The 144,179-nt window shown below is 46.2% G+C and overlaps 2 protein-coding genes across 4 annotated transcripts; both read right to left on the bottom strand.

Annotated features, from left to right (window-relative positions):
- Positions 1 to 39,107: 39,107 nt before the first annotated feature.
- Positions 39,108 to 86,835, bottom strand: LOC120844228 (high-affinity choline transporter 1). Its single transcript, XM_040215881.3, has 8 exons — positions 86,658 to 86,835; positions 84,492 to 84,599; positions 79,690 to 79,845; positions 73,001 to 73,149; positions 71,317 to 71,469; positions 67,667 to 67,796; positions 59,566 to 59,801; positions 39,108 to 39,851 (listed from the first exon to the last, which is right to left on the bottom strand). Exons 1-8 carry the CDS (start codon positions 86,833 to 86,835, stop codon positions 39,285 to 39,287), a joined length of 1,677 nt encoding a protein of 558 aa, XP_040071815.1. The 3' UTR covers positions 39,108 to 39,284.
- A 14,348-nt stretch (positions 86,836 to 101,183) lies between these two features.
- LOC115316641 (putative nuclease HARBI1) lies at positions 101,184 to 106,876 on the bottom strand. Of its 3 annotated transcripts, XM_029976075.4 has the most exons (5): positions 106,112 to 106,872; positions 105,318 to 105,370; positions 104,951 to 105,104; positions 102,416 to 102,655; positions 101,184 to 101,478 (listed from the first exon to the last, which is right to left on the bottom strand). In XM_029976075.4, the coding sequence occupies exons 1-4, from the start codon at positions 106,495 to 106,497 to the stop codon at positions 102,418 to 102,420; spliced, it is 831 nt and encodes a 276-aa protein (XP_029831935.2). In that variant the 5' UTR covers positions 106,498 to 106,872; the 3' UTR covers positions 101,184 to 101,478; positions 102,416 to 102,417. The 3 variants fall into 3 exon arrangements, with proteins under 3 accessions (XP_029831935.2, XP_040071829.1, XP_040071828.1); XM_040215895.3 differs by having other exon boundaries at positions 101,184 to 101,475; positions 104,951 to 105,370; positions 106,112 to 106,876; XM_040215894.3 differs by having other exon boundaries at positions 104,951 to 105,370.
- Between the last annotated feature and the right edge of the window lie 37,303 nt (positions 106,877 to 144,179).

Raw genomic sequence — 144,179 nt, 5'->3', positions numbered from 1 at the left:
ACAGTTGAGAGGCACATCGACCTTCGATTTGTTTCATTTTTGTTTTAAATAAGAACTTGCGCTTGCAAGAAAATGCTGCTTTTCGTTTATCGTCCCATAGGTGACGCAGATCAATTTCCGCAGTTCATTGGCCAAAGTCTGAAAATCGTTGCACCGGCCTTTTAAGTGTCCCACCTTCCTTTTCGTATTGTAAAATGAACTGTGCTTTTCTTTGTATTTTATTTGGAATGGTAACTTAAGTGCCTTTTTTCTGTCACAGACGGTTAAAAACACAAAGCCGGCTTCGCTTCTGTAAATGGGGGATATGATGACGTCAATTTCGTTGCGTGTGCTCGCGCCCCCCGGGGGCTGCTGGCTCGTGGCAAGATTGTGCGACACTTAATATAGACACTGAATGTTTGGTTAAGGAGCTGTGCAACGATTTTGACGTTGAAAGAAATGGCATCTTCTTTTTTGAAATTGTTCAGCTTGTCACAAAGGATAGAAAACACATCTCCTTCCTTCGAAATGTTGCGATTCCACCGCGTAATCGCGAGGCAAAATTGAGAATATCCCCCGACCTGCAGCCGCGAGCGGCGGCCCAGAGAAACACGCGGCATGACGTCAATAGGGGTTTCGCAGAAAGATAGCAAGTTGTGCGAATACCTGCTCGATAAAAGGTAACGTTTCTATAAATCTTGTCGTTCCAACATAAATATAAATGTGCCACCTGGTATCATCGACGAAACTTTTATTATACGGAGTTTTGGTGGCGCCATCTATCCTTGCTCTACAAAACCGTCAGCTCTATCCGCTACCGCGAACAGGCGCCAGAAGCCGGAGGGGGAGGAGGACAGGGCCGGACGGGTATGGTCGGACCAACACGTCCTAGAAATAAGGGCGTAGCGCTCCGAGTGGTTACGTCACTATGTCGGAGGAAGGAAGGCCATGGCGCAACTACGTGAGAAAATTTCTATCGACGTGAAAAAAATGTTTTTTCTCGAGCGGCGCGGTGTTGTTCGTGCGCGTTTATCCGACATTAATAATATACGTTATAAAGTGCAGTCTTGTACAATTTATTATATATAAACTGTAAGCATAATATACAACGCGTTACCAAGCTTGAAGGTACCAAATTTATATGTATGATTATCCTCGTAACTGCGGGATTACGCGCAGTCCCGCAGCTCCCCACACTTTTCGAATGAACCGGCTCCGAATTTCCGATGCGACATCTTCTTCCCTCATACGGGCTCCGATTCTGGTAAATTTACGTTGTGGTGGAGCTGCTGACTGTCTGAAAAGGAACGCTAAGACATTTCAGAATGAAAAGGAACCGAAAAAAAAATCCAGTCATCACCGCAGGGGCAGCGCACGAGCAAGAGATGGGTCGTGCTGGTGCCGCTGCTCTCGTATGTGTGTGTGTGGTTTTTTTTATCCCCCTACCCGTCGTTTTTTTGTCGTCACCTCAGTCTCAAGTAGTCTTTTTTGTGTTCCCTTGATACTACGGCATTTACGCGGATTCGCGATATATGTCCTGCTGCGGTTTGAGTGACGTGTGTGGCAACTAGTCAACGACGGCACTAGCCGATGACCTCTCTCTCTACAGAGAGATACTTTTTGAAGTTCGTGTTCAAATATTGTCGTGATCAATCTTGCGGGACGTATGAATACGATTGACAGGTGAGAATCAACTTATTTGCGGGCTTTCTTGGTCACGTAAGACGAAAGTAAAGTGCTGCAGTCGATGTTTTTTTTATCTCGTGATAGAATGGAATCTTGTTCTTTGTCGTTATCCGTTTGCTATTGCGTCGACATTTGTAAATATGCGTGGTAATATTTTAGTCTTTAGTGAAAGGTAAATTACAAGTTTGTGGGATTATCGAAAGTGCGTTGTTTGTGCGATTATTGTTAGTGCGTTGTTCGTGCTTATGTGTTTATTTATACTAATGTGTTTTTATTGCCTGTGATGATACGATCGTTGACACCCGCTGTCGCGCTGCTGTTGACGATGCCCGGGGAGGCCGCTGTCGCCCACGTTGCGCCTCTTCTTCGTAGTTAATCCAAGGACGGTAAAGCTTTAATATGCGTTTTATTTACACAACATTTGAAATATAGAAAAAAGTGCAGTTCATTCTTCAAACTCCGCGGTCGCTGCTCAGATATATATATCTCTCTCTCAACCTCTCATCGGCTTTCTCGACTCATCCTCAATATCTCAAAACTCTCTCGATGTTCCTCAATCAAACTCCCCCAGCCGACTCTCCTACAAACTCCTGTCCCTGCCCTCTTCGGCCCCTGCCTCTCCTCCTCTACCATTCCCGTGTTCCCGGCGCCGGGTAGGCAGCGTCCCTCTCGCTCTTCCGCAATTACAAACTCGCCCCCCGTTCCCAGGTTGTTTCCCTCTCCGCCCACTTCCGCGAAACCCAGTCGCCGGACGGCTTTCCCAGCTCTCGCTTGGCAGCTTTTTTCGTGTCAAGCCGGTCTGTCCACGACTCAAGGGAGCGCCTTCCCGCGCCACCCGGTTTCATGACATTGCTTTTACCGCGTTTATACTAGAATCTTGACTGTATTAGGTATACTAGTAATATTGCATACAAAATACGTTATATATTGTTCTTAGGCAGCTCGAGCCCATAGGGAGAAGTAAATTGGTTGGCTGTAAATAGTAAGTTTAATACCCCTGCCGCACGGACAAGTTAATATATTTTAATTAAAACTTGTTGTTGGCCTAGTTGGTTCATGATGCGGTCTAAAGGTTTTTCGCGCGACAAGAGGGACAATCACAAGCGAGTAGACACGGACAAGCGCAACAATATTTTGATTAAACGATACGGGATTTAGTGAGCTCGCTGTTTTGAGTGATTATACGAGCGTCGCAAGATGTTTAGTCGACCCCATATTATGATTCGATCGAAATTGCATTAATGTAATGACACTTGTCGAGCCGTGTCCGCGTTGGCTACGTCTACCTGATTTTTAACTGATCTGTATTGCTGTCTCCAATCACTGCTGTGTCACCATTTCGCCAAAGTATTCCTGTATAAAATAAGCATTCCTGCAGCCATAATTGCGTGACCCAATGTTTTCGACTTAAAACACTCACATTTTTCTATAGACGTCTTCTACGCATACCTCGTGCCATTTCGTACCGATTATATAGCGGTGTAATATTCTGCACGTGTATTAAAGTGTTTCTGAGACCCGTTGCTATGTGCAGCTTTCATTTTATCTAATAAGACACGCGTATCTGACGAAAAGCGCGTTAGGACGGTCGATCCACGCGCGTTCCCTTCGCTCCGACGCGCGCCCCCGGTGGCCTCTTTTTACGACGTCACGAGGAGAGCGCTACGGACTTATTTCTAGGAGATGTTGGCCGGACCCGGATAGGACTTCCTCCTTTCACCGTACTGTTCGCGCTGCGCCCGCCAGCACGTGGTCACGCGTTCGCGAGCGGATGAGTTCTCGCTGCTCACGGATGGCTCTATACCCGTTTTCACCTCAAGAACCGCAGTAAACGAAGTCCTGCTCCTCGCGCAGCATCACTTATTTCCTCCTTTATGTAGAGAATTAAGGTATATGGAGGTGAATTGTAGATTAGATATATGTTATCTTATTAAGACACACATGTTCAAAACACCAAAAGCATCGCTTTTTCCTCTGTCAACCAAATCTCGTAGGAACTACTTCACGCCGCGTATGAGCAGTGCGCAAAACTTGCTGTTTTCTTGTGGTGAAAACGGGTATAGAGAGAGACCTTCACCGGAACCCCGCGCTGCCCCCATTGACGTCACAGCGCACGTTACTCGGAAGATGGTGAAGGAGTTGAGAGACGCCGAAAACCTCAATCTTTGTTCATTTGTAAAATAAAAACTAGGACATGCAGGCACAAGCGGTATTTTGTTCTTTACTTCAGAAAAGTCGAGACACCAACTCCCAAATTATTTAAAGAGAGCACTGAAACTGTTGCACAGCTCTTTTAACCGATTTGCCGGCAAGTGGGCGTTAGCGCGCACATCACACATTCATTTCAGCGCGCTGTCCGAATTCAAGCTTTCAGCGAATAAGAAAAAAGAAACAAACAGAAACGCAGAGGGAAATTTCACGAGAGAGCAGAACTCGGTGAAAATAAAAAAAATAAAAACAGGAAAATGGGGGGGGGGGGGGGGGGGGGTAGTGCCCCTGGTGCTCAAGGACGTCGCTGGTCACGTGATTCCTGTTGTCACATGATTGCGCCCCAACGACATGCAAAAAAAGGCGTCCCGTCCCAAGCGGATGGATGGATGCTAACGGCTGTACCCTTTATTACGGGCGGTAGCTTGAGCCACTTAGCGTAGAAATTAATAATAATAATAATACTTTTATTAATTCTGTCCCGTAACAGCCGAAGCCTAAGTACTGGTGCGCTCGTCAGTAGTAAGAAGGAATGCAAATAAATAAAGAATAAGAAAGATAAGGAATCCGAAGAACAAAACAGAACAAAATACTCAGCAGTGACTACGTGTATACACTAACCAAATACATATCGCTAGCACTTATTTAAATTACCACCAATCTGTATTCAAAATGTCTATATCAGATGAGTCCAGACGGTTTGAATAGTTTTGAACGCGACCCGATGGTGACATGAATTTTTTGGGGTCAACGTGGAACATGCGGTGATTTCTAACATTTCTTCCGGATATACGATAGTACAACAGATGAGACTAATGAGCTAATGCCGAAGTAACAGTGGATACATTTAAACAAGAATGCAAGGTCGCGCAAACACCCTCTTGCTGCAAGTTCAGATATCTGTAATGATTTCAGTACTTCAAGGTACACGTGTGAGTTATGTGAACATCTAAAACGATAAATTCTAGCAAACCTTCTCCATATACGTTCTAGATTCTTTTTAGGCGGTCATACTAAGACTGTTCCAGATCACTGAACAAAAATCGTGTTTTGGGAGAACTGTGCTCCGATAAAGCACAAATAAAAGATATCCACCCGAAAAATTTTCGCTAAATCATAAAATTACACCAAGAAGTTTAAAACGAGAGCTTACAACATACGAGACATGCGAGTTGAAAATAAGTTTGGAGTCAAGCAAAACTCTAAGGTTTTTTTACGCACAGTACACGGGTAATAACCGCTTTTTCGAAGCGGTACACAAAAGAAGTATGATTAGGCTTGCGCGTAAAATATTGAACTTTTTTTTTTCAAAGATTAGTGAAAGACCGTTGTTTATTGTCCGTTGCAACTCAAGAAGGTAGGGCGAGGGTAAGACGGGCCGGGGAGGAAACAGACGGAACGCTAAAGTTTCCCCTCTCGTTACCAGCGTCCCGTCTGCTTCCTCCTCCCCGGCCAGTCTTACCCTCGACCTACCTTCTTGAGATGGACTGACATATGGCGTTAGTATACTGCATTCTTGAAGTATAATAGAGCCACTATGTGGTGTTTTTGTAGATCTTGAGATCGTCTGCAAACTGCAAGAAACGTGAATGATGAGCGACGTCTTGGATGTCCTTGACGAATACATTAAAAATAAGAGGTCTAAGGTTGGAGCCCTGGGGTACCCCAGATGATACAGAAAAGAAACGTGACTTTGAATGAGCATGGCTGACACTATTTGCTCTTCAAGAAATATAACTCGAACTAAGAACAATAATCATCACTGAGACCGTACGCAGAAAGTTTATGTAACAATAGCTTATGACGCACATGGTCGAATGCCTTATTACAGTCAAAGTACACAGCATCAACTTGTCCTCAAGAATAAACAGTGGGTGCAACATCATTTAAGAAACACACAAGAGTCGGCTTAACAGAACGACCATTGATGAAACGGTGTTGCCTATCAGGCGTTACGCCTGATAGGCAACACCTGAAATAATGTGTCAAATCCTGCTGGATTATCTTTCCAAACACCTTCGAAAAAACAGCGAGCAAAGATATGGGTCTATAGTTCCGATCATTTGTTGTGTTACCAGATTTGAAAAAGTAGAATTACTAAGTCGTTTTTCCAGACAAGCGGGAAAACGGATTGCTTCACTGACAAATTTAATATGTGTTGAAGTATACCGGAGCTAGACCGCATGACTTTTTAGATGGAAGCTGACGAGTTGCCAATATAACGTCGTCAAGACTGTAAGAGGAGGTAGAACGTGGTCTTGAACAACATGTGAGACGTCTGAGCTATCAACAAAGGCCGATGAGTAGGTGCAAGAGAAAAAAAAATCTGCGAAGTGATTGGACACAGTTTTAGGGTCGGTGGAATATTTTTCCATTTATCTTCAGTGACATCAGAACCTGCATATTGTACTTGCGCTTTTAAACTAAACGCCGAAAATCCTGGGGACGCTTAGAAATGTTGTAATATTTCTCCTGCTAAGTTTACTTACTTTCTGCGATTTCGTAACCATCACCAGGCGGTGTGGGACATCACCAAAATGACCTTTGAAAGATCGGGTAAAAAAAAAAACAAAAAAAAACATCACCCTCCGTTTTTTTTTTTCTTTCAAAGGAGTCGCCAATTTTACTTTGGTCAAACCTAGTCGACCCCGGCTCCAGGCCCACTGGGAGACAGGGTGGACACTTTGGGCCGGAGCCACGCGGGATGGAGTCCCAATTTTCCTCTGTCCCACCTGTCCCAAGCTGTGTCAGTTAGTTCTGCGTCATTCAATTCTTCCTAGATAATTTCCACCAGTCTTCCAATCTCCCCTTTGCTATTAAAATGGACTTCTATTCTGTTGTTCCATCCTTGTTCGCAAACCCCAGCGCTCCCGCTAAATCCGACGACTTCTCCGGGAGGTCGGGAGCAACCTCTGTTCACCTCAACATAACATTGCATGATCTATTGTCTCATCCTCTCTTTGGCATACGGCACACCGCGTGTCTACTTCCTCATACTTTCTCCTTTATGTCCTAGTCCTCAATACTCTCGTTCTAGCCTCGAATAACAATGAGCTCCCCCGTGAATTATCATACCAATGTTGCTTCCTTTGTGGGATTTGAGGGTGAAAAACGAGGCAGAGGGCACGTGACAGGCGGCCGGAGGAGAAGGCACGAGCTGGCGCGAGACAGTGTGAGCGGTGCGAGGCTGGTAGCTGGACAAGGAACGTTTTTGTCAGTGGGTGCCGGAAAGATTGCGGGAATGGCAGTCGACACCGGAAACACTGGCGGACGAGATTGTCATCGGGTGTCGGGTAAACTGGAGGAAATTGCGGTTCACACCGGGAACGCTGGCAGGTGAGTTAATGAGCACTATGATATGTAACCGCTGGGCCAAGACGGCTAGTTGCTTCGCGTCACTCCAACAACCGACGGAGGGCAGACGGACGACTCTCCCTTGAAGGGGGTCGTTCCAAGAAAGCTACGGAATGTTTTAAATGATTCTTTCTCGACTTCACTCTGGCCGGTCGTGGCAGTGGTTGCAAGACTTTTAATAAGTTCTGTCGCGTCACGACCTGGCCGGGGATGAGGCGGTAGACATTTGGGTGGCTTGTAGCTGTCTAGCTCGCCTTGAGGCGTGAACGGTTGAAGCGGGCTTGCTCGCTGAGCTGCCGCCCCCTCCGAGGACCGAGCAGTCCCCAGAGCTCGTATGCACGTGGACGGAACGGGACGCTGAGGCTTACATTGAGTAGCACATGGTATTTGTAGCCGTTGCGGAACGCGGGTACAGTATATGGCCATCCCGCCACATGCTTTGGATCCCTTCGCTTGCGCAAAAGATGGACTAGGTTTACAACATCGTTACCTGTTCTGAAGGACACTCACGCGTTGAGCAACGCAGCTAGTGGTTTTGCCGCATCGCTTGCTCCGAGGTGAGAAGGGCACCCGAGGTATAAAGACGCGAGCGTCGCCTCTTACTTCTAGGCTTACTCGGCGAGATACAAACGAGGAGGCTTGCCCGGTTCACATCGCTGACTTGAAAGGATACTACCGTTGTCGCGATGGGGAAGACGTATAACATGAGGTTGCATAGGACACAAGAAATCTCCTGTTCTTGGCGACCCAGGAGCGAGCTCTGGAATGCAGACTTGCTGAGTCAGCCGTATGGTACACGAACCCGTCGGTAAGCAATTTGGCGGTAGAGGCTATGGCCACTGCCACAATCTGCGGCAGAGTATTTGTTTGCTGTGTGTTGTTTTGACACTTTCTTCTGCGCAGAATGGCTTCTTGGAAAGACAGCCATAGACGGCGTAACCCAGGAAGCCCACCGAGAGGGAAGACGGGTCCATTTGTTTTCCCAAGTGCTCAGGGTGGCTGACAGTTGTTCGGCCTGACGAACGGTTCAGGCGGGCAGTTCTAAGCGCGCTGTGACCTCTAAGCGGAACGGGGAAGGTCCGTCTGTGTCGGCCGGACCAGCTTAGAGCAGGCCCCCTGCTGCATCGCGGTGAGTGGGACAGCGAGCGACAGACAGGTCGGCATTGTCTGCCGGCTTCACTAGCCACCACTACCTACGCCGTTTTTGGACGCTCCAATGTGGCCACTCCGGCAACAGCAACAGCGGCCGCCCATGAAGCCCACCGGCTCCCTGAGGCCCATGAAGTCCCCCGAAGTCCGGGCCTTGAGCGGGGGAGAGCGTGGGAACCGAGGGTGAAAAACGAGGCAGAGGAGATGGGACAGGCGGCCAGCGGAGAAGACACGAGCTGGCGCGAGACAGTGTGAGCTGAGCGAGGCTGGTAGCTGGACAAGGAACGTCGAAGCCAAGCTGCCTGGCGCGGCCCATGGCGAACCCCGGAGCGGTCCACCAGCGAGGTCTGGAGCAAGACCGGCGGAAACCGCGAGCCCTGGTCATATGACCTGGGCTATGACGATCCCGGGGTGGATCGTCATAGCCCAGGTCATATGACGATCCACCCCGGCCCTCCTTTCCGTCGCCCTACCTTGTTGAGTTACAACGGACTATAGTGGGGTACTCAATTTAAGTCAACTTGACGCGGGGAGTCACGCGACTACGTCACAAGGCCACATGACGTGACATTATTTGGTAGCGTATCTTGACACCATGACGTCACGTTACCACGTGAAACATGATTAATCATAGTTCCAATACAAAACTGCCACGAAAACCCACAATTGTTTATACATTGCAATTCAGTATATGAAAATTTGATCACTACATAGAAATACAGCTGGCAGTTTTACTTCTCGGACACTCATTTTGTAATAAAAAAAATACCGTGAACCGTTTTGAACCGGTTACCGTTATTTTTTTTACGGTTCAGTTCCAAGATAGCGGCGAAGACTTCGGTTCGGTTCAGTTCCGGTTCAGCTAAAAATAACGGTTTGGTTCCGGTTTTCGGTTCGGTTCCGGCTCGACACTCTGGCCCTTGGTATCTCTCGACCGCCGCCGGCCAATATTTGCCCTGCCCAGTGGCAGCTGTTTCAGGGGGGGGGGGGGGGGGGGGCAAAACACATAACTTGCCCCCCCCCCCCCCCTCTGAGAACTGGGGGGGCAAGCGCCTCCCTTGCCCCCCCGGTTGGTACACCCATGGGCTGCAGCGAGATGCTCTGCGCTTTTGGGCACTTTTCGCAACGGCGCAAGAAGCAATCGTTCTGTGGAGCGCTGCAGAGGTAGATGCGCTGGAGGTCGTCTTCAGTAAACGTCTTCTTTGGGCAATTTGTTATTGCCGTTAAAAGCAACTTAAAATTCACGCAATATATGCCTGCGCACATTTCGTGCTCGGGAATTTGTTTTACCCATTTTTGCCGTAAAGAATAAAATTTGGAGATGCCTAGTTCTGGATGGGGATCGTCCTTCCTAAGCAGCTGGTAAGCCTTCTTAATAGAGCGGGCCATAAACGTTTTTACGACTTTGGGCATAGTGTCATTGATCATGGCTTTAACGACGTCCTTTTTGTTGGAGCTTTGAACAGAGCATGCGAGGTCGTCGCGTGTGTAGTACTGAATTGCAACCCTCACGTCTTCGGCATTCGCCTTTTTCCCCATGAAGGGATCAGGGGTTGCCCATACACGACTTTACGCTTACTTTTTCTTGCTTGATCAATCATATTGGCTACCCCTTCCGATACCTGACGCAATATTTCTTTTTTCGAGATGCTTGGTGGCAGAAGCGTGCACAATCGCTTGCGTTCGTGGTGGGAACTGCATGCCTTCAGCGCTTCGCGGAACGTGTCAGACCACTCCGCGCAGTGCTCGCAAATGTCTTCGCCGATTTTCACGCCATGAGCGTTTGACAGCTTTCTTCTGGTCAAAGAACTCACTTGAGCTTGTTTATTCTTCAAATACGTTCGCGCTTTTTTATATGTTTTATTGGTTTTACGCGGTTTTAATGAAGTTACCGACGGACTAGCCGCATACAAACCTTGACTCACCTCAGCCAGAATTTCATTTGAGTCTCGGAAAGAAGAGTTTGATGTACTCACGTTCTAAGGAGAAGCAATCTCATTCTGAAGGTATTTGTAGCAATACTGGCATAGAATGTTAGATTCGTTCACTGTCCGTGGAGCCAGTAGCTCTTCCAACCGCACTTTGTTGACTCTCTCTACCGGTACGAGGTGCTTATCGCGATACACTTTCTTATTGTGCCTCCGTAGATAGTCCTCACAGAATAATCGCAAGGTGCTGAATCGTGGGGCCATGGCTCTTCGATCTAACATTACGATTTTACTCGCTTGGTAAATGACAAAAATTTAAACGTCCTCGCAAGCGCCTATTTGAGAGGTTCGAAATTCTTTTCTCCCGGCTCCGAATATTTGGTCAATGTTCCGAAAGAAAATGCCCTTGCGGTTTTCAACTTCGGTCTTCTCTTGTAGATAAAATCGGTGCGACGCTCACGGTTAAGCTGGTGTTGTTTGTATGCAGTTCCACTTGTTGAGCATCAAAAACATCGAGTCTCCTGTAAGCATAGCGGTAGTCAGCATTTTTTTCTTTTATTCACATTGTGAAAGTTTTTTTTTTTTTAATTCAAAAATATACGAGAGTCAGACAAAGAGGACGGACAGGACAAACGTCTTTCGACTTTCAACACATTGAGGTCTTTATGTGTTGTGTTGTGTCGAAAGTGTTGAAAATCGAAAGATATTTGTCCTGTCCGTCCTGTTTGTCTGACTCTTTCGTATATTTTTGAATTTATTACCAACGCGCCCAACCCAAGTTTTTTTTTACCACAATGTTTTTTGACGGTTTCGGTGTTGGAGTGTAGTTTGTGTGTGCGTGTGTGTAGGGGAAGAAGGGTAACGGCGGTAAAATGGGAGAATGGGGTTAGGTATTCTGCCTCGGTCGGTCCACATAGCGTGGTGAAACTCATCTGTTTGGGTCCTTGGGAGAGGTGCCCGTTCCCGTTGCTGTCCTTAAACCCGGAGTGATTTACTTTGTCCGGTTAGCTTAGGTAACGGTCGGTCAAGTCTTTGCGGTCGCCTGTTTTTATCTTCCGTATTTTTTCTTTCTGTGTAGGCATGCATTTATTTTCGTTCTTCTTGTGAATAAGCTCAGCTGCGTTTGAGATTTCGTTTCGCACTGCCTGCTTTTTCCCCCCTTGTTTCAGGGTTTAGATTGCAATGCTTCCTGACCAACTCACCTGCATATTTACCTTTACAACTACTCTCACCTTAATTTTCTGTAACTAACCCTTAACTTATTTAGCTTTGGGTTTCAAGGTACGATTCGTAACTGCCGCCAGCAGTGAGGTTCGCAGGCGTTTCTTGTTTGAGATAAGGGATGGGAAGAAAGGAGCAGGAATGGGGGCGGGGGGAGGGGGGGGGGGGGCGAGGAGGTATGGTCACACAACGATAATGCTATGCTCGGAACAGCAGGACTTTCCACTCTCTACAAAAGAGTCCCGCTTTACAGCTTTTGAAGCTTCCATGAAAGGAACGTTTTGCGGCAAAGCCGCTATAACGAAGACGTCGGCTTGCTCCAAGTGAAGGTTTTTCGTAGCTTTTCCCGTTCGCAGGCCATATGTTACTCAATCTTTTGCCATTACAGGTTAGTTCAAATCACTGCATAGTGCCAAAGGGAGTTTAAAAAAGTTAAAGATGAAGTTTTTTTGTGCTTATTTTTTAATTTTCGACGTTCGATTTTGCCATATTTTGATAAATGACCAGCATTTCCGCGTTAGTAACGAAAATACAATTAATGGTGGGCATATTATCTTTATATTCGCAAAGAATATTTAAGGACGGGCATGATAATATCTTTTGTGAAGTATTATGAAAGATGGTTTACTTGGAAAACAATTGTGAATATTTTTTCTAAAACGCGTTTTTATGCCAAGAGGGAGTTTTCGTTTACATTGAAATATTTTGTTGATGTTTTTATTTTTTTTTGGTATATGTTTTATATGTTTTGTGAAACTTATTAAAAAGTTATCCTGACGTAAAAGCTTCAATGAGGAAATGATGACTGGGCAAAATAGCATCGCAAAATTTTAGTAGGTCTGATATTGTCCAGCAAAACTTGATATCTTAAAGAGTGAAACTCTCAAAGGATGTGGTTTGAATTCTAGCAGCCAAAGATTCTGGAACCACTAGTTCGAAGCAAAAGACCCTCCCCCCCCTCGCCCTCCCCACCCCCCCCCCCCCCCCGAAAAAAAAACTGCCTAGAGGTTGTTGGCCACCAGCAGGCTAACAGCTTGTCTAAACAAAGCGGATGCTCAGAGGCTTCTGTTAGTCTATTATCTTGCTCCATAAAAGTCATGCAAGTAGCAACCTAGTGAAGCAGTGGACAACATTGTCTCTCGAAGGTCTCAAGAAACACAGGCAAAAGATTTTATGTCTACCTGAAAGCTCGTGTCATTCTGACTTGTCCATGCTATTAAAAAGTTAACACAACGCATTGTATTTCGGGCAAACTTATTCGTCGCTTACTTGCAGTCCCGAACCAAAATCTTTAGAGACATATTTCTTAAAAATGTGTAGACCTAGCTTTCTGTAGACCACTTTGGTATTTCTCATTCCTCTTGGCCTCTTGATGAGCTTCCGACACCTCTCGCTTGCGCCGTCAAATTGAACCACGAGTTGAACCAGGTTTTCTTGGTGTGCACACCAAGATCCTATGATGCCCATGGGATGGATCAGCCACTTCATTGTTCTTTCTCATTTTTGTTGTATGTGTGTTCTCTATCCTCTCGGGATCTCCCTAGGCAAGGTAAAAACACATGTTTTTTCACATTACTGCGAGCCATAACACATTAGTGTTATGGCTCGCACTATAAAATGTTGCCTGTTTACTGTTTAAAAGGCACAGTGAAAATGAAAGTAAAAAACTTTCAATGACTTTTCTACGATTGTCCAACCGAGCACTTCCCCATAAGTGGGTTGTTTGCATTAAAATCCCTTAAGATTAAAAAAGGTTTTGACAGCTCTTTTAGCAGGTCCTGCAAATCGTAAAAGTCAATCGGAACATCTGGTGGAAGGTAAAGGGAGACAAGAGTAATGAGACGTTCTGCAAGGATACGCACTGCAACAGCCTCCAGGGGTGAGCGAAGAGGAACTGCCGTGCATGCAATATCGCCTCGTACCGCGACAGCAACCGCACCCGAAGAATGCGATGATGTACGGTTTTTTTCGAAAAACCTGGTGACGACGAAACATGTTGATATGAGTGCTATTGAGATGAGTCTCTTGCAGAGCAACTGCTAGAGCTCGCAGCTGATCAAGAAAAAAGTGCACATCGTCAATGTTGAGAAGCAGTCCTCGGCAGTTTCATTGCATGAAACTGTAGCTATTTATGGTGGCAATGTTAAAAGAGGTTCCTGCCTAGACGCCCTCAGGCGGCTTGGGCGGGGTTACCCGTGGTATCGGTTTCGTCTGGGATGACTTCTTTAGTTTTGAGTCATCAGGAGGAGCCAAACGGATGGGAGAAGACTTATTCACATGCATCCGCTCCTCTTCAGGTGAGACGGTGGAGGCAGCAGGGGGCCTGCTGCTCCTTAGATGTGGACGGCTCCTCAAGAGGCTTGGGGCGAGGGTCTCGCTCCTTACTCCTAGGAGGAGACCGAGTAATCAGGGCACGCGTGTCGTTTGACAGTCTGTCGCTCTGAGTGGGAGGGGCACCAGTGCCACCTCCCTGAGGTGGAAGGCACGCCGCCAGCTCTGGTTTTTTGGTAGGTGAGGGCTGAACGACGGCCTCCCGGTTCCCAGACGGAACCTGGAAGGGTTGAGGCTCGAAAGGTGGTGCAAGTCCCCTACGCACTACCTCGAGGAAGTCCCCTTTTGCCAAGAAGGCATAGCGCTTCTCGGCCTCGGGGTAAGACAGGTTGTCCTTGGCTCTTAACGAAAGGATCTCTTTTTCTTGTTTCCATATGGGGCTTGCGCGCGCGTAGGGGGATGTGCACCATCGCAGTTAGCACACTTCACTTCACTCTCGCAGATGTCAGCAATATGATCAGTGCTTCCACACTTTGTGCAGATGTTCTTGCCTTGACAGCTCTGAGCGCCATGACCGAACTGCTGGCACCGAAAATACCGCAGCGGATTCGGTACGTACGGTTGGACCTTCACGAATGCTGAGAGAGTTTCTTTCGAATGTGAGAATAACATGCTTGCTTGGAGTTTCCCCACCACCTCGTTTGATAATGATCCGCTTTACAGCAACGACACCCGATGGTCGGAGACCTTCGAGAATTCCCTCTTCACTAGAGTGTAGGAAGTCGTCTCCGGAGAGGGCACCCCTCGGATGGTATTCAGTGTGCGGTGTGGGGCAGCCGTTACTCGGACATCTACGATGCGAAACAGTTTCCGGAGTGCCATGCTTTGATCCTTAGTATTCACTTCGACAAGGAGATCACTGAAGTGCATCTTCTTTGCTTTTTAGCTATAACCAATAAAATTCTCAAGAACTTTTGCCACAACGAATGGAGACGTTTTTCCCACGGGACGCTCTTCATCTTCAGAATGAATAACAAAAAATCTTGTAAAGGTTGCAGGTTCAACATCATTCACTTTGGTTAGTTCAGGATAAGGCCGCTTGGACGGTTGTCCTAAAGAGGTTTCGATAGAGGACGCCATAGAAGACAGAGAAACTTCAGCACCCGTGGTGTACCGCCCACCACAGAGCCCAACAAGGGGACAGGCAGCACCTCATAGCAGTCACGGCTTGTCGGAATATGGTGCACTGCCAGTACTACCAAGGCGCTATAACCAAGTGTGGTTCAAGACAAAAGAATCTATTGCCACCCAAGGTTAGTCCTTGCCGCCAAAGGAGGTGAAAAGGAAGGGAGAGGAATGAGAAGAGTAAACAGAAGGAGACGACAAGGCTGAAAGAAGTGGCGACTGACTGAATCATCCTGGTCGGGCCAAGCCAGGACACCCGTCTACGGGAAACGGGGGCCGAAGTGGTGTATTGCCTCACTCGGGGGGCCCCGAAAGGTCCGAACCTACCCCGGGCTCGACTCAACCACCAGGAGGCCCCTTTCCCCGGACACGGGAAAGCCACGCACAGCCAGACGTGGGCGGGCAAACCCGCATGGCTCGGGGTCCGTAGAGACGCCACTCTCCAAACACCTGCTTTCACCGGTGCCCCCTGTGGGGTCATTGGCAGAAGGGTTATAATCATGCGAATAAAGCACTAAATATCCAATCGTTCGCAGTTCTTTCAACACTATTCTTCGTATTGCCTTAAAAAGGTCCTGAAACGATATCGGTTTGAAATGTTCATGACTTTGCAGAGGCCTACTGGTCTTAGTCTGGCCCAATTATACTCGCAATGACCACCACTGATTCAGAAGCTTTTTCGTCGTGGTGGAATTTAGAGGATAAAGTAGACTATTTGTTCCAGTCTTGTCTTCGCAAAGTTCGATGACGTAATTGTTGGATCCTAACCTTCCACTCGACGACAGTCGAGCGCGGCTCAGTGATTGGACACGAGAACTGCGCAAGCACTCAACTTCTACTCGTAAAAATCAATGCCTCGGCGGACAATCCGGTAGTGACTCGTGTCCAACCACTGAGGTGATTCGAAAACACAAACTCTATCAAGCGTTTTCTAATTTGCCAACCCCAGCGCGTGGGTAGAATTAACGTTGGCGGCATCGGATATACACCAGGCAACGTGGCAGATTGTCCTTACTAAGTCAGATTTGTACGCAGTTCAACTACTCTACTCAAATTACTGTGGTTTAACTACTTTTCTGAGTAGTTTAGTAACTTTCAATTACATTTTTATTTCGGTAATTAATAGTTTACTTTAATTACTTTCCCGAGTAATTCCTAATCAAATTTCAAATTACTTTCGAATTTTAGAGGTTGTTCTGCGTATCAATAAACATTCCCGCACAAACAGGTATAAGATGTTGGAAGGCCAGCTAATATTTGCAAAAATAGGGAAGCATATTGCGAAGGATGGGGGTGGGGCGGAACAAGCGAGGCGCGGGGAGTGAACAGACACGACGTAAGAGAGGCCGAGTAACTGTGGGATTACCGCCGAAGACTGTCTTTTCATTGTTTCTTTGTGTCCCGAAGCTCAAAGAGACTGACCCATTTAATGAAAGGGCTGGTCCCGCTTCTCCCCAACGTAGGAACGTTCGCCCATTACAGAAGGCGTATGCACTGCATCGTCACTCAAAGGAAGCAACAAAATGCAGCACCCGCTCTGAAGCTCATCTGACGCTCCCGTAGTTTTTGCTGTACTCGAAGAATCGCGTGCCAAAGGACAACGCAAAGGTGACCTTTTTGCGTTGCTTTTTCTCCCGAAACCTAGAATATGCAGATCTTCCAAGATTCAAAGATCGTTCGAGAATCTTTAGTAATTTCCCCAACGTTATTATATATATATATATATATATATATATATATATATATATATATATATATATATATATGTATATATATTGTTACGGGTAAACCAAAAACCGCCGCTCCAGTCTTGTTTCTTCGTCTTCCACTACTACCGTTAGTCCACCTCTTCTACCTTTACCGTTACACTCGCCCCTTCTGTGCACTGGGCTGTCCGTCTCGGAGAGAAGCAACATGTTCATCGCGGGTTACGTAAAGTTTCAGTTGGCCAACGTGAGCAGCGAGAGTCCGGTGTCTACCTGGTTGAGGCAGCGTCAAAAGCTTCTCGGGATGATATGTTACCGGACCGAGCTGTTTGCATAATTTAAAGGGTCCGCAGTACTTTGGCATTAATTTCTCCGATCGCAGTGGGCGTCTGAAATGACTTCGAAGAAGCACTAAATCTCCCGGGTTGAACGACGGTCTCCCAGTTACTCTTCTTAGACGCCCTGCATGCAGCGACTGCTTGTGAAGGGTGGCCAGTCGAGCTCTTTCCCTTGCTACGATTAATCGGGCAGAAAGGTTCCTATCATATGCTGCTCGGCGGGTCCATGTCATCTCGATTGCCGTCTCCTCTGGAAGCGTGGAGAGTCTCCCGTAGACTAACTCGAATGGCGATTGACTCGTCGTTTCTTGTTGAGACGTGTTTAGTGCAAACGCGGCTGTGCAGACGTATTGGTCCCAGTTCTTGTGGGACGCGTTGACGAATGCTGCCATTACATCGACCAATGTGCGGTCGGTGCGCTCGACAAAACCATTTGTCTGAGGGTGGCAGGGTGAGGCCGCTGCATGTTGAATCCCGTAATTTCTAAGGGTATCCTTGGAACAACGCGACATGAACGACGTTCCTCTGTCAGAAAATATCATCCTTGGAGCGCCGTGCCGAAACACTAGATGGTTATTTACGAAGCTGACAAGGTGCACCACTGACGTATCGGGAACTGCTTTGACCTCAACCCACTTCGTTAAGTAGTCGGTCGCCAGAATAATGTGCCTGTTGCCAGTATGTGATTTCGGGAAGGGACCAAGATGATCTATTCCTTATACTTCGAATGGACTCCTTTGGGGTGGTATCTGTTGAAGGTCTGGTTTTCCTAGGTTCGGTGGCGTTTTGCGCATTTGACAAACGGTACATGAAGCGACGTACTGCCAAACGTCGTCCCTCAAAAGCGTCCACCAGAATCTTCGCAGGATCTTGTCCAGCGTTCGATGCTGTCCAAGATGCCCTGAGGTCGGAGCGTCATGGCAGATCTCCAAGATTATTTGACTAGCTTTCTTGGTGACACCAGGAAGCCACGGTCCTGAAGCACGTGAACGATAGCAAAGTAGACCATCTCGTAGCTCGTAATGTTTTTGCATGCAACGCAGTCGTCGTGAAGAAAGCGAAGATTAATCGTTGCTTCCGACCATAAGAAACTGAATTTTTTCCGATGCTTCGGCGTCTTTCGATTGCCTGTTTTGCAGATCTAAGATTGAAGACACTGGAAGAACTTGTAGCTCCTCTATCGGATTACGTGACAGAAAATCAGCATATTGATGGTCCCTCCCACTCCTAGAGAAGTCGCACACTTGCAGCTTCATGGCCCATCTTGTTAGCTTTGGGGTAAGGTCGCTCTTAGATTGAAGCCACCGCAATGCTACTTTATCCGTGAACACCGTGAAACGCTTGCCATAGATATAAGGGCGACATTTTTCTACAGCCCAAACCACCGCGAGACATTCCAGTTCGGAAGAGTGGCACCGACTCTCTGGTTCACTCAGCTTCCTGCTTGCACACGCGACGGGTCGTTCCTGACCATCCCTGCCTCGCTGAAGAAGGACGGCACCTAACCCTTCTCCACTGGCGTCTGTGTGAAGGAACGTTGGGGCGTCCTCCACAAAATGTGCAAGAGCGGGCGGTTCAAGGAGGGATCTTTTCAAATCCTCAAAAGATGCAGCTTCGTCTTCGCCCCATTTCCACTTGGTGTCTTTTTTCAGAAGTTGGTTCAAGGGAGCAGCTTTAGCAGAAAAGTTATTGACGAAGCGACGAAAATAAGATGCAAAACCCAGAAAACTCTTCAGTTGCTTTATGCAAGTGGGTACGGATATGGGGGGTTGGCAAAGGCTGATAGCCTCGGCGGGTCTGGCCGAATTACATCTTTGCTGACCACGTGACCGAGGTAGGTTACTTCACTGTACCCGGAAAAGAACATTTTCATGGGTTTAGACGCAGTCGACCGTTCGTGAGGGCGTCTAAAACAAGACCTAGACGTTGCTGATGATCGTCGAAACTGTCGGCGTAGACGATTACATCGTCGAGATAGACTAATGCCACAGTCCATTTTAGATGTCCGAGAACCGTGTCCATGAGACGCTGGAAGGTCGCCGGCGCATTACACAACCCAAATGGTAAACGCCGGAACTCAAACAGCCCGTGGGGTGTCATAAAGGCTGATTTTTCAGCGTCGTTTGACTCGAATTCAACTTGCCAGTATCCTGAAATGACGGCTATTGTCGAGAAGTAGTGGCGACCCTGGAGCCGACCGAGAGCATTATCAAGCCGAGGCAGGGGATACACATCGGGCCTAGTAATGCTGTTTAACTTTCTGTAGTTTAGAGAGAACCTTGTTGAGCCGTCCTTCTCCCTGACGAGCACGATGGGTGATGACCATGGGCTGTTGGAGTGTGCCACTACGCCTCTCCGGAGCATATCGTCCACTTGAGCGCTGATCTCCTGTCTTTCGGAGATCGACACTCGTCGGGGTAGGTGATGTATTGGCGCGTGGTCACCGGTGTTGATGGTGTGGCGAATTAAAGGCGTACATCCCAATTCTTGATTTGTAACGGCTATACAGTGACGGAACGTTTTGAGTAACAACTGTATGGACTCCCTCTGCGTTGCTGTTAGGTTTGGTCCAAGGTTAAATTCAGTCCACGGAGTGTTGTCATTTTTGCGGAATCTGCTCTCGAGGTGGGTACCACCGGAGAACACGAAACGGTTGCGATTATGGTCTGTGGCAACATTTCAAAAGCTATTCCTAAATTTTCACCTTGCTTAAGGTGAATGTCATCAGTGGCCAAGTTGACTACTGTAATGTTAAGGGCACCTAGTCTCGAAGAGACAAAACAGCGAGGCGTTGCAAATTCGGTCCCTGGTTGTGAGTGAAGAACCGCTTCGACCAAAAAATCTTCTGAACACCGATTACCCTGAATTGATGATTGAACCTAGACCGCCGAAGACTTCCGAATCGTTACGTCTAGCACGGAGAGGACTAAGCAGGTGGAGGGATCGTGGGTGAACTTCAGAGGTAACAGAGAATAGAACACTTTCACCCACGTTCGACAGAAAACTTCAACCGATGTTCTGGCTACCAGTTGCATGTTACCCGAAAGTATTCGAAAACACTTAGTCAAGTGCAGCAGTAGACAGTAGAAGTAGTAGAAAAATGTACTAAGTTGCTTAATGCACGGCTTGGGATCATCACAGTGAATTGCCGGAAACGTGTCCTCCGGCGTCATCTGGGACAGATGGCTGTGATGATGACAAAGCACCGTGGCCACGTGCAAAGTGTACTAGCAACTCCACCTCGGAACACCAGTCACACCCGAGAATGACTGGTGGGTTTAAGTTTTCCATAATAAAAAAACAAAGATTTACAGTCCTGTCCAGAGCTTCGACGGTCAATTCCCAACGCCCCGGGTAAGGCATGAGATTATTGTTTGCTGACACCAGTTGAGTGCCCTTACAGTCAGTCGCCACTGCCGCGTGGTCCGTCGATCGCAGCAAGGCAGCATCAATGACGCTCACACCAGCCCCCGTGTCTATAATGGCATCGATCAGTTGCGTGACTCCGTGTACTTGAATTGAAAGGTGAGGTGTAAGCGACCTGCTCAACGCCGCTGTGGCCAGAGGGACTTCGTGGACTACGCGGGACCCTGCCCCGTCGGGTCCGCGTGGGTGTTTTCCTGATGTAGGGAGGTTGGATTCTGGCACGAGCGAGCAAGGTGACCTGGACGTCCACAGTTGAAGCAGTGGCGTCAATCAGGCGCCTGTATTGCGAGTTGTCGGGTGGGGGTTCTGAATTATGGGTCGGACGGTGGAGGTGGTGGCTCTGTTCGCCGCGTTCATTTCCAGTGCGTGACCCAATGCAGCGCTGAGTGTGGTAGGACGAGCGAGCCGCAAAAATTGCTGAATTTCGGAGTTGTGGATAGCATTGATGAAAGCTGATGCGGTCATCAGGTGAAGCGTGGCTTCGGAGCCCCCAAGAAGTGCTTTTCTTGCCAGTCTATCGATAGTGTCGGCCAGTTCTTGGTGTGACTCTGTGCCCTGGCTATAGGGTGTGGGTGACGTGAGATGTAGCTGTTGTAGATGGGCATCATTAAAACGAGCGTCTAGTGCTTGCAGGAGGAGCTCATACGTGGTTCGACTTGAATCCGGTACACTTTCAAGGAAGTCGGCGGCTTTCCCACGGAGCTGGGCGACCAGGGCTGCAGCCTTGCCATGGGAATGCCACCCATTGTGCTGGGCTACTGTTTCGAATGGGATGATAGATGCGCGCCAAGATCCAAGTCCATCAAAAGTTAGAGGTTTGAGACGCATACTATCGGAATATAGATGAGTAAGTCCAGCCTGGGGTCTCCCAGCTTCATCGGGTGGGCGGTGACATACGGTAGATGTCTCTTGAACTTGTGGAAGGTCACCTGAGTCTCCTGGTCGCGCGGTTAGGAGAGCTTCTTCAAGGTGCTGCAGGCGGTCTTCTACACATGTGACGTGTGGGTGAACCTCGGTGAGTCGTTGGTTCACGTTCTCTTCAACGTGAGTGACGCGGGCGGCGAGGCGACTGTCGAACTGTTCAAGCAGAGTTGCGGCATCTGTCGCGCTCTTCTCTGCCAACCGGTTGTAGAGCTGTTCAGTAAGCTCCGCCCACGGTGTCTCCGCTGTTGCTGCGTGCGAGCGGGTATTCATGCTATTTGGAAAACGGCTGCCACGCTTTGTTACGGATAAACCAAAAACCGTCGTTCCAGTCTTGTTTCTTCGTCTTCCACTACTACCGTTAATCCACCTCTTCTACCTTTACCGTTACAATATATATATATATATATATATATATATATATATTGTGAGACAGAGACAGGTCGGTCAGATGACGGTTTTTTATCAGAGTCTGATAGCTATAGAACGTTTTAAAAAAGGTGCCACTAATCAGCTGACGATGCCGATCGCGCCACCCACAGCCAAAAGTGACGACGACGATGTCCTTGGGCAGTGCTACGCAGAAGCGCACTCACAGTTTTCCCCCGGTTGCGGAAAGGTGGCCACCTGGCCACAGAGGGAAGGAAGGGGTGCCGTTGAGCGGGGAGTGAAAGGTTTCAGTCGGGAGACGTGAATCTGTTCGCGGCCGCGGTAGCGGCGATCGGTGGGTGTTTGTACTGGTTCCACGAGAAAGTTGACAGGAGTTGTTTGAGCGATGACGCGGTAGGGGCCGATGTAATGAGGCAGTAACTTTTCAGAGAGGCCGGGCTTGCGTGTTGGCAACGAGACGAGAACAAGGTCTCCAGGTTGAAAGCTGACGTTCTTGTGGATGGAGTCGTGTCGGGTTTTCCGTTCCTGTTGGTGTTGAACAGTCCGAAGTCGCGCAAGTTGACGGGAGTCTTCAGCACGGGATACGAGGTCATCGAGGAGAGTTGTATGGGGCTCAGTTGGAGTATACTCGAGTACTGTGTCGAGCAGCGATGTCGGTTGTCTTGCGTGGACGAGCTCAAATGGCGAGTACCCAGTTGTACTTTGAATGTCCGTATTATATGCGTATGTTACGAATGGTAAAATTGCATCCCAGTTGGTATGATCTGATGATACGTACGTTGCGATCATGTGCGCAAGGGTACGATGAAAGCGTTCAGTGAGCCCGTTGGTCTGTGGGTGATAAGCGGATGTTGTTTTGTGGATGACTGCACAAGCAGCTAAGACCTCTTTCACTGTTTGTGACAAGAAGGTACGGCTTCTGTCGCTGAGCAGCACGCGGGGTGCTCCATGTCGGAGGAGTAGCTGGTGGACGAAAAAATCCGCAACCTCGGTGGCGGAGCCAGTTGGAAGAGCCGCTGTTTCTGCGTATCGTGTAAGGTGGTCGACAGCGGTTACAACCCATCGTTTTCCATTGACTGTGCGTGGTAGTGGTCCAAACAAGCCAATTCCTACGATCTCGAAAGGTTGTGAAGGGCAGCGGGGTGGCAGTAATTGGCCGGTGGGTGCAGATGTGCGACGCTTATGTTTTTGGCATACGAGACAAGAAGATACATACTTTGTCACCGCGGTGTACATTCCGGGCCAGAAATATCGTTCTCTGACACGACAGTAAGTTTTGAAGAGCCCTAAGTGGCCGGCTGTGGGATCGTCGTGCAGAGATTCAAGGACCAAGGCATGTAAAGTACGGGGAATAACCAAAAGCCGACGATGTCCGTGGGGCGAGTAGTTTCGACGGTACAAAATATCATTTTGAAGCTGATAATACAGGAGCTGGCGTCGGGAGCGAGCGTTTGTCGTAGGTGAGGTTCCTTCCATTTGGGCAATGATATTACGTAGCTGGGGGTCTTGGCGTTGTTGGGTGGCGATCCCTATTCCATCAAATAGTTCTGTCGGGGATGGACTCGTCTCAATATTTAATATAGTCGTAATTGTCGAGGGTTGAGGCAGCGGGCATCGTGAGAGGGCGTCGGCATCTTGGTGTTTTCGGCCAGATTTGTAAACAATTGTATAATCGTATTCCTGCAGGCGCAACGCCCAGCGTCCGAGACGACCTGAAAGATTTTTTAGGGAGGCTAGCCAACAGAGCGCATGATGATCAGTGACGACTGAAAAATGACGGCCGTATAAGTAAGGACGAAACTTTGCGATCGCCCAAACCACCGCAAGACATTCCTTCTCTGTTATTGTATAATTTTGCTCTGGCTTGCTCAAAGATCGACTCGCATAAGCAATGACGTGCTCTACGCACGAGTCGTCGGGTTGTAGAAGAATTGCTCCAAGGCCGTAGCCGCTAGCGTCTGTGTGGAGAACGGTGACGGAGTTGTTGTTGAAGTGTCGAAGGACAGGATCGGAAGTCAGGGCTGCTTTTAAGGATGTGAAGGCAGATTCACACTCAGGAGACCAGGTAAAGGTGGAATTGTTCTTAAGAAGGTTGTTAAGTGGAGCGGCAATGGTGGCAAAGCCGCGAATAAAACGACGGAAGTACGACGACAGACCTAGAAAGCTTCGCAATTCCTTTTGGCGTTGTGGTCGAGGGAAGTCTGAAACCGCTTTTATTTTGTCGGGGTCAGGTCTGATACCGTGTTTGCGGATGACATGCCCTAAGATCTTAATTGTTTTTGCCGCAAACGTGCATTTCTTAGTATTAAGCTGGAGGTTGGCGGGAGATAAACAGGACAGGACCTGGGAAACCCGTTCAAGGTGTTCCTCAAAGTTGGAAGAAAAGATTATAATGTCATCTATGTAACATAGGCATGTTTTCCATTTTAAGCCTCGAAGGATGTTGTCGATCATGCGTTCGAAAGTCGCTGGCGCGTTGCAGAGTCCGAAGGGCATGACGTTGAACTCATATAAGCCATCCGGTGTGACGAACGCAGTTTTTTCTTTGTCCTCTTCATTAACCGGGATCTGCCAATAACCGGACCGTAAATCAAGAGATGAAAAATATTCAGCTCCCTGCAAGGTGTCCAGTGCGTCGTCAATGCGTGGCATAGGGTAAAGGTCTTTACGAGTGACTTTGTTCAGTTGGCGGTAATCGATACAAAAGCGAATGCCTCCATCCTTCTTTTTGACCAGGACTACTGGTGACGAGAATGAACTGCGTGAAGGACGAATTACACCCTTTTTCAGCATATCAGTTACATGGTCCTCGATTATGGAACGCTCTAATGGGGAAACCCCGTACGGACGACGATGAACAATGGCAGAATCCTCAATGTGGATCCGATGCTCTGTCGTGTGGGTTTGACCAAGGGCAGGTGATACGATGTCGAATATTTTTCTGTTCTGCTCTAGCAAAAATAGGAGTTGACGTTTTTTTGATTCGTCAAGATCTTGGCTAATTGTTGTATGCAGAGACAATGTTATACAGTTCTGGGTAAGCAAAGATTTGGTTTGAGGGGCGGATGTAGAACACAGAGAAACGGGTGAGTGTGGTGTCGCAGTCACGACAACTGTACCATGTGGAATGAGAACGAACTCAGTACTAACATTAGAGACAGCTATGAGAGCTTTTCCATCGATGAAACGGATAAGTGCGTGCGGTACAACTATGCCTCTCGCGAGAAATGTGCTCGATGGTTGTACGACGACATCGGTTGTGTAAGCGGTTGTCGATACGAGTGGTAACACGTGTGTTGTGAATGGAGAAATAACCGAGTCGGTTTCAACTGATATTTTCGCACTGTGATCAGTAGCGTTATTGGAGACGTCAAGAGTGGTCAAAAATAATTCCGGATGATTACAGTCAATTACTGCCGAGTTAAGTGAGAGGAAGTCCCAGCCAAGGATAAGTGAGTGTGTACAATTTGGTAAAACAACAAACTCTATGTGATGGCAGGCATCTTGTATTACCACCCTCGCCGTGCACAATGCGGAGGGATATATCAAATTGGTTCCCGCTCCTTGTAAACAAGTACCGTGAAAGGGAGTTCGGACTTTTCTTAAGGTTTTGCAGACATCTTCGCTTATAACTGAAATTGCGGCGCCGGTATTAACTAGAGCAAGAACATTTAAACCTTCTACTCATACGTCAATCAAATTGGATGGGATTGGAGGAGTTGTCTGGTTCCGTTGGTTCGCAGTTCTCCCCCCAAGAACTGCGTTTTTTTTTATTTTTCCGCTGGGTATTTAGGGTAGGTTTGGGTAGATGGAATCATCGGAGACCCAGAGCGTGGAAGTGGAGAGGGGGAACGACGCCTAGGATATGTTTGGCTTTCAAATCTCGACCTCTGAGGGGAAAAACTTCCTTGGCGGCCGGAGTTGTTCCGACCTACATTGTAGGTCCCTTGATCTCTGCGAAAGTGAGGATGATAAGAGTTGTCGTACCTGTCGCCATCTCTGCGTTTCCTGCAGTAGCGGGCAATGTGACCCCTAATGCCACAGTAATAACATACTGGGTGGTTGGGTGGTCTCCAAGATTGGTACGTCGGTGTGAGGGTGGCTGGAGTAAATGCAGCCAAGGAGGGTGGGGTGTCGAGTTGTTGTAACGAAGCCACTTGAGGGGAAGGCATCCTAGCGGCAATCTCTGCGTAGGTTGGTGGTGCGGGCGTGGGGAGAGGAAGAGTTGCAGAAGGTAGAGCTGCTAACTCGTCTCGGACGAGGGACCGCAAGTCTGGAGAACTTGCTGCCGGTTCAGCGCCGCGGTGTGTTTCGTTGAACATCTCCCGGAGCTCTTCTCGAACGATGTCTCTAATGAGGGTGCGGAGTTCAGAATTTGTCGCGTTTGGTTCTCCGAGATTCTGAGCTGGGCAAGAGACTCTGATGGTCCGCATTTCATCGAGGTGTTGGCAAACAGATGTGATGTCAGCTATCGATTCGGGCTTTCGGACCAGAAAAACATTGAAGGCCGGCTCCGCAATTCCCTTCAGGAGGTTACGTACGCGCTCACTCTCTTGCATTTCGCAGTTGACGCGACGGCAGAGCCCGAGGACGTCTTCAATGTAGGAGGTGTACGTCTCTTCTTCTTGACGTCGAGTCTCGAGTTTCTTTTTCGCGTTCTCTTTCCGGCTAGTTGGAGTGCCGAATATGTCCTTTAGCTACGTGGTAAAAGCGTTCCAGTCTGGAATTTCTTCTTCGTGGTTCAGAAACCACGTTTTGGCAACATCAGTAAGGTAGAAGACCACGTTAGCGAGTTTAGTGGGATTGTCCCATCTGTTGTAGACGCTCACGCGGTCGTAACTGTCGAGCCAGTCCTCAACATCTTCGTCACGAAGACCAGCAAAAACCTTAGGGTCTCTTTGGCGGCTGCGAATCGTCCAACCAGGAGTGGTACGGCTTGGTTGCGATTGCTGCTCAGTCATCGTGGTGGCTGCAGTAGACGTCGTCGTAGATGGTTGAGACATCGAGGGGGTTTGAGCAGCCGTCGCAGTGATGGTAGCCAGAGTGCGGTTTCGGAGCTCCAGGGTTTTAAGCGGAAGCTCGAAGGGAAAGTACGGGGTCTAAAGGCTCACCTCCACCACGTTGTGAGACAGAGACAGGTCGGTCAGATGACGGTTTTTTATCAGAGTCTGATAGCTATAGAACGTTTTAAAAAAGGTGCCACTAATCAGCTGACGATGCCGATCGCGCCACCCACAGCCAAAAGTGACGACGACGATGTCCTTGGGCAGTGCTACGCAGAAGCGCCCTCACAATATATATATATATAACGGGCATGGTGGCGGGAGGCCGAAGGCGCGGGTATAAAACTGAGAAGAAAACAACCCTTAGTGAAAACAGCAACAACGGACGATTTAATCTTCGACGTTTCGGCTGGAGTCAGGCCTTCGTCAGGAAGAACTTTTACAGAACGTCAGGAAGAACTTTTACAAAAGGGTAAAAGTTCTTCCTGACGAAGGCCGAACTCCGGCAGAAACGTCGAAGATTAAATCGTCCGTTGTTGCTGTTTTCACTAAGGGTTTTTTTCTTCTCAGTTTTATATATATATATATATATATATATATATATATATATATATATATATATATATATATATATATATATATATATATATATATATATATATATATATATATATATATATATATATATGGGCGTTTTCATTTCAAATTGTGCAGGCAAAAAGGGTAGAATTTTTAATTTCGCCGAAAAAAATATATGTTATGGCGTCGTCTCTAACAACGCATTAGCCACAAATCGCAAGTTCGTCGGATTTTTGTTCTCGACTTACGAATTTTAAAAGAGGACGCGGCGGAAAACAGTGTTTTTCACATCCGTCGTGGCTCGGAGGTTTCGCTCGATCACCCGCCGTAGATTTTTAGTCCACATTATATTAACTTTTGCCAGCACTCTGTGAACACGCTTAGAAGGCTCTAATACCATGAAAATATTTTAGGCGTTTTGCTTTTTTTTTCTGTAAAAATGGCAAAAATGCCCCCTCGGTCAATTGTTGACGAAAGTTGACAATTAAATACTAGTGATCTACTTGGGTTACATCAATATTTTTTAATGTCTACGGAGAGCCCAAAATACGCTCTTTACATGTATTATAAAATAACTCAGCTGTGTAAAATATCTTTTGGGGGACGTTTACGTTAATGTAATACGAAAACTAAAAAGTACAAATTTTAAAATCGATTTTCTAAAAAAGAAAAAAACATTATTTTTTTTTAATAAAATGCAAATATCATAGTTGTCTACTGGAAAATAAAGCAGAAAAAGTGTTATTTTGTTTTTATGTTCTATATTTAAGCCTCAATATCGGAAAAAAAATGTCGTCTTTGTTTTGCAGGACCTACGTAAGACTGACCCGTGCGTTTCTATGAATTGTGAGAAACTTTTCTTGAATTTTCGTCTGCGTTTCGTAATTAATTATAAACGTATTTTATGGTATTGAATAGTTGTTTATGTTTTGATAAAAGCGGGAAACCACGAGAAACATATGTAACCAAATAAGCAGGCGTAGTAGACCTTCAGTATCCAAGACGCACAGACGTTGTATTGTTTAAATTTATAAACCTTTCACTGTGAACTAGCATGAGTAGTTATTAGCTGTCATATTACACTCTCAATAAAAAAGGGTGTCAAAAGGTGTATTCTTACACCCTTTGTCCCATATAATACACCCCAATACTTCAATTCGACGTATAACGTATAGTCGAACAGACGGCCCGAAATTTTACGAGTGCTTGAGAGCCGTATGGTACAACATTTTAAATAGCTAAAGAACGTATCAAAGACCACATAAAGAAAACACTGAGGTTTTGCAGTAGGGCCAAGAAAACCCCAAATATTCTTTTTGTGGTCAGTAAAGCGTACATTAGCTATTTTAATAAGTTGTACCCGCAGGAAAAATCCATCAATGTAACCCTGTTTTGCAGTCAATGTTTTCTAGTGGACCGCTGACTGTGCCTGACTGTACATCAAGCATGACTGAATGGCCAACAAGTTACTCTGACTGACAGTCAAACTCCAGTCAGACTCCGCTTGTCGGCTTTCTGATGGTTTCCTGCTGGCAGTCGGCCGCCGCGAAATACCATCAGGATGTCTTGGTGGCGGTTCTGACTGTACATCGATTGTCTCTGACTGTACGTCAAAAAACTTTGACGTGCAGACAGACGTACGGTCAAAGGACGTAAAGTTCGTTCGGATACCACTATTTCGTCAAATCTATGAATACGAAAAGTAATCTATGCACGAAAAAACGATCTCGGGACGTGAGCCCATAAAACCGCTGACGTTAGAGATATGACACGCAACCGACCGGCAACCTTGATCAGAAGCCCGCCGAAGCGCCGAACACGACACTTCGCTTCGCCCATACAGGCTTCGCCGAGCTTTCATGAACGTTCGCTCTCGACTCGTTTTGTTTGTCCGCTTGCTCCAACCTGTCGATACTGCCCGGGCTCTACAATGTCTTATGGTGTAGTAGAATTTCTGCTCGACAAGACCCAGCCTGTTGTGAGTTCCGACGATGTAAGGGACTTTAGCGGTGTAGTTGAAGACGACAAGGTGCACCAGGTCTACTGGGCCGGTGACGCGCGAACAAAAGGATCGTTCTACGACGCGAAAATACTCTAAATGGCAGGCGAGTACAACTGAAGTATGCGAGTGATGTACGAGTGCTTTGCATAACATGCTGACGGCTTAACTGCATTTGCAGCCAAAGCATCTCGTATAAAACGAAGAGTAAAATCGTGTTTCCGAAGCATAGGGGTTAGGGTGCCCGATATGTACGCAAGTGGTCGCGGATTCGATGCGCGGAGGTCCTGCTTTTTTTTTTTTTTTTTTTTTCTCTCGAACATTTTGTTTTATCAGGGCATTTGGGGATATTTAAGGGGGGGGGGGGGGGTTGCGTATAGCTTTACTCTTATATAAATGCTGCCCTTGTTGATTAAATTCCCTTGGCAGTGGCAGTCAGACGTCATCTGATGGACCATCAGATGACGTCTGATGCAGACTTGTACACGTTACTGAAAAATAGTAAGGAATTACATTTACAATTACTCATGGCTAAATTGTAATTTATTACAATTACAATTACTCTCCCATAAAAGTAACTGACCGTTACCCCAAAAAGTAATCCGTTATTTTCGTGGCATTACTTTTAACATTATTGTCCTCATGTAAGAAATAAAGGGAAGAGGGTTATTCAAGTTCTTATAGTTGCAATCTGTTCCATTTAATGACCTTGAGTACTTCGAGCAACACGTGGCTCTCGAAAGTCTCGTTAGTGAATAAAAAAAAAAAGTTTCCGGTATATAAATATAAGTAATAAAAGAAAAAAGGACACTCATAGCAAGAATTAATTAGAACATCGGTTAAAACAAGGAAATGTAAACGCACGTTTGCCGTGTGTACCATTCTTGGTGCCGTTCAAAAACGCACGGAGCACGAACCGACCGCAGTTTGCTCCGGTGTTCTCCAGATAGACATCCGCTGATGCCACGGGCAGCGAAGGGTAGAGTACTAAGTAAGCCGCGCTATGGCCCCTCCTCAAGCCAGGAATATCAAGTCTACGTCAGCCACCATTATGTTTTATTTGTAAAAATATCTGCTTGAGATAAGATGCGTCCTGCTGGGTCAAAACAGGAAGAAGAAAGGATGACTATTACCGTTTCCCAAGTGCTCGCGTAAAGCTGACTCATAAAGAAGGTGACTGAGAAGCAGATAACCCGGCTAGAATTCACAAATAAAGTGGTCCAACCATAGAAGTTGGACTACTAAAAAGTAAGTAGCTTTTAATACAGGGTCAAATAATGTGAAAGATGCAGATAAAGACATCCTATTTTCTAAGAGAAGATGATAAGTGTGCAGCAACGAACAAAGATGCTTGTCGCAATAACTCCATCACATAATATTACATCTCTTTTAGTGGATTTTAGGGTAGACGAAACGTTGTCTCGCACTGTGACATTATGAAAATGGTCGTAGTCACTATAACCGAGATCGACATTGTTAATTCTTTTCAGTGCATGCACTTACCGCCTCGAGCTTCTCGAAGAGGCGCACAATCACTTGGTGTCCTCCTCTCCCCGTCTTCGATCGCAAAGAAAAAACAAAGTGACTAAAAAAGCGGATATAACTTGCCCTCCCCCCCCCCCCCACCCTAATATTTTTTGTAGAAATGTTCATTTGGATTTTTTTACATTGATGATGGGGTCTAACAAAAATTCAAAAACTTGATGTTGCAAAAAAAAAAAAAAAGTCTTTGCGGAACTGGAGAGTGCCAAGCCTCCCTTTGCGCTAGTCAATTCGCGTGACAGTGTCACTGCGCTCTTCTTTACAAAAAAAAAAAATAGAAAAGGGGGGCGGCGTTGGTTCTGAGAAAAAATGTAACGGATTACAAGGAATCCGTTACGTCAAAACTGTAAGAGAATTACTTTAAAATTACTCTAGAAAATATGTAATTATTCCGTTACTAAATTACCAATAAATTTAACGGATTACAAGTAATTTCGCTACTTGTAACGAATTACGTACAAGTCTCGTCTGATGGTCCATCACGTTCCACCAAGGCTGCTGACTGGCAGTCAGTGTCCTGAATTACGTACCTTGATGGAATTTTCAATAGGGCGTCGAATTGAAGTTTTTGGGGTGTATTATACAGGGTGTTATTTTTTATTCGAAACAGATTTTTAAAAAAGGCGTCTTTACTCCTACGTGAATGCCGTCTTCGCTATGTGTTTCTTGAGCTCGGCGGACATTCGAGAGGCGAACAACCGTCACAGTCTGGTGAGTCATTAACTAAAATCTGTTAATTAACTTTTTAATTATTGGTCTTATGGACCATGTTACAATTGTAATTTTGAAGCCAGCCGTCCTGGAAGGCTATACCAACTTACACATTTAAAAAGAAAATGCAACTGGTTTGGAGATATCTGTCGACAGTTTCTCCCCTTTCTATCATCCGATTCCAAAACTGAAAGTTCCAAGTGCGCCGGAAACGCTGATCACGTGACGCTTGTAGAAGTGACGGTTTCGTGACGTACAAATCGTCATGATCTCATATCTGCACTGCGGCTGTCACGGTGCGGCTCGAGGCATGCAAACTCGCGGGGGCGGTCTTTAGCGCTCTCGCTTTTAATGCGTCATTGCCCTCGGAGCTTCACTCGCGATTGTTTGTCGGCGGGGAAGACGTTTCGCCAAATAAAGTAGGCGCACGAACGCTGAGGCCTGGTTCACACTTGCGAATAGGCGGGCGAATTTGCAAAAATTCGGCCGCCGGGCGTAGCGTCCACTGTGCATTGCCGCGGCCGATTCCGCTTCGGCGGCAGCGGATTAGCTGGAAGTGTGAACCAGGCCTGAAGGTCCATACGCACATTCGCGTTTGAACGCGTTTGAGTGCGTTGCGGAGTCCTTGCGGCCAGGCGCGTTCGCTTGAGGAGCGACGCGCCTGGCCGCAGCGCTCGGTAGCGCGACGCAAGCGAGTAGAGACTCGCTCTACTTTCCGAAGCGTTGCGGTGCGTGCGGGTGCGTTCGACCAATCAGAAGCCGAAAGAGGAGAGGTGGTGACGTGTTTGCTCGCCCCACCCGCCCGACTCGGCGAGACGTATCCGGTTCGTCAGTCGCAGTGCTTGCTTTTTCGTTTTGGGGAGCGGTGGGGACTGTATTTTCCAAGGCTGCGATGGTTCAACTTGACAAAAAGTCAGGGAAGCCGGCGAGATTGTCCCAAGATCGAACAATTCGACGCTGTCGCTCTGCGCCGCCATGTTGCCTTGGATTTCGCTTACTATTGGTGAGCCACTAGCGACGATAGCGCGTTCTTATTGGCTCTTGACTGCGGTGGACTGCGTGTCAACGCAACTGTGCTTACAAGTTTCGCGCAAGCGGTCTTTGCAACGCAACGCGTCCGCTTGCCGCTAGGGAACGCACCGCGCTCAAACGCGAATGTGCGTATGGACCTTGACTCTGCCATTCGACTTAACGAAAGAAAATGAAACGCTACAAGAAAGAAGTCTTTGCTATTTATTATCTTCAGCGAAATAACTTCAGAGATCAGAATTGCTGATAACTTAAGTTTCTGGTGTGCTTAGACCCTAAGGTAATGTCTTACTACCAGTAATGTTCAAAATGGCAACCCTCCACTGATACGCATGCCATGAATTGTTTCTTCATAGATTGAACCACCCGCTTCAGGGCGTGTGGTTTAATGTTGGCGCATGCTGAGACAATTCGGGTCTTCAGGTCGTTGACATCTTGGGGCTCAGTTGAAGACTTCGTTTTTGATGTGACCCCAAAGGAAAAAAATTCTAGCGGGGTCAGGTCAGGCGATCTTGGCGGTCAGAACATAAGTCCACCGCGCCCAATCCACTGCTGGGAAAAACAGGCGTTGAGGTAGCTCCGTGCACGCGACGAGAAGTGAGCTGGCGCTCCGCCATGCTGGAACCACGTGCTCCTAAGCTCGCTTAACGGGAGATCGCAGATGAAGTCACTGACAGCACCATCAAGTATGTTGGCTGTGTATGACTGAGCAGTCAGTTTGCCTTCGAAAAAAAACGGTCCCACTATTCTGTCACGAAACATGCCGCACCACACATTCACTGACCACCGAACCTGATGGTTATGCTGGCGGAGCCAGTGAGGGTTGGAATCAGACCAGTAGTGCGCGTTGTAAACGTTCACGTTGCCATTTCGGCAAAACTGTGCTTTGTCAGTCAAGAGTACATTAGTGAGAAAATCGGTGTCTTCATCCGTTTTAATAAGGGCCCAATTGCTAAACTCCAAGCGCTTCTCAAAGTCACACTCGCTGAGGTCCTGATGCAAAGATATGTGATACGGATGGAGCTTGTGCTTTCTCAGGACTTTCCATACCGAAAAGATGCTGCCTCAGGAATCTTCGACGACATTTCCGATGCTGATTTCGGGGTACGCTCGCACGTAGGATAACACAGCGATTTCAAAATCTTCGTCCAAGACAGCTGCTTTCCTTCTTCGTTGACGATGCACAGACCCAGTGGACAGAAACTTCTTGGCAACCTGGAAGACGGTGGATGGGGCAGGAACAGTGCGACCTGGGTGTTGGGCGGCATACAGCGTTGTGGCAAGACGAACGTTGCCATTCATTTTAGCATACGCCATAACCATTTGAACCCTCTCGGCGACTGAATACCTCGACTGAATTTGCTCAGCCATTTTAACGCTACAACTGGCAGAGCCGGCGTTCGTGCGCCCACGCTATCTGGCGAAGCGAATCCCCCGCCGACACACAATCGCCAATGAAGCTCCGAGGGCAATGACGCATTAAAAGCGAGAGCGCTAAAGACCGCCCCCGCGAGTTTGCGTACCTCGAGCCGCACCGTGACAGCCGCAGTGCAGATATGAGATCATGACGATTTGTACGTCACGAAACCGTCACTTCTACAAGCGTCACGTGATCAGCGCTTGCGGCGCACTTGGAACTTTCAGTTTTGGAATCGGATGATAGAAAGGGGAGAAATTGTAGACGGATATCTCCAAACCAGTTGCATTTTTTTTAATGTGTAAGTTGGTGTAGCCTCCGGGACGGCTGGCTTCAAAATTACAATTGCAACATGGTAAATAAAACCAATAAATAAAAAGTTAATGAACAGATTTTAGTTAATGACTCACCAGACTGTGACGGTTGTTCGTCTCTCGAATGTCCGCCGAGCTCAAGAAACACATAGTGAAGACGGCATTCACGTAGCAGTAAAGACGCCTTTTTTAAAAATCTGTTTCGAATAAAAATTAACACCCTGTATGGGACAAAGGGTATAAGAATACACCTTTTGACACCCCTTTTTCTTGAGAGTGTACTAAGACATAGAAAGTCACCACATCATTGATATATTATATACAATCCCTTCCAAAACCAAACATTAGGGTTTGTTCACCGCACATCCCACAGATCACCAGGGAATATCCTTTCACATCCGTAATACACAAAAGTGATAACACAGAAAGGATCCGAAACACATGGAGAGAGTGCCACGGAGAGGGGTACGGAGTAATAATAAATAAATAAGAATAAAATTACCCAGCTTTGATCTTAACAAAAATTGTGTTAAAAAAATTAATAAAAAGATTTAGGTTCGCGCGGTGGCAAGGCGATAGGTCCACACCGGGTGGAGAGTCAGACAAGGAAGTCGACGACACGTAAAAATAAAAAAATAAATAAAAAAATTAATAAAAACGGGAAAACTTAGCCGCACATGGCAAGAACAAACACCAACTCCTCCGGGCATTCACTAAACGAGACACAACCGAATGCGTGCAAACACGCTCTCTACTGCTCCGTCAGGCCGCTACGCCATGCCGAAATAAACCCAACAACTCAACAATGCTAACAAACAGTTAGTCATAAAACATAAAAAAAAGTTCAGCAGAACCGCACCCGAAAAACTAAGTTTAGCGGGGCGAAGGAGCACACACGAAATAAAAAAGTTTTAACTGACCCGCGCCGAGTCCAGTCCCACGACACTGAAGCCTGGCAAGATGACGGCGTCCAGATGATGCTCGAATCTATTCTTCACGCTGTTCCGCACAGCTACGACGGCTGTGCGGAACAGTGGCTGTGCGGAACAAAGTGAAGAATAGATTCGAGCAGCGATGCGCGAGGAGGTAACCTAGGCGTAACATGCCTCGAGCTTCATATAGGGAGAGGAGCTTTCGAGGTAGTTACTGCAGTTACTTAAATTTTCTCTTTCACCTTCTCCTTTTTTTCAAAAAGAACACGTCAGCCGGCGCTAACTTTTTCATCTCGAAGGCCACTCTTCACAAACGGTTATTGTTGACAAGAAGGCTGACTTCGCCCCAACTAGTCTCCGGGCAGAATAAACACAAGTATATTTACCAAACACACTCGCTTTTAATGTCAGTCTCCGGGCTTTACCGTTTCCAAAAGAGATAACCCTTAGGGGCTATCGGATCTCCGCGGAGAGAGATAGAGTACGGCCGTTTCAAGGGATAGGGCGCTCGAAGCTTGGGCGAACAAGCGGCATCGTTTCACGCGTGCACGGATGGCTGGTTTCAGAATTTCCCCACAGCCCCAATGAAAATGGCCCATCTTCGTGTGTGCGTCTGCTGGATATTTGTCCCGCGCCGCTGGTTTTGGCGCGCACGCGGCGTTGTTCTGGCCGGCAGAACTGTTGTTGACCGTCGATATTGTAAGGCTGCGGTTTCCTCATACTCCCAGGCGACAGTTCCTTTGCTTTCCCTTGTGCAATACACTGACTGACTGACTCCTCCTGGGTGGCCGTCACTGTTCGCCGCGGCCACGACACATTCGTACCATATCACTCCTCGTGACACCAGGGTGCGCTGCTCGCTTTACTGTCACGGGCCGTCCTATCTAACACAACGAACGAGAAAGGTCGTGGTCATCTGCTGGTTCCGAAAGGGCGGGACGTTCATGTAGGCCAATGAAGGCACCGAATCAATACAACGTCTGCCGATTTCTACACATTAAAAAGTTACGATGCCTGCTGGTGTGCTAAGAAGTGTTGCTTTCTCTTTTGAGCTCCGCCAATGTAGCTTGCCGCATATAATACAAGTTAAATAATCAATAAATATAACAGGGTGGAACAAGTGTATCTCATTTTTATGTGGGAACGTTGAAAAAAGGCAAAAATATATCCAAGTTTCTGAAGGCACGCAATTGGCAAGTCCATTTCAGCCGTAAAAACAAGTTTTTGTACATTATTGATGCTTAAATATAGAACATACAAACAAAATGCACACTTTCTCGACTTGTTTTTCGTGTAGACAACTATTATGTCCACATTTTAACAAAAAATGAAAAAAAAAATTAGTTTTTCGAGAAAATCGTTTTCAAAAATGGTACTTTTTGGTTTTCGCATAACATTAAGGTAAACGTCCCGCAAAGAATATTTCATACAGCCGAGTTATTTTATAATATATATAAAGAGCGTGTTTCGGGCATTCCGTGGACATCAAAAATATTAATGCAACCGAAGTAGATCGCCCGTATTTAATTGTGAAATTTTGCCAACAATTGACCGAGGGAGCGTTTTTTATCATTTTTACAGAAAAAAAAGCAAAAAGCCTAAAACTATTTTATGGTATTGGGGCCTTTTAAATGTGCTCCCAGAATGCTTAAAAAATGTAATTTAATGTGCCCTAAAAATCCACGGCGGGAGATCGAGCGAAACATCCGATCCACAACGAATGTGAAAAGCACTGCTTTCCGCCTCGGCCTCTTTTAAAATTCGTAAGTCGAGAACAAAAAATCCGACGAACTTGCGGTTTGTGGCTACTGCGTTTTTAGAGACGACGCCATAACATTTAGTTTTTTCAGGTAGATAAAAAATTCGACCCTTTTTGCCTGCACAATTTATTTTGAAATCACCCATATATATATATATGAAAAATAAACAATCACTGTTTTGAAGTACTCTAAGTACATGGTATTTAAAGTACTATTGTTTAGAAAACTTGTACTTTACTTGAAATACATTCGCTGGGCATAGACACGAGCTTTACTAAAGTATTTTTCTGGTAGTTAGAGGAAGGTAAAAATCCCGGCTTCACTGTAAACATTCCCCGACTTTGAGACCAAAAGCAAAACGGCGTATCGCCTTGCGAAAACGCGCTCTTTCGAGACGTCATCTCGTTATTTCTGTGAGTGAGATAATGGCAGCTATAAGTCCGACGCAAATAAGTGTTTTATAAGTTTTATAAGTTGATTCATTCAAATAGCTCCCCTCACCGACAGTAAAACAACTACTCTGTGGTGGCTTGTCTTAATTCAATATTTGCTGTCATTTCCGTAAAAGACTGATGCACCTCCGATTTCTCCTGGAGCAATGCATACCAGTTAAAACACCGTAAAGGGAATGAAAGGGCATCAGAGGATTATGTTAAAAGTACTTGTACTTTACCTTGAACTAAATATTGTATTTATAGTACGTTACTTCAAGTGCATTGCACGCGGTGTATTGACAACTTTGCTTGAAGTACATAACCTCTCATTTACTTCGTACTTTACTTGAAATACTTTTACAATGTACTTTAAGCAGCACTGTAAGCAAGGAAACACTGTCTAAAAAATCAAGCTCAGGAAGTGCTAAACCTCAAAGCAGAAATGATACAATCGCCATACAACATTGACAAAAAGAAGTACAAAACAAATAGGCAAGCAGACGCAGGACCATGCAGTTATTAAAGCATCTGTGAAAAAAACAAGACGATTTATATTTGGCTAGCACATTTATGCTATCGGATCAGAAACTGTTCTTTCTTGCTGCCACACAAAAAAACATGAAAAAAAAACTTTAAAAGTAATTCGATACTTTTTAGGGTAATTAGTAATTTTCTCAATTATTTTTCATTTGAGCAATGCTTACACTACTTATATTACTTTTGAGGTCAATACTCAGTAACTTAATTACTTCTTTGTACATGCCTGCTCCGAGTTGAGGGGATGAACGATGCTTATATTTCTCGAATTTTTTAGGCGAATGCCATTGCCTAGAGAGTAAAACAAAGGCAAGTTCATGCAGTTATTAACTTTAAAAAGTAATTTTAAGTAGTATTTAACGAAAGTAGAAAAATCTTATATGGCTCCATTGAGTCGCAGGGCAGCCGACCCTCTGATTCTATGGAGTTATCAAGAAGCTCGAAAGTGCATCCTCACCGTACCTGTTTTCCTTGTTGGTTTTCTATCACCTGCTGTATAAATTCCGCATATAAAAAAACGCAGGATTTCGGTGTATTCACTATGCCTGATTAGTTTACTCGGTGATAGCATGCCCACGAAAACGCTGAATTCCTTGAAGATGGTATACACATCCGTCGCCGCTTGACTGGCTGCGTCGGATTGCAGCGCAGGCTGCAGTCTGACCTAAAGTAAAACTTACTATAGCAGAAAGCATCGTTCTTACTGACCTCTCAATGTTTTACTTCAATCAATATGGGTCATATTCAAGGAATAAAAAATGGAGTTTTTTCACCGGAAAGAAATAATTCAGTGTTTTTTCTCGCTGCTTGCCTGTCTGCGTGTTCGCGGACGTGCGTTTACACTTAGGCACTCTTTTTTATATTTGTTTTGCTTGCAATATGACATCACGTGAGTGAAGGACAATGTGAGTTGTTGTAGGAAAGCTCAGTGAGCCGATTTACTCAAAAGAAAGCCGTGTTTTCCTCATTGTTAGCTTGATCAACATGTACGAAATGTCAATATTGATATGTTTCTAACATATTTTGAGAAACAATAGTAGTTAAAGCAATCCTTACTCTAAGAGTGTGAATTACATTATGTAAATCATTTTCAGATTTATTCCCGTCCTGATGACTGGATGTCACAGGTCAAGGATATTTGATGATCCTTGACTTCAAACGCCTTCGTCTGAAGGTACCAAACGCCCCGTCAGTCACTTAGCTCCAAATTAAGCAACCCAAACACTCTCTCGTCCAAGAGTTCACCTTGTCCAGCACAGCGATTCCTAAACGCTGCTGACAGCTTCCGTTTGTGAGTTTCCCATTCGGCTCCTGGAGTTAGCGGAAACCACGGGAGCATCCCCCTTGGTGCCTGTAGTCTCTTCTCCGGATGACGTATTGCATGTAACTGCGCCTGTGAACTGGCAGTGCACGAGGTCGTATCTTGGCGGCAAAGACGCCGTTCTGAAGATGGCCTTGGCAACGGCCGAAACCATAACCAGTGTGGCCAGACTGATGAGCATGGCAACCGTCTTGAACGGGAACAGCTGCAGCTGGGTTGTCTCGTCGAAGAACGGATAGCGGAACAGCGCCGGGAGCCCCAGCACGGGCTCGCCGCCTATGACCCTGAGGGCGAGCCCGACCAGGAAGGCTACGAGAGACCCGTAGGCGTTGCACAGCGACGGGAAGTGCACCACGGCAAGCAGTTGAGGGAACAGTATGACGTACACCGGATCGCCGATCAGGATTGAGAGACCGTACACCGAATCCACGGAGACGGCCATGGCTGACGACATCACGGCGGTCGCTGCGATGGAGGAGCGCAAGACCCAGACTTTCTCCGTTTCGGAAGCCTGCGCGAAAGGAAGGCGGAAGGTTTTTCCCGTCCTTGGTACATTTATGGACTTCATAATTGAGAGTTTTTGAATAAGGAGGTTTCACAAAATGCTTTACAACTTGCGGTAACACTCATCCCGCCATGTTAATGAACATCGTCCGCAACTCTCTCTGGTAATTGGCATGAAGACGCTGAGTTATTGTTGTCATTTTTGCTAATGTTAGAATTCGCAAGAACGGCTAGTAGCTTCATAGATTAACGAGTCTCTTAGTACGACCGTGGAGGTAATTAGGGCCGTACAATAAATTACTTGCATTTTTTTCTTGGCGGTATTTATTACGATTATTTTGTTCGCCACTGGTGTCGGCGTTCTCATAATTCACTAGTATTGAATCGGAATAAAAACTGGTACGAAGGTTTTTCGTGTTTTTTTTTTCTTTTTGAGCTTAAAAAGACTAGATCTAAAAAAGGCCATAAAAGATGTTAAGGGGCTAATCGAAACAATTGATCGGCAAATTATGTAAAATTAGTTTAAGACCTATTTGTTTAGCGAAAATGCAGATATAGTTCCAATAAGAACTTTACTGAGCGTCATCAAAACGCATGAAATCTGTAACTTAAAAAAAAAAAAAAAAAAACTTTGAGTGCGTTAGAACCGCAGTAGTGTGCAAAGGTTACCGCTCGTTAAACAAGAGCAAAGCTACGGGTCTTATGACGCGCCCGCACCATTTTTCTGTATGTCATAGTCCCAACTGTTTGGACGAGTGTTACCTCTGGTGCACTATTACTATTTCCTGGCGCTCAATGCATTTTACTTTCTTCTTTCTTTTTACTTTTTTTTTTCAAATATTACCCCGCATTACCCGAAGGTGGTACAGCAGAGGACGTGGGTGGAAAAAGGGGGGGGGGGGGGGGGTAGCAGGTTTGCAAGAAACACGTCTTCAATGGAAGTGTACACTGGCTCTTCAGACAGCCGGTTCCACTGTACAATGGTTTTGACAAAAAAACGAATCGCATAAAAGTTTGTCCGGGCTTGTCATTCTCTGACTTTCAAGGCATGATTATTCTGATGAGAAATATAATACGATTCTTTCAGATAATTTTCGCTATTCATTTCTCTTTTGTTAATAAATGTTGAAAATTACTTTATTCAATTATATTTTTCTGTTTTATCGAGAGGACACTGATTTCAAATTTAATTCATTTTTTATTTAAGTGACAGTCTCATTGCGCCCACTCTCCTGCTCAGTTTGCCTCAAAGGCAAACCGATCACCTCTATTATGTATTTTGTTATGAATCAGTGTTTCCTGATCAGTGTCCTATATGGCACAAGCATATTCTACAATCGGGATGACACGTGCAAGATCGGAAGTTTTTGTTAATGCAGCTTTTTGTGCCCTTTAAGGTTTTCTAAATAAAGTTCAGCGCCCTAACGACTTTAGCAATCACACCATCTACTCTAGCATTTCATCAACTATAAGTGGATAAAATAACACCTTGATACCTTTATGTCGTTTGCTTCCTTACTTGTATTGGTAGTGATGTAATACTCATTTTCAAGATTTTTTTTTTTGCAGAACATGGATGTCAACATTTCTCGCGCTTTAAATAAATTTTCCTCTCAGAACACCAGGTCTGAATACGGTCAAAAAATGTTCTAACTGAACTACATCACTCTCACTCTTAATTTTTTATAGATAACCCAATCATCAGTGAACAACCGTAAACAGGAAGAGATACCCTCTGAAATATAATTATTAAAGATTAAAGACAAAGGCGGTCCGAAGGCAGACCCCTGCGGAACCCCCAACGTGACGCCAACATAATTTGAAGTCCTGTCGTTCTAAATTACAGATTGTCTACGCTGGAAAAGATCATTTTCAACCCAAATGGGCACAGTCGTATCTACTCTTAACATTTGGAGTTTATGTAGAAGTAATTGGTGCGAGACCGTGAGAACGCCTTACAAAAAGAAAAAAAAAAAAGAAAACCTGTTTGCCCTTCCCCATGAAACTATACCTAGTAGTGATCAGATTCGACGACGTGTGATGTTTGAAATAACCTTTTGCGAAATCCGTGATGTTCTTTTATAACAAAAATGTTTTCTGTTATATGTTCAAAGTTCTCTGTCTATAAAATATGTTCTATGGTTTTCTGTGATATTGATGTTATTGAAATAGGCCTGTAATTTGCCACGCCTTCTTTCGAACCTCCTTTGTGAATAGGGACGAAGTTGGCGGCCTTCCAGTCATCTGGCAGTTGTCCCGTTGCTAGCAACTTGAAGTAAATTAATGATAAATGCGAAATCTGTCGTGCACATTTATTCATTCAATACAAGGGGTGAAATAACACCTGCATTATTTGCTTTTGTTTCATTGATATCCTTTAACAGCACTTTTCCAAATACATTAACTTCAACTGGCTTCATCAGCGGTATGGTACTTACGTGCATTAAACGATTCCAAGAGGGTTTTTGCAAGAAAGCGGAGCGTAAGTAAATATATAGTACCTGCATAATTTGATCTGCTCCCCTTTATATTTGGCCAAAAGAATTTGGAGTGTGTTTTAATTCTTTCGAAGCCTTTTCAAGCATTGTTGTTTTTCGAGTTTTATTTTCAATTCGTAAAAACGTGCTACATCAGATATTTCCTTTACATAATTTTTTTATTTTTTTTTATATTGCACAAACGTTCGTCTTTTTTAAATTATTCTCAGAATACGGGGATTCATCAATGGCTTCTTCCGTTTTTTAAGCTCATCAAAGTTCATACTTAGAATATTCATATTCGTGATATCAAGCAATTTCTTTTTGAGAACGCACCAGATATCATTAATACAGTGCGTCTCATAAAGACACTCAAACACTGGCTGCACGATAAGAATCTCAGTGGCAATGCTAAAATAATCACATTTCCTGTAAAAAATATGGTCGACTCACGTGACTTCAATTGTTTAAATGTTTTTTAAGCTTACAACAACAACCTAGTGATCACTTATACCTGGAATAATATTCACGGAGGTAACAAGGTTGGGCGAACTCCAAAACAAGATATCCAAGACATTGTTTATACAGTAGGCTCCTTCCTGCAATAAACCGAAAGTATGTAGAATATTTTTTTTTTATTTCAAGGTCCACGCGGCTGCTAACTTTCAGTGTACGTGCGTCTTCTAGCCAGCTTAGGTCTGGGAAGATCAAATCACCAGTGAGAATACTTGCCTGAACAAAGGCCTTCAGAACAACATTGTAGAGCGATTGTAACGTACTCAAGTTCGAATTCGGTGGTCAATAGAAAACCCAACATAATAACATGTATTATATAAGGAGCCTTTGTATCAAGTCGACTCAACTGCGACATGAAGAATATATAGTAGCGAAGTTCGTAAGGATTAATAAATTAGCAGAAACACTCTTCTACCAAGGCACGACCTGTCTTTTTAATCAGCAATGAAATCTTTCTGAAAGACTTCACTATCTTCAATACACGGGTTTAGCAATGTTTCTATTCCGAATACTATATCAGCCTTGACAGACTAAATAAAACCGGCAAGTTATTAAAATTTCTCTATAATGTAGTTTTGTCCTCTAAGAAATTGGAAATCACAAGTTCTTGTTACTAAATTGAGAACCAATGCACAACAGATTTGGGAGTATATATTGATTCATCACTGTCATTCAAAGAACAGGTTTCCAACAGCAGAAATGCTGCCTATTGGACGCTAGGTGTAAATTCGAAAAAAACGCGTGAATTTCCTTCGTGAGTTTGAATATTCATTTTGCATTTTTCATTAGTACGTAGCAAGCTCGAATTTCGTTTGGTTGTTTGGAAATGTATTGGTGGTGCAAAACAGGCAAAAATCGACAACGTGGAGAGACGTCTTTTTTTATTATTTATGATCGCTATATTGGCCGGAATGTTTATTATGAGTATAACACGCTTTTAAGACTATGTGGTTGTACCACACAAGGCTCGAGAAGACTTTAGCGCGATCTAAATTTTATTACATAACTGTGTTTGGTCGCATTGCTTGTTCAACCCAAACATCAGCTATCAATATACATGCATCGCGAGTGCTTTTTAGGGCAAATCCCTCTTTCTCAGTTAAAAAAAAAAAAAAACATTTTTAGTCCCATGAACTACATCAAACATTTTTATAACACGTTCTGTACAACCACCATCGCCATTTTCGACTCAAGTGTTCAAGCGTTTAGGTGTTCAATGGCTCATATTTAACTGTTACCCATTTCCTGTTCCCTCATAATAGATCTTATTTGTTGCAAGTGCCGTAGATTCCTTGTGTGTGCACTATTTGGATATGTGCATGATTACTTAGGCTACTCGCCGTTCAAAAGCAGGAAAAATGAATGAATGAATGAATGAATGAATTATAATTCTGCAGTTTCTAACAACAGCTACTAAATCACGACAACCACATTTTTTCTGTTTGCTCACGGTGTCGTCAGTGTTTCACTAGCGGAAAAACGGCTTCCATTTCCTTATCCCACGTGAAAGGTTTTTTCCCGTTAACAATGAGCTTCTCGATTTTTACCTCCAACCGACTTCTTTAGAAAGTCACGTGCGTATTATTAGAAGGCCGGAAGCACTGCACAATGGCAGTCTTGCCGAAGGGTGTTTATTCTTTTCCTTTTTCTTTTTAACTTTAGAGTTTTCCTTGAAATTTTCCTGATATTTTTGGTTTCAGGTGAATTGTCTTTATTGACGCTAAAGGGGGACCCTTTGAACCAATTAGCATGTGACAATACGTCCTTTTTTTATACTTCAAAACGTAAATAATAATTGGTTGTTTATACTTCACGTTGTAGCGACAAATACGGTGCACCCTTTCTATGGAGGTTATATTCCTCCCCAGGTTAGTTTTCCAATCGTTTTAATCAAGTCTCTCAATTGGTCCCACGCTTCTTAGCGGTTGTCGCCATATACTTCATGAAAGATTAGATCCTGCATTCGACATCTGTTCTCAAGGTCAACACTCTGGTTTTGCATATTTTTAACTTCATGAGTAAGATATCTTATTGAAGTCGCTTGTCCCCATGCTGCTTTATTAACAGCTTGGATTGGCCCTTCGGCCACGCCGAACTTACTATTCACCTCTGCCAACATAGCCTCGTGCTTTGCAAACCTAACGTCGATAGTCTAGCTAATTAAGGATTGCCGCCCGCCCCATTTGTAAGTTCTGCAGCAATTCCATCTCAGCTTCAGTCAGCGGACCAGGACTCAACATCACCGGCAAGGAACAAAATTAGGATCAAGTATATCCCGTGGTATGCAAACAGTCGAAGGTTTCTACGATACAAATGAGTGCATATTTGTTTACGGCAACACTTGTCGTCATGGGAGGAGCCGGTAATGCACACGAATGTCGACATACTTGAAAAGGATAATACGAACTAACCTGCAAGTTCAACAGTGGCGTGAGCTGCATATCGGGAAGCGTTCCGGCTCCAAACCCTATGAAGCCAGAGTGTTCGGCGCTTAAAGGGGCCCTGCAAGGACTTCTTACTATTTTTAATTTGCACCGAACCTGAGCGCACTGAACGTAGTAACTTAGTGAAACTTTTCTTTTCGCGAAATTCGCTTTATTTTAAAAGTTATACGGAATTTAGAATTACAAGAACAAGCAAAAAATAACCTCCTTCATGACGTCGTAGGTCCTGGCTTGAGTGGCCGTGAACTAGAGGAGAAATAGTGAGCTCATCGTGCACTCACGGCCGCCGCACTCCGTGTCGATGGCGCCAGAGGGCGCCACTAAAGCATGTTCTGGATAGGCTGTATGCAGCGGGCAGCCAAAGCGGCTTTCATTGCGTTTGCTGCGCGATTAAACACTAATTCGGCATGACACTTCATTGGCCACAAACGACAGCAAACACGGGGTAAAGATCAGTTCAGAATGAGAGCCACTTCGCGCTGCCATACCGCGAAATGGCCAAACCGCAAGACAAAGCCTCTCGCCGAAGGCCTTCGGAACGCTCGGAGCCGGTCGAATCCTCCTGTCCATACGACTGCAGCGCCACCGCGTACATCCGGGATTTTTCCGTGTCGGCGCCTTATCCCACTACTCCTTTCTAGTATGCGCCGCCCTTGCCACCGCTTGGCGGCGGGTATGTCGACGGGTCATTTCTTGTTTCCGTACTTTATAAACTGCATTTCTTTCTTTTTGTGCATCTATAATAGTGAACAAGAACAACTTTTATAAATAATCGAAACGGTTCGCGCCACTTATATTTTGTATTTCGACCAAAAAGAAGTTTTTAGTGGCTCTGACCAGTAGTAAGCCCAGGACCAAAGACGTCACATTTTGCGCACTTTCGGTACCGCGGGTCGCCCTCGTCGGTGGAGGAGGTTTCCGTGTCGTCCAGTTAAAATATGGCGCACTGATATTTAGCCACTCTTTCCGTGCCCACTGGCTTGCCCGAACCCCAAGAGACGTGGAAACCGCATAAAAGGTAGACCCTTAAATATGATTGCAGGGCCCCTTTAAGTAGGCTCGGTTGTTGCCACGTGGCCCACACCGCTCGAACGTGGCCGGTGGATTGTCGCGAATGACAGTCTCGTCGAAGGGATGGGCGAAGTTGTTAATAGCTGGGCTTGTGCTCTTGCTATTGCTTCTCAGCACGTGCCATCCGAGTGCGGCTGATAACGATGGTTCGCAAAGTAACAAGAAAACTGCCCCTTAAATGACCACGCGAAGCTCGATTGCAGCACCGAGTGTAGCAAGAACCTGCAGTGTAAACAGTGGCATTAGCAGCATGTTCGCAAGCGTGCCGGTTCCATATCCTACAAAGCCAAAATGTTGGGCGCTGAAATAGGCGTGGTTGATACAACATTGTCCACACCACTCGAAGGTGACTAATGGCTCGTCGTTAACAAGAGTCCCGTCCAAGGGAAGGTCGAATTCGGTGATGCTGTTGCTTCTCAGTACGTGTCTTCCGAGTGCGGCTGATGACGACGGTTCGGTTAGGTACAGAAAAACTGCCCGTTCATTGACCACGCAAAGCTAGATTGCTGCTCCGAGTCTAAAGACAGACTGCAGTGTCAACAGGGACATTAGCTGCATGTCGGCAAGCTTGTCGGCTCCAAATCTGGCGCAGTCAATCGCGATCCAAAATAACAAGCGCGTGAAGAAAGTTCAGAGGCAAAGCGAAAGCTCATCAACATTACATACGGAGTAATATCTAAAAATCATTCTTTAGGGTTTTGATGACGCTCAGCGAGTTTCTAATTGGTGCCATCTGTCTAATTTTACTACTTAAAAGTAAATTAATATTTTCTAACTAGTCAGACGGATTATCTTTACAATTGGCCCCTAATTGTATACCCCTTGGCCGCATAACTCACCTGTACAAACCGCATAGGTGTAACTTTCACGGCTTTTTTTTTTTTTTTAAACAAATATGGTAATCTTATAGAAACATCCTGTTTAGAGTAAACAATTAAATAAAGTAAGCAAATGCAGAACTGAAAATAATGTCAATTCAGGCGCAAGTGAGCCTTCGTCTTCAGGACGATTGAGAGGTTTATGCTTGAGTGTGATAGACTTCGTTGCAAACACTCGCAAGCACATACGACGAGACAACACGCCGGTGCCGTTTTTCGAATAACCTTCAAACATCTCTCACCTGGGAAGTTTTACGTATCACTCTTCCATCGGCTGCCTCAAATAAGTCGGACCATGTCGTAACTTCTAAGCGTCAACTTGCTGAAAGTTTTCCAACCAAGTTATAGGAAGGTTGGAAGTATTCTCTGACCATCTGCAAAATGGCCCCGGTTTACTGACGTGTCCTCATGTCGTAAGAAGGTTACAAACAAATTCAAGGCACTGAATTATACTGAAGCGCAAATGTGTTAGGCAACCTTAAGATGCATTCCCACTGGCGTTAGAATCGCAACCGCAAAACGGATCCGCAAGTTTTCATCGCCAATTGCGCGTTAATTTGTACTGAACTTTTAAGCAACCGCCTTCGCAACCACTTTACAAACGCGCTTCAACCGCCGCTGGGGGCAGGGCGTTAAAGCAATAAACATAGCGCACATAGTGCGTTGCCGACGAAAGGGCGACTGACCCCTATGCTAGGAGCCGTGGAAAATTTTAAAGAGTTTAGGTTATGAAGAACATTTCATGGCCGAACATGCTGTAAGGTGTGAGATTCTGCCGGAACAGTCTGGAAGATCAGCGAATAGCATAATTTAGAAATAATATTTGAATGTGTGTTCTATCTTAAGTTAGTGACGGCGATCAAGGAATAATTGTTCCGTTATAGCAGGCTTCCGTGGTCCGAACCCCGGCCGTGCCTCCTCATGGCCGCCGCGTCCGCTGCAAACTGGGAGACACACGCAAAATTGCTAAGAGTTGCATTTTATCTCTCTTTCACCTCTGGATCTTCAAAGCGTGAACTATTTCTTATGTTCGGAACAAGGAACGATTTTCGACGACTTTCGTATATTGATGAGAAGCCGGTCCTGGCCTGACTTGCGTTGTTGTAAGTAAAGTTCAGATATGGAGCGATAACATCCAGCTCTCATGATTTTGCGCGACATACATAGAAATCAATTATAACAGTGCATGATTAAGACTTTTCGTCAGTCCATTCCTTTGGTAATGATATGCGCTGGTAAATTTTTGCGTTATAAAAGCCAGGTGCACGAGTTCGCATACAAGCGTAGAATTCAAAAGAGAGGTCACACCGCTTATTAGTATTTTGGTGTTGCGTGTCGCAGGAGAAAATTGTGCACAATACAATTGGCAACTTCTCGCGCTATGGCGACTGGATCAAAAGCTGTTGCAGCCTACCTGGTCATGTGGTCTATGGCGACAATTATCCACCGGTTGTTGTCTATAGATAAAAGAAAATAACCGAAGGAGTCGATTCCGACTATGTTGCAGGGCCGATCAGGTGAGGCTATGGGGTGAATAGGGCCGCATGACCGTGTCCTTGGGTGATGTCCAGCTGACACTGGTGGCCTTTACGCCACCAGTGGCGTAAAGGCCTTTATAACTTTACCATACACGCCGTTCCAAATGCAGCTTCAACTTACGCGGAAGCAAGTCTTTGCTAAGCTTAAGTACCCGCCGTTGGTGCATCGTGGAAGGTCTGAATGATTTCTTTTTGGACGTTGCGAGGAAACACAAAAAGCCTCCGACGTCCATGTGGCTCGTCGTTTTGTGTGTAGAGGACACCGTCACGAAAGTAGAAGAAAGAAGTTCGCTGTTTAGTGTGCCACTTGACAGATCCGGTAATGCACATCAACAAATTAATCAATGACCTTAAGTTCGGATCAGACGCTTGAGCCGCTGCGATCTCAATAATGTCTGAGAGGAATGTAGTTTAAATGTGGTCACTCCTAGCAGACGCAGTGTCATTGGTCAGGAGGCAACGTGACAACTTGTCGGCTTCGAGGTGGCAAATTGTAGACTAGTAGACAACGTTGAAGATTTAGCCTTGCATTTTTAGTGACCATCGTTAAAAAAGGCCAGAATGATATTTAATTCTTGCTAGCCAGTACGGGGTGTGACGATCGGTAGCAATGATAATGTGTATGCCATAAAGATGCTGTCGGAATTTCAATATTGCCCAAATGAGCGCTACACTTTCACGCTCTGTGATGCTGCAGTTTCCCTCACACTTAATTATTGCACGCGTCGCGTAGGCAATGGCGCGTCGGCGACTCTTCACATTTTGAGTCAGAACAGCGTCGACGCCATCTTCACTGCCGTCCGTTCGAAGATCAGTTTCGGCACTCTCTACGAATTGACAGAACGACTAAGAGAGACCCGAGGGCATTTTTAAGAGAATAGAATTCTTTGACTTTTTAGTACACCCATTGAAACATCGCCATCAAACAAATTTTTTACTTTCGCTAAATACTACTTACAATCACTTTTTAACGTTAAAAACTGAATAAACTCGACTTAGTTTATAATTCCAGGCAGACAAACAAAAAATCGAAAAGTGTCGACATCGTTCATCCAGTGAACTCGGACTAAGAACAAGCGGCCACGTGGCCTGATGCGTATCCTATGCCGCCAACATTAATCATAGAGATGCTCTGTGTTTGGCAAAGTAAAAAACGCTCCAGGCATTGTTAGAGTTTGGCTATTCTCACCACCGCAGTGTTTGCACACAAGCCCCTACCCCAGTGTCCGCCGAGGCATTCATTGTTAAGTGTCGAAGTCGAGTGCTCACACAGTGTCGCGTCCAGTCCCTGAGCCGAGCTCGACTGTCGTCAGGCAGCTGGTTTCGATCCCAATATTACGCCACCAAGCTTTGCGAAGGAAAGACTAAAAAAATAGGCTCCTTCTATCCTCGCAATTTTACCGCGACCAAGAAACTTCTTAATCAGTGGCGGTCTGTGCGAGTATACTTTGGCGCGACTAGGACTATTACGCATCTCCAAAGTTGTGAACATTCCAACTCGATATTGCGTCATGACATCTTTAAGTGCTTCGGCTTGATCAAAGAACGATGAAATGAAATTTTGGGAAGTAAGTGCATCGCCTAAGAAAAGCCCTGGTGTCTCTCAATTTTCTAGAAATGTGGATCTAGACACAGCCCCAACTTCGCTTGGGTTTGTGCGGATGCCGTAAGAGCTGAGTAGGTACCGTAGCAATCTAATTTATAAATAACAAATCATACACTTCTTTGAGTTCCACTGCAAATTAGCCGAGCGAAAGCAATTTAAAACTTGTCGGACTCGATGTAAATGGTTTAGAAATGTTCCTGGAAAAAATAATATCATCGTCATATTAGGGAAGACAGATGTTCCAGGACAGTCCTAAAAGTATAATGCCCATCGTTCGTTCGAATATCGTGGGAACATTGCATAGACCAAAGGTCACTAGATTAAACTTGAACAGAACGGCCGAATTGCACGAAAGCAGTTTTTGGTTTATCGCCGTGTGCAGCCGGAAATTTTGAATGATCGGTACGTGGGTCTACATGCCAAAAACGAAGGAGAAGCCTTGAAGTGCATTCAGCACGTCAACGATGCGAGGGAACGGATGAACATATTTGTAATGACCTTCTTAAGGCGCCGGCAGTCAACGCAAAAACCTCCCGAGCCGTCTTTTCTTTTCAGAAGTACCGCAATGAAGGCTGAACGACGAATAGGTAGCTTTTCTAATGAGCAAATCAGTGACATGGTGTCGGATCACTTTCCGTTCCGTGGGTGAAATACGGTACGGCCTGCTCTTCGACATACTTCCGTTTCCGGTTTCTATTTTTATGGTGTACCATCAGTGTCTGTGGAAGTATGGACGGGTCCAAGTCCAATACATTGTTATAGGCTTCTAGAGGTCTTGAGAGAGCGTGGCGTTGTTCAATGGATAAACTGCTGTCGATTATCTTAATTGAAGAGTAGGCAGAGCAGCCGGTTTGGGAAGGTTTCTGTGTCTCAATGTGGCACGTTTATTGAGACGAAAGGGCAAGGCTGTCATGATCGTACGGCAGGATGTTGGCGATACTAGCCTGTCGAGGTAAGATGGGCGGCTCCGCGGAGAGTTTGTAAACGTACAGATGAGCTCGGTTTTCCATTACGGCTACGGTGGAGAACGGCAGAAGCAAACCATTTTGCAGGAAGGTGGTGGGAAATGGTTCAACTAGAACGTAAACACTCTCTGGAATGAGATATCGGGCTCGTCTGTAATGGCGCCAGCAGTAAATGAGGTGATGAGTTGTAGCGCAAAGGACGGCAGGTTCAAAATTAAGTAACTCTTTTGAATCTGAACCGTTCACATGCAGCTCACGCTTTCCGCAGTCAATGACGACATCAGTTGACAATAGGATGTCCAATTCCAGTATTACATCATTCACGCAGTTAGGGAAACAATGAAACCGGCAATGCAGCGGTGGCAGCCAACGGGTACCGAGAGGCTTGAGCACGTGTGGGGACGATTCAACTCTCCATCTTTTATACGTAAATACTTTCCAGGGGCTGGCGTCAATACTTTTCCTAAGCGTCGTCGGAAACTGTCAGAAATACATCAATTGTCGGCACCAGATATATGAGGGCTACGAGCGTTTTTCTATTTAATTCAAAAGCAACAATAGGCACTTTTGCAACAGCCCACGCAAAGCTTTGCGTACACACATAAAAGAGCCGTCGCCACTGCTTATGGGCCGTACCCAAATCAGGTTTAGCTTTTTTCGTGCGCTATTTTAGCGACCGGTATTTTTCCAAAAATGAATGCGTATGCCAAGAATCTTTGGGCGGGTTTGCGCTTTTCCAAAAAGGACTAGGGATAAGAAGTTGGCTGCTCCCATGACCGCGGCAGCTGGCGCTTTGGCGGCGTCATGGTACCACGTCGACGACATAACCGCGACTGCGATTTTCAATTCAAGACGACAGTGAATTCCTACGGAAGATGCAGGCCAGAAATGTTTTTCAATACTCAGCAGGCTGGGGAACGATAACCGGCTGCTTGCGACGGCCGAACGTTCCATGGCGAAGGAAAGGGCACGTCACCTCTCTTGCCGAGGCGACGCAATCGGACACGACCGGTAACGAAATTAAAAACACCAAAACTTTATTTTTCCTTAAGTTACAGTCTCTTCTGTGTGAAATTAAAATTGTTATTTGCATCTTGCTGGTGTCGCAAGCGCGAAGCACTTGGGTTTTTTTGCGTCGGGGCTGAGACGCGCTGTTCTGAAACACGTAGCGTGCGCAAACGCAAGCTCTAAATTTAGCGCTAGCGTGCACTAGAATAGCGTTCGTTATTCTAAAACTCTCCAATAGTTGGGCCACGTCTTGGAGGATTTATATCGTTATTTGATTCTGGATTCTGACGTCCTGTGGCAATGCATGCTGCGGACTTTACTTCGAGTTCGGATTTGACACGGCGGCGGCATTGAGGGGCGACTCGAAACGTTGGTGTCGAGGGTAAGGAGACGGTGATCGGTCTCTGCGGTTGTCACGTTGCGAAAAGGGAGCTGGGCCGCTGGGGGTAAGAAGAACGGTTCTGGTCATCGACAGCGTAACGCGGGTGACGTTGAGGGAAACGACGACACTCACCGACATTCAGGGAGCGGCGGCAAAATCGAGCGATGTGACCGGGTAAATAGCAGTTCAAGCTCGATCAGTGATGCTCATCCGTGGAACACCATGCCGCAAGGTAAGCTGGGCTCTAGGGAAGCGGACTACTTCTTCAGTTGAAAGACTGGCCACAGTAAGGTGATTTACCACCACGAGAATAAAGCGGTTGGCGTGCGACCTACGTAAAAAATTCTCGAGGCGGTTGATTGCGCACACCTAAAATGGAGGCTCTGGTAGCGGGATGGGGTGGAGTTCACATGGCTAGGTAATATTTGGTGACCTGTGTTGCTGACAGTTTTAGCAAGATGCTATGTAGCTTGATATATCCTGACAAGACATCTAAATTGGGGAAATACTCCTATCTTTGGTAGCCGATCTAGAGCATCATCCAAGCGAGTCAGAGGGTACTCATTCGGTTTTGTAATGCTGTTGATATTTCTATAGTCAATACAAACCCGAATATAACCATCTTTTTTCTTTCGTCTTTTGGACGAGCATTACTGGGAATAATCATGGGCTCGACGCAGGAACAACTAATTTTTACTGAAGCATGTCATTAATTTGATTTTGAATAAAACTGCGTTCTAATGGAGCAAATCAACGCTGTGACTAAAGACGTACAATTGAATTCACTTTCAAAAAGTGCGCCGCAGCAACGATGATGTTGAAAGAGTTGTCGAAGCGCTGTCTAATGTCCCATGTAAAGCTCAAAATTAACATTAAAATTCTCTCAGGGAAACTGGGTATGTCTACCTGTAAGTTGAATTCAAGAGCAAATGTATTCAACCGCACTGAACCAACGATTCGTGGCCTGCCATTGATGTAAGGGAAACTTTTTGAGAAGCCGCCAAAGACGAGACCGCGTTCGCTTGACCGTTTACCATAGAAGCTTGATCAGTGAACTCAGACCGAGGTGGCTGCCGTGAAATATTGTATTTTGTTCGACTATGCCACATTTTGGTGGCGAAGATACGGCAGAAAGTGGTGATAATGGCTCTTGTAGCTGCCTTGCTTTTGTACAAACTCGGTGTCTCTTCTTGCTGTTTTCGCTGTTAGCGAATAATCCAGGGCACATTTTACGATTGTAGGCTATGAAATAGGTACAAATACTTGAACCTCTGGATTAACTGTTGCGTCTACAAATGTGCAGGTGCCAATGTCATGTGTCCCGTCTGTTAAGGCCTCAGAATGTGACCTGCTAATCAAGCGCTGGATGCAGGCAGCCAGCTCCTGAAGGCTTTCATGACAGCGCTCGCGGCGCAAACTCAACTCCGAGCAGTGCCCTTGCTGGATATGCCTATTGCCGAAACGTTCCTGCAGTGCTTCCCGCGGGGTCGGGAATAATAGGTGGGCACCATTGAATTCGTAAAGCACGCCTAGAGCTGGTACCTCAGCTCGGAGACGAGCGACCTTTGTCATCTTCCATCCAGCTGTTGACGTTTGCAATATTTTCAGCCTGGTACAAAGAAAAATTACCTGGCACGCTATCGTCGAAGGGTTCTACCTCCATTAATGGATTTGTCCTTTCATGGATACTCATTCATCATTCGTCAAGGGACTAACTATAGAAATTATGTCACTTATATTCAGAGCAAGTGGACGTGTGCAGAGTTCATCCAAAAAGTCCTCAAAGCGGCACTCTGTGACCCATTGGCGCCGCTTGAGAAAGCATTGAAGCTGGCTTGGTGTTTTAGCGGCGTTCAATATCTCATGAAGAAGCCATCGTGGCACCTATGTTTTTGTAAAAAAAAAAAAAAACTATCTTTAAATCTTGGTGTAAAAACATCCTTTTCTTGCAAGGGTATTTAAATCATGAGGCACTGGAGACAAGTAGCCTTCTGCGTTAAGTCCTTATGGCACACACTTTTTGTTCGCGTTCCGGCCGTTGAAAACCATGCGGGAAGGGCCTCGGCACGCACCTGGTATCGCTGCGACACAGTGTCCTTCCGCAACCTAAAGTCCGTCTGCTTTCATCGCCGACACCGTGACAACGAACGCCGAATCAATGGAACCACGCACGGTACCGCCGCGTGAAGCCAGCAAAAGCTGACACCATTTTATATAGGCCGTCTGCCAGCCAAAGCCAAACGCGGTGTGTGAGATCGGCCGCGTTCGCCGGTGCGTCGCTGGCAAAGACGACGAAGCTGAGACAACGATGACGCAATTTAGCAAGCGAGAACACAACGGGACGACTGCAACAGAGGCGTTTAGTGGGATCAAAGGCGGGAAATAAATAAGAGAAATTTTTATTGGGATCATAACGCGCGATATCCTAGTTGGGGACCTCATACATTTGCTGGGTCTTTCCTGTGAATTTTTTACGGAGACACGGGGTGCCGCATTTAGAAAGCAGCTCCGTTGGCAAACAATAGTGGCCCTAAAAAGGGCCGTTTAGATCGTTACCAGAACCTAACTGACGGAGCGGGCACTTGACAAGCGGTTGTCGCATAAGTCGTCTTTATGCAAGAAGCCGGGCGACGGGCTCAGCGCAGCGGATCAATCGAAGTCACCGGGGACGTCAGAATCCTTGTCGTTCACATTGTAGGGAGGGTTCCTGTCTGGCTTCGGTGCTGTTGATTTTGGCGGCCGCGGCGACGGACGACTGGAAGCTATCAATGTGTCCGTGTGCCTTTTCTCTCCCCCAAGGCATGGAATTTGCAAGGTGGCCAGTGAAATGGTGGCTCTCGCGCCGTCCAGATGGAAAAAGTTTTTGGCGTAAGCCCAGGTGCCCTCCACGTATTGGTGTGCGCGCCAGTGTTCGGGTCGACAAAGTGCAGCTTGTGGTTAACGGTGAGGTGCGTGAAGCGAGCTTCATCTGCAAGCTTGCGATAGCCAGCCCAACAATCAGTGATTATTCTTGTTCGAGGGCGGACCCACTCGGCTATTAGCCCTTGCAGTGTTTTAGCGTCACGGGTCTTCACGGGTACAAGAAAGCAGCACCCACTGCCACGCTCCACACCGCCCAAAACCCACTGGCCAGGCCTTAAATACCCACGATAGTACTTTCGCTGCCGGAACATACTATCGTCTAGTTCTACAGTCACGCCTTCGGCGCCAATCACCTCTGAATGCGTAAAGACGGCATTTTTAAGATCCTCCCGACAAAGGCTCGTCCAATCAGTGGCTGTCTCACTGAGATACCAGTCTCTTGCAGAATGACGCTGCACGATAGATGCTGGCACCAGAGCTAGATGATTTCCATGAGTTTGGGAAGCGTCAGGTGCGATCACTTGAAAAAGATACCGCTCCGTGCCCAGACCTTGCACGGCACTGAACCTTGACTGGGTTCCTCTTGGGCACCACACGAGTCACCCACACACCACAGCTCCACGAGTAGCCATCCGCATGTCTAGCGCGGACTTGCAGCGTCATCGCAGCTTGGCACTCTGGACACGCACGAGAACCCAGGGGCATGCCCATGCCCTGAAGAAAATTCATTTCTTCTAGAAGGTCTTTCATGGCGTTATGAATATTCACAGGTTAAACGCCATGGCACTGCGATGCTCGCCTCTGGAAGAATAAAGCGCCGAGGGGGCTGAACGACCAGAGCTGCGCGCCTTTACATTTATTATTTTATTTTATCCGCCATATTATACCTCATGACTCTATTCCAATAACCTCATTGGTGGATCGGTCGGACCACACCATCGCGTGACAGAACAAACGCCAGACGTATGACCCAGCGGTCGCGACGGCAGCGTCATAGAAAAAGGGGCAGTCGAACCCAACAAAGTTACAATGTGAATAAAAATGGAAAAAAAAAATTAAAAAAAATCAGAAGGGAGCCGTTCGATTCTCCGACGGCCTGTTCTTTGATGATGGGAGGAAAGGCCGTGCTGCTCACAGTGTTCTTTGTTTGTCGTATTTTCGTTTCTTTACCCTAGAGTATCCGACGTCCCTCATTTGAAGATGATTTTTTTAATTTAATAACAAACAATGCGTTGGAACGAAGGAGGAGGAGGAGGAGGAGGAGGAGGAGTGAGTCTTGGCGTCAGAATTCGACGTGATAGAAAATAAAAAAAGAACAAATGCGCAATATATACCTTATTGTGAGACCGTTATACTCCGCACTCGGCGAGGAATCAGGATGACGACGACGAATATTAGGCTATTTGTTTTGTTTCTTTAGATATTTTTATTGTGATGACTTCTCCACCGTGTTTTGTAGTGACCGAAAGGTCACTACAAAACACGGTGGAGTTAATACACGGGTTAATAATCTCGAACCCGGACACGGAGATTGGTTTTTCGGGGCCCACTGCTAAACGCAAACCAGCTCGGAGACGATGATGCGAACCCCAAAAAGAGGCTTTTTTTGCTCTGTAAATGAAAGGAGATCAAGTACCTGGAATGGCTTCGTCCCGAGATAGGGATGGTGGCTCCGTAGAGGAGTGCGGCTCTTGCGCTCTCTGGTGCGTCCGCGTCGGCCCTTGAAACTCCGAGAGAGAGAGTGTTATTTTCGTGAGGGCCGTACCCACATCCGCAGCAGGTCTTCGAGAAGAACAGCCTCTAGTCGATGGACTAATTTAGGTAAGGAAAATTGGCAAAACGGATCTGTAACCTTGGAATAAGGATTTGCTCTGAGGACTGAGCCAGTCATCAAGGTTCAGTGCTGGGGCGAGGTCTCTGTACGGAACGATTCCTCCATCCAGGGATCGCACCTGACGCTTCCCCAACTTATGCAAATCATCTGCCTCTGGTGCCAGAACCTACCGTGCACCGTCATTCAGAAGGAGATTGATGTGCCAAGAAAGACAATAACTGATTGGACGAGCCTTTGTTGGGAGGTTGTGGTAAATTCCGTCTTTACGCATTCAGATATGATTGGCGGCGAAGGCGTGACTGTAGAACAAGACGAGAGTATGTGCTGGCGGCGAAAGTACCATCGTGGGTATTTAAGGCCTGGCCAGTGGGTTATCGGTGGTGTGGAGCGTGGCAGCGGGTGCTGCCCTCTTTTACCCGTGTAGACCCGTGACGCTAAAACACTGAAAGGGCTAATAGCCGAGAGGACGTCCACCCTGGAACAAGAATAATCACTGACTGTTGGGCTGGCTATCGCAAGCTTGCAGATGACGCTCGCGTCACGCGCCTCACCGTCAAACACACGCTGCACTTTGTCGACCTCAACACTGGTGCGCGCACCAAAACGGTGCAGGGCACCTGAGCCCACGCCGAATACTCTCTTCAATCTGGACGGCGCTAGAGCCACCATTGCACTGGTCATCTAGCAAAGTTTTTGTTTTGGAGAAGAGAAAAGGCGCGCGAAAACATTGATTGATTCCAGTCACTCGTCGCCACGGGCGTTTAAATCTACAGCACCCACGCATACAGTGACCTTCCCTACAGTGCGGAGAACGAGGATTGTGACGGCCCCGGTGGCTCCGAGTGATCCTCGCGATAAGCCCGTCGACCGCCTTTGTGAATAAAGACGACTTATGCGCCAATTACTTGTCGAGTTCTCGTTTCGTTAGTTAGGTTCAGGTAGCGGTCTAAACGGCCCTTTGTAGATCCCCCATATTTTCTAAACGAAGCTGCTTTCTGAATGCGGCACCCCGTGTCTCTGTTAAAAGTTCACAGGAAAGACCCAGTAAAGGCATGCGGTACCCAACGAGGATATCGCTCGATAAAATTAAAATAAATATTTATCTTGCTTATTTCGCGCCTTTGATCCCAATAAATGCCCCAGTTGCAGTCGTCCCGCTGTGCTCTCGCTTGCTCAATCGCCGTCGGCATGTGTCAGCTTCGTTGTCTTTGCCAGCGGCGCTCCGGCAGATCTGACACACCGCGTTCGGCTTTAGCTAGCAGACGGCGTTCGTAAAATGGTGTCAGCTGTTGCTGGCTTCACGCGGCGGTACTGTGCGAGGTTCCATTCAATCGGCGTTCGATGCCATGATGATGGCATTGAAAGCAGACGGACTTAATTTTGCGGAAGAATGCTGCGGCGCAGCGATACCAGGTGCGTGTTGAGGCCCTTCCCACATGCTTTTGAATGGGCGGAACGCGAACAGAAAGAGTTCGAAATAAGGACTTAAAGCAGAAGGCTACTTTTCTCCAGCGCCTCATAATTTAACGAGCCTTGCACGAAAAACGTGTTGGTTTGGCCGTCCCGCGTCCTGTGCTTTTTATCTGTAACATGGGTCTAGATTATCAAACTGCAGCCATTGTCAGCTCCTCGCTGCGAGATGTTGTCGGACAGGGAACAAAACGTGCAGTGAAATCGTCATCAAACTTCATAAGTGATCCTACCGCTGCCACGAAAATTATACAGGCTCATTGGAGCCACCTTCAGATCCGCCACTCAACGTTCACCAGGACACCATTGCACTTCTCGTGTTCTTCGCCTAGCTCGAACAATTCATATACAATTCATATACAAAGACAACCACCGACAGCAACGGTTTCCAGGCTTTAACTGTCGCGCGTGCCCTCCTGCACCTTGCGAACCCCGCGAGTCATCTTTATTTTCTTCAGTTTACCCTAAAATGCAATATACCTGCAAAGGTCTCTACAAGCCTCCAAAAAAGTCGCGGGAACAAATTTTCTATAAGCCAACTTTTATACCTTGGATCAATATAATTAATAAAATCAGTCCCTTTCCCATTTTTTTTTGAAAAAAGTTTCGTATAAAAAACCTAATACAAACTAAAGATGTGTTAAAGAGTCTGAAACTTGATGGCACCAACCTTTGGCCGAAGCAGCGGAACATAAACGTTCTTGGTGAAGAGGGCCCCAGAACTGAGCATGCAGGCGTCTGCCGAGGACATAGCGGCCGCGGCCACAGCCCCCTGCCCCAGGACTGACACCGACTTGGGAGTCAGGTGCTGCAGCGTAAGGGGCAAGAGCAGGGACCACTGGGACTCGTCCTCAAGCGGGGACCTGGTGCCGCCAGCGGCGCTGGTATAAGAGGTATCTTGCCATCCTGGACGTAAGCTTCCAATTGGTGATCGGAATAATACTCTCTGTAGTTACAAGCATTCCTAATCATGTTTTGAAGTCAATAGTAGAATGAATAAGTGTGTAAAATCCTGAAAAGAACAGTTTCGATTACAGTCGTGGTCATTTGTCTACATAAAACGGTAGGATTACACTGAAGGCCTTAAAAGCAGTCATTGAATGCTCTTGTCGCGATGATGTTAAGAATAAACGCTTCTGTTGGCCGTCTCTTCCTTACTTAATTTAGGGTGTTTTACGAAAGGTGGACAAATTCGAAATTGCGAAAACCACTCGTCGCAACAAAAAAGGCTTGTGTCCTTTTGGGCGTGGGCCAGGCGGGCCATTTAGGAACATTATTAAAGTTCGGAATAACTAGATTGTTAAATATTTTTGCGTAATTAACTTTTTTAATATTGTGTTCAAGGCCATGGTTTCAGTTAGAAAATTGCTCGGCATCGTCGAAAAACACTAAATCAACAAATGTCAGAACGACACAAGGCACGCCCAGCATTTTACGGCTTGCTGAAAACCGTACAAATCCGAAGGATTTTTAAGTTTCGGTTTGCAATCGGAGCGCATCTCGGCCCCGACGTCAGCGCGCCCAGTGGAGAAATAGTGCAGCCAACCACTGCCGCGCTGTCCTCGCGTAATGCAAAGAGGCTGGTTGCACTATCCACCAGGCGCGGTGCCGCCGGTGCCGAGATGTGCTCCGATTGCAAACTGAAACTTAAAAACCCGTCGAATTTGTGTGGGTTTCTCAGAAAGCCGTAAAATGCTGCGCGTGCCTTCTCTCGTTCTGCATTTTGTTGATTTAGTGTTTTAGAGCCCAGCTCTAAGGCGCCCCTTTTGCGGCTTGAGCGGCGTCGTCGACGGCGTTGGCGTCGCCGTCGGCGTAACCGCGCGGTACATTATGGGACGCGTGACGTCACTGATGACGTCCTCAGTGACGTCATGAGTGACGTTATCGTCATCATCATCGTCACTGATTACGTCACTGATGACGTCATCGTCATCCGCATTGTCAGCGTCATCGTCCCTGATGACGTCATCATTGACGTAACTGATGACGTCATCGTCATCGTCAGTGATGACATCATTAGTGACGTCACTGATGACGGCATCGGCATCGTCATCATCACTGACGCAGTTGTTGGAACACGCTAAGCCGGCAATTTCATCGTTTCAGGTTGGTGCAAATTTTAACACAACTTCTCTAAAAACTGTGCCTACTGCTGCCGCTGCTGAAAGACTGTTGTGTGAGTTGTCATGGCTGACGAGAGCCTTTGTCTGGCATGTCGAAAACCCTTTCCAGAGATTGGTGTATACGCGGCATGTTCGAAATGCGGCCACGGTTACCATTTCGGGCGGTGCGCGAAAGTGGATGAAAAGGCCTACAGGCCAGAGAGCTGGGAGTGTTCGACCCCCCATGCCGGGCAAGAAAATACAAGGAAGCTAATGATTTAGAGAGGGCCACGAAAGCGCAAGAAATTTACATCATGTCGCTTTTAACTGGTATCACCCGGAAACCTGCAGGTCTTGATGGTATTACGGCAAAAGTTGACATGCTACTCAGCATGAAAGAAACTGTCTCTAGTATTGAGGAATCGGTTCAGCACATACAAGACCAGTACGATGAAGTCCTTAAGCAAATCAAGGAACAGAACAAAAATGTAGCTGAAATAAAAAGAATACTTGAAAAGATTAAGAACAGTGGAGGTTCAGAGATCGAACAACTCGTCCAAAGCATTAACAACTTGGAGCAGTATAGTCGGCGCCAGAATCTTGAGATACATGGCCTACCACTAAAAGACCAAGGAAACCTTTTGCAAACCGTAAACACACTCACGACTGAACTTGAAGTTCCAGAGCTTACCGAAAAAGACATCGAGGGCTTGCACCGCCTTCCAGCGCGCGCTGGCCAGATACCCGCGGTGCTAGTACGATTTAACTCGCGAGCAACTCAAGAGAAATGGATCAACAAAAATGTTAACTGGCGAGAACGTCAGCCCAGCATCCGGGTTTTTTGAAAATCTAACGGCGGTAAACAAAAAATTGATGTGACTGGCAAAGGTAAAGGAAGAAGAACATGGCTATCAGTACACTAGGCAGAAGCACGGAAATATGTGCGTTCGTAGGAGGGCGGGTGATCGGGCCATCAAAACTAAAAGTGAGAGCGACCTAGAAAAGATAAACTAGAGAAAATATAGCCTTGTATAGTAGATAGCACTCTTCAGGATGACCGAAAACAACACAATTTGTTCCTACTACGACTCAGCCTCTTTTAATCACATTGCGGGGAATGCTCCCTTCAAGGGAAGACGACTATCCCTTTCCACTTAAACGCGAGAAGCAAGGAGAAAGAAACAAGATGAATTAGACACCTTTTTACACAACCTTAACATTTACTTTGATATTTTAGCGTTCACTGAAACTTGTTTTACCGGCGAAGATGATGTTGTTCCACTTGAGGGATACAAAGTGGAAAGTGTTTACCGAGAAGATAGAAGGGAGGAGGGGTTTCTTTGTATACTCGACACGGCCTTAAGCACGATGTCGTCACTGAATATTCCTTAATCTGCTGCGACTATGAGTCTCTAGCTGTTAAATGCGGGCAGATGATTATAACTGTAATATATCGTCCGCCATCAGGTTGCATGGCAAATGTTTTTTTGTTTTTTAATTTGTGAAAAATTTACTAGATTATGCTTCGTCTTCCTGTATAAAGCTGACTTTAACCGTTGATTTCAATATTGATATTAACTCCTCTAACGAATCATCTACACAACCAATGGAGATTGCAGAATGTTACGGGTTTTTAAATGTTGTTGATATACCTACGAGAGTTACTATAGATACTGCTACTGCAATAGATTTATGTTTAAAAAATTGTATCCTAATGAAATTAGAGGGGGGTGTGTTAACATGAAACTTAAATGACCACCTGCCAACTTTCTGCTTTTTTTTTAAATTTAAAAATAGATTTGTGCCCGCTCCCACTATAACACACCCACCCATCAGTAAAACGAACAAGTCTTAATACATTTTACAGTTTGGAGCCAAGTATGAACTGGGACATTGTGTGTAATGAAAGCAATCCTGACATATCCTACAAACTTTTTTTTAACAAGATCATATCCTTGTATAATCAAGCCTTCTTATTAAAAACCCTGAGAAAATGTAAGAAATCAAGAAAACCATGGGTGACTTCTACGTTTTATAAAAGAATAAAAGAACGAGATGCCTTGTACGATAAATTTATCAAGTTGAAAAATAAAGGGATCCTGGTCAACTACAAAAAAAATTCGAAACAAATTGAACTCGGAGTTAAAGAAGGCTCTATGTGATTATTATATTAATAAATTTACGGGTATTCTAGATGCCACCAAGAAAATCTAAATCACTGTAAGAAATTTAATTTCAAAACCTAGTAATCAAACTCCGCCTGAACTTGAAATAAATGACACAAGCCGTGGAGGAAAACAGCTCTCAGATATGGTTAATGAACATTTTCTCAAATGAGGTGCACCTTCGTCTCCCTCAACCAATGAAGCGAGTGCCACTTCGTGCATATCTCATAGCGTGATCAGTTCAGTTTTCTTACGTCGAACTGATGAGGAAGGACTACTTAACCTCGCTAATGGTCTTAAAACCAGTACTGCTGCAGGGGAGGACTCCCTCAAATCAGAACCGATTAAGCATGTTTCCAAACTAATATCCACTCCGCTTTAACCTATATGCAACCTGTCATTAGTAGAAGGTCGTTTCCCAAGCCGAAGGAAAGTAGCGCGAGTTTGCGTTATACACAAGGGTGGTGCACAAGACCTTTTGAATAATTACACGCCAATTTCTGTATTACCCGTTTTTTATAAAATATTAGGACAACTAATAAATACCCGATTAAATAGTTTTTTTTTGTTTTTTTTTTTTACAAAACACAAAAAATTCTAGAACAGCAGTTCAGATTTCAAAGAAATAAATCGACGGAAATGGTACTTCTAAACATTAAAGAAAACATTATAACCAATATAGAAAATAAGCAATATACGATCGGAATATATCTTGACTTTCCAAAAGCTTTCGATTCAATTCAGCAGAAAATACTATTAACAAAGCTGAGTACCTATGACGTAGGACACAAAGCGCTAGAATTAATATGCAGTTACTTGAATTCTCGTTCCCAATTTACCGTCTATAACGGCGTTAAGTCTGATATTCAACAGATCGCAAATGGTGTCACACAAGGATCCATTCTAGGACCAATTTTGTTTCTTGTCTATATTAACAATATATTACATGTCTCGTATTTTGAGGACATGGTATTATTTGCAGGCGACTCCAATGATTTCTTTTCCCACAATGACCTCAGGCATCTTGAAAGTGTATCAAATGATTAGTTGTATCAAATGATATAACTAAGTATATCATTTTCAGGGTAAAAAACAAGCCACTTAATTATGCCATCGATATAAAATTTAATTCAAATAAATTAGAGAAGGTTGAATTCACGAATGTCCTCAGTGTATGGTTTTCCGAGAATTTGCACTGGACGATTCATGTATCTAAATTATGTTTGAAACTGTCACGATCAATCGGCATATTACATAAACTAAGACTCTTACTACCAACATCACTGAAGCGCCAACTATACTGTGCACTTGAGCACTATCACCTACATTACTCTTCATTGGTTTGGAGAACAACATCAAAAAGCAAACTTAAAAAACGTTTTGTACTAAAAAACTACAATTCGGTACATTGTATGCTTGTGCTATAATGATCACACATACATTTATTTTAAGAAGTATAACTTATTGACTATCCAACATTTAATATTTTCCAATTTTGCGAAAGTAATCTTCAGTTGTTTTAAAAACGATATGGAGTCTTTAGTTACTCAATTTCCCTTAAGAGGCACCCAATATAAATTAAGACGTGTGCAATATGATAGAGGCCAAATACGTACTAACAATGGAGAACAAACATTGATGCAGCAAATAACACAACGTTTAAATATGCATCCACAAATTTTCGATTAGCAAGTATATCAAGATCTGCAAATACATTTAAAAAAAGAATAGGAGATTATATTTTCGAGCATGTATAGATTATTGTGTAGAAATGCTGCCAGACATTTCACTGAGTTCAAAATGTGCATATTTCTTCTTTTTTTTATGTTCTTGTGTTTCGTTTGTATATATACTGTGTCTTCCTTGTAAGAGTTGCGCCGCTCTGAAACCTGTATGGGGTACGGGAACTGGGTCAGGTGTTTCAATACACCTTTTGTCCCTGCCATTCGAAAATGAAATGGCAAATAAATACAATTATTCCAGGCTTTAATAATTTTCCTAAATAGGCCCCTGGCCCTGGACCAAAACGACTCAAGCCATTTTTTTTTGTTTTTTTCGATGCGTTGTTTTCGCGATATCAAATTTGTCCACTTTTCGTGAAACACCCTGTATATATATGTACTCAACGAAGTTGAAACAAAGCACTAAAAAGGTTGAAGCTTCCATTTTCTATTCACCCTTATTCTGAGACTGCAGCCAAAGCTACAACCGCGAGCTAGCCCGCTCTCGTGGCTTTGAGACGTGCATTTTAGCGCGAATGCTCGTTCTCAAAAGAAAGCGCTTCAAAGCCGTGACCTCGTGCTCCCGTGCTTGTACCATTGATTGCAGCCTTAGCTTAAGGGTAAACGGTGTATCGGAGAGCACGACAAGGAGCCGCCTGCAAGCCTTAGAGCAGTAGCTGTCTTCTTACCATACAATAATATTGGCAGCGACTATTATTTGCAGACTCCTACAATGCGTAAAATGCAGTATTCAAGGAAATATTGTTTAGACTTGACGTCCTATGTCACGATATCTTGGTATCTCATATTTAGCGATGGCACGGTGTCACGTGAATTTGCATTACGGGAGGAGTAGCCTGGGTTCACGTCATGTGTCCAGGTGCCCCGTGTACCCAGCAACTGCGCTTAGATAAAATGCTGTAGCGATAAACTTATTACGCTACTCACAAGAGTTCGGCTAGCGGCGCAGTCTGAACACGAGAAGTGTGCCAGCGTTTGGCTACGTCTCATGCTCAATCAGTAAGAAGGAGAGTCCCTGACAGTTGCTGACGCGGCATTCGTGTCCGATATGCTCGCTAGCTTGCCATTTTACTTGACGAAAATATTTCAGCACCACGCCCTTCCTTTTGTGTGGTGCTGACACCCCGCGCTTTTCCTATGCCCTTCTACGCGGTACGCGCGAACGCTCGGACGTACTAATGTATGAAAGAACTACTTTTTAGGTAGCAAGTGCTTCAATTATCAAGTGTCCCACGTTTTAAAATTACGGTAGCAGTGAAACGTTGGAAGCATATTTTTGTTTCTTTTTTTTTTTTTCAGCAGTGTTTCTAATTTTGTCGGGCTGTGGTATATGTAGAGTGCGTGGCAGTATCTGTGCTTATCTTTTGAAGGTCTTTCAGGCTTTTTTCTTCTCAACTTCGTTTTATTGCTACTTTGTGTGTTTGCTAATTATTTTAGGAATTCGAGCTTAATGTTTTCAGTTCAAACTGTATGAGTAGTTGACATTACACTACAGTCGGCCGTTTGAATGCTTGTTCTAAAAAACAATTGAAGAGCGACCTGTCCTTTTTTTAAAGCATGCCATCTGCAGCACGATGCTTCTGATGCTTCATGCACCAAATATCTTAAAGTGCAATGTTTTTTTTAAGGATAATTTTCTAGTATAATATTTTCCAGAAGTCTCATTAAGTATAAACAGTTATACCACCAAGTAATTAAACGTAAATTTAGTGGGTGTTTTTTTTCGTTAAGTTTAGTGGCGAAACTCGATTCAAGTTGTATATGTATGTATTGACGTCCAGAAAAGGCCAAAAGCACCTGGGATATTTGTGTTGTCTACTTGTCGTTTTTGTGGACCTTTCTTTCCTTCGCCATGCATTATTAGCTGGACGAAAGAAATGCTATTGTATACATAATAAGCAGCGTTCACTCCCTCAACACGCAGCCAGAGCAAGCGGCCCCGTGGTCTGGCCCCGATTGTGTGTCGGCAATGTTCATCGAAGCCACGCCCCAAAGTCGGCAAAGCACAGGGGACGTCATGAGGTATATGCATTTTTAAGATTCTGCTATCCTCCTCATGCATTTCAACGACTGGCCACGAAAAACTACACGAATGCTCGTCGAACGAAATTAACTAGCCCAAATCCAAGCATTGCGAGTCCTTCATTTTCATGAGCCCGAGTCCAGTGCTCACGCAGTGCTCGTGTCCGATCTGGGAGCTGCATTTGAATATCGGCCTTATACCGTCAGCTGTCACGACTACGACAGCAGTGCGACCCCCGTAAGTACGTGATCAACTTGTGTGGTGGAGAAACAAAAGAAAAAAAAAACGTACGCTTTTAACCTTATTATTACGCCTTACGCGCTACCAAGAAGCTTCTAGGGGAGTTCCGTTGCATGCGAATACACTTTGGTCCCACTACGGCTCGTATGCTTGTGTAGAATGAGAAACATTCTAATCCATTATCATGGCACGAGGCTTTTAGATATTTCATTCTATGCGCCATATATGGTTTCGGAGGTAAAGATCCCTGCCACGTTCTTGACAGCACAAGTTCTTGCAGATGGTCCCTTTCAGTAATGAACACAATATAGCAATCATTTTACTGACAATGTCGAGGCGTGTTCGCAATTCATTATTCAATTTATTATTATTATTAATATTATTAATAAGGAACCACCATTCACGTACACCGCCTGGGCACGTTCCATAAGACGTTGCTGGCCGATAACGTGTCATCGGTCACCTGCTGCTCCCTGGAGATCGAAATGTTTATACATACTGGCAGCCCTTGCGACGAGTCCAAGAAGGAGCACGGGCAGACACAGTACCAAGGTGCCAACACACCCGGCGTAGGGAAGCGCCTTGGCCCTGAACTCGGTTTTCGCAGAGAGCACCCTTTGAAACACGTTCTGAAAAAAAAAAAAAAAATAAATAAAAAAATAATTGAATCGAGCAGGACAGCATTTCGGTTTAACTCATTTTGACTTTTTTTTTTTTTTTAACAAAAGCAGAAAGAAAGCAGGCTTGTGTTTCAGCGCTCCTTCGCTGTACCCTACGCTAAATGACGACAGCAGGGCTTGTCTCCAATGCAGGCCTTTTCCGCTGATTGAATTGCGGCGCTTCTTATAGCTGATAACTAGGCTTCAAATGTTCCACATTTTCGCTCATCAAACATGGTCATAGTAAGGCCTCTATTTAGCTATCTGTTCAGTCCAGTGCTACCTCTCGCATAGGTGTTCGAAGATTGCGGCGCATTCAATAAGCGTCTCGTCCCGCGACCCGCGCGAGATTGAGAAAAGAAAGGCACGAAATAAATATCGGCTCACAAATATCTGCCTACGCATAGCTGGTTGAAAGTTGGGCCCCAAAACTTTGATCTCCGGGTTAGATCTGTCGTGGTGCACGTTCCGTCTTTTGTTCTTTCATCTGACCTTTTCTTCTTACAACTGTCGTGTGCATGTGCATGCATTTCCCTTTGCAAATCAAAATTTTTCTTTGTAGATTGCCAGTTGCCGAGGGCCAGCGCAGAGGGCGGATGAGTGACGAGTGCTGCAGCTGCGTTCGGTCGGGACTCATGTGCAAATCAATTGAATGCACCGGCGCTTCTCTCTTGTCCATGACAAGAAAAACATGGCGTTAAATTCGAGGTTACCTAGAAAGTTTTGTTGAAGCTCCAGGATCAAAATTACTCAAAAAAGTTACCCTATTAAAAGCAATAATAGTACGTAGCACTGGGCACGACGTCAGCGTCACAATTACTCAAAAAGTTGCCCTCTTAAAAGTAATAATAGTACTTTGCACTGGGTACGACGTCAGCGTGATAAACTTCGTGCATGAAATTGCATCATACAACCTTCCTTTCAAATAAAATTGATTTCCTTTACTTAGGTCACCAAAGCCAGGCAACCCGTCTGGCCTTGTCAGTAGGTAGTTATTTGCGTTAAAAAACACGGCGATTATGTAGTCCCTCAGAAAACCTTTCAGGTGAAGTCGAGCGTGCACTCACAGTCCTGGCTATAATAAACAGACGACACATACGTGTTATCCTTCTTGAAGAACTCGTTCTAAAAAGTTCGCTTAGATCAACTTTGTTCACTCAATATTTTTTAGGAATTTTGAGCTTTGAATTTAATGCAATATCAATACAAGAGTGCAGAAAATGGTGTCGGACACATTTCTTCGACGAACCCAATAAAGTAGCCGCAGCAACAAGCGCTCACGCGTTGGGGCCCTTCCTTTCTGCCTAGCCTTGCGAGCCACCCAGTGCACCCTGCTTCGCGAATAAAGAATATTATTATCATTTAATTACAAAGTAACTGGATATATCTATATTTGTGTATGTATGAAAATATGTCATTTGCAGGGATAACAAAAATCAAGCACTCATGCCGTCCCTCGTTGCAAAAAAAAAAAGAACACTCCACTATGTGTGATAGGTTTTTCAGCCCTTATAACGTTTATGGTAATAATATTCTAGTAGTGATTCCGTGTGCTCTCTCCGTAGACTTAAACAATTGGCTCCCCCATGTATATTCCAGAGAAGCAGATGCACTAAATTTGCTAGTGAGCATGGATCTTTCCCGTTTCATATGTCCGGCCTGGTTTGCATACAATCTGTCCGGGACTTGGGGAAAGAAGTATTCGTGTGCGCCGAGTTGGTCTAATTGAAGAGACCTGGGTGACCGCGATGGCTCCCCCCTGATTCTTTGACGGGTGGGAAAGAAGGAGCATGGTGCTCGACTCTGATTGGTTTCGGTTAAGTGGTAGATTGTATGATCACAGGGGTAGGCGAGGAGGAATGAGGTAGCCGAGGAGGAGTTCGACCTTCAGCCTAAACTGAGGGAGAAGTGTTCGAGAGTTCGGGTGTATGGAAGGCTCTGGAAGATCGCCAAGTTGATCAATCTGATTATCTGTAGTATCACTTCAGTCTAGAGTCAACTATGAAGTGTTTACGTGGTACGCGTTAAACTGTGATGAAGAGCGCCGTGAACGCAGGCGTCTGGCGTTTGGAAACTCAGCGATCGCTAAACGTTTGTGATGCTAGAACGTTTTAAACATTGAAAACAATTGATTTGTCATACTATTAATGCGAAAGCATTAGCCATTTCATGAAGTGATGCCGGCGGCGTCTGTAACCACGACAAAACGTGCAAAAGATTCCCAGCGAAACAGCACCGAGATAGCCATTGACCACAGAGAAGCATTCTTGAACAAAAAGTAAGGGCGCAAACGAGCTGGTGTACATTGCACATGGTTGAAAAAGCATTCTCCCCGGCGATGCGGCCCGGATGCCCCTAAAAAGGAGAGGGTGGAGTGCGCGTGGCCCTCGCTCTAATGTCAGGCGTTGCAAGGGGGGGGGGGGGGGGGGGGGGGGGGTGCGGCTGCTTCGCCTCCTCTCGGTGTCGAGGATCATACCGACGCCTGAGGCATCTACAGGGTGATTCAAGGAGACGCCAGGCTCTTTAAATCGACCGCACAATTCGGTTTCTTAACCTATCGCGCTACGACTTTGTGCAGCGTTGCCCGCAGATGGTGCATTTTTTTTTTTTTTTTGTAAAATTTGGAAAGAGCGAACTTACCTGAGGAAAAAGTAAAGAAAGAAAAAGGCTTAGCTCCTATGGAAACGCAGCGAAGCCATCGGTCTTCAAACAACACGGCGCCGTTTCGCACGGTAGACAAAAGATGTCGCAAGCGGTCGCGACGCCAACTGCCGCCAACGAACGAGCATTCGACGCCGAGAGCCGGCGTCTTTAGCAGACAAGTAACTGCAGTTCCTTGTTGTTACCGCGCCTGTTTTTGTTTATGCGACTGTCGCCGCCTGCGGAACACGCGCTGCTTTTGAGTCGAAAAGATCGTCTGCTAAAGACGCTGGCTCTTGGCACCGTATGCTCGTTCGTTGGCGGCGTTCTTTGCGCCATCTCTTGTCTCCCGTGCGAAACGGCGCAGTGTTGTTTGAAGACCGGTGGTTTCGGTGCGTTTCCATAGGAGCTAAGCCTTTTTCTTTCTTTACTTTTCCCTCAGCTAAGTTCGCGCTTTGCAAATTTTACAAAAAATTGCACCATCTGTGGGCAACGCTGCACAAAGTCGTAGCGCGATGGGTTAAGAAAGCGAATTTCGCGGTCGATTTAAAGAGTCTCGCCTCTCCTTGAATCACCCTGTATATCGGCGGAGGACGCTACCTCGGCAGTAGCGAAACACGACCGTCCACGCCAGTACACCGTAGTGGAACTAAGCAAGCCAAATAACGACATTCATGCTTTAAAATTCACAACTCATCAGAAGTGGTTATGTCTCCTCGGTATTTTTTTACACATTTGTACTTCTCGATGAACCCACAAGGTACTGCAGTTTTTCGCAGTGTTAAGGCTGTGGAAGACGCTGAGCTTTTCTGTTCGAACCACTATTCTTACAACCATGAAACATATTTACCTGCCAGGGCACTCCCCCGAAGACTATCATGAGGAAGTTGTCGACGTAGCTAGGCACCTGCCACGGGAGAACAGTCCCGAGCCACTGGTCCGGCGGCAGGCTGCCCAGGGGCCTTAGGTGCTCGTTGCTCATGGCGAATGGAACCGAGGCCCACTGAAAGCCTACGGTCGTCAGCAGCAAAATCCTTGCTGAATACAACCGTCTATGGGACGCAGGTTTTGGCAGCTATTACCCTCATCTAAAGAGGGCATCGGTCAAGCTCTGAGCATCCAAATGTCACCGGAGTCGAAACTCTAAGAGTATTGAATAGAAACCTGGAAATATCGGTACACGGGGAACGATTTGTGGCTCTAGTCGAATTTCTTTTTTTTTTTTTTTTCCCCACGGCTGCAACCTAAAGTTTGTTTTCGTAAGCCGCAATAGTCAGTGGGGAAAATAGGACGCAGGGTATAACCCCAGAGCATTGAATAAGAGGCTGCCTCAGGCGGCTGCAAGTTAGGTCAGCTGGAAACTAAAATGGTCAAGTTCGGACACATCATAATACGGAAAGATTTGACACAAGTGCTCCGTCATAGTGCAAATGGGCACTAGGACGTTCGAGCTTAAGCTTTAAGATCAGGCTCAATGACTGATGTCGCGGGCCGTCTTAGCTTTCAAGGAACTCCATATATGTGTAGGTTTAGAAAGAGTTATATACGTAAAGACAGGAGACGGGACAACACATCTTGTGGTGTCCCGTCCCCGGTCTCGGCTCCCGGGGCCTTGTCTTGACCCCTCCTTTCCCTTCCCCCTCCTTTTAACTTTCCCTCTCCTGGAGTGGAGCTCCGAAGTCGAAGCGTCCGGCAATAAATCATTAGTTTGTTGAAAGTTGAAATATTTGTTGTCCCGTCCCCTGTCTTTACGTATATAACTCTTTCTAAACCTACATCATTACCAACGCGCTCACTAACAAGTGTAACTCCACATAATAGGCCTCAATCTGCCCAAACTAATTTCATTACCTGGTCGGTTCAAGCAATCGGCTTCTGCACGCAGTCTTTTTTGTCTGCTGGGCTGTGAGACGCGTTAAGTGCATGAACGCGACGATCTGATGAAGTCGATGAAGCAGCTCTAAAGGTGCATTATGGTGGCGGTTCTGTTAGCGATATAGCTACCACAAGCTATACCAGTCACGCAACCAAAATATTAAAAGAAGCGCAGAATCGCGACAGGTTCAATGTGCGTCATTGGTTTAGTCGGAGAGAGCGAACGCAAAAAAAAAAAAAAAGTTGAGCGCCGTGACGTTTCACTTCTGTTATTAACATGCAGCGGAGTACGAGGAGCGCCATTTTGTCTTAATCTTTTGCAGGAGTTGTGGTTATGTTAAAACGCCGAGCTCTGACTGGCCTTGAACGGAAAGACAAAAGGTAGACCACAAAGCAGTCTGTTTTGAGGTCTCTCAACTATCTTTCGATCCGAACCACAGTTCGGCGTCTCTCTCACGTTGCCAAATCCCCTGTAAACGAAGCAGACGAACTTGCTCTCCGGATATCTCCCCTCTGGGTTATTCTAACACGCGCGCATGCTCGCACAGCCCAGTCGCTCAGCATTTTTAGCCTGTGCGTGAAGATCTGGAGAGGTTTGTAGATTTCCGCCGCCAACGTTGACGCTTCCCTGCGCAGTCGGGTAATGCGGGATCTCTCACCAGACCGACGAACATGAGCACGAGCTGCAGGACGTCGGTGTACGTAATTGAATACAGTCCCCCGACGCAGGTGTACAGCATCACCACCGAGGCGGCGACGAGCACGCAGGTCACGTGCCCGAGACCCGTGATAACGCTCACCGTGGCGCCTGCGAAGTATCAGATGACTTATGTAAGAGCGTGAACGCTGTCTGTACAAATATTTGCGTTTCAACGCGATGCATTCAGTTGCGGAAGGCGGAGGGCGTCTGCGCAAAACTTGTTCGTATAATTGCGTTTAAACTCGGTCTTCCGTATTCAAGAACCAATAAGAACGCGCTATCGTCTCTTGCTACTCAAAGGAAGTAAGCGAATCCACTCTCAGAAAAAAGTTGTAGTGTTACACTTTGTATCCAACATAGGCAACCTGCCATGCTGTTTGGTTTGGTGCTATCTAGCGACTGAAGACAGAAACATTGGGTGTGCCTGGGAGTGGCGACTGCATTGTTCAAATGTGAGCTATTACTCTGGTGGCGCCACTTAACTTAGTGTCTGAGCAAGAAATTATGGTAGGCCAGGAAGCCGTGATCGCATAACTTGCCAGTACGGCGGAAGCTACGGCCACGGCTGGACAATCGGAACGTGACCACGTATTACCGGAGTGCGCTTTTACTGCGATGAAGCGTCAGGCTTTTTGCGCAAGCATGATATAATATGTGTGCTTTTCGCTCGTATACACAAAGCATATCGAAGCCGTCGCCACGCAATGTGGGGTTCATCGTTAACCGTTTGCCAAGTTATAACGAGACAGGGTATAAGCGTGGGTTCTCACTCTGTTGGCGCCGTCTGGCTGGTACAGGCTGGCTATAATACACGCCGAAATTTCAGTTCGCCGTACAGCGCACTGACATCAAACTGACGGCCGTAACGTTTGGCGAAGGGCTTGATAACTCTGAAAATATAACTTATTAAACCGCTAAAATACGTATGAAAGCCTACAAAAACAAACAAACAAAAAACACTGCAGTTTTTCAAGAGGCCAAGGTAACACCGATTTTTTTTTTTGTAGTCAGTAACAAGTTCATTAGCTATTTCAATAGGTTGTTCCACTCGGCTATCAAGCCACTCATGAAACTTTGGCACCGTCGGTTTGACGTTAGTTCGCTCTACGACCAACTGAAATTTTGGGGTGTATTGTACGAAACAATGGGTTTGACGCTCTACCCTTTTTCTCGACATGACAGACCTTGGGAAAATGCCACTAGTTTTTGCAACGTAGTTCAACTTGAACCATGGCAGCCTTGAAGACATTTGCTACCTTGTCCTCGCCGCTTTCCAACAATCAAGAGCAACAACCGGAAACGCGTCACCATTTGGCGCGGTCGAGCACGCGAGCGTCCCTTTCTTTTCTCGGCTTCCGATTGATCTGCCGCAACGCTCCGTGAGCGCTGTCGCCTTAACATTTTGCCTAGGATTGTAGGCTGTTGAGTCGGCCTGGTGTGTGCTGCACGACGGTGATCGCCAAACCGGAAGAAATCACTCCCTGTCAAAAGGACGCCGTTCCGTCCGCATACAAATTCAAATGAAAGTGTGTGCATGGGCCTGACATAAATAACCGCACCACAGTGGTCATTATGGTCTTCATCGTCTTAACTGACGCAACTAAATTTGGAAAAGCACTTTAGATTAGCAAATATTTGGCCTTCTCGACGCTTAAAAATATAATTGCCAGTCATTTTGAAGCGTCATTTGATCGCCCAGAAGGCGAGCTAATATTCTCCAGATATATTAAATCAGTTCATGTCAAAGCAAAGCGATTTAGCCCGAGCTTCCTGATACTGTAGAGCCAAAACAGAGGACGTCGCATTCCATATTTTTAAGTAAGGCCAATTGTGCTCGTGCTGCAGTAGGCAACCAAAGGGGCGGCGCCCGTTCGACAGCCCTCGAATCGATTGCTCACACACCAATCGTACACTTTTTCGTGACTCTAAACTCCACGTGGGGGCTATCGAATGTGGCTAGAAGTTGCTCTGACTTCAGGTGTGTCAGAGCAACTCAAGTCAGAGCAACTTGAGAAGTTGCTCTGACTTCAGGTGTGTCAGTGAACGGCCGCACCCTATCTTGCACCGACATTTTTTATCAGCATTTATGCAGGCTTACTCCTCTGTCTTCCTTAATATACAACTCTTAACATTTTAGCGCGATGGATTCTCCCGAATCCACGACGTCTTCGGTAATTCTTTTTTTCGCCAAAACACGCGCAGGAGTCCATAGCACGCATACTGGAGACTAGACATGGGATTCCGCCACTGAATCAGATAACATTGCTCGGGTGCATGATTACGGAGTGGAAATCAGCTCCGATTCAAGATTTGATAATTTTTTTTTTCGATGTAAGAGACAACTAGTAGAATTCAACATGACCGCTAACTTGTGATATTGGGGTTAGAGATATAAGAAGAATTGTGTGTGAAAGACCTGGGCATTAGAGAAACTATAATTTCTGAGTATACCGTTGTAGCTACCATTGCGCCCGCTGATAAGCTGGATTATGTTCACACCATACTCACTCAATATAATGAAAATGATATATAAATTATGCTACTCAACTACTGAGGCATTGTTTGAATAAAGTTCACTCTAATTTTTTCATATTATTTACTGATGTCTCTAAGCACCCTTGATAAAGTTCAAATATTTGTTCGTTTCAAGTAGACTGTGATAATATTATTACTTTTACAGACCCAAAAGAAAACATTCATTTTATAACAATGTTGGTGTAGAAGATGTGAATTGCTTTACCATTGATTGATTCTTTATGCCTATATTGCGGGAGAGAATCTATTTGTATTTTAGATGAAAAACTATACACTTGAAAGCTAACCTTATAAAACTGCATTCGCGGAAGGAAGCACACCTCGCCAGCGCGCACCCTCATAATGTGGCAGAGCATTTTTTAACGTGTATTTGAAGCAGTCTTCGATGCTATTTTAATTCGTCAAATAGAAGCCCCGAGATTCGCAGGTCAGGAGGGCTTTGTTTTTAATGCTAAGAACGCGGTTCGTTGCTCCTCCAGTGGTTGATGCTATTAGAATAAACGTATGGTGTTGACCTGTTATAGAAAAAAAATGCTAGATTACCGAGCGGAGACTGCTCGAAAAATGAAGGGCAAATCCACACTGATCAATCTGATACTTAAACCTAGCAGGCGCGGTGAAAGGTTACACAAACTTGTTTTAGAAATCTCGTCATAGCAGACTCGTCTAGAAAAGATATGTGAATTTCCTTGTGAGGTATTCGTGCTAAAAACAAAAAAAGCCACACAAAGCAAATTGTTCCCTAAAAGCAGTCATATGTGGTCTACATCCGGTAAGTTACGTACATCCCGAAAATCCCACACAATATCCGTTTCATCGAAGGACAAGAAAATACAGTGGCTGACGCACTATTCCTGATTGCGGTCAACACCATTCCGCCCTAGCGCCCTTCCATTTACTCCAAATCTCTTCCACTTGCACAGCAGAACGATACAGCACTTAGGCGCATTCGAGGCTCCTCGTTGAATGATGTTTACCATGCTTCTCACAGCCCCTCATTTTTGCTGTCTCTGGTCCAGCGCCTCGACATTACATACCGTCTGAATTTCGTTCGATAGCCTTTAATATGGTACACTGCCTCTTCATATAGGCATCCGAGCTACCACTCGACTGGTCTCAACACGCTACGTGTGGCCGAGCATAAATGCAAATGTTGACGTTGAATGGAATCATGCGACATATCTAATAACGTTCAAAGATTGATCGTGATACAATTGCACCCTTTGGCTGCCTTCACACCACATGACGTTCTCTTTGATCACGTTTATCTAGATTTAGTCGGACCCCTTCCTCCATATGGAGGTTGGCAGGGCCTCAGCACGTGCATGGACGGTGTTTCACAATGGCCCGAATTTATGGCTATCCCAGACATCTCTGCAGAATATGTTGGCCAAGCCTTCCTAACTACATGGTTTAGCCGTTATTGTGTACCATTAAGAGTCAAAGTTGACCAATTAAGGAAATTTCAATATTCTTTCATGAACAACTTTTTCCATCTCTTACGTCGCCATCATATCAACACCACCCCTTAGCTCCAAGCAGCTGATGACATAGTGAAAAGATTTCATCGACAGCTGAACAATTATGCTCGGACTTCGCACAGTGATTAATGAGGTCTTTTGCTGCAGTGTCGCAAACCTCGTTTCTGGGACAACCCTGTGTTTATTTGAGGATCTTCAGAGCTCAGCTCCTAAGGCGCTCGTTCCCTGGTCACGCGGTGGCAGCGTCGCCGCAGCAGTCTGAGTTACCGCTCGCATTGCATTGTGGGACGTCGCAGACCTGTACACCAATTCAATCCAATATATATATATATATATGTATAGGTGAGGCAGAGTAGTTTCAGAACAACAGACCGGGAAAATGTAATAGGTCAGAGATTTGTACTTGCGGAGTTTCTATGCTAGGAGTTTATTGTATGTATTACGACAGTTTCGCCGAGAGGTTCGGCTTCGTCAAGAGGTGCATGCTCTCCTGACGAAGCCGAGCCTCACGGCTTCGTCAGGCCAAATCGTGCAACCAACCACTGCTGCGCTGTCATCGCGCGACGCAGCAGAGGCTGGTTGCACTATTTCCCCACAAGGCACGGTGCCGCCGGGGCCCAGATGCGCTCCGATAGCAAACCGAAACTTAAAAACCCGTCGAATTCGTGCGGTTTTTCAGAAAGACGTAAAATGCTTCGCGTGCCTTCTATCGCGCTGCAATTTGTTGATTTAGCGTTTTTCGGCGATCCTGAGCAATTTTCTAATTAAAACCATGCCCTTAAACACAATGTTAAAAAAGTTAATTACGCAAAAATAATTAAAAACTTAATTATTTCGGACTTTAATAATTTTCCTATATGGGCCCCTGGCCAGGACCAAAACGCAGCAAGCCTTTTTTGTTGCGATGAGTAGTTTTCGCAGGAGCGATTTGGCCTGAGTTTTCTGAAACACCCTGTATATATAATGCATATTATATACGCAGGTGTACGAGGTCAATATTTGTACACAAATGTGTTTTTCTGAAATTCTTTAACACTGTATATCCCGAAATAAAAATAAGTCAAGAGCTGCGGTCTAATTTCGCATTACAAAGATTAGTAAACGTCTTTCAATTTGTTTGGTCCTTCCTTACAGGCATTATTGCCTTACCCCCTAACTACTCTCACCGGCTTCGTGCAGCAGCGATAACCATTAAACTATGTATTACGACGGCGCAATGCGAACCCCTCGCTTTTCCCAGTTACGACCTCGTACACTTTCCTCGCGCCTTTGTGCGTAAGGATGCTTTTCGAAAGACCCCATCAACATTCCTGTGATGGCCCATTCAAGATGGTTCACAAAAGCCAAAAGCGGTCTATCCGGACATCAAAATCAAGCAGAAAGTCATCTCCATAGACCGCCTCAATTGAGCCTACATCGATAAGACCATCGCAGATAGGCTGGCTTAAGGTGTATCCACCTCTACACCGGGCAATTTATGTCCAGCCAGACATTCTAAAAGAAGGGTTCGCCTTCTAGCTACATCAACATAACACTCGCCATCAGCTTGTATTGCTCAAGGATCCTTGAAGGCACCTCAGAACTAGGGAAAGAGCTTGTAGCGACAAAGAACACAAAAATAGAGGGTGCGTTGGTTGACCACCCCACCATCCGCTTGTCACAAAAGATAAGTGATCCCACACATTCGTTAATCAAAAAAAAAAAAAAAATGTATGTCTAATTTTTGAAAAAGTAAGTCAGTTTTCGTTGCCTTACTTCTGCTTCAACTTTTTTTTTTAAGGACAAGTCCACACTGGGCGAAAATTAGATGGGCGCCGCACGCCGGATGAAGAGTCTATTTTCTGGTACGAACTAGCTAGTTTCCAGAAAAGAGGGTTTGTAGAAAAGAGACCTCTTTTTTCCGAGTCTTTGTGACGCTCTGTCCTCGGTAAAATTGTAACGAAATGCAAGCCATAATTTGAAGTTCACTGTCAGTTCTTTTTTCGCATAGCAGATCTACAAGGAACTCAAAAGACCCCGGTAGTACACTTTTCACACCGATGAGGTATGGTGATTAAAAGCATCTGTGCAACTTGTGTGTCCACGGCGTTCGCATTTGTTCTCCACGATTTCCGTCTGAGGACGCCACTTAATTGTCGTGCCGTGATCGTTACGCTGACACAAACCTCAAGGTGTATATGCCACATGCTTGTTCTGCTCAAGGTACCTCTCCCGCCTTACAATTCGCGGAAACTTCAGCTGTCACGAGTTGTGACGCCGCGGTCACAGGCAAATTTGTGCTCGCATTTGATTTTTGCCAAAACCTCGACGACGAACAACGTGAATGGTGGCATCGAACTGCATGACGCACTGCCTGCTCTGATGAAAATTGTTGCCGCTTCGGAACAAATTTTCGTGAACGGGCGGAATAGGACGCTTACAAACTAGTCGTCCGTGTAGCAGTATTTACTCGCTCTTACTCTGGGGTAAGGGTTTTGTACCTTAGCGTTAAAAACCTAAACGCGTAAAGCGCTTTTCAATCTGTGTTGTCACGTACTTGACCCGCCTGTGTAACTCTAATCAATTTGGGTAAGATTTCGAACACACATAAAAAGACGTGTTTTAGGCAGCGCAATTGAGGAAAAGGGCCTACCTAGGGCATTCAAGATGGCGCCGCACCAGAAGATCTCTCCCACCAGAGCCGGGAGAAACAGCAGCGCCGCCACCCGGCTGCCGAATGCCTTCTCCAGCGGGTCGAGCAGAGTAACGTATCCGGAACGCCACATGGGGCCCGAGAAGAACGCTCCAACTGCACGCGCACGCGGTGAAGTGTTTGCGTCAATGGAAGGCACGATCACTGTTGTGCAATAAACTCTTAGGGATACGTGCGAGAGGCACAACGTATGATGACAACATTCTTTATTTCCTCCCCGCCCAAACAGCGCTACTACATCACACCGAAGGAAGCAAAATAGAAATATATCTTCTCATTTTCAAGATGGGATCGTCTCTGTTGGTTATTATTACATAAATACATAAAGCTACCATATATTTCCCTGGGATGTGTTTGATTTCATGACTACGTTACCATGCTGAGTTTCATGCGCTGAAATCTTGGCGGGATATCTGGCGGACGCTGTGATTTTAATATCAGGAGTAAAGGTTTGTAGTTTGTTGCCATCATAATGTTTATGCCACAGATGTTGCCTCAGATTTACTTGCAACGGATTTCTTGCAATTTTTCTGGTGGATTTATTTATAATATACCTGAAGCTGCAAGGAATTTCTCTGGGATATGCTTGATCTCGCGTGACCACCTTTTTGTGCTAAGTATCATGTGCTGTACGAAACTCTGCGATGTCAATATCGGAAGCAGAGGTTTTGGTTTGTATCCAACAAAATATTTACGCTTAAAATGTTATCTCAAAATTATTTACAACCCCATACTACGGCTAGTCCATGGTTTTCAATTTGGGTGGGGTATAAATCAGTTTTGTGTATTGTTCAGAATGTAGAAGTCAAGGACTTATACTTTTCATCATCTTCCTTTTTAGAAACTACTGCCCCAGTCATGAAGAATGAGGCATCGGCATGTTATAGTACCAAAATGTTCGGGGGTTAAGAACGAAGGCAAACGAATTTTCGTCTAACCTTGCGGTTTCCTCTTTTGACATTTTTTGTCTTATTGAGACTTGTTTATGTCAAGAAATTCTTGATTAAATTTTTTTTTTTTTGTCACATTACACTGTATTTCGCCGGGACCGCAACTATGGCGCCACTGGTCAAAGATTCGGCGGAGAGGTGTTAATTGAAGCTTCGAGCAAGTTAAAGGCGATCCGCAGAAGTTACCTTGAGACATTTGAGGAGTGCATATGGCTTGAGATTTTACTACGCAACCGTTCTAATTATCCTATAGAAAACTAAAATTTCCCGCCTGAATCGCAGTGCGCACCTTTTATTTCACACTTTGACGCTTTGACAAAGGGAACTGATTTTAGCAAATTCGAAGTGCAAATATATGGCGACTTTAACCTTCCGGGCGTAGAATGGACTATTGGCACTTTTAATCGTTGTGATTACCTTACAGAAACCAACGTTACTTAGCTTCTCCGACTGTCACTGTCGATTTTCATGGGCTTTCCCAGCACAATGATCTCACGAATGCTGCAGGCAATAGACTTGACTTGCTTTTATCGAGCTGTTCATTAGCACCTTGACGGCTTCGTCACAACCTTTAGTAGAGGCTGATGTCCATCACCCGCCCTTCCAGTTCAAATTCTATTTGCCTTGCTTATCTTGAGAACTTGCAAAATTCATCTACTGCTATCAAAACGGAGAAGACTTGAGCCTGTTCAAGTATATAGAATCATACGATTGGTCTGAGCTATATGTTCAAATGATGCTAATTTTACGGCCAGAGAATTGACGTCGGTTATGAAGGAAGCTATTGACAAATACGTACCTAAGAAGCTTGTTAAACCTACTAAGTTTCCCAGCAGGTTTTCCACGGAACTGAAGATTGCTTTACGAAAAAAGTATAGTTTTCATGGCCTATTCAAGAAAACATGCCAGCAAGTGTGGTACAATAAATTTAGCAACTTTCGGTCGTTAGCTAAGATTCTGCACGCGCCTGATAAACAGTTTTATGAAAGACGTGTTGAAAACAGTTGATATTTTGACCCCAAATGTTTCTGAAAATTTGTAAACTGAAAAACCCGGTCGTTTTCCCATCATTCATCGCTTCGTTCTATTTGTGACGGTGCGGTTTGTTATATTTCTTCGCCTAAAGACATCGCCGAGGAGTTTGCCTCATTTTTTAGCAGCTGTTATTCATCGCCCACTCGGTTCGTGAAATCAGACCGAGTGAATGACCCCAGTGATGGTGACTCTCTCTCTCAGTTTTGTGCTACTACATGTGACGACGTCGCGGCGATAAAAAATCTAAAGCCTAAATTGTCGGGTGGTGCTGACGAAATTCCACTTTTTATGATTAAAGGCTGCTCTGGGCTAATAGCCCTCGCACTAGCTCATATTTTAACGTGTCATTGCGTTCCTGTATTTTTCCCGCGATATGGAAAAAAACGAAAGTGGGGCCCATTCATAAAAAGGGCAATGCCCGTATTGTGTCAAATTACCGCCCTGTCTCACTTTTTGCGATTTCGGTAAAATATTTGAAACCATAGTGCAAAAATGTCTTTTCTCCCATTTATCAAAGTATCTTACGCATCAAGAGCATGGCTTCATTAGAGGACATTTCGTTGAAACTAACCTTTGTACATTTCTTCATTACGCAGCCGCGGTCGTTTCAAAAAGTGGTCAGATTAAATCGATTTACTTGGATCTTTGGAAGGCTTTTGATAGGGTTGGTCATTTTTTGCTTGTACGAAAATTGTAACAATGAGGTATTGTACCTAAGCTTTGTGGCTGGGTTTCTATTTATTTTCCATCTCCTTTCATAGATATTAAAAGTCCGTTGTCAATGGCGCCTCTTTCCTGTACCTGTCGTCTTCCTACCGTGTTCTTGCTGTATTTTTCGCTTTTCCAATGAAAAGTCGAAAAGTCAGGATTAGGCTTTCCCTCCAACATTAATTTCGGCAAATAAACAATGCCAACATTAAGTTCGGCAATTGATATATGGCACATTTGGCTGATATCTAGCATTGCGTCAATAATGTGGCAAGCCAGAAAAAGGGCATAAAAAACCTTCAAGGAAAATATTGTTAGGCTCTACTTAGGCGTCACTGGGATTGTTTAGCTTGGGCCCAGGCAGGCGTTTCTCAAACAGGCTTCCTGAAATCATGGGGACATTTCGCCTTTTAACGATCTTTATTAACGAAAAAAAAAACATTCTAATTCTGTAACACACGAAAACAAAACAAAAGGTATTGTATCTGCACAAAGATTTATCATGTTGAGCATTCTCACATGATGACGAATTCCATTAAAGCGTCCCTAAAAATATGCGTTCAATTTCAAGGTCGTAGACTGACAGGCGGAGACCCCGTTCATTTATTTTTACGTTTCCAGAATGTCACAGTAGACCCTGCAAAGCCGTATAGTTTTCAACTCTGTTAGTCTTTCTTGGCTGGACCTCTTCTGGACCCGTCTCGGTGTTGTCAGGTTCATGGACCCATGAATGCGTTTTGTCCCTTTAGAATCGCTGTATCATGAGCTTTCGCATTTATTATTAAAAATATAATTCGCGTGTTACGGACTTCAAAAACAACATCCCAGGTTTGTGCACCTGTGGCATAAACAACTCCAAATACGCCTCCTCTAAAGCATATGCGGCCACTTGCTTGACGTGGGTGAAGCTTCGGCAAGCGTTTGTCAAATGACAAGGTTTCTGAGATAATATGCACTTTATACTACAAGCTGGACACCTGTCTTTACCCTGGTCTACATGGTGCAATTTTGCTTCCGCTTTCGCGGGTGCTGCGTTGAGGATCGCATCTTCCAGTACCCCTCATCGCCAGACGAGCAAGGTCGCACTTGCGAAAGAGAATTTAAAATTGCACATGCGAATCAGACATTCAGAGTGTTTCTTCCTGCCACAGCAGAAACATGACAGCAGTGTAGTTTACACGAACGAGGCCTCACTTGACGAGCTTGTCTTCAACGTTTGGACGTTCTTGATGTTTCGATGCCACAATGAATAGCTTTTTCGTTTGTTTCCAAGTTTATATTGTTGGGCCACCATGCTTACTGGCTCTAACGTCAACTGCGCGTCAAGATAAATTTCCTCGGTTCGCTTTTGGTCCTGGAATCGCACGACAACGACGGCGCAGGTAATATCGTCATTGTGAAGCTCAAAGTTACATTAATTTCAGGAGAATTTAGGTCTAAAATTTAGGTCTAAAACAAAATAAACAAACGTGCTAATGTTTTTTTTTTCTTACCTGAATGAAATTGATTTTGGTGATAAATGAGCGAGCGTCAAATTATAAAATGGTTTTCATAACCGTTTTTGCCTAAATCTTATCTCAATAAAAGCTACTCAGCAAGCCAATCGGAGGGTTGAATATAGTGTGCTTTCTCTTCCGTGTAGCATAATAACGTGTTCAACTTTTTGCAGGATTCATATCAAGTCTACGGACACCTCCGTTTTTTTCATCGCACTGGAATCAACGACTCCAGTCTTCGGATGTGGTGCTGTTCAGAGGATCTGGTAGTTAACAGGCGAAATGAGGGAAAGCCATTATGAGCAAAGTGGTTTCAAGTTGTCTATTGAATATTCCCGCCGATTTGGGTAACGCCTGGACATATAACACTTTTAGGACTTCTAGGCAGCTAGAGAGACTTGGGGATATTTTCCATTGGTAACTATTGTGAAAACCGTCGAAACCTTGAAGCATTCATAGCCGCTGCATTAATAGCGAACCACCATCCATAATGCGTGATCAATTTATTTAATTAATCTTCCTTACCGCTCTTTTCAAACATGCAAATACCCACCGAAGAGGAGGCTGAGGGCAAAGCACACCGGGGCTTGGCACCAGAGAACGCCCCTCACGGCGGTTTCCTCCACAATGCCGCTGAGCAGACCGCCGTCGACCCAGGTGGCTGCGCAAAGGCAAACACAATAAAAGTTCACTCCTCTGCTTTATGTGGCATAGCAGTAAGTCACTTTGATGGAGCAAAGTCTTTTAGAAAACTAAGACTTCAACACTAGTGCCTTCTGAAGACTTTTTGTTTACTTTTCAATTTAACGCCAAAACGCATGTCTGCTTTGGACTTAGTAAACTTCCGCGAGACGCTACAGGCAAGGTGTCACGCCTGATATGCGACATTTTTGCTTTTCTTGTAAATTTAGCGAAAATCCTTGCTCGATAAATTTAACGTAACGTTAGGAAGAACTTTTGCTTCAATATGCGGCACTTCAATCTGTGCATATTATTACCCTGATAAATTGGTGCATGCCGATGGACATATATAGTTCGTGCAGAATTATGAACGTTAAAAGTTTGGTACTAATTCGATTTGTGTATCATATCTACCGCGAGAAATAGAGTGCATATTCAGCCCTGACAATTGCAATGTGAGGATTGGTACAGGGGCGAACCCAGCGAGGAAAGGACGAGGCTGCTTTTGGGGCTGAATAAATTGTTTGAATTATTTGGAGACGAGGCGAATATTGTGAAAGAGAAGGCACTGTTATCAGTTAGGAGTTGGGAAACCGAACAAAAGTAGATGATTTTAAGACGGTCGCGGAACTAGAAATGAGTCATAAGCGTGACGTTTCTTGTTCTCGAATAAATTCGAGAACTTTCATAAAGTCGCCTGTAAGCTTTTTCGTCAGTTCGTATCTCCCCAAGACACTCCAAATTTCGAGCTCACGATGGCAAAACCAAAAGTAAAAAGAGAAGATATTTTTCTAATAAAGTTTGAAAGAGCACAGGGTTAGTGGTCCTGATGCTTCAGTTTATTTTTTTTTAATCTAGGGCTATTCACAACATACAGTTATACCTTTATCTTGTCGAGGTTCGTTAGCTACAATGCATCAATGTGCCTCCGGGCCACGGCGAAAAACAGCCTTCCCATTTTATAGGGTGGAGAAGGGCAGCTGAAGCTCTATGCTTCTGAGTAATATGTGCAGGAGTTTGGCCCGTTCAAAGTGCCAACGTTTATTGAAGAACACGTCTTTGCAATGTTTGTCGTGGGAGAATTGGAATTTTCAATCACAAGGGCGGCTATGCCAAATGCAGCTGCAGACATATTTTACGATGTTCTTTAGTTTTTATTAATTTACTGTACGTTTTCAACAGGACATTATATAATCTAATTTTCAAGTTTGAGAATTTGGGAAGTCTGTCTTTCGCCGAACTGGAAATCTAACAAAATTAAACTCCGACAAACACCGATAAATACCATATTCCCAGCAATATATAAACTAAATAAGAAAACATTCAGTTTTATAAGAAATGAGATTCGAAAAATGGAACTCTAGTCATAAAAGGAACAAAACCTTGCCAAGACAGAAAGGGGCGACTGAAAGTGTGTTTTTCACCAAGCCCGCGAAAAACAAAACAAATATAATACATTTTTTTCAGTTCATTGTCACTTCGTCGGGTATAGTGCGCCGGAAGTAATTTTGTGTAACATAAGAAATGAGTGGAAAACTGAAATACGCTTTTGATCATTCTGCTAATTGTTTAAGGCTTTCTTGATAATGTAAAACGATCAACCTCAAAGGGGGCCAACTTCAAGTCGTAAATAATCTTGTTTTCATTCTTCAGAAAAAAACATTGTCAGCATGGACGCGACTGTCTGTGTCGGAGGTCAATGTCTTGATTTGTAACTTTTCTTTAGGTTCTTGTTTACGAGAAACAGGCGGTATCGTGACACTCTGAGCAAAAAAGATGCAATATTTTCTTTCGCTTGTTTACCTTTTTACATTAAGCTAGTGTCATACAATGCTGCAATCTGGTGAGATGCCCACAATCCGTGCACCAAACAGAAGGTTCAATTCGACACTCCCCGACAGCCCGTAAAAATATAACGTGAAAATCGCAGATGCTGTACACGGGCTAACGCTGTGGCGTAGTGAACCCTAGAGATGCTTCTTTTACGAGAATGAAAATTCCAACAGGCGACTGGCGACGCGCGGTCCTTGTGGCTTACCGATGATGGTGAACACTCCGACAACCAGACCAACGCTGCGGCCTCCAAGCATCAGGTCCTCGCTCGGGTTTGCGCTGCGCCCCCGATCTAGCCTCCTCCGAGCGCCCCAGAAGCCCACTGCCACGATGAGCGCGTAGAAGAGGACACTGGTCACCAGGCCTGGCACGCTGAGGCCCATCACGTTTTTGAAGCCTAAAGGAAAAGGGCCAGATTGAAAAGAAAACAACTCGGACAAAGGGTCGCTTTTTGAAAAGAGCACGTTGCTGCTCACAAGGTAAATGGGATTACTTACAGAGCGATGGTGTGTACTCAAAGAGGAGCTCGCGTTCGTTTCTAGAAGGAGGCTCAATATCATTCAAGGTGGTCGTCAAAAAACTAATTAAACATGTGGAATGTTCAAGATGATATACAGATGCTATATATATCCTACGTAAACAAATTGGACAGATATATTTCTGTTAAGTTGGATGGACTATCTTAAGTCTGTAGCTCTAACGAAAATGTCTGCAGAAACCATAAGAAAACTCGCTCTTTCGGGGACAGCTTTGTTTATTTTTGAAGGTGACTTTAGGATATAGACGGAATCCGTTACTAAGAAAACGGTCTGGCGAAAAAAACGTCGGGGCTTTTATTGTATCATTTAACACTTTGGTAGGGTTACAGAGTTCAGTCAATATCCAAGACCAGTTATTTGTTTTATTGACAGACGACTTTAAACGTTTTTTGGCTACTCGTAATTGAATATCAGTTTGCACTTCCTTTTTTTTTTTTACCAGCCTTATTGGTAGTTTTTTTCGCCCTATGCATGAGAGTCTTCCCGGAATATGAAATTGATATATTCTCAAAACATGCCCGCAGCGGGGCTTACTTTATTTCATAAACATTAATGACCCACGGTTTAGCGCCGTACAGGGAATCTTTTGGAGATATGGCAGCCATTTTTTTCACTAATATATTTCTGTATATACGCAAGGTATATAAAATAATAAAAGGTGGATCAGTAGCTTTCTGTGCACGTACAATCATAAAAATCAAAAGAATCACGCAACCTTAACAACTTCTCTTCCGACCATAACTAAAGAACGCATATAAAATAATGGTGAAAATATTTTTAAGGTTTTCACGATCTTGTAGGTTTTCCAAGGGTCTATAGCTTCGGTTCTTAAGAAATAATCAATACAATGCTGCTTTATCTGGTCATTAATATTATCTGTAAATTATCTGTAATTCCTTCTTGGTTTCGCACTACAGATATTATCCGATATTTGTTTTAATATTAAAAATTGTTCAACCTATTTAAATTAGATTGGACTGTTTGCTGCTAATTTGTCGGGTGTTTAAAGGGAAAGCTAAAGGTTTAAACTTTTTTTTTGCATATGTTTATTTAAAGATTAGATGTTTGGTAAAAATACCGTTAAAAGAAAAGTATTGATTCTTTGTTTTTATGTTTGTTCTTACCAGTGTAAAAAATTTCTTATTTCTGAAAAAAAAAGATGTCAGACCATTTTGAGCTGAAGCAATTTTTATTAAATAAACCAGTTTCTTCTAAATTAATAATGGTAGTTACTAGATTTGTTTCAAACATCATTAAATAGTGATTTTCTGATAAGAAATTGTCCGTCGATTTAATCTCAGTGCAGCTCAATTACGAGCCACTCCTGAATGACGTAAAATAGGGGTGTCGGAACATTCGAGTTTAAATTGGAATCGAATATTAATTACCCAATAATTCGATTCGAGTTTCGTATTGCTCGAGTTTTCTAATAATTAAATAAATTTAACATCTTTACTTTTGGCGAAAAGTTCTGGATTATTCACGATGTTGTTATAATGAAAACGTCATCACAGGCCAGTGCGGAATCCAAATCAAGGCTCCTGTCGGAATCCCTGACTAACAAAGCATTTCTGCAGTACATAGTTTGTTTCTTGTGTTCCTCGAACAAAGCAGTCATGCTTCTAGCTTGTTGGATTTGCTCGACAAAGTCCCGTAACCACGCACGCCGCTATTCAGAATTCAAGAATACTGCGTCCCCTGCAGCACACTCCGTGCAGCCTAAACTAATTCATTGGCAAACATGTGTTACAAACAAAAATAATATCAAACGTCGAGAGAGCAGCAGCGAGCGTCGACGGCGGCAGCAGGAAGCGACGGTGCGTCCGCGTGACCGCTGGCTAGCGCCAGAATGAATGAGTCGGGAAAACCACGGTCAGCTCTTTATGTACGACACTCGGTATGTCAAATATTCTAACTAGATTATTGGGAAGTGAGCTGGGGCAAGATTTACTAAGCAATGGCTTTCTGGCTTCCTTATCTATCACACTCGGGGTAAGGATATACCCGACTCTTCTAGATGTACTGTAAAGCGTTCTTGTAGGTCATGCGCACGGCATTTCTCCCCCCTTGAAAACTTCATCGGCCCGTTGCCACTTAAACTACATTAACACAAGCTAAACCAAATAACAGCAATCCGCAAACTACAGGGTCGTCTGAACATAAACTTATACTCATTCATATCGAGCGTAAGACGGCTTGAGGCGCACGAGGTGCACCACTTCGGGTCGCGGCTGGCGAAGTCCTGACGGCCGTGTTTCCCCCCGCAAGCACCACGTAGTTCAGGACTCCGAGGCTACAGAGCACCTTGTATGTTTCGTGGCAGCGCTCCAAAAGATTTTCGCTGATGCCGCGGCATCGTGTCGGTCTCCGCAACCACACTCTATCTCCCGGTTCCAAACGAAGTTCACGTCGGCACAGGTTGTACAGTCTAGCATCGACACGTTGTTGGCCTTAAATCCGCTGACAGGTAAGTTGGCGCGCCTCCTCTGCTCGCTGACTGATCACTTGCGCGTCTATGCTCCCGTGCTCCACTGGCTAATGGGGCAGCATCGAGCCAAGCATTGTCTTTATTTTTCTGCCACGAACCAGCTGAAATTTTTTGACTCCAGTGGTTTCTTGAACTGCCGCGCTAGAAGCAAACGTGACGTGTGGCAACACCGACACTTCGCCCCACGTCTTGTGCAGCACGTCAACGTACATAGAAATCATGTCCGCAAGGGTATTGTTTAGCCACTCCGTGAGCTCGTTGGTTTGCGGATGGTACATTGTGGTTCGTCGGTAGCTGGTTTGGCTGACCCGAAGGAACATCCGCGCAACCCACGTTGTCGGATGTTGTAGGCGATAAATGTGGTTGGCTTCACTGGAATGGTAGCATTCCGGGCGTAGGTCAGCGGTTCTCCAGACAGCCGCCTCCCTAGATGCCGACTCTTCTTGGGAGACGAGCTGGGGTTGTTCCCTCTGGCGTCTAGCGTACCGGGGAACAGGCGTGTCACGTCAAATAGGCGCCGGGTACTGGCAAGCCACTCGCGGCGACCGTCAGATCACGGCGGCGTAGGTCAACGCCGGTCTCCCGTGGCTGCCACGTTGCAGGGAGCTTCCTGCTGCATCGTCCTACCGCTTGGGTTCATCGTTGTCGCTGCACCACATAGCAACGGCGAGTTGAAAAACTATGAAACTTTGTACTCACGAGACACTACGCATAACTATTGGACTACGTAACGACGCTGCAGTTCAAACTGTCAGAAAGTGCAACCGCACCATTCAGCCTTCAGTGAGCAGCGATGTACGCTGCGTGGTTTCGTTTCGCTGGGGCACTCACAGCGTACCCTCGGTAACAGCCGCGCGACTGGGCGCCGGTCGCATTACACGGAGTAGGTACGGGTCATGGCAATTCAATCAACGGAATAAAACCTTCATTGAAGGCAAGCAATGCTATTACATTTCGACTTCGTCATCATCAAAACACCCCATAAATACGTTCCCAATTTTAGTATCTTGAACCTTGTGTATAAATGTCAGTATTCGTATACGATTTGGCATTCAAATTTTTGGCCGCTATTCGTCACTATACGACTCGAATTCGATTCGAATTCAAATTTTACTATTCGCACACTCTAGTGATAAAAATATACAATATGATACTGGCCTACACAGGCTCATACCGGTCACCGGTATAACCGCACCATTCGTCCCTACACATATCCCAAGCAGCACATAAAGGTGAAGAAAACGTCGAAAGAACGTCGAAGACGTCTGTAACGGGACGTCGTAAAACGTCGAAGGTCCGGACGTTACCTTCCTTCGACGTCGATGAAACCTTTAAATTTCCGCGAGAAAAGCTGCACAGAAGGCCGAGGGGACGTTCCAAATGACGTTGTTGCACGTCATATGCACGTCTCAGTGGGCCGTTGCGTCCTCCCTTGACGTTTATGATACGTGTGTTTACGACATCCGGACTACCAACGACGTTCACAGAACGTCGAGAAACCTTTCCAAATTACGTTTCCTAGCCGTCGTGGGAAAACGTTTTGTCCCCCCCACAAAAAAAAAGAAAAAAAAGTATTTTTTTAGTGTTATTGCGAAGGCAAGTTTCTATCATGGAAGTACGAAGGAAGTAACTAAAACACAGGTTTGGTACGAACTGTTTATTTGAGCATGTTCAGACACGAGATGCAATGCCTCCAAAAGACGTTCCTGGATGTGCCAGCCTCAAAGATGTAAAAGAACAAACAAATTCGGGTAAATAAATGAGCAAGAGACGATGTCACGTGGCGCGGAATGTTCACCGCTTACTTCGTTCTGCTTCTGATTAATGCGCTGACGCGCGTGCTTTAGCCGTCCTATTGCGCGTAGCTGGTACTCTCGCTGCATGCACGGGAATGGTTTCAGAAGGGGGATCCCGTTCGGCTTTGCGTTCTTGATTGGGATCGTCGGCGGCGTCTGAAGGGTCTTGATCGGAGACTAGACTTGACGCGCCGTTATGTGCACTGCCACTTGTTTTCTAGGGGGCGTCATTCATATCCTCACAGGAAACTTGATCCGAGCAGTAGTAAGATTCAACGTGTGAAGCGTTATGGCCTTGAAAAAGGTCCTCGAGCCGTGACTGAATACGACGGCGTTTTTGGCGATCACCGACTTCTTCATGGGGGCGACTTGGACGACTCATCCAATCGCAGCACTTATACTGTATGCAGACTCAAAAAAAAAAAAAATCACGGCGCCATAGCAGCCTGCCTCCGAGACCCGTAGACGTGATGGCCGGTGCTAGTGACTGGCTTTCGGAAAAAGCTGGACCGGGTCCCAGAGCTGTTCTCTTTGGGCCAATTCGAAGAACAGAACATTCAGTGAAATATTTTGGAAACGACTGAGAAAATGCGTACACCCGGAACTTATAGTGAATTCCACTCGTAGATCTGGAGCGCTTTCCAAAATCCGCGAGGGAGGCAAAATTCCGCTCCGTGGGACCCGCTCCGAATCGACGAGGGGAAGATAAACTTGCATTTTTGGAGCGACCTCCCCCACACCCCTCCCCACCCCTTCTCCCTCCGCCGTACAAAATGGCCGCTGCTTGAACTTGAGCAGCCCACCAATCTTTCCAACGACCAGTGACGACTGTCACTGCTTAGCTCCAGAAGTAACACGCGACACAGGCCGGGCGAAATTATACGTACCGCGGCGCCCATGTCACAAATAACGAAGACGTCCGCGTTCGGCACCGTCACATACCTTTCGGCCGCCTCGAAGCGGCGAGGCACGGACAGCGATTGCCAGCGTAGAGTTCAGATTTGTTGTACGACTTTAATAAACACAGAGGTAACAAACCATCACTTGCGCGGTCGTTGCCTAACCACTTCTTGCTTTATTTCACGGGAAAACGCCGACGGAATGCAGTGTAAAAAGGTAAACAATCACTGGCTGCAGAATGAAGAGGCCTAACCTTGCGTCTGCCTCCGGCTTTTCTGTCGTTCTTCCTCTCACGATCACAGACGTCAGCGCTTACGATTTGCCACGCTACACATTCCCGGCTTTTTATCCCTGATCTACGCGAGGTATAAGCGTTCGAGCCGTCACAATCCAAAGTAAACAACCGACGCACCCGAACAGATCCAACTCCACGACCCGACCGGCCCGCCGATCTCTCCAACCGCGCCGCGCATGCGCACCGCCGATTTAGACGGAAGTCAAGTGGGCCGCTCTGTCAGCTTCCGGAGAGATCCGTGAAATCCCGCAGAGCAAGTTCGGCGGAGTTTGGGGCGCTCCGTGGAGCGGGCGCTGCCAGAGATCTACGAGCGGAAGATGACCAACTTGAGCCAGATCCGCGAGCGGAATATGTGCGCTCCAAATGGAGCGCTTTTGGAGCGCTCGAGATCTGCGAGCGGAATTCACCATTAGGCTTGTCAATTTTTCGTCGTCGCTATCTTCCCCCACTTTTCTCTCTCGCCCTCGTCTTGCCGAGTTTCCCGACGCATCGCATGAGGCTCTATGGAGATGCCACTGGCATCTCCTCTGCCTACCTTTCCCTCTCTCTCATGCGCCGTGCCGGCTGTTTTTTTTTTTTTGTGTGTTTTTTTTCGTCAAGTAAGTGCGGACTGGGCTTGAACGCTTTTTGAGCCGTCATCTGGGCCATTCAGGGGTTGGCATCATGAATGTCAATTTCCACAAACCGTTGACAGTATCTACCGGATTTCGTCATTGCCGGGCATTTTATTTATTTATTTTTTTTTATTTTGAGTGAACTCCGAAAATGCGCAAGTGTGCACTGAAGTTGCGCTCTGATATTTTGTCTGCTGGCATGCGATTTTTGTTTGGGTACGTCACCAGTGGCAACGAAAGCCAGATCTGGCTTTCCAGATCGGCTTTCGATCATGGGTCCTGGGCTCTGGCGGCACCCCTGAGGCGCGTGCCAGGGCCCAGGACCCATGTAAGACGACAACGCGCGTGCAAAATGCAAAAATGGTACAATTCGATCCGTTCTAGACGCCATGGGCTTCGCAAATTAAAACCGTAACAATCTTTTAAACAAACCAAAATTATAACAAGCACATCTAAAAGGAATTGTATTCCCAAATCGCTTTCATATTATTTTTTTTCTTCCGTGTGCACTGAGTGTTGTAAATGTCCTATTTAGAGTCATCGATGTGCAATTAATAGCATTTTGAAATACGCAAATTAATGTATCAATAATTAAACTTCTCAACCTTTTAAAAATGAAGTTTTGTTTGAGGCTCTTGAGCACTGTCACCTTGACCGCAGTGATTCTGCGGCTGGAGACTGAGCTGGAAAATCTGAAAACGTCGAGCAAAAAGTGAGTGGTCAACGTTGCCAGCATGCCTTGTATAACGTTTACGACACTTAGGTGTGAACGCGACGTCGCTGAAACGTCACTGACGGGGCAATATCGTAACGTCATCCTGGACTTTATTTTAACTTTAAAGACACGTGAGTGATCGACGTTGCTAAAACGTCTTGTCTTGACGTCGCGGCGACGATGACGACGTTAAAGTTGAAACGTGACGTCGCCAGCACGTCACTGACTGGACGATAATGGGACGTCATTTATGAACTTCAGTTCAACGTCAAAGAAACGTGAGCGTTGGACGTTGTGAGAACGTCGTGCATCGCCGTCGTGGGAACGTTGACGACCTTTGAGTTGAAATACAGCGTCGTCACAACGTCACTGATTGGACTCTAATGGAACGTTATATAAGGACGTCACCTCAACATCGAAAAAACGTGATCGAAGTCATGCGGGACATCACGGACGTCCGGGATTTTCTCTCAACGTTTCCATGACGTTTCGGGCTGCCTGGGATGCTGCTTTTGGGTTCACGGATGCTCCGGTAAACGATACGGGTGACTCGGTATCCGCTGCCGTCACGCGGCATCGGATATGGTTACGCGGTACCGGATACGGGGCATGTGGGATCGGGTACGGGACTAGCCACCTCTACACTGACAAAGCCTGGCAGATTGCCACGAGACGCCGCCGCCGAAATTGAAAAGGTAGAGCGGCAGAGAATGATGATGTTGATGATGATTTTATGGCTGTTCCCTTTGAAGCGGGCGGATTGAATAGAAATCAGACCTAGCCGAATAAAAACGGAGAGAAAAAAAAATTGCACTACTGTTGCATTCTTCGCCACCAGTCCTCTAGCCTCCTTTTAGTCCTCTCGACTGCGTCGCTGCACTTCCAGCTGGGCTGCAGTGCCACTGCAACGCGATTTGAGTCCGCACTGGGCCAGCACACAGCATCCCTGCCTGTGTCCCCAACTCGGAAGCCGAGGGCTTCTGCCAGAAATTGTTCGTGTGATTGTGCCTCGTCTAGATGCAGCCCGTTGTCTGGTGCCTGGCCCCAAATCTACCAGGTGTCTTGGTACGAGACTTGGGCAGGAGAGCACAATATGCTTGATAGTTTCCTCGGTTTCGCCACATGCCCGGCATGATGTTGACTGTACCTGTTGGTCAAAACGCTGCCTGTACACTAGCGTTCTTAGCCCTCCCGCACTTGCTTCAAAAAGCAGGCGGCTGCCCAGGCTATTATCATACAGGGTTGTCTCTGTCGATATTTCATTTTCCCAGCGGTTGTACACTTGCAGGGTTGACTTTGAGCGGGCCGCCTCCGACCACTGTACAGCCTCTTCCTCGCGCACACTCTTCCGCACCTCCAGTTCCCACTTTTGCTCTGTAGTGGCAGCAACGAGCGCAGTAAATAAGCCATATTTCTTTTCCAGCTGGTACAGTCGCTTTGTCCACTTTGTCTGTATCCCTGTCAAGTGTATGTACACAAATAGTCGTTTGGCCCACCGTCCTCGGTCCAGGAGTCGCAGACGCCCGTCGTAGCCGATTTTGCTAGCTGCTTCTCTGGCTTCAAACGATGACCATCCAAGATCTCCTGGGACCGCTTCGTTCGCCACCATGCCATGGCAGCCTAGGGCCTGCCTCCCAACTTCGCGCTGCCGGCGCTCTAGAATGTCCCTCACGTCTCCAGGAATGCACACAACAGCATTTGCAAACGTTAGGCCAGGGACCATGGATGCTTTCCAGAGTTCCCTTGTAACCAGAAATCGATTGCAGCTCCATAGGTTACGCTTGCGAAGGACACTGGTGTTTCGGACGGCCGTCTTTCTGAGGTGGAGATGGTGTTCCGCTAGGTATTCTGGCTTATTTGTGAGTAGAATACCCAGGTACTTATAGGTGCCTTGCAAGGGGATTCCTTCGCCCTTCAGCACGCAGTGACCAAGACGCGGCTCTTCAGGTCCGGCTAGTTGCACGACTGCCGACTTTTTGCTGTTGAAGCGAAGGCAGCACGCATCCGCCTCTTCTACACAAATGACTAAAAGCTGCTGTAGTGACTCTACACTTTCCGTTGTAAGTACGATGTCATCCGCAAAGGTGAGACCTGGTAGCGTCCAGTTCACTGTCTCTCCTTTTTCTAAATGGGTGAAAGAGAATCCTACCCCCGACTGGAGCAAGCGCCTCTCTAGCCCCGACACATAGAGTATATATAAGAGAGGAGAAAGCGGACAGCCTTGTCGTAGACCTCTTGTTACAGTCACTTGCTCCGATTTGGCACCATTCATCTCTGTTGTCACCGCGTTGCCCGAATACAGGCATCGGACGAGGGCCAACCACTGCCGTGGCATGTCTAACTGTTCTAGGCACTGGAGCAATAACTCGTGGGGTACACTGTCGTAATCTTTCGCAATGTCAAGGAAGCAGCACAGGAGTTTTCTTCCTTCCTTGCGGGCGACGTCAATACACTGGGTGATCGTAAAAGTGTTGTCCTCCAGTCGGCGACCCCGACGGAAGCCTCGCTGCAGCTCCGTTAACACCCTATTCTCCTCTGCCCATGCTGCCATGTAATCTTTCACTATATGTGCGAAGGCTCTGTAGATGGTGGAAGTCACTGTAAGTGGCCGATAGTCCTGAAGATGTTGTCGGTTGCCTCCCTTCTTAGGGACCAAGACAACCCGACCAAGCCTCCAGTCTTGGGGCACGGGTTCTGAGCCACTGAAGATTGCACTGAAGATCTCTGCCATCTGCTGCCTTGTCTTCGTTCCCATCGATTTAAGAACCGAAGCCGGAATCCCGTCCAGGCCCGGAGACGTAGACGTCTTCAAATGCGCGAAGGCCCGTAAGACTGTCACCCACCCGATGACCTCCTCCTGCGAGTGTTCTGCTGTGTGCATCGTCGGTTGAGAGGATGTATCCTCTTCGGTGGTAAAGTTCTCCCTCAGGTAATCCGAGAGGTGGGTGCCAAGGTTGCTAGGTTCCTTCCCTTGTGCTTTCGTCAATAATGGCTGCTTCCTGGTCTCTACCATCCAACGTTCCGAGGTAGGCCCAGAACTTCCTCGGTGCGTCCCTGCCGCTGCATCTAATGTCTCGAATAATAGCCAGATCCGCAGTCCTTATCTTCTGTTGGACCAACTGTTTAGCACTGTTTTTCAACACTTGATAACTGTGCCATTTTTTGTCAATCTCGTGTGTCTCTTTTGTACGGAGCGCCATTCGGTGATGCAGGTTAGTCTCCTGCCGGGCATGGATGGCTGCCTTGACCTCACCATCCCACTATCCCTTACGTCGTCTGTGTCCAGCGAGCCTTTTTGGTGCGTGTCGCTTAATCAGGTCTTTGAGCACTGTGATGTAGGCTTGATATCCAGTCGCCTGTTTTCTGCTTTCACTGTTCTCAAATGTCTCCATGATAGTCGCCACTGTCCGCTCGCTCAAATAAGTTCGCCGTGGGCGCTGATATCGTTCCTGTGTCTTTTTCCAAGCGGACTTGCTGAAGTCCAGCCTGAGGCGATTATGATCATTGCCAAGGCTGTGCTCGCCACCCTCGTCTATCAAAACTCGAGCAATGATTTTCCCGAGACGGTGAGACGCTAAAGCATAATCAATACAGGTTTTGCTTCCTCGAGCGCACCATGTGAACTGTCCCTCACATGTTGACCGCAGGTTGAGTATTTCAAGTTGCAGCTCTTCCGCTAGCCATAGGAGCCGCCGCCCATTACTGTCCTTCCACGCGTCCAACTCACCAAGATGGCCGTTGAAATCTACCATGATCAAAATATTCTTACCGACGCCGAGGGTCTTCGCATCACTGGCAATACATGTCACACTCGCTTGGTTCTCATCCTCCCGCGCACTTCCCACTGCAAGATAAACCTCGCACACTGCCACTGGATACAGTAACAGTTCTCCTGTCACCCAGATGTGGTCTTGGCAGGTCTTGTTTTCCCTCTGCTAGGATGCCGAGCTGCGGAATAGGATTCCTACACCCCCTCCTTTTCGCTGACCTTCCTGCCGGTTGCACCCGGTCCACTGCCAGCCCGGGTGAATAGGCGGTTCCTCAAGGTCACGAAGGTGTGTCTCTGCAACCCCAAAAAGCACTATGCTCTCAGTGTCCATCGCTTGATAGAGCTCCTGCCATTTCTGCTCCCGTCTTGCTCCCTGGAGGTTGAGAAACCCAACTCTTTCCGTCACCATGTTTTGGTGTTTCCGCCGTCTTCTCCTCACAACTCGGCCCTTCACTACATCACCGTCGTTACAGCGTCTGGGTTGTCTTACTCCTGTCCGGTGGTATCCAGCTGCCTCCGAACAGTCTGTGCCACCATAGCCTGTATCCATGGGGGTGGGTCCAGTGGATAGCACCCTGGGCCCGTTTGCTCGAAGCTGGTTTACTAACCGCGGTTAACCGGATTTGCCTACGAGGGGGAATTTTAGGTCACGTGACCTGCAGAGTAGGGACGCCGGAGTAAAATAGTACCTAGCATCAGACAATATGTCCAATATGGCTGCTACGGCCGCTCGTCACGCTTGGGAACATTTATTTTTACGAAGATGCGTCATCCTCGTGTCACGAAAAGGACATTTCAACACAAAGTCTACTGTCGGAGTTGACGGCGAGCATGCTGTGGGAGCAGGGCCACGCCTGACTGGTTTCGTCGAGTTTGAATAACATCACGCACCGCCCTCTGAAGTGGACTTGTTTTATTGAATGCTACAGTCAGCGGGATCTTCAAAACGTATATCCTAGGTAAGTGCCGCGATGTTTCACGAGAAAGTTATGAGATTGTACCGCTATCAAAATTTCATGTCAGCAGAACTTGCGTTGTAATCAACGTCCAGCTTTCTTTTCTTTTTTTCACTTTTAAAACCTACCTCGAGCCCCAATCGCATGTTAGTGCAACAAATCTCTCTCCGAAAAACGGCCTCTAATCGCGGAGTCTGGTTTATAGTACAATTCGTCGTGTTTTGTATTTGCAGCGCATCCACAACACCGACGACCCCCTTTAGCGACGGTTCAACGAAGGCAAGATGCAAACTAAAAACTTCCCTCAGAAGCAAAGATCCGTTACCTCAACAGAAGCTGCCGGCACGGATGCCGGCACGGCATTCGATCGAACTTCGGTACTGTCGTCTGCGAACTTGTACAACTGGAAAATAAACAAAGCTTCTATCGGAAAAGAAGTGTGCATATTTTCTCTTGCGCTTGTCTTTCTTCAATTTATTTTGTTTAAGATAACTAGATGTCTTATTAGGATTATAAAGAGAGACATAATTACGTAGCAGACGATCACAACCAATCTGAAATCTAAAATGAGTCAGGCGAATGCAAGCATCACCATGAAACGGCAGAGGAATTGGTCATTGGATGAACAATTAGAACTAATTCGGGCAGTGGGGGAGAGGAAACATCAAATTATGGGCAAGTTCAGTGCTACGGTCACGACGCAAACAAAAAGGCAGGCATGGGACGAAATTTACAGAGCCATGGGCTGTTTGCGCACCCCAGACCAGCTACAACAGTGCTGGAGAAACCTCCTAAAAAAGACTAGACAACTCTACAGCTTATTCAAGAAGCATGAACAGCGCACCGGTAAGTTCATTGTGTTCTTAAGTTCAAAAGATATTGCATTGCTTTAGTGATAATACATGAGCAACCAAACCTAGAAACGTGAATGTGGACATTTGTATATTCGTTCACCTTTGCCCTCTGCTGGGAGTCGACTTTTCACCTTCCTTGAACAGCAGCAAAAGCAGTGTGACAGCATCAGAAAACAATTTATTCCAGTTTATGTACAAGTTCTGCACAGGCTGTATGGAACTTGTAAAACAGTTCAGTGGAAGACCCAAAACTTCGGACAAAATATTAAAACAGATTATAAGAGAGCACAATGGTAGAGGCCGACAGGCCAAACTGTAAGAAAGTAAAAATTGCACGATTACACAGTCCACAGTTTCAGCAGTGTTATCTAGCAGTTAATGAATGTTTAAAAGAATGTCTCATGCAGTATTTGTTTATTTTAATTTTCCCATGAGAGTTCCATTTACATACTTGGTTGAACAGTGAACCCCACCTCCTCTGTTTTTGCTCGTAACTCGAGTAAGTAAGAGTCGAGACGAAATTACTACGCCTTAATTCATAGGTGCTGGGCCAAACCCCCACGTCCTGACGCCCCTCGTCGAGGCCGTCCTCGAAGTGATCGGCGAGGACTCGCCCAACCTGTGCGGGTTGGAGGCCACCATAGGTGACACCGAAGAGTAGGTGACTGGTTTCTAGACCCGATTGTGTGAAGAGTAAATGGTTTTAAGGAACCGGTCACAGTAATGCAGAACTGTCGTTCCAGGCGAGGTTCTAAAAGACGAGGACAAATGATGATAAGAAGATGGGCATGTTGCCATTTGAATGGCATTACTGCCGAGTACTTTTATATAAAGACCAGAGGCCGGATGCCCGAAACTTTCTTACAACAAAGTTACAAACTTTTGAGTATTCCCGAAGCAAAATGTTTGTAAGTTTTGCGCAAGTTCTGACGAAATCCGTAGCTTGCGCAAAACTTACGATCTTTGTGCTTCGGGAATACTTAAAAGTTCGTAAATTTGTCATAAGATAAATCTACTAACTTTTTTGTCGTAAGAAAGTTCCGGGAATCTGGCTTCAGTTCTATTTCAACAACAAAAGCTCAAAGGCAGTTCGAAATATAAGTCACGAAACCGTCTTCCAGAGTGCACTCTAAGATCTGACGAGGCACCAGCGCTACCACATTTCTAATTATTTTCAACAAGGCTGAAACAGTTTCACCGAAGCTACAAATTCATGCAATAACACGGCATGCAATGAGAAATCAGGTGGTAAAGCTGTTTATTACCATCTTATAGAAATTAAATGCAACAAAGTGGCAATGGCTTTTCTTTAATGCTAACTGTAGCACGCTTTCAATATGCAAATTAAAAGATCACACACAGTACAACCATCCTGTTGCTTGTTTTACCAACTTAGGAAAATTGGCTCAAACATTAACTTCATTCTGGTCAAGAAGTTAACTACCCCCATGATGGTAACCTGTGTGAGTGAAAGCAATACCAGTGAAGCTATGTGCTGTAATGTTTGAAGTTGTCCTATAAATGTGCAGTGCATTGTGGTTTGACTGGACATGTGACCACTAAATTTATGAACTGTTAATCGCATAGCTACACAGCTGCATTCTAACCTTTAGAATACAGCTGTGTGCTCTTCACAACCAAATGCACATTTTCCTACACCATGTACTGGGCAATTGTGCAAGAAGTAACAATACTGCGCTCCGACCTCAAGCCTGTGCGTCATTGTATAAACCAACTTGGCTCACAAACTTTGTCCTCTGTACCAACCCGTATGAATGAATTTTGGCGCAGCATCGGTTTCTTTATCAGGGTTACAAACTTTGCACAGTGTGTTCTCTTTGCCCATGCTGACAAGAACAAAACCTGACCACTTTTTACACATGAATTTGTCGCAGTGACAGCTCCAGGGGAATAGATCCACAGCCTGGTCCCTCTGGGAGCGGAGCAAGTGCGGCAGTGCTGCACGAGAGTCGGCCGCTGGAGGCGGTGCAGCGGGCTCCAACAAATGTGCCATACAGCCGACGTTGGTGCCGGGAGGCTTCACAGCGCTTCTTGCAGGAGACAGAAAGGCAGCAGCAGCTCGAGGGAGCTAATCTCCTGCTGGAGAAGGAGAGCACAGAAATGGTTAAGCAAGCTGCCACGGCAACAATTGCAGCAGCAACTGCTGCCGAGGAGTTCTACCAGCAGTCAAAAAAATTACTAGAGGACCAAAAAAATTTAATTCAACTGGAAACACAGCGTGCAGAATTGGAAATCAAATTGCTAAAAAAACAATTAGGAGAAGAGTAAACATTGACATATTACGCTGTTTTTAATTTTCATTTTGAATGTATATATATATGACAAAGCCAACAGAGCTGCTGATAAATAAAATCCATTTTACTTGCAACTGTATATTTCTAGATTCAGATCTGCTATACTCTGTCTCGTCCTACGATGGACTAAAGCCCAATGCTACACGCCGCCGGGTCCAATCACGAGCCTGTTTGAAACCATGTGGTATATTTGCTCCGTCAAACATATCGGTGCGCCGAAACGTGTCATGCGAAGACAAGTTTTTCATCTGCTTATCGAGAACTAACGGCGGCTCCGCCTGCTTGCAGGGTTTTTGCTCTAGTTCCTTGTCACAGCACGAATAGTTGCGACGCTCAAGGAATCTTGACTGCTGATCCATCTCCGTGTGCTCTGTCCGTACCGCCGTCAGCCTCGTATGCGCCTCAGTTGCCGCTAAGACTAAAAGCCTGCCTTGCATGTACTCATCGGAAGATCGTCTGGCTAATTTTATCATTTGCCTAATTTATCTTCGTATCTCCCTGAACCATAGCCTATGGTATTCGTGTTCCCGCTGCGCCGGGGTAATCGGCAGCAGTAGTCAAGCGTAATATGTGGGGACGGCGTGGGCGAAAATTCCACTCTCTTCCAACCTAACGCAGAAACAACATTTGGTATTCCAATGTTTGATCAATTAAAAACAAGCAGAATGCACTGGTACTCAAGACCATGCAAAGCAGCATGTGCAATATATTGGTATACTTACGCTCAACCGAAGAACTGGCTGACGATGGCATCCCGAGCCTCGTTGCTTTCATCACGGCCCGCTGCCACGGGCTCGACGGGAACCTCTTCGGGGAGGACAGTCCTTGGCATGCTGCAGGGGTATGTCTTGGCCAGGTTGTGCAGGACACAGCAGGCAACAGTGATGTCGCAGCATCTCTCTGGCTGCATCCTCAACTCAGCATGGAGGCAATGAAATCTCCGCTTGAGCTGGCCTATTGTCCTGCACAGTGTATAAATAGAGCAAGATCTGTTATCCTTTTGAAGTGGTTTATAAGAACATCTAATGAGATCGGCCTGCGATGTCTATCATCGCTCCAGCCCATCGAAAACATGGTATTATGCCTAATAGTTAATATTTTTGTTGGAATATTTTAACATAGTAATGAAATGCAGATTTTGTTAAACATTTCAGTGATGTGATTGGTCTGAGTCATTTTGGAGCAGCCCTTGGAGCAGTCAAAAGTCAATTATGGTGCAACAAAAAGAACTTTTGTAGCATAAGCGCACATTCATTTTTATTGATACCAATGCGAACATCACGTCAAGATTAATTTTTCGGCCTGTCCAACTAAAGGGCAAAGTCTACGTTGCCTTCTCACATACGTTCAAACCTTTGTTAGCATCAACTGCGCAGCAAGAGTTCCTCAAACACAAAACTATAGCGTTCAGTTGCGTGGAGAAGCACCATGACAGGGTAACAAAAAGGTGAGTGATGAAGGACAGCACAAACTCCTTTAAATGGTTATTTTAGGTACTGAATGCCACTAAATTAGTACAATAACATTGGTCACATAAACTGATGTTTCCTTCAAGTTCTAGAGGTTGTAATAAAACTGCAATTTATAAATGAGATAAAAAAACAAAGCAATTATCATTTGATTATCAACATAAATTACATTTTATCTGTAGAACTTCAGAGCAAAAACGGCATGTGAACGAAACTTAAAAACAAACCCGCCGAACTCATTCAGGCTCTTCCTGAGATTTCATCCACTGCTCCTGTCAATTTAGTTCTAATCTACTCGCACCTACAGAAAATTGATAGCTAAACAAATGAGTTGGCATAAATAAATAAACATGCATAAGAGCATATATAAATGCTCTTGCAATACCAAAGTACCCTTACTAAATCTCGAAATTGGAAAAGGTGCCGCCGGGATCTTGTAATCCATCATATTTACGAGCCGAAGTTGTGTTCAGGAATTGTGTTGAGTCTCACTTTGGAGAGCTTTCTCCTTAACACAGGGTCCGCTGCAGAGAAGCAAGACATACAAAGTTGCGATGCCTACTCCGTGGTGTTTGCTTCTTTGCAGTACACCGGTGCGTGGTGAAGAGCGCATTCAACGACACTATAGTCCGTTGCAACCTAAGAACGAAGGGCGAGGGTAAGACGGGTTGGGGAGGAGGAAGCAGGCGGAACGCTAAAGAGAGAAGGAGGTTTCCCCCTCTCTTCTCTAGCGTTCCGTCTGCTTCCTCCTCCCCGGCCTGTCTTACCCTCGCCCTTCGTTCTTAGGTTGAAACAGACTATAGCTAACCCTCCAGAATGAACAGACGACTAACATAAAAATTATTGCGAAACTTCCAGATATTGCCTGTCATTCATACGAAATGTGATGGAATGGTATCGTATACGAGACTATAATCAAAAGTTTTGAAAACCTGAAAACTTGCGTAAGCATATCGTGACGGTCCGGCCGGGCAGCGAAGCCCGAGCTATTATATTTTCAGTATTATTAAAATGAAAATAAGTTTTGGTGCTACGTTGGTGCAAATTTCTCACATTTTTGTTAAATGTAGCAGGACGTAGCAGGGTAATCACTTTGGCGCAAATGGCGCAGCAATCCCATCACAGATATAATGAAAATGTTCTTCGCAAAAACTTGCAAGGAAAATTGCAGTTTGAGATAAGCAGTATTTAATAAGATATGCTTGAATAAGTCTGTACACAAACTGTCTAAAAACAAAACCTGCCTAAGCCAGTGTTTTTTTTTTCACATTGCAAGCTGTTTTTTTTTTCCAAGAATTGCTTTACATTTAGGCAATATAGAGTAACAAAAAAAATTAACTGCTATTGTTTGAAATGTGTAAACAGCTAGTAAAAACCTGTAGGTTAATTAACCCAGTCATACAGGAAGGATATGTTTCAGAGAAGTTCTAACTTCTATTCTGGAGTTTATACAGAAAAGAGCAAATGAAATATAACAATTATTGTGACATATAGAGTTAACTGGCTAATGGTTGAATTTTGTGAATTGATGTTCTTCATTCCCACAATGCTGTCTAACCTTAGAATAAACATTTCAGGCTATGGCAGTAGGTTATAGCCCGTAGTATAAATAAGGTATAGTAGAGATACGCCTTCCTCTCCTTGCTTCTGAGCAGCCGTAGCCTACTATGCAAGAACATAAAAATGGCAACAAATGTAAAGCTCAGGCACAACCACATAAAAAAGGTTAGGTGCCTCAAGGTACCGAAACACTGAACCGTCGAACCAGGACGCATAGCCTGGCTTTACCGTTCCACGATGCTCCTCGTTGTGCTATGTGACGCATTGTAGGCGACCTCCGCTGCTGATGACGGAGACAGGAAGGGCGTCATCAGCCATGGCTTGCAGGTGTAGCCGCTGTCTCCAAGCAGTAGGCCCTCGTAAACGCCATCGGCCAGCTTGCCTGACAACGAGCCCTCGGTGAATATCCTAGAGTCGTGGGTGCTTCCAGGCCATTTTGCAACCACATTGCGGATACGGTAAAAGACGTCAACCACTAACTGTACATTTATTGAATGGTACAGATGGCGGTTAACGTACACCTCCTCATGCACTTGTGGTGCCTGTATCCGAATGTGAGTGCCATCAACAGCACCCACGACCGAAGGAAACCCACCGATCTCAAAGAAGGCCTGTTGTAAGGCATGACCCTCAGCTTCACCTGGCCACCTGCATTGTAGATGGATTTGAGTGAGTCTGTAGCACTATGACATTAACAGTGACAGTTTTGTTGTTATGATCACATGCTTCAAAATAACACAGCTATCATTCATCGTCATCAATAGTGAGCAATAAAAGCCTCGTCTGCACAATGACAGTACTCAGTAGCCGCAAGACTAGCTCAGTAGCAACAAGTGCATAGTTGGGAGTGCAGAAACCAGGCTGTTTGTAAATGTCCGCACTCCTACTTTATTTGTAGATTAGTTGAATTTGCACCTGCACCAATAATAGGTACTAAGGGAGTCATTTTGTACACTCCAGTTGGTTCGTGTAATTTTACTGCCCAGTTCACTGGTCTGCATGTCACGCTCATTACCAAAAAACAAATATCGAGTGCTGAAGCAACACTTCTAATGATCCTTTAGGGAGGTACCAGTATACGTGGGGATCGATGCGCTGGCAGATATTCAGGCTAGCAAGCCTACAGCTTAGGAAACAAAAACGAAAGGGTCATTGCGCAGGTGGTGCGCCGTAAATAAATTGCAGAATAGGTGTGCGGAGAAGACCACCTTTAACGAATTCGGGGGTTTCAGCGAACACAATTCACGCACCGAAATTTATATACAAAGGGTTTCTGAAATAATGGTGATTGCTCATCGAGCAATCTAGGCCCAGGCTTTTTTTCTCGGAAAACTGGCCTGCACATGCGCCTAATATCGGGACGCACCAGAGATGCTCCAGACCACTTACCCTATGAAGTCTTGGGCACGACGTGCCAAGGCCTGAGTCACCCGCCTCACAGTCCGCGAAGCAGTGGAGACGTGCACACGGATGTAGTCCCCTGCGGTGATGAGGAAGTTCCCCGTGGCGTAGAACTGTAAGGCGACAATGACCTGCTGCTCTGCAGAGAGGGCGCGGCTGCGACGCGTCGGCCGCTCCAAGTCCGGGCGCAGTGTGTCGGCGAGGAACACAATGCCCGCGCGACCGAATCGAAAGCGCTCCTGCAGTTCGTCCTCATCGAACTCCTCCAAAGGGTTCAAGCGGTCACGGAACACACGCTGCCGTCCCATCATCACAACAGCGTACTGGGCGAACACGCGCTCTCTTCGATGTCGGCGTCGCGTCACAGTCGACATTGCGTCCCTTATCTTCACCAATCCGTCCGCAAATCAGTTGTCAGTCAGTCCGGTAGTCAGTCGGCGAGCGAGTCGGAGGGTCGGTTGGGCAAACGGCAGGAGAAGACAAACAGTGAAAATCAGGTGATAACTAAAGCGCGGGAAACGTGCGTCGCAAAACACGGAGAACAAAACAACCAAAAACAACGAATCTATAAAGACCGTTGCCAGACCCGAAATCAACGCTGCAAACTTATGCTGTGTTTGGCGGCACAATAGATGCATCAAGATATTTATTATTTTTTTAAAGTACATATATATTTTCATGCATAAAAAGAAACATTGTGATACGATGTTGTTTTTATTTTTCTTAATAAAGACAAAACTAGCAAAAACGTTTCTTAAAAGGCTATTGTTTGCTTCGACCGGAAGGGGGCGGGAGCTACCGCATAATAATAAAACACGGAGAAATTGTGCGTTGAGTTTTTGTCGAACGCGGCTAGGTACTCGGATGTACCTACGTAGGGAAACGCGGTTAACTTTTAACCGCGGTTAGAGTTAACCAGCTTCGAGCAAACGGGCCCTGGTATACTCGAGTTGGGCACAAACGGGTATAGCCCCATATTCATTTGCCGCGGGTTCGGCATCGGCACGCATGGTGGGTCCATGCAAGTTGATGGTGGCATTTGTCTGAGATGGAGGCACGTCGATACCGGGACCGCGGGGGTTCTTTCTCTGGATGGTGCTAATTCCCCCATGAGAGACTTCTTTCCTGGGAGCGCGCTCCCCTGCATTGTGGCGCATTCCATGATTGGCCGCACCACTTGACCCCTGGTGTCCGACTTGAATCTCGGCCGTGGGGGGTATTTTATCCAGGTCTCTCTGGACGGCGATGGAGCTTCCGGTCTGCTGTCGTGCACCTGACTTCCTTCCAGGCCTCGGCGGCCTACCTGGTGGTGTACTACTTCGTCTGTATTTTGTGTCAGGCTTTTTTCGTCCAACTGCTTGGGATACCAATGACCTCCTGTGTTGCTTCTCCTCTTCCTCCGCTCGCCTAAAAAAGTTTCCGCGACTTCTGCTAAGCGGCCCGTCACCACGTGGGTACCTTCTTTATTGTAATGCAGCCCGTCCTTCTTCATTGTGGCTGTGATCTCTAGGTCCCGAGTTAGGTCCACATATTTGGCTCGTATTTTTTTGCACATTTTTTTAAGCCTGGAATTTAACAGCATAACTGCTGCCTGCATCTCCTTGCCTCTGCTCGTAACTTCGGGGATAGAGCAAACCACCAGGGCACCTTGTCTCGTTCTCCACTTGTTTTCTAAGCACTCCACAATTGCATCCGGTTGGTGTCCTTGCAAAAGGTCGTTCGTTCCAACATGTAAGATTTACATCCTAGGAATTCTCCTCGCCTGTCCTTCATACTCTGTGATCATTGCATGAACTGTTGCCGCAGTCGCCTTTCTGTTCATCAGTATTTCAAAACTTTGGTCATCTGTCATCTCTCCATGAAGATTCTGTGCAAATTGCCCTACATTGTGGTCTCCAGCAATTAAAACCTCCCGTTTTACGCCCCAGGGTGGCCGTACGAATCGCTGGGGGGATTTTTCATGGCTCATTAAGGTTCTGCACGTCTCCCTGTTGTTACCTGAGGGGCACAGGAGTGACTGTCGTCCTAGTCTGTCCTCACTACCGTCAGCTCTATTGACGCCTGAGGCACTCTTTGGGCGCGTGTCATCCACGCTTGTCTTGTTGCTCTCGGCTTCTTGAGCTTCATTTGCTTTCTCCACGCCCCTAATACCCAGTAAATCTGTCTGGGACGCCTGCGTTTTATGCGCCGAGGTAGAGAGTACCCCCTGGTCGTCGCAGGTGTCTTCTTGTGACGCCACATGCAGGTCTGCTAACTGATCATTCGGCAACCTGTTGAGCCTTGTTTCGAGTCCCTCGCATCAGGCCATCAAACTCAGCAGTGCTTCCTTGCATTTCAACCTTTCTTGCCACATATTTTCAAGCCTCTTCAGCCGCTGAGCCATCTGGTCAAAGTTTTTCCTCTCTGCATCAGCGTGTTGTAGACGATTGGTCAGTTCGCTCATTTGACTTTCGAGCTCTTCAAGCCTTGTTTGCTGCGATGTTTGTGCACACTCGAGTGAGGTGCAAACACTGTAGTTATAGCCTACGCGCTCCTCTGTCCACCACCCGCTCACAAGCCCCCTGCCTGACGATGACATGTTACCTTCGTTGGCCTTCTGGGTCATCTCTTCTACTACCAGGTCGTAGGTCGACGCAGACGGGTGAAGCTGGTTCTTATCTGTACTTCTGTCCTTGTGTTCGCACAGACTTTCCTTGGCAGTAGGTCCAGAGTCCGTGAGCGTGTTGGTTTTTGGAAACTGCACGGGGGTATGGCACTGCAGCCCGTCCTGGCCCTGTGCATCCCCTAGCAGCGTTGGGGGGGCCGGAAAAGCGCTGTCCCGAGCCACTATTGGAGCAGATGTCGTCTCGGTTAAGAGCTCGTCAGCACAATCAACATACTCTTCCGTGTCGACTTTGACTGTCATCGGGAGACTCCCTCCATCTTCGGTCGCCGCCTCAAAGCGGCCCGGGAGCTCCTGAGACTGAAAGTTACGTTGGACATCGGGCAGTGTAGCCGTAGGAGCTGCCGAGATATCGTTATTTTCGGAAGTCACCTCGTCTTCCTTTGCCATCATGTTGCGGCTGCCCGGGGACTCCAGACTGTAAATGACACCATCCAGATCCTGCGGAATGTCCTTGGGAGCATCTCCAACTGTTTGTAGGCGTTCCACGAGTTCACTCTTGTTGCCAGCGGTGGAGAGGCCCCGTGCCTTCAGCACCCTTTTCAAATCCTGCACCTTCATCGCTGCGTTCGCCATCGGAAAGACGGAGCTGTGGATCCGTCTTTCCGATGTAATGTAACGGGCGCCCCGCTGCGGCGAGACGCCGAAACACACTTATCCCGGTCAATGGAATGTCCGCTCGTGCTTCTCGCGCTCCTCTGGCTACCGCTTCTTTTCTCGTCGTGTTTGAAAAGCACGTTTCGGGTCCTCGCTGCTGCAAAAGTTGTGCGCTGAATACCAGACTCCACGAGGAATGCTGTGTGCTACCAGATCCTCGCACTCTAAATACTCCACCGGTCACTCTATTGCTCCGTCATCAAACTGCCAGGCTTTGTGCGTATACACTCCGTGCGACGCGACTGGCGCGCCGCCGCGCGGTTGGTATCGAAGGTAGGCAGTGAGAACCCCAGAGAAAACGAAACCGAAACCACGCCGCGGACGTTGGTACGCATTGAAGTCGGAGCGGTGCGGTTGCGCTGGGTTCAGAGCATGAAGTTCTGCCTGTACTGCGTCATTAAGTGCTTCAATAGTTATGCGTCGTATCTCGTGGGGATAAAGTTTCACAGTTTTTCACCTCGCCGATGTTTTGTGGGACAGCGACAACGATGGACCCGTGCCATACGAAGCGAGAAATTTGGTCTCCCGATCATGTCTGCCACTGTGTCGGCACGGCTGACATATTCTGCACTGCCGCTTTGCGCTCTGCGTTTGTTTTCGTACCAGTAACGCCTGCATGTGTTCGCACCGATTGGACGAACTGAAATGCCATCCCACACTCGCGGTTATGCATTCCAGATTTCGTTGGAGGAATGCCCTCCAAAGAAGTTTCGTTCCCATCGTACGTGTCGATGATGTTTCCGGACAAGTATGGCATGCAATCTGTACTTCATGAAGAAAGATTCAAACGGCAAAAAGAAAATAACAAATATAAATCTAAATAAAACAGCAATGAAACTCGGAATCACGGAGAGTTGACGTTTGAGTATGGAAGTTTTTGTGGTGTGCTTTCCTTTTTGATCAGCGTCTTTTTGGATATGGATACGCTGACAGCCGAGTTCTGTAGACATTTTTTTTCTCGGCTTTAGGGCCACCTATCGCAAAGTAGTTCGAACTGGAAGTACCGTCCACTGGTCCCTTTTTACATGTAAAGTGTGCACCTCCTACGATGAATTGTATTATATTGACAGCTTTTGACGGTCAAAACCAGTTTCCATTTAGTTACGCCGCCCAAACAAAATTTCCACCTGGTTTCGCTATGCCAACTCTTTTTGGTATAATAAGCGTTGTGTCAAGTTAAGGTCATGTCAAAGTACCTGTGCGCCAAAAATCAGCACCTCGCACAACAGGCTATTACACGACAGCTGACCACAAAGGCCCTTGACGGCCAAACCGTGTGTTGGCCGACAACTTTGTTTTCTCGGCTTTGGAGACACCTTTCGTAAGGTTGTTTCAATTGAAAATACAGTCCACTAGTCCCTTCCTACCTATACAGTATCCACCTCCCACGACCAGTGGTATTCTCTTGACAGCCCTTTCATGGTCAAAACCGGTTACCATTGAGTTACACCACCCAAACTAAAATTCCACCTGGTTTCTCTGTGCCACCTCTTTTTGGTATAATAAGTGCTGTGTCATGTAACTGTCAAGTCCAAGCACCTGTGTGTCCAAATCTTCCATTTGCACAGCCCGCTATAACACAACATTTTAGGTCCATATTGGATATCCTGTACAGCTTTATTTCTTTATTCGTTAGAAACATAATTTTCACACCTGATGTCATAATGAAACTTGGCACACTTCGTGCACAGACTTTGTGAACATCTCACTCGCCTCCAGATATCATCGTTCCAGCAGGCCTACGTTTACAGCGAAGAGCGAAATAAATTTCCCACTCAGAGCAATTATGGTGGGGGCCGTCTTGCTTTTCGGAAAATTGCTCCAACTCCTTTTTCGGCCGCAACTAGAGAAATTACACGAATAACGACTCAAACTCAATATATAAGAAGTGGAGAACAGCTAAAAGCCCTTCTGCCCCAGCACTCACGCAACGTCACCCTCAAAGTATCGGCTCAAAACGCAAAAGTTCTGTCCGTGGGCGCTTCCGCCGCCACAGCTTGGCATGCGAAAAGGCGCCGCTGGCTGCTGAACGTGCCTCACTGTCCAACGCCAGGTCCTCTGCTAGTGGCGCTGCGCGCGTTTTTCAAAGCACCCCCTATAGTTCCCGCACGGAGCGTATAGAGGAGGCTATAGTACGGGTCACACGGTGTCGCATACTGGTCACCCTGTACCAGATACAGGTTACCCGGTGTCGAATACCGGCCCGAGATACGAGTTCATTCCCCGCCGGAAAGAGATACAGGTAACGCCGAAACAATGCTACCGGCGAAAAATTACAGAGCTAAGCTGCCAGTATATTTCTCCCGGTATCATCATACAGGTGACCAGTATCGCGTAGTGGTAACCTACAGTGCCTACTGCATAGATGTACCGGAAAGCCGGTATGTCAAGAAGTTAAACCGGCGTAGAATGTTGTAATCTCATTTGGCATTTTCTCTGCGGGTATCTCAAGTTTAATGTACAAATACATGGGGTCATGAAAACTCCGAGATACATAAAGTAAACAAAACTAATATATCTACGTGGTGCATGGGGCAACAGAGGTTGTAGCGTCACCTCTAATAAAATTATTAACTCCTCCTAAATACGACGCAGTGTCGGTAAAATTCCGGTTTCCCAAAATTTCTAGGCGTCACAAAAATACTAATTTTGATTACGTGCTGAAATATTCGTATTTCTATAATTCAAGAAGCAAGAGAGTATAGAAAAAGTCTAGAACGTGTGTATAGTAATCCGACAAATATATATTTGAATAGTACAGAATTTATATTCTGAACCTGCTATTTCGTGTTTTTTTTTTAATTTTCTGGCACGGCTTAATGATTTCCACATTCAGTGGGCTACGACTGGAAGCCGAATGTCAATGTCGTAAGAGGTAAGCTCGAGGTAATACAGTTTGTTTCCTAAGTTTCTAAAGTAGATACGCGTGCAAAATATTCAAATGAGGTTTTTTAGTACTTCTGATAAGTACACACCACTTTGTGGCGTTTAATTTAAAATATATTTTGGGTTATTGGCCTTAGGCGCTTGAACGGACAAAGGTAGTCAAACGAAAAACGCGCGTTGAAATTTACGTAAATGTGTCTGTACACTTGGCCGTCATCGTAACCACCTGAGTTTTTTTTTAAGTTTTTTTTAGAGATTGTACGCGGGTATTTTACTGAACTGTAAAAATGTAACAACAATTTCAAACTTTGAAGTCTATTCAACAAAAAAAAAAACGTGAGGCTAACACGCTTTGGAGATACCTAATTTGCGTTACAGGTGTATGGGGTTTCGGGGTATTTACTCTCTAAAAAAAAGGGGTCTCATTTTACACCTTTTTGTACCGTATCTTCAGTTCCAAATCTTCACTCCAAATCTTCAGTTCCACGTACAGCGCATTATAGTCGTACAGACGGCCCCAAATGTTACGATGAGCTTGATAACGACACCATATAACTTCTTAAATAGTTAAAGTACGTATCAAAGACCACAGAAAGAAATCACTGAGGTTTTCCAGTAGGGCCAAGACCACCCTGATTATTATTATTATTTTTTTCTAGTCAGTAACGCGTACATCACTTATTTTAATAAGTTTTACCACACGGCTATCAAGCCTCTCATGAAAGTGCGTGCCGTCAGATCAGCTTCAGAGCGCTGTACGTCGAATTTAAGTTTTGAAGTGTATTATATAGGACAAAGGGTGTAAGAATACACCCTTTTTTTAAGTGATATGAATTGTTTTAATGTCATGCAGGGCACTAACGACAATTGCAATAAAGCTGCGGCTCTATTTTCAGAATTTCGCTCTTGATAAATACCAGAGACAAAAGTGTCACCTAATATTTGCTCTGGTCTACCCTGTGTGGTACATTTAGTTTATTTATTTAATACCCTCAGGACTCGGATACAGTGCAAAGAAAAGGGGAAAAATCAAAAACAAATTATTATGGGAGAAAACGATGTTTTTCTTGTTGTCGTTGTCTTTCTCGTCGTCTGAAAGCGTTGTCTTTTCAGGTAATAAACGCAAAAATAGACCGTTGTCGCTTTGCATAGCCTCTAATTGTTCCCTATTTTCAGGTTGGAATGCTTTCTTTGTTTGGTCTGTCGTCGGTTATACTGGACTTGTTAACCATGATATTATTTTTTAAATTTTCTTCTGAGCTTACATGTGGTGCAGTGAACTTGCACCAGTGTGAGGATCTTTGTAGTGACAATTTGCCTCAAGCGCGAACACTCTTTAAGGGTGTTTCATGGTCTGTGATTCCGGGGTGCTATCTCGGAGTGCCGCCAGAGCATTATTGAGCCAGTAATTAGTTATGGCACGATGAAACCGAATATTAACTCCTGTAGTGGCTCGAGTGGTTCTACTGGGCGATCCAAGTAGCGGCCAGGCTCTTTAAATTAACCTTGAAATTCGTTTTCTTAACGTATTGCGCTATGATTTTGTGCAGCGTTGCCCACAGATGTTTCGTTTTCTTTTCTTTTTTTGTGTGTAAAATTAGCTAAGAGCAATCTTATTTGAGGAAAAAGTAAAGAAAAAAAAGAAGGCTTAGCTCCCAGGGAAACGCAGTGAAGCCACCGGACTTCAAACAATACGGCGCCGCTTCGCACGGAAGACAAGAGATGGCGCAAGCGGTCGCGATGCCAACTGCCGCCAACGAGCGAGCATACGTCGGCGACAGCCGGACGGGCGCGAGCTTTTCTGATATTAGTTACCAATGCATTATTTTATAATCCTTAGTAATATACTGATGTCGTCTTCTTTGCAGTTCCTTGTTGTTACCGCGCCTGTTTGTTTCTGCGACGGTCGCCGCCTGCGAAATGCGCGTAGCTTTTGAGTCCAAACGATCGTCTGGTAAAGACGCCGGCTTTCGGCGACGTATGCTCGTTCGTTGGCTGCAGTTGGCATGGCGACCGCTTGCGCCATTTCTAGTCTCCCGTGAGAAGCGGCGCCGTATCGTTTGAAGACCGGTGGCTTCGCTGCGTTTTTATAGAAGCTAAACGTTTGTTTGTCTCTTGATTATTTCCTCAGGCAAGTTTGCTTTTTGCAAATTTTACAAAAAAGAGGCATGCATCATCTGTGGGCAACGCCGCACAAAATCGTAGCGCGATAGGTTAAGAAACCGAATTTTGCGGTCGATTTCAAGAGCCTGGCCGCTCCTGGAGTCACACAGTAGACTTCACTGGGAAGTTAAAATGGTCTGGAACGGTTTGTGAGAACACTAAACTTTTCTTTAGCTAACTGATTATTTTGTCCAAATTTTGAGCCAATGATGGAGACGCGATGTAGGCGTCTTTCCAAACCGCTGGTCTCGTGTTCTCTCGCTGAGTGCCGTCTCCTGTTCCGTCTCCTTTTTAAAGCCTCATGGCGACAGTTACCTCGCTGTGACGTGAGTGGTGCAACCGCGAGGCAATCCGTCAGTTAGATGAGACAGCAGTATTCGCAGTCGTATGGTTAGATTTCCACGATATTAGCCAATGGGTGTGCAATGAATGTTGCGCGGGTATGGCAATCCGAAGGTCTCAGGGGCCGCTCGGTCCGACAGAGAAAAGCTCTCTCGGGAGCCGCTGTGTCGGTGCATGCGTACGTGACCACACGTGCAAAAACACTGAAGTGTGGAGGAAATAAGTTATCTATGTTCTCTCGCGCAACTCTCTATAGTAAATTTTTAGCAGCAAAGCCGCGGTATGTATTGCAGGTTTTGCATTGTTTCCGTGGGATCGGTGGCCGAGCGGGTAGTGCACACAAGCTCGGAGCACGTGGGGCGAAAGTTCGCGCTGCATAACCCAGGATCATCAGTTCAATCCCCACCCCTGCCCATTTCGATGTGGATGAGCATGGTACTTTCGTCAGGAAGTGTATCCTTACTGTGTGGTGCACGTTAAAGTCCCCAGGCAACCGGTTGTACTGCACTGGCAAAATTGCTTATCTACAGCGAGTGACTCGTCCCGACTTTGGAATGACTCACCAACTACACGCTGTATAAATATCCACACAACCCCATTCTTTTGCATTATTCGCAAATTAATATTCAGCGAGTGCACCGGATTTTTTAAAGCATTTATTTGATGTTCGGCATGAAAAATAACAATTCGAGACAATCTGTTTTGCCTCGTCAAGACTGACGGCCTTGATCGTTGACAAGTGTACCAGGGACCTGGTTAACGTGTTTACCTTCCTTCGCGATCAGAGCAATTCTTTTTTGGGAACAGTCATTAACGTAAAGCTGAGCAGCGCCTTGGCCTCGTTTATAGTTGCAACGGACGCTGATTTTCGTATAGGTGTCCAAGGGTATTGAAAGTAATCATAAGATCGTATCAGGTCCTAACAGGTCGTTTTTCTTTGCAGTAAATGTCGGGTGTTTTGTGTGAACGGCTTTTAAAAAACCTAAGTGACTCGCTCTTTTCCCCTCCTTTGTATCGAACACTAAATTTTGAAGCCTCAAGACAATATGTTCTAAAACATGTTAAATCGGCGATACCTGCGCACACACTTTTTAAAAGTTATATTGCAAACTTTTTTTTTTTTTTGTAAAATGCCTGGCGTGGACAGAAAATGGCTTGTTATGGAAAAAAGATAGGAAACAATGGAAAATGTCTTTCTAGACTGCTGGGATGCTGTATATTTCTGAGACGCCCTTGAAAGGTCGTTGAAAACAAGGCCTACCATTAATGACCCAGGACATTCGGTTCTTACCTACAGAGACATAGGACTCTGCCCCCTACGACATGATTGTGTTCATGGTCCTTCACAGTGTATAAATATGTAGTATAGCGGCATGCCACGGAGGTATCGACGTCCGTCCTGTGTCAATATTTTGTGGAGCACATAGGTGTGCAACAACCGAATAACTCACAAAGGTCAAATACTTTTAACATTGTGTCTTTAGCTAAGTTGTTTAAACTTTTACAGCGGGGCTGTTAAGGGCTAGGTTCCCCAGGATCGTGTCCGGTATGTCGACACAAAGCTACATGGACAGCTACCGCCATCTATAAACGACGGCCGCAAGCCCACAGCGAGTATGGTTTCCGCCGTCGCTCGTAGATGGCGGAAACCTTTCCAGCTATCATAGAAGAATTGATAGTTGGGCGCTTTGGCGGAAATTCATCGTACGAAAGAGCGCGAAAAACAGACGACAACGAAGAAGAAGCACACGTAACGAGCGCAGCGCTCGTCACGTTTGTTTCTTCGTCCTCGTCCGTTTTGCGCTCTATTTCCTACGCTCCTACGCTCTTATCAGTTTCCGTTCGGATTCACGATGGGTCAGCCGCGCGGCTGCGGAAGGAGCGGCGACGTACGCAGCAGCGCGAGTGGGTCCGCAACCGCCGCAAAGCCGCTGTCACCTCGACTTCCACTGCGTGCAGGGCTTCAGATTCCTTTGCAAAAGAGCACATCGCTCGCCTGGAAAGCCGCCGGAGAGAACAGAACCAGCGATGTAAAGGGCGCCCGCGGGCCAACGCCACGAGCGACGATCGTGCCACGGAGGCCAAGCACAAGGTCGAGGCCCGGCGAGGACTGCACTCTACGCCGGCTGAACAGTTCCCGGGTGCGACGGCAAGGTTCCGAAGGGAGTTCGTGGAGAACCCGTTTGGCGGTACGTGCGCCGTGTGCGACCAACTCTGGTTCGCCGGAGACGTATTCACGATCGGCGGCGTGTCGGCCAAGAAGAAGCGGGAATCGGGCGCGGTCGCGTCGCGGCAGTGTGTCGAGTACAACTCTGCTGGTCTCCTTCTTCCCGAGAGTGGAAAGGCTGAACGTTTTTTAGCACATTTAAAAAATATATCTTTGCTATTTTCGTAATAATCACGTCATCAAAAATGTATCACTCAATTCCAGGAATTTCGCGATTTCGCTGAAAATCTCAAGGTGGTGAATTCGAAATCTGCCGGGTTGCTGAAGCCTTTTCACATGGTTCGCTATGGGCGTGAGGTGTTTTGGTGTTCATTATTCCTAACCGTCGGCTGTTACAGCCAAACGTTAGAGAACTTTGTAGAAATCGGCTGATAAAGTGAATTTCATGTTAAAAGGCGCAGGCAGCACAGGCCGCAGCGAATATTTGGAATAGTTGGAAAAAGAGGAACATCATTGGACGATTGTGTTCTGTCTGTAGCCAAGTACTGAAAGTGTCTTGAAAAAAATAAGGCGAGACTTAGTCCCCGTTATCTTCTCCGGTATCAATATTGAGAATCCTATGAAATTATATTGGATAAATTGGAAACCACTTTCAATGTGGTACCAGTGAGCTTCCAACGTCACCCAATATTGGACTTTTATTGGCATCCCAATGGATAAATTGTATACAACTGCCAATAAAGTTGCAATGGGATTTCAACGTTATTCTATATTGGACAATCTTTGGCACCCGATTGGATAAAATGGAAACTACTTCCAATAAGCTTCTAATTTTGTCAAATAAAGGACAGTGAATTTCACCCATTGGATAAATTGGATACAATTTCCAGTGAAGCGCCAACGGGCTTGCAAAGTTATCTAATACTATGTTGTTATCGGCAATCCACTCGATAAGTGGGACGCCATTTCCAATAAAGTGCCGATGGGTACACACTAGTGTAAAATATATGAGGGGCATTGGCATCCCATAGGATAAATTGGATACCACATCCAACGAAGTGCCAATGGGTTTCCACTCTTGTCTAATACAGGGAAGTCGTTCGCACCGATCGGACAAATTTGATATCATTTCAAATGGATTGCTAACAAGCTTGCAACGTTACCAAAATATTGGGTAGTCATTGGCGCAATATTCGAAAAAATGGATACTATTTCCAATGAAGCGCCAGTTGCAAACATTGGACAGTCATTGGCACCTCACTCGATAAATTGGAAACAACTTCAAATGCGGTGCTAACAAGCTTCCAGTGCAAAATTTTAAGTAGTCATTGTAACCTTATTAGACAAAATCGATACTACTTCGGATGAAGGTACGAATGGGCTCCCAATTTTGAAATATATTGGGCAGTAATTGGAACCCAGTGGGATAAAAATGGATACCACTCCTCGGTCAGGGCTGATGTGCTTCCAATGCTGCCCAATAAGATACAATAATATACAGGCCGCTGGATAAATGGATTGCGAAGTTCTAATAGGTTTCCAGTGCTGAACGATATAGAAGAGTCATTGGCATTTCATTTATAAATTGGATACTATTTTTCATAAAGTTTTCATTGGGTTCTTATCTCGCTCGCCATTAGGAATGAATTTGCATTCAATTTGATAAACCAGATTTGATATCCAATATAATTAAAAAAGCGAGAGAATACAAGGACACAGAGGAGAGAACACACAGAACAAGGAGTCATTTTTTTCGCGCTGTTGTTTATCATGAATGTATACCAACTAGCCCAACTCTTCATTCTAGTCATATTCCATTAATTTCAAAGGATGACAAAAAGTATGAGAACATAAAGCACAAGGACGGAAAAGGCGATTTTCATTGTGTTTTACGTTCTTCAAAGTATTAATATTATCCTTTCTAGCACGCTCTTTATTCTGATTCTATAAAAAAATTTTATAATAGAACAAGTTTCTTGATTCACTGGATGTACTGAATCACTGTTTTCTAATGACCTTAAAATGTGTAACTATGCTCAAAATGTGTTGGGTAATATTGATGATCTATTGGATTATATTTATAAGTTTACAGAATAATACAGATTAAATGGAGAACGGATATATCGGTGACATAGTTGGCTTTCAATATGTACGACATCAGAGATTGTTTGAAAAACTTCCGCTTAGTACCATGTCAAAATCGGACCAATTTAATATGTGGCATTGACATTTTGTTTCCCCGAAACATTTCCGGGTCTCTAGCTCCGTCAACATCTTTGCTCTAACTTTTAACAAAATTAGGTGAGACGTTTTTACACTTTCATATTTCGTCCGAGTCTTGTGGCCTAAACACAAAGGTAGCTGCAACGTAAATGGATCCGAAACCCCGCTCTAACTCCAGCGCTCACGCGATTGTTTCTCGCAAGTTTAATTGAACCTTTCAAATCCACGCCAGCACCGGAACACTCGTCATTTTCACAAGCCGATCGGTACAAGCTAGTTCCTGTTTCGTTCTCAATTTTAGCTGCGACTACGCGCGTTCTCGGCCGACGCTGGATTAACGAATTTACAAATGCTGCAACTGTGCGGTTTCCGCCACCTTTTCGATGCGTGTGCGACATAGTGTAATATAAGGCAGAAAGCTCGCACTCGAGGAGCTGCATATTTTCTGCTTCATAACGTTCGATGACAGCCATGTGCAAGCGCACGCGCACCCAAAGCTTTGACTACACAGCCACATGAACCAGTCCGGAAGTACGTGAAGTTACGCTATAGCAGAGTTTCACTGTACTGTTGTTACACACTGCTACAAGAAAACGCGTTATTTTTTTGTCTTATCCGGAAGTTACGCCCCTCTTGAAAGCGTAGCGCGTACAGGCATTTTATGTACATCATGAGCCATGGCGTCGCAATAGAAGGCCAAACCGACCTCACACTGTGTAGACAGTCTCGTCTACTCTGCTTCTAGCTCGCAGTCCCCCGTTTGCTTCGTGTTGACATCGCCCGTAAATTTGAGCAAAAATAAAACATACCCTTGTTGATTTCGCCGTTCCCTTCGAAAGCGCGTTGACGGTCTCAAACCTTTGAGCGCATAGTAATGTAGTATTTGACCCAAAACAGCAAACGGCACATTAAAACGAATGCTTGAACAATCAGTGTAATCCTCGTCTAGGTGAGCGCTTGTGAAATGGTCGTTATTTATGAAGCTTATAATCACAATTCCTTACGACGGGGGAAATCAAAAGGCTATAGTGCTCTACTGTGTGAGTCGAGGACGGGAGTACCAAGGGCAAAAAGGTATAGAGCCAAATTTGAAGACAGATACAACGTGCGCAATGTGTAGGGAGGAAACAAAAACAGTTAAGCATGTGATTCCAAAATCTGAGGAGCTAGGCCCTGCCCTTTCCGAAGGGGCGGCAGACGTGGCGCTTGCCCTTGGTTTCGCTGGACACGATGGACGATGGAAGAGTAGTAACAGCGAAGAGAATGTCAAAGTGCTGGTGGAAATTATCTAGGCAAAATTGAGCGAAGTACAACTAACTAGCACGGCTAGGGCACAGTGCGGAAAGAAAAAAAATCGCGACTCCCTCCCACGTTGCCTCGGCGCAAAATCTCAACCCTCTTTCCAAGTCGGTCTGGTGTTAGGTGACTTCGACAAAGTTCAACCAGAGGCAAATCGGCGACTCACTCGCAAGGCGAAAAAGAGGGGGGTGATAATTTGAGTTTTTTTTTTTTTTTGCCCGATCTGCCAAAGGTCTGCCTGGCAATCAACTTTGCAGCCTTGTGGTAGCTAGAGAAACCCATTGGCTTGTAAGGCTCAAGCAGGTTATTTAATGTTTTTTATGCTAGGTGGCGCAAGCTGCCGCCCGTTATGAATAGTAGAGCCGTCATTATCCATTCGTTCATCCGTCCGTCTCCGGAGCTGAATCTAGGTCACCGTCGAGTGGACCCAACGTTACTAAAAACCTTAGTTGGGAAACTGCCATAAAGCCTGCTTTAAAAACGTTGCTCTGTTACGAACTCAAGAACAGAGCTAATGGCGATCGCAACGCCGCCGTTTCTCCCGCAGCGTCCACTCCGGGAACTGCACGGCTGCACGTCGAGTCAAGCATGGGCCGGTGGCGCCATCTCGAAGGGCCATTTCGCAGTAGCTATGTAAAGCACGTTTCATGTTTCAACTAGTCGATAAAGGGTGGCGCTGTTATCGTATTTAGCCCTGTCTTGGTTGACGCCAGCGGCCTATGTTTCAAGGGTGAGTTTCCCAAATGGGGGTTTTATTAACGTTGAGCGGACCTAACCGGATCTGGAGTCCTTATTCAAATGAATATTTGCGTCCACTTGTACCGCGCCGACACGAATTTCACCCAAGAAACCATCCAATGGGGAGTCCGGAAAAGGGTTCATTATGTTAGCCAACCTTCATAAGTGTGTGAAAGCCTACCGCATTAAAATGTTAACAGATAATTTCAAATTTCACCACTGGGCTTGCGCTGAAAATGTGGCGTGCTTGTGGGGCGGTATATTTTCCGTGATTAATTTTTTTATAAGCATTATTTTCTCGACAAGTTTAGGAAAAGAGTGACTATTTTTAGAGCACTTCTTTCGACAAAAAAAAAAAAAAAAACGATCTCCACTCTGCTTGTTTACAAAGGGAGGGCAGGGCGCTCCAAGGTGACACTAATTCCTTGCCCTTGTGCGATGGCCATTGTGGCGCTTGGAAAGGTTTGCGAAGTCCCTATTGAATATTAAAAGAAAAGGAGAGCCCGGCTACAGCGCGGGCTCGCGAGCCGGCGCACCGGCGATCGAGTGCTTCTTGTAGATAAAATGGACGCAAACGGTACGGAGCGGTTCTAGTCCTTTCTTTAACATCTGGTGCCGAAACCCGGGAAGGCTTTGAAGGATCACTACGGCCTCACCACGAACACCGACGTTCATGGACCGCATGAAGAGTACACACGCCGTCGTCTGTTCAGCCGTTACCCGTACCCTGAACATGCTCACCGATCTACTACGAGGCCCTGATCCCAACTCCACCGACCTGCAAGTACACCTCGATTTCCTCCTCCAAAAAAAGCGCAGCTGATAGACCTGGGCAAGCAGATGAACGATCTGGTGGACGACGTCGGCCTGGAGAACGAGGTTGCCGGCACGCTAGAGTACAACACGAAAATCAGTCACACCGTCACCCGAGTGCGTTGTGCGCTAGCTCGAGACCATATCGCCAGCGATCCATCCCAAGTCACGGACAACGCTACCGTCATCGGCGACCAGGGTCAAGTTTCTGCCGGAGCAGGAGGCCTCTCTCACACACCCGTTCAACGAACACCGCGTACCGTCGCTCTACCGAAGCTGCAAATACCTCTTTTTTCGGGGAACCTCCGGGACTGGCAAGGGTTTTGGGATCATTTTCGAGCGACGATTCACGACAACGTCGACCTTTCACGCATAGAAAAATTCAAATATTTACAGACTTATCTGACTGGGCCAGCGAAACAAGCAATTGAATGGTTGAGGCTATCGAACGAAGGGTACAAGCTCGCTATCAAAAGCCTTTTTGAAAGATTTGGACGGAACAGCATTCTGGTAGACGAGAATATCGACCAACTGCTAGCGTTGGCACCCGTCCACAGCTCCAACAGCATCGCACAGCTGCGACATCTGTATGACTCTATACAGTTCCGCACATGCTGTCTTGAAGGCTTAGGCGTTCCATCTACTCAGTACGCAGTCGTCCTCAAGCGCGTTCTCATGAGATCGCTCCCCAATGACCTTGCTATTCTCTTTAGACTGAACCTGAAGGAAAGGGAGTCACCGAGCGGCTCGGGCAATTACCAGACCGGTATCAGCGTCCCAGATACAACCGAAGTTGCCACGATTTTGAAGTTTCTTCGAATACAAATAGAAAGTTACGAGTAGAGTCAAGGAGGGAGTCAACGGTCTTCGTCTGTGCCACCACAAGAAGACCGAAGGGGGACACAACCTTCAATCGCCAATCCCAGTTCTCCATCGGCTCTCGCCCTGCCGACTGCGTCGATAACGCCAGGGCCTGGGTCATGCTTACTTTGTAGCAACGTGGGACACCGACTCCAGGACTGCGATTCTAATATATCGCCAGATATGAAACGGAACCGACTGAGGGCTGCAATGTGTTGCTTCAAATGCGGCAAGATTAACCACGTAGCCTGTAATTGCCGTACATCGACACGACTGGTTTGCGGTACTTGCAGCGGACGTCATGTATGTATCCTCTGCGACATATGGCGCTTCCCTCAAGACGGGACCAGACCGGACCTCGCTGCGCTCAGCGAATCACGTAGAGACGAGAACAGAGGAGACTCCGATAACCACGTGACCAGCGCTCCCACTAGCAGCACGGGAGCTTCATCGGGTTTGCTCCAAACCGCGAAAGCATGGGCTACGGGTACAACTGAGAGTACCCTGGTAAGAGTTCTCCTGGACACCGGGAGCCAACGGACATTCATAAAGCGAGACACCGCCGAGAGGCTTCAATGCGAAGTCCTCGGTACCGAAAAGCTCACAGTCTACACATTCGGAAACACTAGACACCCGACAAATTATCGTTGACGCCGTGTGAGCTTGACGCTACAGAGTCAGTACAGTACGAGCAAGGTTACCATGGAGGCGCTCGAAGTACCCGACCTCTGTACCGTACGAACACCTCGCCTCGACAATGATATCTTGAATCAGCTACACTCCGAAGGGCCGATTGTGGCTGACGTCGCTCCCCCGAGTTTACAGGCCGACACAGAGATAAGTGTACTTGTCGGCTCCGACCTCTACTGGGAGGTAGTAACTGGAAAAATCCGTCGTCTAACCGAACAACTGACAGCAGTCCATACCCTTTTTAGGTGGATGGTACAAGGGCGCTACAATTGCTCAACTGATTGCCGGAGTAACACAACAGCCCTTTGATTAATCAGCTATGAAATAGCGAACACCGGACCGTTTCCTGATTCATCCGAGATGTGGCGACTGGATGCAATCGGAATCTCTGACCTTCCCTTTACTGACCCGGCAACTCACCCAGCGTTGCTTCAATTCAAAGAACAGATCATGAAAAGGGGGGACGCTATGAAGTACCTCTGATGTTCAAGCACCCAGAACTTGGTATCAATGACAACAATCGCCTGACAGCTGTCACTCGATTACATGCTCAACTTCGGCGATTTCAGCACAATCCAGAACTTCTGATACAGTGCGACGACGCTATCCGACAGTATTTTCGCGAAAAGCACGCTGAGCGAATTCCAGCCTCTTCCACTCCTTCTGAAGGTGTATATTACTTACCCCATCACGCCGTGGTGCGCAAGGGGGCAGTCACAACTAAGCTTCGCGTAGTCTTTGACGCTTCGTCCCACGCTCCGAACATGCCGTCATTGAATAGTGTTTTGGACAAAAGCCCCAAACTGGACAGGGACCTGGTACAACTCCTCCTGACGTTCCGCAGCAGTCCAGTCATCCTGACCACTGACATTCACAAGGCCTTTCTTCAAATCGGCATCCGAGCACAAGACCGTGACGCCCTTAGATTTCTTTGGATCGAACACTTGCCGCCAGAAGATGGGCTTCCACCCCCCATTGTCGAATGGCGGATGACTCGTGTTCCATTTGGAGCGTCATCGAGTCCGTTCCTTCTGGCAGCAACGCTCCGTTATCACCTTGAATCAATGAAGAATCACTACCCCTCAGTCGTGTCCGAGCTACAGAACTCATTCTACGTCGACGACCTCGATGCGGGTGCTGCGTCGGAAACGGAGGCCCTTCACATTTACTGCGATGCCACGTCCATCCTGGCGAAGGCTGGGATGAAACTCTGTAAGTGGTCATCGAATTCTTCTCGCCTCCAAAGTTTGTTCCTGCAGGATGGTGTTTCGTACGACAATGCGACAACGGAAACAGACAAAAGAAAGGTGCTAGTTCTGGACTGGGACCGCACAGCTGAGGAGGTCCTTATCAGCACAAACGGAGCCTCCTTCCCACCGCATCGAGCGACAAAACGCACACTCCTTCAGGCATTTTCACGAATTTTTGATCCCCTAGGATACCTCGTGCCATTCGTGATCCGTGCACGACTTCTGTTTCAAACACTTTGGATTATCAACCCCGCATGGGACAAGGTCCTTACCCCCAAGGAACAAGGGGAATGGGAATCTTGGTATTCCGAGCTTCCGTCGCTCTCCTCTCTGCGTCTACCACGAAATGCCCTACCCTTAACAATCGAGAGAGATACGCCGGTAGAGATGCACATTTTTGTCGATGCTAGCCCCCGCGCTTACGGTGCAGCAATCTATCTGCGAACGCCCGTCAAGCAGGGCTCGTTCACGACGAACATCCTAATCAGCCACTCCCGCATCGCGCGCAATAAACCAGTGACGCTACCCCGCTTGGAATAGTTAGCTTGCTTGTTAGGAGCTCGCCTCTTGGACTACATAAAAAAGACAACAAGAATTGCCCACCTGCAAGTCCAATTTTGGACGGACTCCGAGATTGCTTTATGCTGGATCGCCGGTGAAGCAGCAAGATGGCAACAGTTCGTCCGCAACCGCGTGACCGAAATCCAGCGTCTCACCGAAGGATTCCCTTGGTCCCACTGCCCGAGTCACGATAACCCCGCAGATCTACTCACACGAGGGGTATCAGCTACCTTTCTACTCAAAAGTCAGAAATGGTGGAATGAACCCCTCTGGTTAACCCAGTTGTCGACAGATTGGCCCGTCGGAGAAACTCGCAACCAACTCACCATTCTTCCAGAGACGGTAGCATCGTCGAGCACGATCTCTCCGGTCACGACGTCAAACAACCCGAGCCCGTTACTCGAGTTGTCTAATTACGGATCGTTATCTCGCGTCATCCGTCTCACTGCGTGGATTCGGCGCTTCATGAACAATGCGTCGCCCAGTTGTATTTCTGTCTCGGGACCCTTAACTTCGACAGAAGTGACATCTGCTGAGACTTACTGGATTCGCGTCGTCCAAATCGAAGCCTTTCCACTTGAAGTCGCAGCGTTACAAGAGAATCGACCCCTGCCTTCCAGCTCAGGCATCCGTCGTCTACTTCCGTTCATCGGACCACAAGGTACAATGCGTGTTGGAGGCCGCCTACAGGAGCTGAATGCATCACAAGATTTGAAGCACCCTTATTTGTTACCACCCAAGCACAGATTTACACACCTATTAGTGTTGGACGCACGCAACCGACTGCTTCATGGTGGAATACCAGATACCCTGACTGAGGTACGGGAAAGGTTTTGGGTACCGAGGGGACGGCAGACCGTCAAAAGGGTCTTGCACACCTGCTTACCATGCAAGCGCCGGAAGCTCGTACCAGAAACTGCACCCATGGCTCCTCTCCCGCGTGAGCGAATTACAGAAACTGGTCTGTCTAATGTCGTCGGCATCGATTTCTGTGGACCCCTATATGTTCGTAACACCGCGGTCGATACGAAGGCCTACATAGCAGTTTTTTCTTGCGCGGTCACCCGAGCCATACACCTCGAAATTACTTCGCGCACGACGTCTCAAGCCTTTTTGTTCGCCTTTCGTCGTTTTGTCTCTCGCAGAGGTCTGCCATCTATTGTCTACTCGGACAACGCTCGAACATTCCACCAATCCGCAAAACTCCTCAACCTCGCCTACTCTCCTGAAGTACAAGACTATACAAGCGGACTCCGAATTCAATGGCGCTTCAGCGTGGAGCTAGCCTCTTCGTGGGGAGGATGGTGGGAGCGCGTCATCCGCTCTGTAAAGGACTACTTGAAACGATGTCTGGGTCGCAACAGTCTGTCATACGAGCAACTGACCACCGTGCTCCTCGAAGTTGAAGCCGTTTTAAATTCCCGCCCACTGACTTATCTAAGTTCTGAACCCGACAATCTTCAGGCATTGACACCTTCGCACTTCCTCCTAGGAAAACGCGCTATCAGTCTACTGTTGGAAGTAGAGCCTACATCGCTGAGCTCGACACCTGTGGACCTTCGCCGCCGTGCTCAAGTTTGGAAGCGGACGTTGGAACACCTTTGGAAGCGGTGTAGAAAAGAATATTTGCTGCAGTTACGCTCCGCCCACATCAGCACCACAACATCACCGCCTCGACTAGAGATCGGCGACGTGGTCATCGTAGAGGACGACAACACGCCTCCTCTGATATGGAAACTTGGTCGGGTGACGACTACGTTCCCGGGCAGGGGTGGCGTAACTCGAGCATGCGCGCTACGCCTTTCTAACGGCTCGCAACTGCGCCGCCCTGTTCAGCGCCTCCATCTCCTCGAGGCGGAAACACCATCCGCAACGCCGCCGGGGGGACGATGTTGAATATTAGAAGAAGAGGAGAGCCTGGCTACAGCGCGGGCTCGCAAGCCGGCGCACCGGCGATCGAGTGCTTCTTGTAGATAAAATGGACGCAAACGGTACGGAGCGGTTCTAGTCCTTTCTTTAACAGTCCCCCAAAAAAGAAGGTCAAAGAAGGAAAAAAGGAAGACTGCGGAATGGGAAAAAGAGAAATCTTTGGTTTCACCCTACAATGCAAAACAAGGCTCTACGATCCATCTTATGGCGAATTCAGCTGGTCGTTTTGGAGGGCGGCGGGATCCACATTTGTGGAGCGCGCCCATTTCACTGGGCAATCAGGGTCGAGATAGACGTGTTCTACTCCTCATTTTGGATCATCTTCAACTCCAAATCTAGATACGTATCTGAGAAACGTCGGTCCGCCGAATTCGGCGGATTCGACCGAGACCCAGCCTGGCGAGCCGTCGTCGCGCTCACCTGACTTTCTTTCTCGCCGAGCATCTGTCCTCGCAAGAAGTTATAATAGCCGTTCGCGAAGTGCTCCCCACTTTACTGCTGCTTGACGACAGTCCGTCATCATGTTGATCGAGCAGCTCCTCTAGCAGCAGCAGCTCGAGTAGCAGCGACGACGAGGATTGCTTGTACGTTCCGCATGAACTCGACTGCCATTTATGACCACCCCAGAAGAAGCCGAAAATGGAGACGTACTCGAACACCGTTCACGAGTATTCTGATGAAGAGGCAAGTGTCTTACGCTGATGCACATCGTTTAACGACACGCATATCTCATACCAAGATTAACTTCTCTCCTGCGCATAACACGTGTTCTTAGCTCAGCGATTGCGAAAACATGTGCTTCGATATCCGGGACCGCATAAAGGGGATGCCCGGGAAGGTGAATGACCGGAACGCATCCGCCGATCACGGAGGAATGGGCATGTTCCACTGAGGATTGGGAGGCGGAACGACTCCTTTCAAATGGCGTGCTCCTTCTCTGGTCTGGTCTACTGATCCCGGCGCGCTCTAAAACAACGAATGGAATTTGCCACTAGCCAAAACAGTGCTGCGCGAAGGACTCGTGTCTTCACGCGCCGCGCGTCGCTCCGCGAAACCGAAAGGGCGCGCGACACACTCAATAACTTTGTGCGGAGAAGAGGATTACCGATTGGGACGGCTTCTTCAGGACTCGTGTCTGCGATACATCTTTGAAGGCAGGTGTCTCAGGTTTGGGAACTGATTGTGCTGATACAGTCCTTGTCTTCTTTAAGTATTTGCCTAGGATTTCCCTTCAAAACTCTATTCATGCTCAATATTGTGATAATATTATTAAGATTTTATCGCCATTTATACTGGTGTGGAATGAGTAAAGTAATTGTTGGGGTATTTTAAGTTTTTTTACAGCTGTCATTTTTGTTTGCTTTACTAACTCTTAAATATGATAACTCTTTAGTTTCAGCTCGCAAGTGTGCGCTCGTCAGATTAAACCAAACCTTCGCGCTTGCGACATACGCGATCTCAATTACTTTTTCTACGAAAATGCATTCATTAAATGTGCGCGCCAAAATCGGATAGAAGTGTTCTTAAACAAGCTATAGAGCAGAAAGTGTGCTTTATTTTTTTTTAGATAGGGACGTAGGTTTTCGGGCATGCAAAACAATGGCCGACTGGTTTTACGGTGCATAGGCTTCGTCTCACGAATCTCAACAATGCAGAGAATAACACAGGCGGGTTATCCTGGGTCATATTTGTGATGTATCTGCTTATGCTAGAGCAGATGGCGGGACATGTTGGGAAGCGCGCGGTCCCCGCGTGCTGAGAGCGCGCGGTTTGAAAGAGCACGGGTCTCGGTCAGTCGGGAGCCATGATTAAAACGAACGAGTCGAGCGACTAACGGCTGCAGCTTGGTCTTACTCGCGATACACCACATTTTTGGCGACGAGGTCGGTGAACGGACACCACAAGGGCGAGTGAACGATGGTTACCCAGGGCAAGCTGGAAGAATTTGATGGAACAGCGTGGCCGTCTTGGGCAGAGCGACTTGGATTCTACTGCGAAGCAAACGGAGTGCTGGAGCCTACAAAGAAGAGGGCTTTACTGCTGACCCTTTGCGGAGCAAAAACTTACGAAGTGGTACGAGCGCTCGTGGCACCAAAGACTCCTGGTGAGGTCAGTTTCGACGAGCTCATGGCGACATTGAAGAAACACTACGACCCGCGGCCGTCGGAGCTTTTCAGCAGGACGAGATTTCAGCGAAGAGACCAGCAGGTGGGCGAGTCGATATCGAGCTATGTCGCAGCTTTAAAGAAGCTTTCTGCCGACTGCAATTTCGGAGTTCTGACGGCAACCCCAGCGGCGGTCACAGCTAGCACCAGCAACGCAGGTTCCGCAGGCAATGCACAATCGCCTGCTCGACAGCCAGAGCTGAACCCAACGTTGCTGCCTCTCGAGGTAATGTTGAGGGATCGTTTTGTGTGCGGCCTGCGCGACGAACATTTACAACAGCGACTGTTTGCAGAAGTAAGCCTGACCTTTCAGAAGGCGCACGACATGGCGCTGCGGACAGAGAGCGCCGCACAGCATCAAAAGGATCTGTAAGCAGAGAAGTCCGAAATTCACGAAATCCGGAAAGAGAAGACACCACTTAAAAAAAGAGACATCAAGGAAAAGAGAACATCCGAATCGACCAGATGTTACAGGTGCCAGGAACAACATTCAGCTGCTTCCTGCCGATTCCGTAACGCGCGATGTAACTTCTGTCACAAAACGGGCCACATTGAAAAGGCTTGCTTCGCGAGGACAGGACTCAATAAATACCCGCGCTCCACACATATCATCGAAAAAGAAGATTATGCGTCTGAAACCGAGGATGATTCCCCTGGAACTTCGGCAGATCTATACGAGCTTAATGCTGTGCGAGCATCAAGTGCATCACCCAAGTTCATGATCAAGCTCAAGATTGAAAATCGAGTCATGGATTTTGAGGTGGACTCGGGAGCGGCCTGCACCATCATCAGCGAGGAAACATATCGTCAGATGTGGCCAAAACACCCTCCGAGGCTAGACCAAGAAGATGTGACCCTACACACCTGGTCAGGCGAAGGAGTGGAAGTGCTCGGCACAGCCGATGTCCAGGTACGACACATGTCCAAGGACTACGTACTACCTCTGTTAGTGACGCAAGGAAGGGGCTGCAACCTGCTAGGAAGGAACTGGTTCAGCGCACTAAGAATCCGAGTGAGCGGAATACACAACGTGGGTGCCAACAACAACGTTGCAAGGGTTCTAAGCACACACGACAACGTTTTCGACTGCAAGATCACCGGACACAATGGCCCACCTGTGCACCTGGAGTTGAAAGAAGATGCCAAGCCACATTTTCTCAAGGCACGACCGGTGCCGTTCGCGATGCGGACAGCAGTGGAAGCCGAAATTCAGATGCTCCAAAATCAGGGCATTCTCGAACCAACTCAACACTCGGAGTGGGCCACGCCAGTCGTAGTCGTACGGAAGAAAGATGGCACTATCAGGTTGTGTGGAGATTACCGTAGCACGGTAAATAAAGAAGCAAGGACAGCGGTGTACCCGATGCCTACGATTTCCGAGATACTAGCGAATCTCCAGGGCGGATCAGTGTTTTCAACTCTGGATCTCACTCAGGCCTATCAACAACTGAGCCTGACTGCTGATACTGCAAACGTGTTGACCATCAACACCACAAAGGGACTTTTTAGGGTCAAGAGGATGCCTTTCGGTATTTCAGCAGCTCCGGCGATTTTTCAACGATTTATGGAGACAGTGCTAGCAGGAATTCCTGGAATCGGAATATACTTAGACGACGTAATCATCAGCGGATCAACACCATCGCAACATCTGGAAAGGCTCAGTACGGTACTATCACGACTTTCCCAAGCAGGCCTTCGTCTCAAAAGGGTAAAGTGTCGTTTCGCAGTTGATCGAGTGCGGTACCTCGGACACATCATTGATGTGTCAGGTATTCATGCTACCGACGATAAGCTCAAAGCCATCAAGGAGATGCCTGAGCCAACTAATCGCACAACTTTGCAGTTGTTTCTCGGCCTGTTGGCATTCTATGACCGATTTATAGCAAATCGGGCAACCATTGCAAAGGAGCTCTACGCTCTCCTCGAAAAAGACGCTCCCTGGAAATGGGACAAAAAGCACCGGGAAGCCTTTCAACAATTGAAAGAAGCCATTACCCAGGAAACGGTTTTAGCACATTATGACGAGAAGAAAGGCTTGGTGGTATCATGCGACGCGTCACCGTATGGCGTTGGAGCGGTTTTAGCGCAGCTAGACAAAAACGGAAACGAAGCTCCCATCATGTTTACCTCGAGAACCTTGGGAGAAGCGGAAAAGAACTATTCGCAATTGGATCGAGAAGGACTTGCGATTGTGTTTGCCATGCAACGTTTCCACCGATATCTTGCCGGATGTCACTTGACAGTAACCACCGACCATCAGCCTTTGCTTGGGATTATGGGTCCGAAAGCTCCAGTGCCAGCTGTTCTGTCACCGCGCATGACACGATGGTGTGTGAAATTAGCTGCATACGACTACGAACTCGTCTACAGAGCAGGAAAACACAACCAAAACGCAAACGCGTTGAGCAGACTGCCATTGAGAGGAAGTGAAGATAAACCGCGACCACCAGGGGACGTTCTTATGCTGGAAGCATTGACTAAGCCTCCCATGACAGCTAAAGACCTTGCAGACCAGACTGCTGTGGACCCCACGCTTGCTGAAGTTCTACAAGCAGTCAAGAGTGGAGGGGTCAAGAAGCTAGCTGGTGAGCGTTTCACAGCCTACAAGATGAAGTCCACGGAACTATCGATACACCGAGGTTGCCTAATCTGGGGATCGCGCATCGTAATTCCCACCTCTATGAGACCAGAGGCGTTAGCCTTGGTACATGCAGGACACAGGGGAGTGGTCGCCATGAAGGCGTGCGCCCGAAGTTACCTCTGGTGGCCGGGGATCGACAAGGAGATTGAGTCCTGTGTGGCCCAGTGCGACACGTGTCAGCGACACCAGAAGGCGATACCCAAAGGAAGCAGCCCAACATGGGAAAGACCTTCGACTCCGTGGGACACGCTTCATGTGGACCTTGCGGGACCGGTGGACGGAAAAGTGTTCCTGGTCATTGTGGATGCGTTCACTAAGTGGCTTGAAGTACGTGCTATTTCGAGTATGACCTCAGCATCCGTTATCGGCGAGTTACGCAACGTTTTTGCGACGTTTGGTGTACCACGAAAAGTGGTATCGGATAATGGATCGGCTTTTGTTTCCAATGTGATAAAGACATTTTACCGCCTAAATGGAGTTTTGCCGGTCACAAGTGCGCCGTACCACCCCGCAACAAACGGTCAAGCGGAACGGATGGTGCAGCAGCTAAAGCAGGCACTTGCTAAAAGAGGAAGGGAGGAATTCAAGTGTTTTCTACCACGGTTCCTTTACAAGCAACATACCACAGTGCACACGGCGACAGGCAAGACACCAGCTTGGATGATGTTTGGACGAGAGTTGCCATCTCCACTTGAGAGACTGATACGCTTACCCAAGGACGAGGTACAAGCGACAACCGAAAATCCACGCCAGTTTATGGTGGGACAATCCGTATGGGTGCTAAAGTTCCCAAGTGGACGAACTTGGATGTCAGGGGTTATTACAGAGCGCCTGGGTTCGCGGTCATGGATAATCCAGACAGAAGACGGACTAGTTCGACGGCACATGGACCACATACGACCAAGGCTATTAGCTGCACGTCGGTCGAGTGATACACCATCAGCAGCCTGGGGCTTGGACGTTCAGGCCGAAGAGGCACCAGCTGACGCGATAAGTGCGGAAGGCAACGAACTGTCCGAACCTGTGGCTATGCCCATCCGGGCAGGAACGCGGGAGCGAAGACCGCCCACAAGATACGGGATCACAGCCAAGTGAGGGGAAGATGTGATGTATCTGCTTATGCTAGAGCAGATGGCGGGACATGTTGGGAAGCGCGCGGTCCCCGCGTGCTGAGAGCGCGCGGTTTGAAAGAGCACGGGTCTCGGTCAGTCGGGAGCCATGATTAAAACGAACGAGTCGAGCGACTAACGGCTGCAGCTTGGTCTTACTCGCGATACACCACAATATTGAATCATTTTGTGTCTACAAAAAATGGCGTATTACACGCGTCAATTTTGTAAGCCCATGAACGGACGCCTGTATTCAATCTGCCGGAGGCTTGTTGGGGAGAAGGCGCCTTCTAACCAAGCGTTCGGTTGCACGTCCAAAGACACCCAGGTAGTTGAAATTCATTACTAATCCTACATTTGGGTGTGCCAGGTGCCCTTCGTTGGTTTGGTACGTAAAAGCACTAAACTTTCATTTTGCAGTTGAGCTATGCATATGCTATCAGTATCACTTAGATACTAATAACTGTCATGAGGAACCCTTTTGAGATGTTGTGATAAGAGTATACTTGTTTAACCTCTATTGTGTTCGTTTTTCGCCACCAAACATCACGTCGCAACACACTTGTTTACAAGTTTTCTCGCTTCCAATTTTCGAGGTTATTTGTGCTTCCCTCTAATATCTATAACTAACGATTGGCCACAAATATTTGTTTTTTTTTAGATTGCATTATTGTCCTTTTTAATATATTCGACAGAACGAAATAAATAAACAATTCAATACCGTCAAATATGTACTGTTCATTTACAAATAAGGGCCTTCTTAAAAAAAGAACACTAAAAAATGTGTCTTATTATTAGGAAATTTGTTTCCAAGATATTCCAGATATTTGTTTAACACAATTTAGTATTGATTGCACCATATCTCCGCAAAAATCGAGATAACGGTGTGCTGATTCCAAGAATAAAGTTGCGTTTTGCTATTCACCCAGGTACAGAAATCTAGTACGTGATTACGTCTCTGACCGACATAAAATACGTATGATTAAAATATATATGTCTTTATACAATATCTATTGAATCTAAACGGACCGTCTCATTTCTTCTCCTGGGAAATATTTTGCCTTATTCGTATTTGCATTTTTTAGAAGCTCAGTAATCGCACACATTTACCAGTTCCTAATGTATTTAATCTCTGTAACGTCTGAAATGTTGTTTCGTCTAATGAATTGCAAGATAGTGTTGCGTAAACCTTCATTATCACCTTTAGTTGGTTCTTTTATTCACAGGACCTGACTTTCCCTGAGCGTCCATCACACGTTCAATCTGAATTGTTAAGAAAAGAAATGCCTTTGTTCTTTTGGCAGGTGATTACCTTCTCTTATGTTATTGCATTTTTTTTTGTCGGGAACGTATAACACCTTTTGATAATTTATTACACTACCTAAGATATTTAATTTTATTTCACAACTCGTTTCAGTCCGCGACCTGTGAGCCATCATGAGCTGGGAATCCTGCTGAAGCATTTTACGTTTGGGGAACGAAAATATCCAAGGGACCAATGTTTTTAAAATCAGCTGATGCTTCAAAGGAACATTATTTGCCGTCATCAGACGCAAGAAAAAAATGGCCGGTATTCGTTCTCTCTTAGTGTAAGGCAAATATAGATGACTCCACGTTTAATTTTTTTACCATCAAGTGTACTAAAAACAAATATATATAATGCGATATATTTTCGTTCGTCACTATTTATATTAGTTATTAATAAAGGCTGTTTTCTTAGACGATTGTCAAAGCCCGATTGAAAAAGGCTGCCATTATTAGCGCGATTCGAGTTTATCCGTATTAGCATAATTAGGAATACTGGGTTAATATTAAACTATAAAACGTGTTGTTGAGGAAGTAGCAGAGAAAAAAGAAGAAAACACAAGGGATTGAAGTACTAATCGAGACTTGAGAAAGAGTAAGATCAGGGTGTTGTTCTTTTACAATCAAAACCAACGGTCGCATAGACCTTTAGTAGTAGAAAACATGTACAAGTTTGCACAGCGACCAATCACAGCGCAGGAGAGCGGGGCCGAACCCGATCCCACGGATCACAGCGCAGGAGGGCGGGGCCAAACCCAATCCAACCAATCACAGCGCAGTAGGGCGGGGCCCTTTCCCTCTCTACCATCCCAGTGACCAATGCCAGGGAGTGGGCATCGATGGCCCCGCCCACAGCACATGAGCTCCCATTGGTCATTAGTGACCAATCGGAGCTCAGCGAGGTCCCGCCCTTGCGTCACGTGCTCGGTATAGGTGTGAAGTCACGTGCGCGTCGCGTGTCAGGCGCGTGCCACTTACCATGGCCTCAGACCTCAAACCTCAAACCACAGGCGTGGTTGACAGTTGTGGTCATGGTCTGATAACAACCACCTCAAACCTCAGACCTCAAACCTTAGACCTCAAACCAAGAGCGTGGTTGACAGTTGTGGTCATCGTCTGATGACCACAACTTATTAATTAAAAAACAAATCATGGCACTCAAATGCTGAGGCACAATATTCTTAATTTACTAAATCTTTACGAATAAAAAAACTCTGACTGGTAAACAATGTCAATAGTGGAAATCCGTTCATTATATATTATGGGTGGTCATGATAACTAGTTAAAATCACTGTTCTCGTATTTGATTATATTGCTTTATCTGTCATAGTGAATTTTTGCGTATTGCAACCTCTGTGTGTATGTCTGTTTTTTTGTTTTTTTGTTTTTCCTGTTGTGTTCCGTCGCCGTGCACTGTAGGCGGTCAAGGGCTCGTCAAGCTGTGTATGCAGCTTTTTCCCTTGGTCGCCGCCATCGAGTGTGATGGAAATAAAAGATTATTTTTATTATTATTATTAAATGTGGTATATGAAGACGGCGCACCGTCATTATGGCGGTGACGCTCGCGTCCGTCAAGTCTCTTTTCGCATTCATCGTGGGCTCCTTTCTAATTGTCTGCGTGATCACCATCGGCGTCAGCATGTCGAACGCGAGCCTGCACGGAAATTGCACGCTCGAGATAAGTCTGAACAGACACCAAGGTTCATCAGTGTCCTGCATCTCTGCTGGCAATCCGAGTATGGTCAAAAGAGAGCTATCCGAAAAGAGCCGGTGTAAATTTGGACAGGAATCACACTGAGGCGCTGAAGCACTGTCTCAATGAGCTGGACGTTCTTCCTCCCTGGAAATATGATCTCGAGTGTGAAGACAGTTGCATCATCAGCGAGTCCATGTACCTTCGAAGATGCCCTCTGAACATCTATCAAATTCAGCGACTGATCGGAGGAAGGGAAACCTCATTGTACGGAATAAATCTCGATTGTGAAGCTATATTGCTCCTGTCAAAATTTTTAATGAAAAACGATAAAACTCGCTACGTGTTTGTGTATAGCGATATGCACAGAGCCCACGATCGCGCTCGACGCATTGGGTAAAGGACGCGAACATTTTTGTTCTTCATATTTTTTTATTGTTCAAAATCCTTCGCATTAGCCCAACTGTTGTGCGAGGTGCCGTAGCCTCTCCATTTTACGAGGTATTGCAGATGGGGAGCACGCCGGCGTCTCAAAATCTTCTCCACGATCCAGGTCTTGTTTTCGGCCAGGGAAACGCGCTGCAGTTCTGCCTCGTGAAAAGAGCCGAGAACGGGTTCTTTTCTCACCATATCGGCTAGGTGGTAGGTATTGGGCACAACTAATCGAATTCGGTCCACGATAAACACCTCGTCCGTGAACGACTGCTTGTACTTCAAGAGAGAACGTGACGATCTTTGGAGATGCGCACATGCTCACCCACGCGAAATTTAGGTATTTTCACGCGACCGGGATCGGGGAAGAAGTGAAAGAAAAATTCGGTCTGGTTCTGTGGGGTAACAAAGACCTGCCTAGCGTTCAGTGTGCTGTGGTAGCTAAAATTATAAGATTTGACGATTTCTGGGAGGATTTCAATTCATCGTTTGGTTAGTGCATACTCAAAGTACTTGTAAACCCGACTCATTATGGTTCGTTGTACGCGTTCCACTATCGAAGCCTTTTGCTTCGAATTCACGGAATAGAATTTAATGCCGTTTTTCTCCAGAAACGAGAGGACCAATCTTCCGTAAAATTCACGACCACAATCCGTACATAAACGCTTGCTTTTCCCCATTTTGCGAAAGACAATTTTCAACGCGCTGACAACTTCCTCGCCCGTCTTTCGAGCTATGGGGACGACGGTGAGAAATCGTGAGAACGTATTAATCACAAAGAAAATATACCGTTTTCCATCGTTGTATTTGGCAATTCTTTGAATTTCTACTAGGTCAGCTTGATAGACGTCTCGCAGTCCCAAGGATAGCGTTTTGCGGAACACGCGAGGGCGCTTGGTTTCCCTGAACAGCGTATATGCGTCCGATCCTTCTAGAAACTTTACCGCCGTTCTTCGTCTCGTATGTCGTGCGAGCCTGTTGATTCCACCGAAAGAGGCTGGATGACTTGTTTCGTAGTAGACTGCTTTGCTCCCCTTCTTTTGTAACGAAGACATGCTTTCTGGGCGCATCGCTTTGTTGGTTGGTAGTGTCGAGCTCGAAACGCACTCAGGTTTAGGTGACAATTGATGAGAGAGGAAACTGCGCCTCTCATCCAAGGAGGCTGCCTGTTGTACAGCTGGTAGTGCAGAAGCTCTATGATGCTGGATCCCTCGAGCGGCTCTCCGTGAACCACAAGCGTTCATTCGGGGGTGTAGGCAATTACCGAGGAAATCGCACCGAGGAGCGTCTCGACCTTCGCTCGGTGTCGTGGATGAAAAGCGGAAAGAATTTCCTCGTCGTTAAAGTAATCCTTGTCTAGAATTTCTTCCATGCTCTCTCGACCAGGCGCTGCGAGGCACGAGGTGCGGCTGTAGAAACGGGATCAGCAGGAGCCGGTTCGGTCGGCGATGGGGTCGGTGATAATGCACTCCGCTGCTCCGGGGAAGCGGTACGAAGGCGCTTCGGCGAAGTGACCGAAGAAGAAGACGCACCTCGACGAATGGTCGCCCGCGCTTTGAGGGTCCTTTTAAAGCGATCGTGATTCGCGATGGTCACTGGCAGGTTCTCTTTGACCAATAACCTCGTGACGCGATCGAGATGAGCCGCAACTGGCAATTTCTTTCAGCATGAAACTAAATAGGAAACCAGGTCCACAATGTTGGATCCCTGTAGAGGTTTTCCGTCGATCGAAATTTCCAAGGTTTGCGGGTCCCAGGTGAGCACCGGACTCAGTAGAGCCACAAGCGATCGACCCTTTTGCCGGTAGGTTTTGCTCAAGTAATTGACTATGACGGAAGGGTCGTCCCCACGCTCGCTCGTCTGCGTTGTCCGTTCTTCCCTGCTAATGGGTGTCGCTCTAACCTCTTCACTGTGTGCGCTACTCTCAATCGACGTGTACAGACGTAACATTTTGTGTAGCGTTAGAATTATTTTCTTTAGCTTGATGTCGTCCGGTTCGTCGTCTTCTTTCAGAATCTCGGTAATGTTCTCTGTGTAAGGTACGAGATGGTACTTTTTCATGCTTCCAGACTCCGATAGCCTTTGCGATGGCTCTTCCCCCGATCGTTGATATGAGGCCTAGAAGAGCAGGAAGGATCAGGGGTAGGAAACCTCCCTTCAATACCAGCGTCTTTCTTACGTTCTTGTGCGTGTCCTTTCGATTTCCCAGTGACCATATGACGGGTGCAAATCTCTTCACTTTCTTTTTTATATCCGCGGAGAGAGATAGGTTTCCGGCGCACGGGTTTAAACAAATTTCCCTAATTATTTTCAGATGCTCCTCCTTGGCGTGACGTAGTAGTGATTCCCTTTGCCTACATGATTTGGCTTCCGACAACAGGTGCAAGAATCTTTCATGCTTGGCGATGCGGTTCATTAGAACGTGTCGTACACGACTTCCGGACCCTCGTCCGGCAAGATTTTGCTCTCACACGGAAATTATCGGGACAAGTTTGTGATAGGTAGATCAGAATGTAAGTGAACGGCGTTCTATACGCGTCCGAATATATACGCGGTAGAACCTGCCCCCTGCTACCCTCAAAGAGCTGTCGGGATAGCACTTGGAGCTGATCGGCAATCCTAACTGAACGGAATATAATTAAGGTCGAAGAATTTAGGCTTATTGTTCTAAAGTACGCGTCTTGGAGGAACATGTTCTGCGTGATGAAAATGATCTCCTTGGAGAAAATGACCCCGCTCGTCTCCGAAAACCAGCTCTGGGGAAACACGTAGACGTAGTAGACGACGTGAAACTCTTTGTGAAACTTTTCTCTTCTAAATCTCAACAATTTGTGAATATACGTGCTTTTGCCCGATTTAGAGGATCCAATCATCGAGATTAACGCCGGCGTTTGGAAACGAAATTTGTCCAGACCCGAAGACATGACCATGCATGCTACGCTCGTAGACGAGTGAAAAGAAGGCATCGCAGACACGTTTCTAAGTGCGACGCGTAGCACATTCCCGCGCGGCGGGAGACTCGCGCGGCTTTTGCTTCACGATAAATGCCCACAACAGTGTGGCTTATAGCGACGCCCGAACGTATACCCAAATCACAATGTTTACCCAACGAAGGATAACCGATAAAAACAAAAAGCGGATGCTTCCCAAGCTCGGAGCTGACCGCGCGATACAACCTAACAGGAACAGTCTAGACATGTTTGGACGTGTACCGAGAGCTCGGAATGTGAATTATTTGATATACAAATTGAATACGCTGTGTTGACAATCCGCTCGTTCGCTTTTGTGTTTCAGTCTCGTGTTTTTTTCTCTTTTTGTCTTTCTTTGAAAAATCAGGTTACAAGGCGGAGCCGCAGGAGAGCTTTAAAGCTGGAGAAGGAAATTGCTCGCGCACGAGTATGGAAATGTGTGTGTCGTTCCGTCGGTAGTCGCTCGCCGAGAAAGCTTGAATGCACTCGCGGAGCGGTACACCGCAACACAGGCGCGCACCTACGTATACACAGTAAAGTCAGAATGTGTGCGACAGAGTCCCTTGAATTCTTCTCTTGGAGTAGAAGATAGCCGCTGCGTCTCCGATGAAGTCGTAAAATTCCGCGTGAATCGGAATCATTCCGAAACTGTCAAAATAACTAATTGCCTTGTCTTTTGGGCATACGTAGAAAAGAGCCTAGTGTTCACCGAACGAGGACCTCGGCGCCGTATTCACTACGTAAAGACGGGGTGACGATGTCTCTTGACAAATCTCGTCGCACGCGAACGTGCCATGAAACCAGGGACGTGTGCAGTGATTTCCCGCGAACATTTCGTAAAATTCGTGTTCTTCCATTTCAAGCGGCAAACTTGACGTTTCCCTCCTTGTCAATTTCCAGGAGGCGAGGCGTTTCTCACATAAAGAGAATGGTGATGGCTTTAGTTAGATCTTGCTTGAAGGCCAAGGTGAGTCTCACGTTCGCCTTGGAGATTGGACAAAGTCTCTGCTCTTCCCTGTCCGGAGTCAAAATGTAGTAGAGCAGAAAGGAGTCTTTTGAGAAGGCACCTTTAGAGTAGGGGACGTCTCTTTGATTGAGGCGGTGTTGGAAGCTCATATAGGCCTTCATATAAATATTTTGAGCAAAATCAAACTGCTCCGTCTGCTGGCAGCCACCCACGTCCAGGACCGCCGTTTTCAGGTTGAAGTGTTCGAGCTTGAAGGGGTCATGCTCACGACTTCCCTGAAACGCCTCGCTCTTCACGAAAGCGACGAGGAACTTTGACGGCACTCGATGCGGATACAGATCGTCGAGGACAATGTGCGACACACCGGGCGAAACGGTTCTGGTCTTGATCTCCACCCCACGTAGTAGATAAGTCGCGGGAGACGACTGCAGACGTCTTTCGATGTCCACAAGCACCGTCGGGGCCACTTGCACGCGTCGAGTGTAGAGCACAATGCGAGGAAGTTGGACGGCGTGTTTCTGGGGAACCGTCGAAGCGGCCAAGAGCCTGAAATCTTCGGTATTTTGCCGCAGCACGATGCGAATATCCACCCCATTCAAGAGAACCTTCTCCTGGTGATATATGTCACTGATAATAGGACAAAACCAATCACAGAGCGTACTTCCCTCGGTTCTTTTAAAGAATGCCATGAGGTTCTTAGCATCGGCGGCAATGTCAAGCGTTTCGGACGTAATTACCGGGTCTTTTCGTAAAGTATCGCAGAGATTGATCCCTGCTGCTCTGGTTTGCGTGCTGGAGAATATCGAGATAGCAACGATAAGCATAATTCTCGTAATGGCTCACCAAAGTCTGATTCAGATACACCTGTAAGTATTGAAAAGAGGAGCTTTGAAATGACTGAACCGGTATGACCGTATCGTGCGTGACAGTTCCGTCCAACGCGGTGGTGCTCGCGGGATCGCCATTGGCTCGCTCGATTTTTGACTGGATGTGCAGGAAGCTTGATTTCAGATCGTAGAAGTGAGGTCCTAGAGACGGAACGTGAAATTCTAAGACGGAAGTGGGTGCTGTCGTGGCGACCGGAAAGAATTTGATATATTCGGACTTTTCCAAAGCGAAAGACGTCGGCGGAAGAGAGAACAGATCGAGCTCTCCGCTGGTGCACAGACAGGAACGCTTGTGCAGGGTAAAAAGATTGCCCGTCATTTTTTTTTAGGTATAGAAAAAGTCATGCACGACCTTTCATTTCTTTTGTCGTCCAGAAAGTGAACAGCACTGGCTGGACGCCTTTCTTTTATGCCCTCCCCCAGACTGCAGCTTTTGGAGAAACTCGTCTCTGGTGTTTCGATAGGTGCGGCCAATTCCCTTCTTTACGGCGTCCTTCAGCGAGGAACCCTGCCTCATTCGCTCTGCGATATCTCTACCCGTGGACACTAGTTTTCGACCCAGGTACGGGGCCACTCGCCTTGTAAACACTGGTGATAGCCTCTGATAAATGTCCGACAGTAGTCCGCTCCCAACTTGGAACAGGGGCCCGGACACACAATGCGTCAGCGGTCTTTCTCCGGAACCCGAGAAATGTTCTAAATAACACGGTGGGGACTTTACGTGCATTTTCTAAAATGAAGAGTGGCTGCAACGCGACCCGATTCGTCCAGAAATGGGATGTAGCTCCCTCTCTCGCCAACAAGCTCGAGACAAATGGTGCTCACTTCTTTTACGATCACCTTCTTATATTGGGGTAGATTGAAAGAATACGATATCATTTCATTTCGTTTTGACACTACGAATAGGACGACTCTCAAGAGGGGCCTTCACATCGCCGACGTGCTCCGCTTCTATGATATCGTAATAGGTAAAAATGTAATTGCTGGGAAATAATATGACATCACGGTCTGCCACCGAGAATAAGGTGTACACGCTTTTCTGACCAAAGCCAAGCATGTGGGATAAGTGAGCATTGATCAAGATATACCCGCTGTGGCGCAACTGTAACTCTACGACTTTGATGTATAGATTATAACGAAACAATATTTTCGAAGAATTGAGCTTAAGATGAGACTGGTCGGCGCTGTTTATCGCGTTAATAAGATCTTCTGGCGATTCGTAGAAGCCCTCGAAGATCTCAATTCGATCCTGAGTCATCAGGTGCTTTACCCTCGTCTGCTCTACCTCTACCTCCCGATTGAATGTATCTTTCTCCACGGGGCTGCCTTCGACGGGCTGACCTGTTCCAAAAACGATCTCTGCAAATCCGAGTTTTTTCGACAATGTAGGTGACATGCGCAGTGCGTTGTTTCTCTGGATGCTTAAAGAGTAACATTTTCCTTTTCGCTCGAAGCGCGTTTTGGGAACAAAGAGCTCTCGCAGGGCACTTTTCACCAGCGCAATAAATTCTTGCTTTGGCTGTATTCGGAGGTGTTTGGTGCCTTCCACTTTCCCGGCATCCGTAGGCCTGACCAAGTACAGCCCGTTTGATGGGCTCGTCACATTCTTGATGCTAAATGGGAAATTCAGTTTTACTAGGGCCACCTCGTACGGTTCATTTAATATAATAGGTCGGGACAATTGTACTTTGAACTTGCTCAAACTATTGTCGTGAAAAATGTCCGAGAAGGCATTTGAGAATAGATTCACGTAAAACTGATCCCTCATTTTGCTTCTTTCCGACCGATCTGTACGTAGGTCGATAACAGACTGACCGGACCGCTATCAGGGTTCAGTCTTTTTTTTCTTTCATTAGCAACCAACCGAAGGAGACACACGGACACAGAGGCATCTTAGATGTAATGATTTTTTTAATTTATTTCCACGAGTCTAGGGTATCCACGGTGATGAGGCAATATCGAAGAACGTCCGTGGCCAGGCAATGGATGTAGGTGTCTTCGATGTGGTGCTTATATTGCATCGCACGTTTGATGGTCTTCAGCATATCCACGATGAATTCCACCACGTCCGTCGTCTCCGATGCGGTCACCTTGGTCAACACCTTGCCCGACCAATGGGATAAGAGCACAAAGGGCTGCTCGTGCGATTCCCATTCCTTGTCCCGCCCCTTGTAGCTCTCGTAGACGTGGGCTATTATCCTGAACACAACGGGGTCCACTTCATATGGAATGAACTTGCCAAAAATGACGAGGTCTACCAGCAGATCCAACGCAGACACAAAGAAGTTGTTGTTTGCTTTTCGATGTGCAGCGAAGTGTGTTCTTCTTCGCAGCTATCGAGACGTTCACGCACGAGCATATTGTCAGATCGACCTCCGACGCACAAGTGACGTTCCGAGCCCGAGTGCGACATCTGAATAAACAAAAGCGAACTAGCGGAGCGTCGAAACAATATATTGCAATGTATTTCATTTGCATACGAAAAAAAAAAGAAAGAAAATAACGTTCCGAGCTTTTGAGACATATCAAAACCTGTCTAGGCTGCTTCCTGCATGACGGAATTGAATAGATAGGCTTCGGCACATGACCTGGAGCAATGACGCGTTCAGATTACGTGGAGGGTTGTTTGTTTTTGAATTTTTAACCC

This window comes from Ixodes scapularis, unplaced genomic scaffold (assembly GCF_016920785.2).
Source record: "Ixodes scapularis isolate PalLabHiFi unplaced genomic scaffold, ASM1692078v2 PGA_scaffold7__128_contigs__length_106722199, whole genome shotgun sequence".
Lineage (NCBI taxonomy): Eukaryota > Metazoa > Arthropoda > Arachnida > Ixodida > Ixodidae > Ixodes > Ixodes scapularis.
The sequence above is the reverse complement of the archived record's forward strand: the minus strand, read 5'-3'. Positions and strand labels throughout refer to the sequence as shown.

What these genes read in the sequence shown, in the direction of transcription:
- LOC120844228 (XM_040215881.3), bottom strand. Translation starts at nt 86,835, where the DNA reads ATGGGCCTCAGCGTGCCAGGCCTGGTGACCAGTGTCCTCTTCTACGCG. An exon ending in TGCCCTCAGCCTCCTCTTCG is followed by an intron (nt 79,846 to 84,491) that starts GTGGGTATTTGC and finishes GTGCGCGTGCAG; the next exon opens with TTGGAGCGTTCTTCTCGGGC. An exon ending in TTCCGCTGCTTCGGCCAAAG is followed by an intron (nt 39,852 to 59,565) that starts GTTGGTGCCATC and finishes CCTTTCGCGCAG; the next exon opens with GCTTCCGAAACGGAGAAAGT.
- LOC115316641 (XM_040215895.3), bottom strand. Translation starts at nt 106,497, where the DNA reads ATGTCGACTGTGACGCGACGCCGACATCGAAGAGAGCGCGTGTTCGCC. An exon ending in CGTGCCCAAGACTTCATAGG is followed by an intron (nt 105,371 to 106,111) that starts GTAAGTGGTCTG and finishes TCTACAATGCAG; the next exon opens with GTGGCCAGGTGAAGCTGAGG. An exon ending in ACGAGGAGCATCGTGGAACG is followed by an intron (nt 102,656 to 104,950) that starts GTAAAGCCAGGC and finishes TACACTGTGCAG; the next exon opens with GACAATAGGCCAGCTCAAGC.